Below are 136,311 nucleotides of genomic sequence, written 5' to 3'. Positions count from 1 at the left end.
GGCACTAGATGATCGTGTTGCAAGCCGGTGTGCTTGTTACTCTTGGAGGTTGCCACTCCTAGACGGCTTGGTGGGAAGAGGTTCCTTTGAAGCCCGCAAGAAGATTGTGTGGTGCTCCGGAGAAGAGATTGTGAGAGGTATTGTGCTCACCCCGCGGGAGCCGCAAAGAGCAACTCTAGTTGAGCGAGACGTGAAGAGCAACAAGTGGTTCGTCCGGATCATGTACTAGAGCTCGGTGTGAGCACTCCACGTGGGAGAGTGTGACTTGAGAGTCACCACTAGCAAGAGGATCGGCGGCAACCTTGGAGCTTGTCTCAACGGGGATTAGCTTGGTGGCAACCAAGTGAACCTCGGGATAAAAATCACCGTGTTAATCTTGTCTACTCTTCTCGGTGGTTTGCATTCTCCAAATTACAAGCCTTGTATTTACATTCATATATATCTTGTGCTTGTGTAGTTGCTTTCTAGTGTTTAGTTAGTTTGTGTAGCTTGCTAATCATCTTCTTACTTGTGTAGCTAGAAGTAGAGATCATAGTGTAACTAGTTAGCTTGTGTAGTTTAATTAGTTACTCTTGCTTAGATTGTGTAGCTAAGCAAGTTGAGCTCTTGAGTTTTTATTGTGTATCCTTATCCTTGAGCATCTAGTGAGCTTAGGTTTGGCTTTATGCTATTGCCCATTAGAATTGTGTAGGAGCTCCCCTTGTTTGTGAAGTACTAGTGCTTAGACTTGTGTGGCTTGGCATTAGAATTGTTAGGAGAGCTCTTACTAGCTTGGCACTCCATTTGCTTTGTGTAGGATCTTTTTAGAAGTGCCTTAGAGTCATAGTTAGAGGGGTGAAGTCTTGGCTAAGCGAATAGTTTCAATTCCGCATAAGTTTCGGTTAGCCGGCGCAATTAGTTTTAGAAAGGACTATTCACCCCCCTCTAGTCCGCCATCTCAATCCCACAGAGTGTCTAAGACATCCCAATTTATTTCTGGGCATTCAGTGTGATACTTGAATTCTCCCCCTAATATCGGGAAATGTTCTTCATTAAAAATACAATCAGCGTACTAGGCTGTGAGTAAATCCCCTGTAAGAGGTTCTAGGTACTTAATGATCGACGGAGATAAATGCCCCACGTAGATCCCCATTTTCCTATGAGGACCCATTGATGTACGCTTTGGTGGTGAGATCGGTACGTATACAGCGCAACCGAATTTCCGCAGATGGGAAATACTAGGAGGATCATCACGAACCATTTGCAGTGGGGAAGCTGTATGGTATGCAGTTGGACGCAATTGTATTAAGTCACCAGCGCGTAAGACTGTGTGACCCAACATGAGGTTGGTAGGTTACAATTTTGCAATAGTGGTCTGGTAATGAGCTTTATTCTCTTGATAAGAGATTCAGCTAAACCATTTTGAGTGTGAATATATGGTACATAATGTTGAACTCCAATTCTAAGGTCGTACAATAATCATTGAAGGCTTTGGAATAAAATTCTACAGCATTTTCCTATCTAATTGATTTTATCTGGTGTTTAGGTTGACTTGCTCTAAGTTTGATGACTTGTGTAATTTGCAAAGGTATGGTTCCATGCGATAATAGACACACATGAGACCATCTCGTGGATGCATCTATTGGAACCATGAAGTACCTGAATGGTCCAGACAATGGTTGAATGGGACCACAAATGTCACCTTGAATGTGCTCAAGAAACTTTAGTGGTTCAGCCTTTATTTTAAGATGTGCGGGTCTCAAAATTGATTTTCAAGTTGCACATGAGGTACACACAAAATCTAAGGATTTGGGGAATTTTCTGTTGCTCATACCAAGTCCATTTGAATTGCTCATGATTTTTATCATCATCCCGATGCTGGGATGGCCAAGGCGTTCATGCCAAGTTTTGAATGTATCCACATTCTAAAAAATCAATTTATATGCAACGTGTGGTACGAGTTTGATGTATGTGCAGTACAATCCAGACGGAAGAGAAGGCACCTTTTCAAGTGTCTGTTTGCCATATCCAGTGTCTTTGGTTAGAGGAGGAACTCCTTATTGTTTTCTTCATATCTTTCCACATGAATCCTATTTTTCCGGATATCTCTATAACTTAGTAGGGTACATGTTGAGTCCGGATATAATAATGTCTCCTCAGTATTTATTTGTGTACCCATTGGAAGTATGATAGTGGCCCTGCGAGAACCCACAATCATAGCATCATGTCCCTGTGATGGTCAAAACTTGTCCTTCCTCTTAGTGAGAGTTTGGAAAAATTTGACTTCCCTAAGCATAGTGTTAGTGGTACAACTATCCACTAGGCACATCTCTTCTTCCATTGGATTGACTCCCATAACAATCTATATAATGCAAAATTTAAATTCATAAGAATAAATGCAAAATATAGAAAAACACATACGGATATATTATGATAGCATATGTAAAATTACAACTGATAAAAAGATAGCAACATCGTATCTTTATTACAAGGAATGCTTCTGCACATTTAAACACTAAGGCTATGGAGCCTATTTGAGGTCTCTAAAAATGTCGTTGTAAGCATATTCCACGAGCATGTTGTCGATGTCCATAGAGCCTTCCTTTTCACTTGGCGGAGTCTTGATGTGGCTCGGTCATACTCCTTCAGGGATGGGGGCCATAGCTCCAGTCTCCAGCACTTAAGAGGTGAAGTGTGCTTCATACTTCTGGATGTTCTGTGTACGATCCATGGACTTCATGTATAGATCAACAAGATGCTTAGGGGTCCTGCAACTCTTAGTAATATGATTATAGCAACCACACCTGAAGCAGGCGGTCTTGTTGCCACTATTATTTTTGGGCTTAGAAATGGCTTCCCCCTTTTGGACGTTCCCATGTGGCTTTTTGGCTCTCTTATGCTTGCCCTTGCCCTAGGAATTTCCAGTCTGTGTATTCCCATTGGGACCATATTTCTTCGCATTAACATGTACTTCAGGTAGTGGTGCAGTGTCTGTCGGTATTTTTACCGTCGGACTACCTAGGGATACGCTAAGGTAGGTGATTATTTGGTGAGGGATCGCCGGATCTGAAACTTGAAGGTAAACGCAAGGACACAAGATACAAATTTAGACAGGTTCGGACCGCTTGAGTAGCGTAATACCCTACGTCCTGTTTTGGGGTGTTGTATATTGCACCCTGCGCTTGGGTGGCGAGTTGCCTGTTGGCTGCTCTCTATTGGTTCTCTGTTGGTTCTCTCTCTGTTGGTTCTATCTGCCTACCTAGGAATCCCTGCCCTCCTTTATATATCCCAAGGGATGGGGTTCCTAGTAGGATTATAAGGTACGAGTTCTAGTAGGATTACAAGGTATGAGTTCTAATAGGATTACAATGGAATCCTAATAGGAATCAGACTTTTTTTTCCTCACGGGTAGCTTCCTTGCGGTACCCAGGGGATCTATCCCTAACAAGCCCCGAGCTCTTCATAGTCGAATACTGCAGGCATTTCGAGTACTTCTGAAGTAGTCTTCAGCTTCTTCTAAAACTCCGTCTTGAAGGTCTTCTTCGAGTACTTCCTTGGTTGCATCGAGGCTATGAGGTGCTCATGTCCCGAATAGCTTTAAGTCTTCTTTTGTATAGGGTGCGATGGAAAATCGCACTCCGTATGGAGTAGCTCTCGAGCCTTAGGTTGAATTGAAGAATCATGCTGAGGGTCACATTAGTCTTGAATCTTCTTTTCTTATCTCTCGAGTACATTCAAAAAATAAATAGTCGATGACACGTATCCTGCAGCCCCCGAGCCTTCAATCCAAAACCCTTAGGTTCGGAAAAAGGATCCAAGAATCGTAGCATTGATGTTACTCTGAAATCCCGAGAAAAACTCTTCGCCTTCTGCATAGTGAAATTGAGCCTCCCGCTGGTTTATTTAACCGCGCGGTGACTTAGGGTTTCTTCTGCGCTCTCAGTCTTCATATGAGTTGTCTTCGAGTAGTTTTGCGGCGTCCAGCCCCCAAGCTTACGAGCCAGGATAACCGAAGGAGCCATGTCTAGTAGTGTGCATCGCCCAGCCCCCGAGCCTGGGAACTAGCGGAACTGTGATGACACGCCGTGCTGCCTGGAGGGTTGTTGCCGAAGCTTGATCTGAAAAAAGATAATGCATACATCATGTAGCATAATGCGAAGATACCGAGTAGTACTCAGTAATAATGTGAAGACACTAAAATTTATTCGGTGTAAAAGTTGCTGTGCCGAGCTCTTTTTTAGGCTATTTAAATCTCCTGAGTATGTCCACCCTTTATGTTCACCCGGTCCCAGTTTAGCCTTCGCCCATAGCATGTACAAGTTGCTTAGGTCTCTAGCCTTCGCTCATACAGGACGGGTCGCTTAGGTCATGACTGGAGACTCGAGGTTTCACGGATTAAGCCATTTTCTACTCGAGTAGATTAGTGACCGTTAAGAGGAGACAACGAGCAGAAAGTAGTCGTAATGCGACAAAGAGGATGCGCAGTGCGCAAAAGGTAGTCGACGAAGTGTAGCTCTGGAGGGTTTCAATGCCCATCGAGAGTCGTACACGGATAAGTAGTCGGCGAAATGTAGCTCTGGAGGGTTTCATGCCCATCGAGAGATATACACGGATAAGTAGTCGGCGAAGTGTAGCTATGGAGGATTTCATGCCCATCGAGAGATGTACACGGATAAGTAGTCGGCGAAGTGTAGCTCTGGAGGGTTTCAATGCCCGTCGAGAGACGTACACAAATAGGTAGTCAATCATGGTGTAGCCCCCTAGGGTTTCGTGCCTGTCGAGAGGCATACCCAAAAAGGTAGCCGATCTTGTGAAGAACAAGTTGGAAAAGGTATAAGTCACTTAACTTGATTCGTGGACGAATATCGACGAAGCCGTGGAGCTCATTGATGGAGCTGCGACGGTTTGTTGATGAAGCTCGACAAGTCGGAGTCGATTCCAAGTAGTTTTCAAGTCGAGACGAGTAGTTGATGTAGTCGTTGCTGTGAGGCTCGCCCTCGACTAGTTTCTAGTCGATACGAGTAGTCGAAGTAGTCGTCGGTGGGCCGCCGAGCCTTCTCGCGAAGTCGAAGTAGTCGAACTCGTCGCTGCTGCGCACGGATATTGCGGCACAGGCTAAAGTTGAACCGGGTTGTCGAGGTCGGCGGCCGCGGTGCATCGACGTTGCAGCACGAGGTGAAGCCGAGCCGAGTAGTCGAGGTCGATGTAGTCGTTCGCTCAAGGATCCGATCTTGAACTCGATGAATCGATCCGCTGATGCATATGTACGAAGTATCAATCCACCACCTTGAGTGGATTGATGTGGATGAAGAGGTCCTTCAAATTCGCCCAATGATCGCGACGATCTGCCCCACGGTGGGCGCCATCTGTCGGTATTTTTACCATCGGCCTACCTAGGATACCCTAAGGTAGGTGATTATTTGGTGAGGGATTGCCGGATCTGGAACTTGAAGGTGAACGCAAGGACACAAGACACAAATTTAGACAGGTTCGGGCCGCTAGAGTAGCGTAATACCTTACGTCCTGTTTTGGGGTGTTGTGTATTGCGCCCTGCGCTTGGGTGGCGAGTTGCTTGTTGGCTGCTCTCTGCCTATCTAGGTATCCCTGCCCTCCTTTATATATCCCGGGGATGGGGTTCCTAGTAGGATTACAAGGTAGAAGTTCTAGTAGGATTACAAGGCATGAGTTCTAATAGGATTACAGTGGAATCCTAGTAGGAATCAGACTTCTTTTTCCTCACGGGTAGCTTCCTTGCGGTACCCAGGGGATCTATCCCTGACAGTGCCAAATGGGCGCTGGTTTGAGTTCCACACAATGAGCTTATGACTCTTTTCTTCCTTTCAGGTAGTGGTGCAGTGTCCAATGGGCGCATGTTTGAGTTCCACACAATGAGCTCATGACTCTTTTCTTCCTGTTTCAATGTTTGAATGAGCGAAGAGTAGACTGTGAATTTCTTCTCCCGGTATTGTTGAATAATGATCAATTCTGATGGGAGCATTGTAGACAAAGTCTTCTCAATTTTCTCTGCTTCAGAATGTTCTTTCTCACAAAACCGGAGCTTAGAGCATATCTTATGAACAACATGGTTGAACTCATCTATAGTTTTGAAATCCTGTAGGCGTAAGTGGTTCAACTCATGCGTTACCTTGGGAGGATAATAGCTTTATGCTGTTCATATCGATTTTTGAGAGCTGTCCACAAAGCATGTGGGTCATCCTCGTACATGTACTCCATTTTCAAATTCGGATGGATATGATTCATCATCACTTTCAAGGCAGAGTAATTGGACATGTTGGAGGGGGTAACAGTCCCAGCAGCTGTTTCATCTATACATCTGTATAGTCCAGTGTCGACAAATTCACTTTGATATCCATCGTCCAAGAAGGAAAATTGGAACCATCAAGAGCGAGGATATCAAACACTTCGGTTGCCATCTCACCTACATTGTAATTGCCAATAATTTTGAGAAATTTATGGCATATTTATGCAATTTTATGTGAACTCAAAAAAAATAAACTCGAATAATAAAGTAAATTTCCTTCATTTTTGGTAGAAATTCTGAGTTGGAGGGATAATCGCAATGCTAAGGCATGCGTAGATCCATATGATCTCATACTTCAAAGGATTCTTCTAATTTAGAGGATAGTACTGCATTGAATAAAAATAAAGTAGTGAGATAATACAAATTTGCAAAGTGCTTGTAAAGTAAAAGATACGGGAATGCATAGAGTGCTGAAACAAACTCATATATATATAATAACAGAGAGTTATAGGGTGCTGAAAGCAAATATATTCTCTCTAATTATTTGCGGAAAGTAAATTGTCCAAAACTCAGGGGATAGGGTGTAAATTTCTAAGGAAATTAAAACTCTGGAAAAATTAAAGATAACTGGGCTGTGGGCCGAGACAATCTCGGTTTTGGCCCACCGCCGCTTTCGGTCCAGGAGGCCCAGACGCGCCGGGGGTGGGAGAGGGGGTGGGGGAGGGCTGCGGGGCGCACGGGCTGGTGGGCCGCCGGCCCATGCTTTCTACGTCCTTGAAGGCCTGGCTCGGGCGTGGTTAGGGTTTACCCGCCGCCGCCACCTGCCCGACGCCGCCCACCGCTGCCGCCGCCGATCTGCCGTCGCCACGCCGGTTCGACGCCGCCGCCTCAGTCCGCCACAGCCGTCTCCTGGACCTCATCTCCCCCGCGCTTAGGCCTCCCCCTCACCTGGGGGTGGTGGGCGGCGGGCGGCGGGCCTCGCCGTCGGCGCTCATCTCGGCCGGGACATGCCCGGTCTTGATGATGCGGCGGAGGCCGGGGCGTGCGTTAGCCGCCACGACTGTGGTCGGGCGGCCAGGGAACCAAGGCCCCGGCGGTGGAGATGGGGGTACGAGCTGGGGCTCGGGCTCGGCGAAGCCGGGCGGCGCCGCCGCGGCCATGCTGATGGAGCTACCCGCGGCTATGTAGAAGGGCGGAGCGCCGCGGCGTGTGGCGATGGTGCCTCTGAGGAGGAACTCCGGCGGCTCAGCTGGAGTTGGAGTGTACAGCGGTGTCGTCGGCGTGTAGTCCGGCGAAGGTGATGGCCAGATGGCGCGGCACGGCGAGGCCATGGTGAAACCATGCTCTGTTGATGAAGGACCGGTGTCGCGGCGAGCGTAGTTTGTCTAGCCATGGCAAGGACAGTACGACGTCACCATGTCCGCCGGCATCCCATCGGGCTGCAGCCGCACCCTTGCAGTCCATCCATGGGACTCGCAGTGGCGCGGCGACTCCACCAGAATGCGTTTTGGTGCGGTGCAGGTGTCAGGTGTCGGCATCAGTGGAGGTCCGCGGCGGGTGGCGAGGCTGCTCGTTTCGCTGCTAGCAGCTCTAGTGGCTCTGCGGGCAGCGGCGCCGTCGTCGTGGCGTCGTCCTCCACAGCTGGCGAAACCAGAGGGAGGAGACCGGGGGCCACGGCCGGCAAAGCCAGCACCACGGCCCCTGCCGCGTCAAGGACGGCGCACTGGAGGCCGGAGAAGCTCGGTGAGTTGCTAGTGCTTGAGGCGACGGAGATGGCGAGCACGAAGATTGCGTCGAAGAGAAGAACAGGCATCAAGCAAAATGGGCACATGGTGAGCCATCTTACCCGTCGAGTTACCGGTGATTTCTTCATCTCTTTCCTTGTTCTTGCTCAGTTTGTTAGAGCTGCTGATAGCGTGATTTCTTCATCTCTTTCCTTGTTCTTGCTCAGTTTGTTAGAGCTGCTGATAATGTGTTGTGAATAGAAAATGTAGAGACAAGAGAGCTCCCAATAGCAGCTGTGAATAGTGAATTGGCAATTTTCTCATTGATCTCAAGGTTCCTTATATAGGGAGATTACAAACACACTAATTCTAGATATTAGTGTAGTACATAAATTCTCTTTGTAACAGCAACAATAAGGTGGATTAATGGTCTTAACCATGGCTGTTACCATGGCTATTGCACACTCCATGGCTGCTGCATTGAAAAGGTCAAATAAAGATGTTTGTAACAAGTTTGTTGCAGCTGGTCGATGTGCGTGCGTCACCCCCACCGTCGGTTAGAAAAGCAATGATCTCTTTTTAAAAATGTTAACTCTCAACCTAGATTTGTGAACTGTTTAACCAATTACATTTGTCGACTATCATCTATCATGCATGTCCATATATATGCTGTTAGAAATCTCAGAAGCAAAATTACAACAAATGTGAAACCCATCCAGATGTATGTGTTGCTGTTGAAAGCAGCCATGAAACTTGTCATGTATGTGTTGCAGTTGAATGCATGCAGATGTATGTGTTGCAGTTGAATGCAGCCATGAATTGGACTGATGTTTATGACACAAGTCTGAAGATCAAAGCAAGGGATGAATATGATGCGGATTGATGTTCCGTAACTAAGTTCGTCCCAAATTTCTGCTGCTTAAAAGTTTGTCATCCTACCTTTCGGCTTTCAAAGCACTTGACGTGTGAAGTTGGCCGGCCGGCCGGGGCTCATCAACGGACGTCGTCGGAGATCGGGACGCCAGCAGAGGAGGAGGACGACAGCTCCGTCGGCGCAGACGGGCTACACAGCTCGCCACCAGTCCTCCTTCGTGTTCGTGGATCAAATTTTTTTAATTGAGCCTTTACAATTTTTTTAACTCAGCTCTCTGCACATTTCAATCAATGGTCACTCCAGTGACTAGTGCGGCCCCGTTCCTGCTCAGTGGTGAATGCTCCGTGCCACCGCAGCGCTGGAGGGAGGGCTCGCGCCGTGCGCGCCAGCCGGTGGCAGGGACGGGCGCGGACACCGGATCCCGAGGCGTCGTCGCCGGTGAAAGGAAGAGGACCGCTAGAGTTGCCAGCACCGCTTTCAGGACGTCGAGGCGCCGGCGCTGCCGCGGGAGCATCTTCGGACGAAATAGTGCCCCGGGCGGCGCTGCCGCGGAGGCAGGTACGGGACACGGCCAGGGGAGGCCGGCGCCGGCGGCGCGCTGCGACCTCGCCGGTTGCATGTCCCCAGACCGGGACATTTGCAACTATTTTTAAAATACCCTCTTATTTGAATAAATAGTTTCATATTACACCATATAATTTACATACAACCCACCAATTTGGATCGCGATTAGTAACCCCTAATTATTTTCAAATAGACCCCTGGCCGTGGTGTGCTCCTCCGCCCGTCCGCCGTCGTCCTCCATGCCGGAATTGGCAAACCCCGCCTCGGCCACCAACCCCTAGCTCAATCCCTAGCACCGTCCCCATTAACCTCACCCCTAGCTGCAAGACTTGTGGGGCAGCGCGCGGTTCGCCGAAGTGCGCACCCGGGCCTTGTGGAGCGAGACGTCGGACGGGCATGGCGGCAACCTCGATTGCGATTTCAAATTTGCAGTAGGGTCGGCGGCCGCCTCCGCGAAATTGTAGAGCCGACTGTAGATGATCTTCAGTCAGTGAAATTGTAGGCGAGCGATATCTCAGACAGACGATATCAGATGAGATGCTTGGACTCTTCGTCGGTGTTTCATTTTTGTTCCTTCTGTGTTTCATGCTGCCTTGGTCCTTCCTGGACGTCATGGAGGACGATGGCGGAGTGGGAGGCGAGCAACTCCAGGTCGCAGCGGTGCTTCGGCGAGCCAAGGAGCGAGAGGCGCGTTTGCTGTGACACGACGGGCGAGAGCTCGATCGAATTTGGACCTCGCCCTGGGTTAGTCTCGCCGATGGAGAGCCCGACGACGCGGCACCGGAGGTCAATGGATGGCCGGCGAGAGCGCATACGGGTCGGTGAGGGCCACCTGGCGTGCTGTGGGCATGTCCAGGCCCGACGGCGGGTACAGCCGCATGGACTCGATCTGTGGTGGCGGCGCGGCGGTATGCAAACAGGCATCAACAAAGGCACTGTGTTGCTAGCAAAGAAGTGGAGGAGCGGGACCTTCAGGTTCAGAGAGATACTACTACATTTTGCAACTATGCCGAGCAGATTTCAGTATCACAGTGAGAAATCACTCGAATCAGAGGCTGTTGAGCTCTTAAATATGATGGTTTGGCAATGCAGATGTTCAGAACATTGCTGCCGATTTCAGTATTGCAGTGAGAAATCACCTGAATCAGAGGCTGTTCTTTTTCTAAAAGAATCAGAGGATGTTGAGCTCTTAAATATGATGGTTTGACAATGCAGATGTTCAGAACAATGCTGCCGCGCGTGAGCTGCTGCTCGAAGCTGGCTGACAGCCTGATGTTGTGGGAATATCAAATTAGCCTATGCCTGTTCTGTTTGCATATGCTAGATGGTGCGGTAGGATAAAAGGTGCTGTGCGAGCTGATGCTCTCGAGGCTGGCTGTGGGAAGATCGAGTTGGCTTATGCCTCAAGACGATGCTGTATAAGCTGCTACATTGTGAGGTATTTACAACCAAGTAATACCACAAGCATCTATACGTCATCAGTTCATCACAGAGCAAAGCTTGCCTTGATTTACTTTTTGGATGGTGTGGATTGTAACCTTTTTTTTCTAAAAAAAAAATCCAAGTTTAGGGTGAGAAAGTTGTGGTGCATAGTCGCACAGATGGTAAAATTGTCAACCAGCTGATGCGGAAAGATGTTGGGCCATGGTTGATGTGTGGCGCCGCAGGAAAGGGGCTCAAAGTATCTTTTCATGTGGCGACGGCATCATGGTCCCAACAAACCTATCGGCAAACCTCGATGATTTACGTGCACGTTTCTGTGCCAGTGGAATCTCTCGTTCAGCTTTCCCTATTTCATTTCGGTTCTCTGCCTTGCAAGAATATCGATCGAACTTATTCTGATGAGCCTTGGGTTCCCGTCAAGATGTTAATTCTCTTGATGCTTTCCTCTGTGACGCTTGACCTTTTATTTTTGAATTTATTTAGGAGATCAACTTGATCTCTCCTTTATTTATGGGCTACGCAAGTCAGTTGGACTTTGTTTAGGCAGTTGCTCACCTTCTGATTCGCTATCTTACCTTAAGAAATCGTTTCCCTCTAGCAATCGCCCCTGCTTTCAGAACACTACTAAATTCCGTGGTCAACCGCGATCTATCACAGAGTTGTCCTACTCTGGATAACAAATTAAAGTAAAAGAAGATGGCAAAGATGCTGACACCTTAGCCCCAAATGGGCCAAGTGTAAACATGTGGGATCACACGTCGCATTTTTGCAAGAATCGAGAGCTCCTGCAAATGAGATTGGATTGGAGCTTGGTGTGCTGATCCTATTTTAAGCAAGGAGGAATCGTGGGCCCGGGTCCACGGAGGATGATTTGGACTGCAGGAGGAGGAGCAGGGCCCAGCAGGCTCCTGTTGATCTCTTCTGTTTTCGTTCCCTGTGACCTCAGCGATGATGTCAAAAGAAGGCCGGGCTCGGCATGGTTCTTCTGGGGCCGTGGCTGTTGTGGTGCGCGCTGTGCCGTCGTGGGGACTGGATAGCGTGATCTACACCGTTGCATTTGCAGCCTTGGGGTTTTCAGCTCCAGGAAAGCTTCATTCTCAGTTCACCTGTGGAGCATCACACACCTGGGGGAGATAGCAGGTATGATGGCAAGCGTTCATGACACCTATCATAATTTGGTGGGAAAACAACATATTTTTCCCTCGTGAATCATGGAATTGCCGCTTTCAGAAGCCAGAAGGGGAGTTGGCTCCTATATGCTGGAAGGTTGCTACTCTGCTCTAGTACTCTAGAACATCAGTTTTATTCAGGGTGCAGCAAGAGAGAACCAGCAAAATCAACTCACACCTTTTCATTTTTTTAGAATAATAAAGAATTCCTTTTTCTGGCAATAATACTTGCCGTTGGAATCTAAAAAATTTTGGTCGAAGCGCAAAATATTTGGGACCAGGTGGAGCGATTATTTAATCTTTAATAGAGCACCTATTCTCTGTTGAACACATGCCCTGATCCCCATGCTTGCACATCAACCAGGCCCCAGTAACAACTAACAAGGCACAAATCCAGTGAAAATAGCATCAAGTTGTACAAAATCAGCACTAAAAAGGCACCATACTCCCAGCTATTCCCGCAATTTTGGCATGCCCTATTTGCCACTAATCCTTTTCCCCCATTGGCCCGGTAGGATGGGACCTACTCGATTCCAACCTAATCTAGTCGAGTCCATGGCGGCACCATGGAAAGGCAGCGAGAGGATGAAGAACAAGCGCTACCACACACAGTAGAGAAGAGAACGACGCGACGCGAGCCGGTGGGCCCTCGTTGGAATTGGGCCTCACTCTTTTTTTGACGAGACTTTTCTTTTTTCCTTTCCCAGGGCCTCGAATCGCCCCCGCGAGGAACAGGGCCCACCGCTCAGCACCTGATCTTTTTTTTTTTGAGATCGCTCAGCACCAGATCTGACGCCACCTGCTCTCCTTTCTCCTCGCATCGCATCGCATGCTGAATTGCTAATGCAGCCAAGCCAAGCCACACCCCTTCTCTTTCCTCGTTCTGGTTACCGTGCGCCGCTGGAGCACGCTACGCCCTTCGCTGACCTCAGTGTTAGACTGACACCACGGCCCCACACCAAACGGGCTTACTATCCACTGTACAAAGCAGCTGGAGCACGTTACGGCGCCGCGCTGGGTGGGGGGCGAACCGCAACGGAGCTCGCACAGTGCAGTATCGGTAACCGGAGGAGAGGTGGGGTGGGGAGCTCGTGAGGTCAACGAGGGGGGAGCGGGCAGGAAGGCTCGGGGCTCCTTCCTCCTCCTATAAACCCACCTCATCCGCCTACCGGGCTCCCATTTTCTCGCCCGGGAGCCGCAATTCCGACCTGCTGCTTTGTAAGTCCACCTTTGAGTTGTTTTTTTACTTTACGACCTTCTTCTAGCTGGCTCGATTGAAACGAGAACACCGATTGAGGAGCTGGCGAGGATAGCATGGGGGGAATTTATCTGGGATTTGTGCTGCTCGCCTCTTGATGGTTCTCTAGATTGCTTATTAAAGAATTCGTAGAAGGTGGTTTCCCTGTATTAATTTCTTCTATTTTTGCCTTTTTTGTCTGATTTGGGCCCTATCTGATAAAGATAAAAGATTTTTTTTTAGTAGAGGAGGATCTTGAGGTTATGGAGGAAGGGTGATACATGAGGGATTTGAGATCCCTTGATCTGGAATCTTTGCTCTACGGCTCTGGTTGCTTTGCTGTGTATTCTTGAAATTCATCAGGGGGGCAAAGAAAGGAAGTGTTTTACTGAATTTTTTTCTTCGATTAGGAGATTTCGGATCTTCGATTTGATCTCGTTAGGGTCGTTCATTGAACTGAACCAGCGCCTGATTCCCTCATGATTCATTTGTTCAGTCGACCTTGTGTTGCGTGTGTTAAAGTTTGCATCCATCCTTCTGATTGCCTCTACTAGGTTTCAAGCTCTTTTACTAGATGTTGCTATGGCCTGAGTTTTCGGATGCATACTTTTCTGGCCACAGATCTCTTGATGCGTTCAGATTAGATTATTGACTTGTCTTTTAGTGAAGATCTCGAGAAGTTATCTATCAGTAAAATATATTCAGTAAAAATATTTGTTTGGTGAAATACTAGGACATGATGAGCGAAGTAGTGGTCTGATTCTGACTAGTAACCTCGGCTAGCTGGTGAACATACTCTTTTAACTTCCCAATTGTTTCCTGAAATAAGTTTCATGTATGTTCCCTGTTTCTGGTATGTTTCATCTGAAATAAAGAGGTAGGATTGTCAATAGAAATAGGCACTGGTTTTTCTTTTGAACGAGAAAGGCCGTTTCTGCTGGCCACTAGTCATAGCTTCCTTCTAGCTTTGGTTATGAGTATGACTCAAATTTATCTTTCTGCAACCTATAATCTCTGAATCTCTCTGCTTCAGGGTTCATACTCGCCCAGTAGATCAATTCTATGCCGGATGATTGTATTTCCTGGGGTAGAAGGGCGTACTGAAGCAGCACTAGGGTGGTGTTGAATCGAAATGGAAGGCGGGATGTCAAGTTTGGAAACTGCCATGAAAGCTTCTTCATCGGTTGCAAGTGGTACGGCAAGGAATGCTGACCCTGACCAACAGACTGTCCGTTCCAATTCAGTAGAGCAGTTTTATTTTCCAAGACCTGGCCAATCTTTACCAGGCATTCCACCATTCTTTGGGCCTCCCTCCTCCAGTTTGTATCTTGCTAATGACAATGAAGCTAAAGTTGGCAACCAATTTGAACCAAATCCTTCACAGAGTACAGATTGGGACCCGCAAGCTATAGTTAGCAACCTAACTTTCCTTGAGCAGAAGATCAAACAGGTAAAAGATGTTGTGCAGTCCATTAGTAGCCGAGAGAACCAAGTAGCTGGCGGTTCCTGTGAGCTCGCAGCAAAGCAGCAGCTCATAACTGCTGATCTCACTAGCATTATAATCCAGCTGATCACAACTGCTGGTTCGCTGCTCCCTTCAATGAAGAACCCACTTAGCAGCAATCCAGCAGTAAGGCAGCTCAGCAACACTCTTGGTTCTCCTATGGGCTTTGGCATGAATGCTAATCAGCGACCAAGTGTAGACAGCAAGACTGATATTCCTGACATTGGAAAGGCCTCTGGTTATGAGGAACTGATCAATAGCCTTAATACTACCCAAGATGAAAGAGATGATCTGATCAAATGCCCAAATCCTTGTGGTGGGGAAGGGTCTGAACCAACTCCGATGGAAGACCATGATGTAAAGGAGAGTGATGATGGTGACCATGAGGGAGAGAATCTCCCCCCTGGTTCTTATGTAGTATTGCAATTGGAAAAGGAGGAAATTTTAGCACCACATACTCATTTCTGCTTGATCTGCGGGAAGGGCTTCAAGAGAGATGCTAACCTAAGGATGCACATGAGGGGCCATGGAGATGAGTACAAGACTGCTGCGGCTCTTGCCAAGCCCACGAAGGATTCTGGTTCAGATCATGCACCAGTTACAAGGTACTCATGCCCATTTGTGGGTTGCAAGCGGAACAAAGAGCACAAGAAGTTCCAACCTCTCAAGACAATCTTGTGTGTGAAGAATCACTACAAGCGAAGCCATTGTGACAAGAGCTACACCTGCAGCCGTTGCAACACTAAAAAGTTTTCTGTGATTGCCGACTTGAAGACTCATGAGAAGCATTGTGGTCGTGACAAGTGGCTCTGTTCTTGTGGAACTACCTTCTCTAGGAAGGACAAGCTTTTCGGGCATGTTGCGCTTTTCCAGGGCCACACGCCTGCGCTCCCCATGGATGATGTCAAGGTATCAGAAGCATCAGAGCAACAGCAGGACAGCGAGCCTATGAATGAAATTTCAAGGAGCATGGGGTGCTTCCCTTGCAGCTCGTCCGATGGCATTTCAAACCTTGACATGAAAATGGCTGATGATGCACGCGGCTATTACTCGCCGCTGAGCTTTGATCCTTGCTTTGGCGCACTCGATGACTTCACTCGCCCTGGATTCGACATCTCTGAGGATCCCTTCTCTTTTCTGCCTTCGGGATGCAGTTATGTACAGCAGAATGGAGACAACTGATGGAGGTCACCGTGATGATGACGACAAGGGCACTGGCAGCCTCTATGTATGGTGTATGCATGATACTAGTCTGGTTCTTGCTATATTCAAGAGTCATTTTAGGTTATGCCTTTCTTTTTTTTCTTAAGTGTACTTTCATTTGGTGGTCATCAATAATGAGCACGTCTAGCATTTCGTACAGACTGAGATAGCCCCAATTTTCTGTATATACATGCAAGTGTTACTCTTTCATTTTTACCTGGCCTTGCTACATGTTTGTAGTGCCGTGAATTTGTCATAGCAGGACAAATAGACTACCGTTTAGCTGAGTGAAATGCCATGACACAGATCAGAGATAACAAGCTGCCCAGCTGCTAATCTGGTTCTGTTATTGCTGGGAAAGAACTGCATGGTTGCTAGCGAGTGGTCCTTCTCCAGAAACATCACGGTGCTAGATTTGTGCAGAGCTTGATCTGGTGTAGTTTCTCGCTACTGCATCTGACAAATTGATAATGATGACGATGTATACGGAGAACTCTGCACTCTTGTTGCTCTTTGATGGGAAATCACGAAGAAATTGAAGCCTAATTTTCCGACCTCCCACACCTTCCAAAACCGCTCTCATGACGCACCCACCAACCACCACCATTGCCGCATCACCTTCATTTGTTCCATTGCAATCTTGCAGACTTGCTAGTGCAACTCGCGGGTCACAGACTCACAGCAGGCCTTACCCCCAAGCAAGCGCGGGTCCACTGCTCACTTGCTCAGGCTGCTCTTAAGCTGAGGGACAACTAACCATTTCCCCCTTCGTACCATGTCTAATCGCCTCCAAGCGATGGTTTCTCCATTGCCTTCTTCACCGTTCCCAGCAAGCCAGGCCGTGGCATCTGACTCGACCTGACGCACATCGGCGCCCGCGGTCTCCTCGCCGAGGTCACGGCGCCCTCTGCATCGACGATGCGGAGCGACGGCGCTGGCGCTACCGCGGCAGCGGCCGTGCACTCGAGCACGGCGGCGTACTTCGTCGACCTCGGCATAGGCACGCCGTCGCTGGCGCTCACGGCCGTGCTCGACACGGGCAGCGACCTTATCTGGACGCAGCGCGACGAGCCGTGACAGCAATGGCGCTTGAACCATCAACGTTCGATCCACTCGTCGGCTCCGGCGAGATAACCATCACACCTACGCACCGGAGCCCAGCGCGTCGTCGAGGAGGACTGAGGTCAAGCGGGGAAGGAGGAAAAGTCTCGGTACCTTGACTTGATCGCTGCCGCACATGTGAGATCCAACGGTCGTATGAGATCGGGGTGGACGGTAAATGAAATACCGTCCACCCGGTCGGCATTTCATTTACCGTCCATTCCCGGACCGGGCCTGATCGCCGCCACTGCTACGAGCGCGTTTTTTTCGCCGTAGACTGGACGGCGGCGGCTCGGAGGCCGGCGACATGGGCTTCTTCCAGCGCCACGACGCGTCGACCATCATCGACGGCTGCAACAGCCTGCTGCTCTACTACGCGTCCCGGCCGCCGGCGTTCCACGTCGTAAACCCAACCACGCGCCGGCGGGCCGCGCTTCCTGCGCCGCTCGCGAGGGCGCTGCTCTCCGTGCTGTCGTTTGACCCCTGCGCCTCCCTGTTCTACAAGGTGCTCTGCTTCGTTGGCACGTCGGATGCTTATCCCTCCAGACATGAGAGGTGGAACGGTGCGGCGGTGCCATGGCCAGCGCGGTCCCAGGTACGATGTTCTCAGTTCTGCGGCGTGTGCCTGCCTCCGGCGAGGGCGAGAGCCGTGACAAAGCGCAGGACCTCGACGTTTACTCTAACGCCAGGACTGCTGTGCTTGCGCAGCTAGCCAGCGTGCGCTCGCTGCCGCACGACGACCTTCGGAGCGTCCTCCAAACGACCTCATGTGCTCTCCCCATCCAACACTCGCCTCTGTTAGGACGTACGCGACCAGGAGGCAGGGACGCGGCCAAAGTAGCACTCGTCGGTAGAGCACCGTCGAGGCGCCGAGGAGCACGAGCGAGCAGCGGTGCGACCTCTGATGCCCCGTGGACGGCGGCGACGTTGATTCGGATGCATCGGCAAGGCTAACTAGCTAAAGCCATCACAAATTGATTGCGAGGAGGCTGCCAGGCCTGCGAAAGCGGCCGGGGGGCGCGCCGGCAATGCATCGACGGGTGTTGCTGGGATTGTCTGCTTTGATCTCGCCCAGCACAGTTGCACTTGCCAAGGGCTTCCACCGAGTATAAGAAAATTAAAAGGAGTGGAAGTGCAGCCATTGATAGACAAGATTGCAGCCAGACTACCATCGTGGAAAGGAAAGTGTTACACAGCTAGACAATTTTCGATATATTTTAATTCCAAATATACTAGCAATTTTATGATATAAATGAGTGATAATACGTGAATAAAATATGTGCATGTGTTCATGTTATTCTTACTAATAACCATGAACCAAGAGTTAAAGCACAATAGGTTTAGTAAGTACCCCAAGGAGGGACTAGTGCTGGAGGCACCGGTTGCGTCGTTACCGGCTGGAATAGACATACTATTCGACTGGTCTTGCTCGAAGTAGTCGAACTATGTCGATGCAGGAAGAAGTTCGCAGTGCAGTCCCACGAATGGTCACGCCGGGAAGTAGACGAAGTAGTCGTTTCCATGAACGGTCATGCCGGAAAGTAGACGAAGCAGTCGTTCGGGGAGCGAGCAGTCGCGTCACGACGTCTCCCCTAGCGACCCACCTTCCCCCGCATGCCGAGTCGCCGACGGTTCCATCTCTCCCGTCCCGACGAACTTCTCCTCTACAGCCCGCCGCCCTCCCCTCGCTCCACCCCGACCCTCGGGCCGCTCGCCTCCCCACCGCGCCGCCGCGGTCGCGCCATCCCACCGAGCCCCCGACGCGCGTGGCACACCTCCGCACCAAGCATCCCCACCGGCCGCCGCTTCGCCGTCGACCCGCAACCGCGGCGCCGCCGCAGTCCCGCCGCGTCTCCGCCCTCGCGCCAAGCCGCCGCCGGGCGTGGCCGTTCGCACTCGGGCCGCTAGCCTCCCCACCGCCTCCCCTCCGCCTTCTCCTTCAAACCCGCCGAGACCGCCGCCGCCGTACTCTCCTGCACGCGATCCGGCGGCCGCCGCTTCCTTCAGCAATCGAATCCAATCAAGTCCAATCGGGGATGGACACCACCCAGCTCGCCATGTTTGAGGAGGTGGCCTCGCTCACCAAGGACAATCTGCACAGCAAGCACCTCATCCTCTCCACCGAGGAGGCTCTCATCGCCGCCCTCCAGCAGCTTCGCTGCACCGACGCCGGCGACAGCGACGGTGGAGAGGAGGACGGTGCGGCGGACACCATATAGCTCCAGCCCGCCGGGGCTACCACCGCCTTCTCTTGCATCGCCTTGCTGAAATCTACGGGTACTGCTGCCTGCTAGCTCATTCGGGGGTGGTGTCGCGAGTATCACTGGCTGCTGTGTAGCAGCTGATTTTGCCTGCCTGTGCGTAGGTTCGCACATAAATCGGTTGGTGAAGGCGAGGATCGGCACTTGGTCCTCCAGCGCTGCCCTGAAACAACCATCTATGTTGGCAAGCTTGCTTGCAAATATCTGCCTTATAATGATGTATCCTTGACCTGTTGCCTGACATATTTATACCTTTCCTGTTGTGTTTCGTAGATCATGTTCTGACATTAGATCACAATCACTATCGTACCACACCATTAGTATATTTCAAGGATCTAGGATCTTTCTGCCACCACTTGAGGCTTGGATGAATGCAAGATCAATAGAATTACAGCCAATTACTCTACACACACAGATGTTTATTTCTTAACATGTCTTTCCAATTGTATAACTAGACCCTGTGTAGGATGATGGTCTATTTTAATTTATTAATAAACATGATCACTTCAATGGTTTATAATATCTATATCTCATTCTGTTCCTCAGAGAGCGGGAGCTGAAATAAAACTGTTTTTGTCACTTGGATCTCTGCATATTCTACTAGCATGTGCCAATTCAAGTGCAGCTTCTAATCCTAGCATATTATTATGTGCTGCTTTCCTTGTGTTGGAATTGCCTCTCGCTTGCATTTTTTCTTTCTATATTATCATTATCTAGAGAACTCTGCTGCGTATCATTGCTTGAGTAAATCTTCAGCAGTTGTTCATTTAGCCCTAGGTTGAATTAGTTATCTTGTTGTTGCAGCCCTCCTTTCCTTATTAGTGATATGTTATGGAAGTTTGAAACGGTGATGATTCCACATCTGTTGATGATTCCATATCTGTTGTGCTAACCAGAAGTAATACAGGTGAGCCTCTCTTTATTTAAAATATAGATGCACATTTATAAAGAGGTATTTTGATCGGCATCGGTACAGACAGTTGTAACGCACCTATTAAAGAGCTGTAGAATGTAGACAATCATGACAGTTACTGATTAGACGATAACCTCAAGTAGGAAGTGACTGTCATTTGGTCATATTCAAATTTGTTTCACTTCAATGTTTTGTGAGAAATATGGCAACTTGAGATGTTACAAACTGCTTGAAGAAGTGAATCTGCAGCCTTGCTCCATGTGGGCTTTAAGTGGGTGGATAGCCGATATATCCTTTTTTACCTGGTTCATTTGGCAGCGTATGTGCTTTCGCTGTTTGTACAGCCATATACTGATTGAGTGCCATAGACGATTTGATTATATGCTGTCCTAACCAGCTAGAAATTGACATAAATTTGTTTTTTTATCCCTACATAGATCATTTGAGACTAATATTATGAGTGCTGGAGGTGTGAAATTTTGGACGGTGGCTGTTTTCCAATATGATTTTGTATCATCGAGTATTACATTAATAAAGAGTGTGCACTTTTATATTTGCATGTTAATAGGAATGGCAGATTCAGGAAGAAGAAATGGTAGTTCGAGCCCCACTTGGAGACCCACCAAACAACACCAATGGAGGTAATCAAACGAAATAAACAATGGAATTAAATTTCATGTTAGATCGGTTCAATCTCTAAGTATATGTTATCCTGATTCGATGTGTAGGGACTAAAACATGCACCGAGTTGGAGGCTACGGCCACTAGAAGTTATCCTAAGGAACTAGAGAGAGAAAGAGGGAGAGAGCCCGATCCGCAACAATGTCCATTGAACAGACAAATGACATGAACAAGAAGCGTCGTGATTCAATGTCTAATGAAAAGAGGAAAGAGGAATGACAGCAACAAGTAGCGTTCTGAGTTGTATAAGGCTAATAAAGGACAATCATTATGTGAAAGTTTGCGTGCGGATATCGATGAATCTAGAAGTATCGGTTCACTAATGTCTGGTCAGTCACAGATGCTTCAGATTTCTATGACTCCCCAAAACACTGGTCAATTGCTCAAAGGTAAAAGGCAAAATACTGAATGCAAGGACCTGCCAATGGCGATCTCCCTTAGTGCGGTTTGGACTGCCACTTGTTCATCGTGAAGAGATATGTCTTGTGAAGTAGTTATATATATTCTATGAAACCAATACCATTGAGAAAGAGCAATCTGTATACTAATCATATCAACAGAACATATATACGGCACTGATTTTGGGCTCTGCATATGGTGAGAAAGAGGTGATGGCATTGATTTGTGAGATGCTATGTGTGCGTCAACTTCTTCGAGAACCGCACCCCTATTTGGAAAGGGCGTTAGTTTGCATAATTAGGATTGCAGATCATTGATCTTGGCTTAGTGATTTGTGGGTATGAGTTATTGCACAGATCTATTTGGTCGTCGCAAATTTTCTTTGATTATTTGTGGTGAGCACGGTGGCACCATGCTTTGTGTAAAAGGTAATAGCAATTTGTGCTTTCTGAAAAATGATTGATTTCAATTCAGAACATGAGGTGGATATTTAAAAAACATTTTGATTGCTTCTACTGTAACTATTGAGTTAATCACAATCACCTCTGGAATTAGCCAGCGTGGTCATTGCCTGGACAGTTGACTACGAAGATTTCTGTGGTGTTTCAATTTTCATACAATATATATGATATTTTATCTGGTTTTTTATTGCATTTTCTTCTGAATCTGACATCTACGACATAGCCCACTTGGCGTTCTTTATAGTTGCAGTTTTCTCTAGCCCATCAAAAGCAAGAGATCTATGCATACTTATTTTATTATTCATTATTATGCGGAAAACTTTGGTGTATGATCAACTTATGCAATGGGAGGGGAGAAACCAATAATTGCAGGTGTTCTATGATTCTATCACTCCGAGTTGCATTTTATGGAAGCGTTAAGATGCATATTTCTCATACAAACAAATCGGATTAGTATATATAGTTTTTATTGCCCGTAGCAAAGTACGGGCACTTAGTTAGTCTAGTAAAAGACTGAAATTGGTCCTTTCTTCTCGTGACTAAATTTTCACTCTTCTACATGGTTTTCTATTCTTCTACTTGTCTGGCCAAAGCTCCAGCACCACAACTACCAGAATGTTGCATGAATAAGCGCACAAAAAGGATCCTACATTGTTAACTTGAAATTAAATATATGCTTATTATGCAGCAAAGGAGTCAGCATCGGTTCTATATTGCATTAGCCCACACCAGTTGCAGTGTCCGTCCATGGTAATTAATCAATTATAGTTAATGTGTTATGCGACCTGAAAATGGGTATGATTGGTAGGAGACACTACTTTATGCAAATCTTGAAAGCAATCCCAGCACAGAAATGCAAATAAACAATATCCCTGGATAAACTGATCGAAAATATCATATCCTTCAGATTGCAAGTTGCAATTTTACAGATGTGCCATAAATTCAAAGGATTGACTTATGTACCATTCTTTTCGAAGAAGATTATGCCCAGTGGAGTGTTTCGAAGCCCTTAGTGCTACATCTTTATTGATTATCGTATTCAGTTTGGGAATCTTAGCCCTAATCCTCATTTCTTTGAATGGTTCAGACAACTTCTTGTTCTTTTTAAAATACAAAGACAATTAGGAATAGATGTTTTTGGTCATTTATTTGAATTGTAGGTTTGTTAGGCTAGATAGTTGCCCTTTCTTCTCTCCTGCTTGGTTTAGTACGTATTCAGTCATATGCTATTTGCTTGGTGGTTTTATAATTTTACGCTATGAAGATTCTCTCGTAGTTATGTTATTGTAATTCTCTTACTTTTAATGAAATACATGCTCAGGCACCTTCGCTAAAAGAAATTATACTAGCTTCGCGAAGATCTGGTCCCCAATCCCGGCCAGGTGGCCAGCGGCGTGTGGTGGGGGACTTTGAAATACCATCCGGGTGGGGTCCTCTCGTGCCCGTTAGATCGTACATACGGAAGACAGCTCCTTCGCTCGACTGCTGTTCTCCTCGACAACGCACCGAGCTCCAAGCCGCGCGTCGCCCGACGAGCCAGAATCCAGCGGCTGCAAGAATCACTTCCGAATTCCGATGGTTGTGAGAGCTTCATAGGTAGGTGGGATGATTATCCCGCCGGACAAGAGAGGTGGAACGGCACGGTGGTGCCATGGCCGGCGCGGTCCCAGACGTTTCTGACTTCTGCGGCGAGCCTGCCACCGGCGATGGCGAGATCCTCCACAAGCACGACACCATGAGGCTTCGACCACGACATTGACTCGGGCACCGTAGCTAGCCACGGCTGTCTGTCAATCATTTTGCCGTCCGCGATCAGGGAGGCAAGGGCGCCGCCAAACTGATCAGGGAGGCAGTCGACGACTGCGGTCTCCTCGCGGCGGCCGACCGCGTCCGGCGCGCGGCCAGGTGAGCGGCCTCCTCGCCAGCTCGACGCGGTCACGGCGCCCTCCGCATCGACGATGCGGAGCGACAGTGCTGGCGCTTCCACTGTCACGGCGGCGGCCGTCCACGCGAGCACGGCGACGTACCTTGTTGACCTCGGCGTCGACACGCCACCGCTCGCGCTCACGGCCATGCTCGACATGGACAGAGACCTCATCTGGACGCAGTGCGATGCGCCGTGACGGCAATGGCGCCAGAACCACCGTTCGATCGACTCATCCCCTCCGGCGAGATAACCATCACACCTGCGCACCGGAGCCCAGCGCGTCGTCGAGGAGGACTGCGGTCACGCGGGGGAGGAGGAAAAGTCTCGGTACCTTGACTTGATCGTTGCCACACATGTGAGATCCAACGGTCATAAGAGATCGATGGTGGACGGTAAATGAAATACCGTCCACCCGGTCGGCATTTGATTTACCGTCCATACCCGGGTCGGGCTTCTTCGCCGCCACTGCTACGAGCGCGTCGCCGTATACGGGACGGCGGCGACGCGGAGGCCGGCGACATGGGGTTCTTCCCGCTCCACGACGCGTCGACCATCATCGACGGCTGCAACGGCCTGCTACTCTACTACGCGTCCTGGCCGCCGGCTTTCCACATCGTGAACCCGACCACGCGGCGGCGGGCCGCGCTTCCTGCGCCGCGCGCGAGGGCGCTGCTCTCCGTGCTGTCGTTCGACCCCTGCAAGGTACTCTGCTTCGCGGGCTGGCTGCCCCGGGGCGCGACCATCGAGGTGTTCGACTCCGAGCGCGGCGCGAGGCGGGGCCCGGCATAGATGCCGGGCACTGCCGCGGGCTCGTGGCCGCCAGCGGTTCACGAGTGTCGGCACGCGCCTCAGTATCTGGGAGCTCGAGGACGCGGGCGCGAGCGAGTGGGCACTGAAGCACGAGATCGAGATCTTTGACGGCGTTCCGAAGGCTGGAAGCAGATGATGACGAGCGCGCGACCTCCGGTCTCTGCAGCAGAACCTCAGTGCTTGAGGAGCTCGCGGTCGACGTATCTGTGGGCGTAGCTCACGGTGGAGGTCACGACTCACGACGGCACCGACGACGAGCCGCGCCGGACTGTGCAGCAGCGCGGTGCAAGAGGCCTGGAACGCGCACGTAGCATGCTACGGGCTCACGGTTGAGGCCATGGCGGCGTGGTTCTCTTCTATCTCACGATCCCAGCCAGGCGGCCAGCGGCGCGAGGCGTCTGATCTCTTGGGGGACGGTAAAGAGATACCGACCTGGTGGACGGTATTTCAAATACCGTCCAACTCTGCGCCTCTTGTGGCCGTTAAATTGGATGTGTACGGCCACAATCGCGTCCGACTGCTGTTCCTGTTCTCCTCCTCGACGCGCTGAGCGCCGATGATCCGCGCGCCGCCCAACGTGGCAGAGCCCGGTCGCCGTAAGAATCTCCACCGATGGGCGATGGTTGCGACGAGGGCTCCGTGGGCACGAGGGATGCTTATCTCGCCGGAGTGCCAGCCTGCGCGTGAAAGCCATCACCAAGTACGACGAGGAGCCTGGTAGAGAAAGTCGTGCGCGCGGCACCGTGGCTGGCTTGGACCGCCACGTTGACTGTGTTACAAAATAGATGACAAAGAACAACGAAGAAGAACCGATCAACCAAGAGAACACGAGGATTTAACGTAGAAAACTCTTCCAAGGTAGAAGGGAAAAACCACGGGCGCCAGCCAGCAGAACTTCACTGTATCGAGTACGATTACAAACGACATGAATTTACAATAATATTTCTCTATCCCGAACGGCGGCTTACAAGAGATATCTATAAGGTATATATAGAAACCCTAATCCATCTACACCGCGGGGGGCTTCGCCCCCCCACCCCTACCCCCAGGCGTCCCCGGGTGCAGGAGTCCATCACAATGGGCCACTTCAGCTTCCGCTTCGTTACGTCCGAAGCCGACCTTTATACGTGTATATATAAATTTGGATCACAACTTAACTTAACAGACTCGGACGCCTCCGGGGAGCGAGGAGGCTGTCGTCGGCTCGTCGCCATGACTGCTTCATCCTGGTGGGCCACAAATGCTGGTCACCGAGGTCCGACTGTCGCCTCCGCGATCAGGGCAGTGACCGCCGACGAGCGCTAGCTCGCGAGCAGCGGTGCCGCCTTTGACGCCTCGTAGACGGCGGCGAGGTTGATTTAGACTCACAATTCGGATGCCTCGGCAGGGCCTCTGGGCGCCTACGCATGGACGGCTAGAGCCATTATAAGGACGGCGCGACACACGTATGGCTTTGCTGAATTCAACCGGCCAGGCCGAGAAGCTGCAAAACCTGTCGGCTTTGGTGTTATTACGTGCACTAGTTTCTGCTGCGACTGCTCAATTTCTACAGCCAGCCGACACCATATATGCATCAGATTCGAAGACATATTGGCTACTTCACACTGTTGACAATGGATAATTGGATGTTGTTATCCGACATAAATAGTGAGTCAGATCAATAGATACACTATATCAAACATGACCAGTACCATAAAGTCATGTCCAAATGCGCATGCTTAAAAGGACGCTGAAAAGGGGCAGAAGAACAGCAAATGCTCCGCAGTCTCAGGTGCCCCCATACAAAGATCACAAGTAACGTCATCAACGATCTTTTTCTGGAAGAGATTTGTTTTGCATTGTAGGCGGCCATTTAGGAGCAACCAGGTGAAGAATTGGACCCGGGGTGGTGCTCTCGAGTTCCAGAAAGTGTTTTTTGTCTGCTGAGTTGGGTCTCTGCTTGCTTTGATCATCCTGTAGAGTCCTGAGGTGACCAGTGTCCCATTTTCTGCTGCAAAGGGGGTAGTCCTCCGGTCTTCTGCAGTGGTCAGTCAGAACGACCCGGTCTTCTGCAAAGTAGAACACGTGATGCGTGCATCTTCAATCACGATCCATGGCAGAATAATTTAGTTCTTCATCGGAGTCCATCACTTCCTTGTAGTCGTAGTACGCAGGCGCCTGCATCAAAGGCAGATACATGTCAAATTGTTGCCTAAAACTAATGCACAACCTAGCCTTCTTTCTTCATGTAACTGCGTGGTAGTAAACATGTATTGCTGATTTTGCTTCACATACCTCTGGGCGCGGTTTGACAGACTCAAAGCAGCAGAACATTGGTGTGGCAAAATCTGGAGCACGGAGCACAAGATATGCTCCAAGGTTATTGTACCGTTCCTCTTAAGCCTACATTGAAATATTGACATGATGACGTTATCCAAATGGCATGCTTAGTAATGTTAAAAGAACTACGACAATAAGTGCTAACCTGAAACTGTGGATAATCGGGTGCACTGAAAACAGTAATCAACTTTCCAGAATTCACCTGATGATCAATTGTGAATCCATTATTCATTCCTGAAAGATCAATATGCTGGTCCCTTGCATCTGGTCCTTCATGGGACCTAACAATGAGCTGTAAAAAGATAGACAATAAAATAAATGAGTTAAATCGAGCCTATAACAAAATATCATCAGTTAATAAGCTCCATCATTATACCACTAGGCAAGGTTCTAAAACCAAGTACAAGTCAGTCTCACTAGGTCACTTCACCTTGTAGAAAGTGCTCAACCTTGTAACATGTTTCCATTTTCATAGTCTTTTTTACACATGAACGTTCATATAGCATCAAAAACGAAATACAATGCATCTATTTTTATTTATATAATTGGTTTAGAGCAAAATGCATTTTCAGATCCCTAAACTCTTAAAATGCATTTTCAAATCCCGAACTTATCATAACGTGCCATTTAGGTCCCTAAATTTTCAAAATAAATTTTTAGGTCACTAAACTTGTTCCAGGTGCCATCCAGGTCCCTAAATGCTCAAAATGCATTTTTAGATTCTCGAAGTCATTATAGGCATCATCACTAGCCCAAATGGAGGGAGATGAGGACCTCTCTCAATTCTCGCGCTAGATCTTGCCCCTTCCTGCTGTCATGCCTTTAATCGTATTCTCTTCTCCTTCACCTCCTGCCCAGGCTGTTGCCCTCTCCCAATCAAGCGTTGGACAACACTGCAACAAGCCGCACCTTCTGGTCACTAGACTCGCCTACGCTTATGGTGCCGGTTAGATCTGAGCCCCTAGTCATCATCCACCTCCTACACCGCCATTCTCGGTCTGTTGCTCCACCAGTACAAGGTGGTTGCGTAGGGTGGCGAGCGAGGAGGAAGCAATGCCACCATTTGCAGGTGACAAATTCGAAGACATGAAAATGTATTTTGAAACTTTGGGAGCCTAGATGGTACCCCGGGACAAGTTCACCTAATAATGCATTTTGAGAATTCAACGACCAAGACGCCCCCCCCCCCCCTCGAAAAGTTCAGAGACCGCCTATACATTTTACCCATTGGTTTAAATAAAAAAATACCAAACATTGCCTACTAAGAATGAATAGAGAAGTCATAACACGATTATTTTCAGCTGGAAGAAAGAATCAACACATGAGCCAAATTATGTCAATTAATTAGGGAATGGATGGATTTTATTTGTAAATCACGAGGATGAAGCATCAAACAAGCTGCCACTGTTCCCATGTGCGTCAAAATCACCCAAAAAAGCATTGGCACACTTAGTGGCAAAACTATGACTTGTCAGACAATCCCTTAAACATAACCACTGAAAATTAGCAACAAGATTAAAATAATTATCGTATGAATAAAGCTTTTAGATGTACAGTAATAAACTATATTAGTAAGTAGTACACCTAAGTGATAAGCTGGTTTTATTGGGCATTGTACAAGGCCTGTTGACCGATTTACCTAGTAAGAAAAAAATGAAACCCAGCTTAGGAGGAACTAGGTGTTTTTCATAATTTTAAGAAGAAAATAGGCACCCAAATTAGAGTTGAAGAGGACTCAAACCTGAGTGGCTGGGTTGCACTTGACTGATTTACCCCCAACTAGTTGAGCTAGGCTCACTTAACTGATTTACCTAGTATAAGGCTTGTTGTTACTAGTATGCCCATTATATACTCGGTTCTGCGTAGTAGTACCATGCTGTGTGGCCTAATCCTTGTGCAAAGTCTCGTAAACCTATTAGAGCCTTTCAGCTAGGTATCAGTGAAAATCTATACAAAAGAATAGACATATCAGCCTACCTTTAACTGCAACATAATATAAAATGGCAAGAAGTAACCAAAGAGAAACCTTGAGATTGTTTTCCAGCATAAACTTCTCAGTCATATCAGGACCCCATAATAAACCAAGACCACCCCTTGCTTCATTCAGTGAAAGACCCATCTCTACTGAAGGATCAGACCAAAGAATATCACCAGTAATTAGATTAGAGCCTTTCCATGGAGGATCAAGCACATTCCTTCTTGCCTTTGACAGTTCTTCTAAGGATCCGAGCTTGAGGGTAGATGAGACAATGCTGGAATTAGCTGTGCATTTACGGGCTCGTTTATGCTTTTTCTGTGGCATGTTCATCGTACCACGGAAGAGCCCTCCATGAGCTGTATAAACACATCCAGCTACAACTGATGCCAAAGGAAGGTGTTGGAAGCATTTCAAAACTAGCTGATAGATTTGGCTGCCATCATCTACATATTTGGTGAAAAGTTCGTTTTTGAAACCATAAACTGAAGTGCAGTACTTTGATTCATGATTGCCACGAAGGAGAAACACAGAGTTTGGCAGACAGACCTAGAAAATTAAGATAAACACATGAGTTAAACAAAATGCAACGAATATATTATGTTTTGTCTTATTATTGATATACAACAACGACTTTCTGAGAAATTTAACAGAAAAAATTATTACAGGTGCACATGTCTTCAACGATACTTCCCACATGGGCATGTATATCCTTTATAATATGACTTCTACAGATACAACTGGACAGATCACAGTTTGTAAACGGCATTCTTCTGTAATAGAATTGAGATAGCTGGTAACATGACTATTGGCTAGATGATTGTAAATGAAACAGCAACAGATGATTGGACTTAACAGTTGAGAAAACAGCACAAGAAATTGCTGATGTCACATACAATATATACAAAAGCCCTCAATGACCTTGGGTAAAACTGGCTGGGAATAACTCATATCCAATTTGCCAAGGTTGGTTTCTAGCAGGCTTAAAAGGTATTGTGTAGCAGCATTTGAAGTTCAAGCTACGCTCTCAGCAATTCCGAAGGGTCTGTGGTGTCTCATACTAGGGCATGAAAACACATCTCACTTTGGGAGAATAAAATTTGTCCAAACCAGTCACTCCAAGTGGTTCTCCTTTGCAACAGAAACCATAAGTACCCTGAATCATCTGAAAATGGCAGAGTACCGGAGATTGGAGAAGCTCCCTTCTGCTAACACTCTGACATGCCGCGAACTCAGTTTTAAACGCATGGTTGAATGGAATACTGGTGATGATCACCACATGATCATGATTGTTAGATCCATGATCATAACAAAAAGTTTTTCGTTGCTACAAGGTGAACAGCCACATGTGTGCTGTGCAAATGCATGGTTTCAGATGAGAGATGTGTTGGAATTGAGCCCTCAATCTCACACTCGCTCGCACCGGCCGGAGGAGGAAGATGAACAATGCCCGCACACGATTTTGGCGCCGAACGCCCTGGCCGCTCTAACGGCCTGTATGTTGGCTTCAATTGATTGATAAAACGGACTCGACTCAACCCAAACGAACTAGATTACATGGCATTTTATAGCCCCAGGCGACCCAGTGGCCGAGCATGCCGAGCCCGGCGACTCTCACGCGCACGTACGTGTGACTCCACGCCGGACTTCACTCGCACGATCTGCATAACGCCGCAGCACATCGTGATGAGCCCATTCGCTCCACCGCACGACCCGGCCAGTCTCATGCAGATCAACACCACTGTCACCAACTGCCTCCGCCATTCTCTCTGCAGCTAGCCTACCTAAGCACACACGAACTAACTCAACGCATGCACGCACACACGCACGTACACGGCTCACACAACGCACACAGCCAAGTCAAGATTAATGCTAACAATCACCCCCGTAAGCTTGACATGGCGATGCCGGAGTTGCCGCAGCTGCCATCATCTTCGTCTTCAGGGCCTTTTGTAGCCCCCCTTTGGCGACGCAGCGCCCACACGATCGGCGAACTTCCTGCGCACGCACGCACTCCTAGCGACCCGGCCTCTCCCACGTTCTGGCCATGAACCTCCGTGAGAACCGGTCCTCCAGCTGCCGATCCGAGCCTAGCGCTCCTCCGTTGCCGCCAACCGCCACATCGGCCATCCCTGCACCTGCAACCCTGTCAACCACGCGCCGTACGCGACAAACTTGGCCATGGACCCGAACGCGAGCTCGAACACGCGCCGTCCTGGCCGGACACGCCTGGAACGTGGCTATACCAACGTTCCGGCCTAAACGCTGTCCCTGGTGCGACTCCGAGCCCAAACCGTGCACCACGGACACCACAGACTCCGACTTCAACAACCCTAAGACGCTGGCTGTCATGACCACCCGCTCGCACGCGACGGACACGACGCCGACTCGACACGCACACGCCACGGCCACAAACACCATGGCGTGGTTTATTCCCCCTAAACCACAACACCGCCGCACGTCCTGCCCTACAGGAGCGTCGGCTCATCGTCGGCGCCGGCGAACAGCGCCTCCTCCTTCCTTGGCTTGGAGCACTCCCTGGAGAAGTGGCCGCGAACGCCACAGTTGAAGCACCGCCCCTTGCCGGAGCTGCGACGACGCCTGTTCGCACCCGAACGAACGCTGCTGCCTCCGTCGTCGTCGTCGTCGCTGTCATCTTCACGGCCACCGCTACGACCTCCCTTCTTGTCACGCCCACCGCCGCCGCGCGCACGCTCCTTCTCGCGGCGTTCCCGCCGGCGCGCGTCCCACTGGTCCATGGTGAGGTAGAGCTTGCCGTCGGCGCCCGAAGGCGGCGGCCCGTCATCCTCGGCCTCAGCTTCCTGTGCCGCGCGCAGCCGCCCACTGGCGTCCTCCAGCGTCAGCATGGCGAGGTCCGCCGTCACTTGGATCGCCACGGCCACCTGCCGGAGCGACTTGGGGACGACGCGCAGAAGCTTCTCCACCACCCTCCGTGGCGGGATCGTCTCCCCCACCGTCTCCAATGCGGCGACGATGTTCTGTAGCCGGAGCGTGAAGTCGTCCACGCCCTCGCCGTCGTTGAAGCGGATGTTCTCGAATTGCCGAAGAAGACGTTGTGCCTCCACCTTCTGTACTTGGTCGCTGCCCACGCGCCGCTCCTTCACCGCATTCCACGCCTCCAACGCGGAATTCTTCGCTGCCAGCGATGCCACCATCTCTGTCGGCACAGCGCTCGTGATGGCGTCGAGCGCCATGCGATCCTCCTGCATCGACACGCCGCCGGGCTCGATCGCGCTCCACAGGCTGCGGGCTTGCATCTTCAGCTTCATGACCAACGACCACTGCGTGTAGTTGGTCTTGGTCAGCATGGGCCAGCTCGCCGGCCCGCCGAACTCCCGGATGACGCGCACCACCTCCCTTTTGCCGCTGCTCTCGGCGTCAGCGCCGCCCTTGCCGGCGAACGGCTTCTTCGGAGAGCCTGGAGGAGTCTTCTCATCTCCACTCGCCATGGTCGTCGCCGTCGCACTCCGCCGCGGGACCACGCGCTTCTTGTTCGCCGACTGTCGAGGTGGGCTCACCGATCCGCTGTAGAACATGCACCAGCGCACCGCCCTAGCCTCGCCCTAGCCTAGCCCTGATACCAATTGTTGGAATTGAGCCCTCAATCTCACACTCGCTCGCACCGGCCGGAGGAGGAAGATGAACAATGCCCGCACACGATTTTGGCGCCGAACGCCCTGGCCGCTCTAACGGCCTGTATGTTGGCTTCAATTGATTGATAAAACGGACTCGACTCAACCCAAACGAACTAGATTACATGGCATTTTATAGCCCCAGGCGACCCAGTGGCCGAGCATGCCGAGCCCGGCGACTCTCACGCGCACGTACGTGTGACTCCACGCCGGACTTCACTCGCACGATCTGCATAACGCCGCAGCACATCGTGATGAGCCCATTCGCTCCACCGCACGACCCGGCCAGTCTCATGCAGATCAACACCACTGTCACCAACTGCCTCCGCCATTCTCTCTGCAGCTAGCCTACCTAAGCACACACGAACTAACTCAACGCATGCACGCACACACGCACGTACACGGCTCACACAACGCACACAGCCAAGTCAAGATTAATGCTAACAAGATGCCCCCACCAAATACAAAACTCCTTATCATTGTTTTTCTAACATTCCTAATACCATTCTTAGTTTATTTAGAAGAGAAGTCTGGTTAATTTCTGGCTGATACAAAAAAGAACTCTCCCCCTCCTCCAACATGTTACATTCTGATCTATTGCATCGGTGGAGAAAATGCCAATCTATCTATCAGTTGCATTTTCTCGTTTCAATCAAATATTTCAATCTAGTAATGGAGCTAGAGGACAAATTGGTCCATTCCTGGAATCATTATGACATAGTCCCGCTGGATCCAATCTACAGTTTATCTGCGTAAAATCGAAAATATGTCAGTAAGTTATGCTTGATGATGTAACATGAACAATCTATGTAAAGAGAGGGGATATATTCACCACATTAATCTCGTTCTCTGGAAAATCACGAGTGAACTTGTTGCCTAGAAACTCGGAGCCTGAACTACTAAGCTGACCAGTTTCAGTCCTTCTTATTAAATCCATCAAGGATATCTGTGAGTTGTACAAAGCATGATACTCTTCTTCTGTGAATTGTAATGTCTGGATTCCTGAAAGAGGCTCTCTATCAGTTGCTATCGAGTCTATGTCAAAAGGCAGTCCCGCTTCCTGGAGTAAGCGGTCAGATCTGTCGCCCTCCCCAAGATCAATGAAGTGGCCTCGACATGACTTCAACAGAATCTTTCCATCGGATATCATTCCTCTTATAACAAGGTTTATCCCAAGCACTGCTTCCTTGAAAGCCCTGAAACTCTGCATCCAAAGCAAGGAGTGAATAAATTACTAAGATGAAGTACTTAATAAACCTACGAACTTGCAAAACTGCACACATACCTGCCGTGCCCATTTATCGCAATGCTGCACATATGTAATGGAATTGACTGGATCAGATGGCAAAGACTGGGGTTCATATACAAGTCTCACATGATATTGCTCTGAAAAAACATTACGCATGCCAAACTGTCCAAACCACTTCAAGTATGTTGGTCTAGTGGTAATATCACACGGCCGCACCTCATTCACCAAACGGTCGCTTGGCCTTTCCCACGGCCTGATGTATTCCTCCCATTTCTCTGCCCAATTTGTACCTTCCGCTGATAGGCGGGTCACTCTATGAAGACTAAGGTGGATGTCCCAGCTAAGAGGATCTGGAGGTGGAATGTGTTGAAACAACCAAACTGACGCATGACTCTGTCAGGAAAATGCATTGCCACTATCCAGAAGTGAATGAGTGGTATTTTCGCTGTCCAAATCTCACTATCAGTTTGCACCACAGCTGGCAAAAGAGAGATGCACCTTTCATATGGTAACCAATTCACAAATTCATCCAGTATAGCATTAAGTTCGTCTCGAGGGCTGCCCATCCCAGCATTGTGTGGACTATTTGGGAATATAAGAGCACCTGTCCAGTATCTCCCATATGGTTGACAAGAGACTCAAGATCTGGCAATCCCCATGGTGTGAATGGATCTTTGGGTATGGGTCGACTGACATTGAGATGAATCCATGACCACATCTGCAGTAGCATTAACGGGCCAGTAATACAGATAGTTTTGCTCCGGGCAGCAGTTGATAAAGATCGGTACAAGACAGCTAGAACTGCTGCTCCCCAATTTAACTTTGGTGGATCATGTAAATCTCTCAGAAACTGCAGGTACATAGCTGGCACGCCGTCTCCAGTGCTGTCTGAAAAAAGCACAGATCCTAGCAAATAAAGGGCAAACGCACGTGTGTGCTGATCTATTTGGTCTTGTGTAGGGTTTTGTGGCAGCTCACTGAATTCATCTTTCAACCATCGCAAGCGAAGCTTGAATCGAGAATACTTGACAACTCTTATCCCATCTTTTCTCCGTGTCTTCATTTTCCATATCTCATTTGTATAGTGCCTACCTAGATCTTCCTCAATGATACTGCTCCAATTCTTCTCACACACACCAGTAATTGGGTGTCCATCGATAGGTAAACCTAATAGACAGCTAACGTCTTGTAGAGTGATAGTCATCTCACTCACAGGAAGATGAAATGTTGCTGTTTCGGGTCTCCACCTCTCAACAAGTGCAGTAATAAGACCTTTGTCAATCCTTAGATCTACCAAACGAGATACATAATAAAGTCCCAATTTCTTCAGACCTGGTCCATACAAGTCATTGTACGGCATCTTGAGATGGTGAGCTAGACATTTTAAACAAACCTTAGCCTGCATAATCGAACGGATAATTGTTAATTAATAAACTAACAAGAAACTAACATCTAGGTACAAACTGATCGGAAACGACTTTCCAATAATTCTAAATATAAAGTAATATACCAATTTAAACCCTTACATTATCACAAACTTTTGACACCTGATGCTCCGCAAATGGCATCTTCAACAGGGAACTAAACGGCTGAAGATTGCGATCAGCAGCCTCCCCCACATTTGCCTCATCCAATGCATTTGTTGCTCTTGAAGAACTTGCCATCTTCAACTGCTGGTAATCACAATTAATATAATTAGAAGAAAACAAGTATAAAGCGGAACAACAGGAGATCTGTAGGGAGGTTAGTTATGTAGAAACATAGTTTTCGGTATTCATTGAAAGTAATATAACTTTTCTGTCTTTAATTGTATTTTATATATCATCATAAAAATTGAACCCCTCATCGATGCGAGCTCCTCCGCGTGCTAACCATGTGATTGTGCTAACAGATGGATGGCATAGATGTACGGCTGACAATTTTTCCTTTTATTTACATACTAACCATGATAGCTTCTATTCTATTCAATGTGGGTTCTAATTTCCATCTGGAGCCTGATTTACAATATCCTATACTCTGACTCTGCATTCAAATGGGGGTAAAAATGCTTGGTGTCCAATCAAATATCCACAGAGAATAGACAGTATTAGTTTACCATTTTTACATACTTATAAACCAATTGCATCTCTGGTAAATCTGAAATTATTTAAATCAGTATTGCATGTTCACTTGCCGGTTGCCACTCCAGTTGGTTTACTCCCAAAGACATGATTAGTACCACCAAAGCTTGAATCAATCATTCCATCCCCAACTCCTAGTCAGATTACTACCTCCCCCAGGACATGTCCAGTTCAATTAGAATCTACTCCCTCTGTCCAGAAATGAAAGACGTATTTTGACTGAAGAAAGTCAAATTTTGCAAACCTTGACAACAGTTAGTTAAATTATATGTACATTTAGTGTATAAATTTTGCATCAATATATTTGTATTCAAAGTGATTTTAAAATTATATTAAATCTTTAGCTATTGACATCATATTGTAAGAGAAATTGTAGGATCATCGTTAATCACTAATGGACGCCTACAGACAATATGCTAATTATATATAAGACATCAAGGGTTACAAGGGTCTTGGAGCATCAATGTCATCAGCTCACCCAAGATCAGCAAGACAAATAACTACTAAGTTTGTGCTAGAAAAATGTCTTGCGTGGTGGCGAAAGAGTGGAGAAGGAAAGAGATTCATCAGCTATGAAATCTGACAGGTATCGGTATTGAACAGGGGGGCTGTTCACAGAGCATCCCATGGTGCGCTCCGAGGGGAAAAAGTCTTGGGCAGTAATTTAGGGTCCCGGCTTGCCTACTGCTTTGTTACCAGAGCTGGATCAATTTCATCTTTTCCCAGTGCCCATGCTCCTACTACTTCTTATGTTAATGCAGCTATTCAACCTCCCATAGATGGTAATGCCGGAATGGTGCTTCCCTAGCAGTTGTTCCTACTCCTTTGCTTGGTGCCAAATCAGGTGACTTTTTAAGTTTAAGCTTGCACGCAGAATGATGTAACCATGTTGGCAGTACTATGATTGCCTTAGAGGGTTGATGTCTCTGTCCCTAGTAACGTGATGCTTAGGTGCGAGGTGAAACACAAGCAGGAGATCGAGAAGAAATCATACAGATTGCAACCTGCATATGAGAATCTGCTTCAGTGTTCCACCATCTATATTAGATGCTTAATAAGAATAGGAATCGAATAAGCTGCTGATTGATTGAGGAAGCATTTGAGAAGAAAGGAAGGGTGATACTTGTTAAACAAAGCTGTTTGTGGGGCCGCCACGTATAGCTGTAGTTTCTGCTCCTATCCAATACTTTCTCACTGGTCGAATTCGACATGGACTTTTCCAAACCAAACTCCTAGAACCAACCCCACACTAAGCAAGCCAGGTCATTCTCCTCTCTCCCTCTGAGCCTCTCTGCACACGCCCTAGAAAATCAACGCAGGATACAAGCTCATCCGCATCTAGTGCCCCTCTCAGCTTTGAACACAACCGGAACAGGGTACGCAGGCACAATCACCGGAACAATCAAGCGCATTCGTATCCCATGGCGTCATGGGCGCCGGGGAGCTTTGCTCAAGCACATTGAACGAGCAATGGGAGGTAGGGGATGGGGGCAAATTGAGGGACCTCACCTAGTCCAATCGAGCAGAAAATTGGGACGAAAGCAACAGGTTCTCCACGCCGAGGAGATGATCGGCGGCCTCCGGCCAGGGATTACATTACCGGTGATACAGCATTTATCAGTGAGCTCCGGTAACGATAATCAGTTGAAAATCGGTGAAAAATCGTCAAAACCGATGGGTAAAGAGACCTAAATTTAAAAAAATGAAATTCAACAATTTATCATCGATAATCGATGCAAACTGAACGATTTATCGCTTCGCCCACTGAAAATATGTTTGGACAGTGGAAAAAAATAAAGGTTTGATAGCATTTAATTTTTTAGGTTATGTATTATATTATATTAGATAAATTACATATGCATGCACAATTTTGCATATAGAATTGTCTAAGAAATAAACATGTTTACATATTTTGCCCATAAAATTGCATAAAACACATGAATTTGCATATATATACAAACCACGAAGTGCATAGTTCATATAAATAAACGAGTGCATAGTCCATACAAACTTTATAGTTCATAGAAATAAAAGAGTGTATAGTTCATACAAACCTCATAGTGCATAGAAATAAGAGTAAATAGTCTATACAAGCCACATACAAACTTAGCAAGCGCATAGTCCATACATGAAGGCATTCGGCATATCAATTTAATTATTCTTCGGTCTCTTCTTGCTGGTACGTGTGATATCCATAATAATATTCCTAAATATTGAAATGAACTCAAATAAGAGGGGAACACATAATGATGAAATTGTAATATATGTACATACATACCTGTAATTCACCAATCTGACCACTAGTGCTCATACCAAGATGTACCGGTAGTTGAATGAAGTGGCTTGGATATGGTGGTGGATGTGAATATGGTTGTGGGTACGGATATGGGTATGGTTGTGGGTATGGATATGGGTAGGAGGGTGGACGTGGATAGCTGAAGGTTGAACTCACTGAGCTGGAGCTATCACCTTCTCGAGGATCATATCGATGTCGGTTGCTTGTCGTCCTCCGTTATGATATGGGTTGACCATGATCTTGATCTTGTGTGGCATGGGTGAAATCTGTCTCCCCGGTAAATCTAATAGGCGACATATTACGATCACTCCTTCCACCAGCTTGACTAGATACAGGATAACCACTCCCTCCATCATCATTGTCATCATCATCGTCATCGTCATCATCAGTATTGCCTTCATCACCACCACAGTGTGGTGGAAGGGTTAACGGGTTAACGAGTTAGTGGATCGTAACGGGTAGTTAGATAAAAATATTTTTTCCCTAAGCAAACAATTGTTTCTTTTAATATGTGACAACATTCTGGAATCAAGAGAAGGTCTAATTTTTTATAAAAATAAGTTCTCTACTTTTTATAAATTTTTTTAAATTTTTGAATTTTCCATTGAAATCTAGCGAAATTTCAATCGGTTTACGTTCTCAGCTAGCATCGGTAACGACAAATTTCACCGATAATCGATTATCGAGCGGTTTTGTATTCCCTGCCTCCGGCCCGCGGCGCGTGGTTTGAGGGGGGCGGAATTTGAGGCCCGCGGCGCTGTGGTTTGAGGGGGATGATCCCCACTGTCGAGTGAGAGAGAGGGTTTAGGCTTCCGCGGATTTTTGTTTCGAAATCGAAATGAAGAATTCGATTATAGTGGGCCTGTTGTTTGGAAAGAGGACGCGCGCCCCGCACCCCTGACCACGACTGCATCGCCTGTCCCGCGCGGTACGGGCGGCCAAAACCGTGCGTGCAGACGTGCGCGCGGCGCACCGGGCAAGAGAACGGCCTCGACTCTTGCAAATTAGGTACAGATAAGTTTTATGGTGATGAAATTTCTCTCATATCCTATAAATTTTTTCATTCTCTCTCTTCGTTGTATCAGCAAAATTGATGACGTGGCATAAAATTTAATGCCATAAAATCTTCTTAAGACTGGCCTTAATCACGTGCTTGCGTTGATTGTGCTAACAGATAAATCATACTAGATGGCATAGATTTACACCTTGCAATTTGTGCTTTTCTTTAAATATTGATTATGGTAGCTTCTGCTCTATTCAACGTGGCTTCTAATTTCCATCTGGAGTCTGATTTACGATATCCTATACTCTGACTCTGCATTCAAGTGTTGTTTTATTTATAGCGAATCAAAAGGCACATCCCCAGACACCTCTCGTTGATCAAGGTTAGCTACATGATGTTTAGAAGTCAGAACTCAGAATTTGAAATCCATGGTGTTTTATAGCGAGTTGTCTATGCAATGTGCACAAACTGGCACACGCACGCATGCACACCATATGGTGCAATAACACGTGCACCTGAACCAGAAGAGAGTTGGCGAGCGTTGTGCTTCAGTCGGTGTAAAACGTTGGGGCAGACAAGCTATTAGTTCAGATACAGGAAGACGTTTCTGAATACCAGCTTGCGATGGCAAGGTTGTCAAGGGGGGCTCTTTATATTCGCTCTTATGTTTCATATAGTTTAATAAACATTTTATGGCATATCCTCAACCTTTATTAAAGCCCTAAGGTTTTTTTTGAAAGGAAAAACCTTAATGTGCCTAGGTAGGATCTTCCAGACCAAAGCGGTCTCCTGCTAGTCTCATATAATGAATGCATGATTAAATAATAAACTCATCACTACGGTTAAAGAAATTGCAAAGTCAATGGTCAAGGCTTCATATTTTTGACCAACCTGTCTCTGTATGGAGCAAGTTTCTCATGCTCCATCAGTGTCACAGTGTGTGCACGCGCGCGCGTGCGCGCGTGTGTGTTTGTGAGTGTGTGCGTGCGTGCGTGTGTGTACTGTGTAGAATGTAGAGAACTACATATACGGCTAGCCTACTTGATTATAGTTACGGCAGCAATTGGATGACACAAATGGCTAAAATGCACCGTATTTTTGTTGCATGTAGAACTTAGAACTGCAAAAGGAGCACGGTAAAGGGTAGCGAAGAACTGAAGAAGGGTTGCGTGCTGCCCGTACTACGCATACGTGTTCGCCCTCCCTGAGTCCCTGTGACTCTGTGAGAAGCTAGCCAGCTTTGCCAGAATGCCAGGCAAGCAAAGAACCTGTCCGAGAGCCGAGGTGGCGTGCGTCCTTTCCATTTGCGGCAGGTGAGGCGCTCGCCAACCACGCGGGCGCTGCCGCCGCGCGCGTGCTTTCGTGCGCTGCCCCGCTGCTGGCACACGCACAGGATCTCCTGCGCGCGTACAGGAGTTCGCCGGAGCATTCTGTGGCTCATCCAATCCATCCATTCCGTTTCAATCGAAGTGAGTCACTGTGCAGTTAAAGTCTGGGCTCTAGAATCTGAAACAGTAGATTACGAACAGTAAACAGCAGTAGCTCTTCATGAACAGTCACATCCTTCTGCGAACCTCTACAAACAGACGACAGCCTACCTACGGTGCCATCAATTTCACCATCGGTGAACACCCGAGCGACCTGCGCTGCCAGTCCGAGAGTGAAAGCCCAGTACAAGGAGCCATTGTTCAGTCCTTGTGAATTCAAGCGTCCAAGGATGCCTGGACAGACATCCACATCCCTTTCAGGTCCATCGGTATCGCTAATATATACTCCGCCTGCCCTGCCAACAATCTCGTATCGCTGTCACCGATCGTTCACAATAAATCAAGGATCAGACCGGGAGCCCCCGCCGCGATTCCGCCCGCCGCAACCGGCCAAGCGGGCTCGCAACAAACTCCAGCTCAGGTCGATCGCCTCTCGCTACACGCCTGCGACCTGTCCCTTCGTCCCTCCAATATCTCAATATCTCAGACAAAGGGTGCGTTCGTTTACTCCCCACCCGTCATATCAAAAAGAATCTTACTATTTAAAAGTATTAAATAAAATATATTTATAAAACTTTTTGCACAGATGGATGCTAATTCGCGAGACAAATTTAATGAGCCTAATTAATCTATAATTTGCCATAGTGATGCTACAGTAATCATCCGCTAATTATGGACTAATATACCTCATTAGATTCGTCTCGCGAATTAGTCCTGGGATTCTGCAATTAGTTTTGTAATTAAACTTTATTTAATATTTCTAAATGATAAGATTCTCTTTGATGTGACACCTCTAAACTTTAGAGCCAGAAAACGAACGCAGCTTAAAAAACATTTCTTCCTTAGATTAATCCAGAAAGAACACTTCTTCGAGTGCGTGGCGTGTGATCCTCCGGCTCTGCACGCACAGGCACATGGACCGTAGGCTAGGCCGCTCCGATCGGGCTGCTGGTCTGGTCTGTTGCCTGGCCGCTCGTCATCCACCTCGTCATGCTCCGGTGCAGTGCACGCACCCGACGCCACGAGACACCACAGGCGTCATGGCAAGGACCCGTCCGTAGCTGCGGTCACTGGAGTGGCGGTTGAAAGTAAAATGGCCTGTAGCGGCAACAAGTTGCCGGAAGAAAGAAGCAAGCCGCCATCTGTGTCGTGTCCGGAAGTCGTCTGGCGCCATGCGAGCCGCCCCGATCCTCTTCCTCGGCGGCACCAGTATATGATGATGATCGCCGCGGACTACCGCTCCGTTCCACTCCAGTCCACCACACACACGCAGCTGCAGCGCGAGCGGGCGGCAAATGGACGCCAGCACCCTCCTCCTGCCCTGCTCTGACGGCGCCGTCGCCGGCGCGGTCGACTACCGCGGGCGCCCGGCGTCCCGGTCCGGCACCGGCCGGTGGTCCGCCGCGATGTTCGTGCTCGGTACGGTCTCCTCACTCCTCCCTCGTCGCCGGAATGCAAAACAGATCCCTCGCGGCTCATATCGATGCGTCGTTGACTAATCGAGAGGTGACTTTGGATCGATCGATGAAGGGGTGGAGATAGCGGAGAGGTTCGCGTACCACGGCGTCTCGGCGAACCTGATCAGCTACCTGACGGGGCCGCTCGGGGAGTCGACGGCGGGAGCCGCGGCGGCGATCAACGCGTGGAGCGGCGTGGCGACCATGCTGCCCCTGCTGATGGCATGCGTGGCCGACGCCTGGCTCGGGAGGTACCGCACCATCGTGCTCGCCTCCCTCCTCTTCGTCGTGGTCAGTTCCGCTCACTCTCCTCCCTTTCGCTCACTTTTGACGCCTCTCACGACCAATTTGGGCGAGACCGTGCGCTCACTTTTCCAACAAGGTGTGTGATTCCTGATCCATCTGTGGCTCTACAGAGCATGGGCATGCTGACCGTCTCGACGCTCCCGGTGTTCAACCACGACGGCTGCAGCTACCACTCCAAATCGCTCGCGTGCTCCCCGTCCCCCGTGCAGGTGGCCGTCTTCTACGTCTCCCTGTACCTGGTGGCGCTCGCCGAGGCCGGGCACAAGCCCTGCGCGCAGGCGTTCGGCGCCGACCAGTTCGACCAGCACGACCCCAAGGAGTCCGTGTCGAGGAGCTCCTTCTTCAACTGGTGGTACTTCGGCATGTGCTCCGGCACCGCCGTCACCACCATGGTGTCCAGCTACATCCAGGACAACGTCGGCTGGGGCCTCGGCTTCGGCATCCCCTGCCTCGTCATGGTCTTCGCGCTCCTCGCCTTCTTGCTCGGGACCAGGAGCTACCGCTACTACACGTCCACCGAGTCGAGCCCCTTTGCTCGCCTCGCCAGAGCGTTCGTGGCGCTGATCAGGGGAACCAAATCCAGCCAATGCGACAGGTAATGTGCCAATCTGCTCGTTGCTGTTCTGTTTCTTGACGAATTCGGATGTTAAGCGGGGGCTAAGAGTGTTCGATCTCTGGCAGCAGTCTCGCGACCGACGACGACGCGCACCGGGAGGAAGTGAAGGGCGTGCTGCGCCTGTTCCCCATCTGGGCGACGTGCATCATCTACGCCGTGATCTTCTCGCAGTCTTCGACGTTCTTCACGAAGCAGGCCGCGACGCTGGACCGCCGGATCGGCTCGACGCTCCGCGTGCCGCCGGCGGCGCTGCAGACGTTCATCAGCCTCACCATCATGGCGTTCATCCCGATCTACGACCGCGCGTTCGTGCCCGCGGCTCGGCGGTTCACGCGCCTGTCTTCCGGCATCACCATGCTGCAGCGGATCGGCACGGGCCTCGTCCTGGCCATGGTCGCCATGGTCGTGGCGGCGCTGGTGGAGATGAGGCGGCTCGGCGTGGCGAGGGACGCCGGCCTCGTGGACCAGCCCAAGGCGGCACTGCCGATGACGCTGTGGTGGATGCTGCCGCAGTACGTGCTGTTCGGGCTGTCGGACGTGTTCGCCATGATCGGGCTCCAGGAGTTCTTCTACGACCAGGTCCCCGACGCGCTGCGCAGCCTGGGGCTGGCCTTCTTCCTCAGCATCTTCGGCGTGGGCCACTTCCTGAGCAGCTTCCTCATCTCCGCCATCGACGGCGCCACCAAGAAGAGCGGCGCGAGCTGGTTCTCCAACAACCTCAACCGCGCGCACCTCGACTACTTCTACTGGCTGCTCGCCGGGCTCTGCGCCGTGGAGCTGGCCGCGTTCGTCGTCGTTTCCCGCGTCTATGTGTACAAGAAGAGGGCGTCTCACGACAATGGTGATGTCATGTAGATGTGCAGAACATGCTTACTGCTGTGAATTGTGATGTACTAGTATAGGATCGAGGCTTAGAGAATGAATAATATTTGGTAGGCTAAAGCTAAACCTTGGTTATGGTTGACATTTTTGATCAATCCTTTTACCGAGCTCAGCAGCTTAATTTCATCAAAAAGGTTCAGAAGCTTAAGCAGACTTAAGGACATGTTTAGTAGAGCTCCAATTAATTCTGATTGTAATTTTCTATGGGAGCTGATTCGCTGAGAGAAGTGATTCACTGGTTAAAAAGGTGATTCTCTAAGATTAACTTTATAAAAACTAGATTCAGCATGAAAAGTGAATATGGGAGAAACTACTTTTTCAGCTTCTTAGTTTATTTCAGAGAATCACTCCATAGAATCAGCATAGAATTATTTTAAAAAAAATTGTTTAGCAGAGCTTCTCTTGGATTTAGCCTAGAAGCTGCTTTGGGAGCTCAGCCAAAATAGGCTTTAATTCAGTATCATATTCGAGGCACAATTGTATCTGTGTGGTTTGCCTGTAGGAGGGCTACTTTAAAAGGAAAAAATCCCTCCAACCCACTCTCAACGATCAACGCAATCTAATTTACACCCCTCAACCGAAAAAATAGATATTCAACACCTCCAACTATTGAAATCGTCCAATTTACTCCCCTTGATGGTTTCGAAAGGTGGTTTTGCCGACGTGACGCCATATCAGCAATCCTACGTAGCGCAACATGATCCAAAGGGGGTAAATTGGACCTTGTTGATAGTTTAAGGTGGTCAACTAGACTTTATCAGAAAATAGTTACAAAAATATTTTTTCTTAGAAAATATATGCAATTAAAATTTCTAAATCTGGTTTCATAGAAAAAATATGAAAAAGAAGTTTTATACTTCTTTCTAAAACCATGCTCTATCTTCTGGTTTCTAGTTAGGAGTTATTAGATCTTTCAAAAATATTTTGATTAAAATTATTTTTATTTCCAAATTAAAATTAGGTATTTTTAACAGAAGTCAACTTCAACTCAGCTCGTTTAGCTCGTCTGAAATTGAGCCTCAAATGATACATAAGATAATAATAAATAAGTTGAGACCAATTATAATAAATAATAGAACCAATTTTTAGCAAAAAAAGTATGACTATAGAATCTCAATAATAGGATCTTAATTTTTAACTGGACACTGTAAATAGAGCATGATTTAAAAAAAATGAAACTAGTTTCATATATTTGTGAGCTAAAATGAATTTTTGGAGACTAAACCAGATTTTAGGATTTTTAATTACATATATTTTCTAAGAAACAAATATTTTATAATAATTTTTGATAAAGTTCAGTTGACCCCTCAAACTTTCAACGCGGTCTAATTTAACCCCTCGTGGCTAACGAGACCCTACGAAGGACCGGTGATATGGCGTCACGTCAACAAAAACGCCTTTCAAACCACCGAAGGGTAAATTGGATGGTTTCAATAATCGGGGGTGTTGAATATCCAATTTTTTATTTTAGGGGGGTAAATCAGATTATGTTAATAGTTTTTTTATATAGCCTCGCTTATGAGAGTACAAGTTGTAGTATCTGAACTTACACATAGACGCACCTTCCACACACAACACAACCAACACCACACTCACACACCTATGCATAAGCTAAATCCTACCCTACACTCACCACTCATATGCCTGTCTTGAAGAGATGGTCTCGGACACCGGTTCCCAACATGTTGAGGCTGCAGCAGTTCAGGAAAATTCCTGAAAATTTCACCAAAAATCCATTTCTGAAGGTGCTACCGAGACCTTCTGGTGACCAACTGGTCCTAAGCCGTTCGCGATTGCGTTGATAGTTGAGGGGGCGGGGGTTGAAAGAACTTTTTCCACTTTAAAAGGATGTAGAGCCCATAGCTGGGAACGAGCCCATCTATTGTGATCTACGCCGAGTTTGGGCTATGGCCCAGTAACGATTGTTTGTATAGCAGTTTTGCATATCTGTATTTTTGTCTTGCCATTGCCATGGTATGAAAATGATCACAAAAGTCAGTTGATGACATGTTGCTTGGGAGTTGGGAGATAGGCATCATGTAAAGATCTAAAACTTCTTTTGCTTTAGAATGTCTCTCTTTTTTTAGGGCAGTTTGCCCTGGAATGTCAATGAGACCTAGAGCCGCGTGTCCTCTAGCCCTCTAGGGGCGTTGGAAGGGCACTTCAATATGCGTAGCTGACTAGATTCCAGTGACATTGGTCGGTTCATATTGATCTAGCCTGTTGAAAACTTGAAATATACAGTTGGTTTTTTAAGGAACCTAGATTCCTCACTCCACTTCTTGCATCCAGCATTCGTTCAGGAAGGTTAACCTGCCACGCCTGAAACAAGTTGCAGGCTGCAGCGAAGAAAGTTCAGGGGAAAAAAGTTCTGAATTGCTAATATTGGTCTAGTACTAGTTGTGTGTATTGTCTGAATGTGCACTTTGTAGACGTTATGATAGAAGCTTATCAGGCATCAGTAGCCAGTAGGCATCGTATGAAGTTCATTTTTTGATTTTCCGTTACAGTTCGCCAAACGTTCGTATCAGACGATGCGTGTTGAAGACCTACATTTCCAGAATTCCATCACGGCCGATTCCGTGCCCTGCTTGCCAACACCTCCCCCGTCCGTTGCTTTTCTCAGCAGAGTCCTCCGAAGCAACCCGTTTAGCAGATCGAGGCGAGAACGCGTGGTGTCTCCCCATAAATGCTAGGCGGATCACAGCCAGCCGTCCGTGATCGGGCGGCCTCGCTCCAGCGGCCGCAACGAAACGATCAGGGCCCGTGCCTCCCCATGCTCGGGCCTGTGGACACGCGCGCGGGGCTCTCCGTACGCGTGCCGTTCGGGCGCGCGGCGCCGTGGCGGCAGTGCCGCACGGCCCTCGCGGCCGCGCGGGCACGAGCGTGCCAGCGGACGGCGCATGCCGCAACGTTCACCCGGCGACTTAACACGCCGAGGCGTTTAGAGGGGAACGATTCGGGAAAGCCAAGCGCGATCAGCCGTCTTTGATTCTCTAGCTGTTGCGATTCCGCCGCGCCTACATAAAAGCAGCCCTAACCTGCGGCGGCAAGCATGCGTGATCGGAGTGAGCTCCTCTCCCTCGTGCTGATCCAACCGGCCATGGCGGAAACCGTCGCCGGCGCCGTCGACTACCGGGGCCAGCCGGCCTCCCGCGCCGCCACGGGTGGATGGAAATCGTCGGTCTTCGTCATGGGTACGTTCCCGATCTCCTCCTCGTCTTTACGGTGCACGCGTCTGAGATGCGTCGTCGTGACAACGGAGTTATTTCTCTTCTGATCTTCCTTGGATGATGCAGCGATGGAGATCGCGGAGCGGTTCGCGTACAAGGGCGTGGCCGCGAACCTGATCACGTACCTGACGGGGCCGCTGGGGCAGCCCATGGCGCGCGCCGCCGCGTCCATCGACGCGTGGAAGGGCGTCTCCCAGATGCTGCCGCTGCCGCTCGCGTGCGTCGCCGACGCATGGATCGGCCGGTACCGGGCCATCGTCCTCGCCTCCCTCATCTTCGTCGTGGTCAGTTCGTCTCGCCCACGCCTCCTACAATTCGCGCGTGGGGGAGAAGCTTTGCTTTTCTTACTGTGGTCTCTCTATTCGTCGCAGAGCATGGGCGCGCTGTCTGTGTCGTCGGCGTTCCCGGTCTTCCGCGCCGGCCACGTGGCCATCTTCTACGTCGCGCTGTACCTGGTGGCCCTCGGGGAGGGCGCGCACAAACCGTGCGCGCAGGCGTTCGCGGCGGACCAGTTCGACGAGAAGGACCCCAGGGAGAGTGTGGCGCGGAGCTCCTTCTTCAACTGGTGGTACTTTGGCATGTGCGCCGGCACCGCCGTCACGACCATGGTCTCCAGCTACGTGCAGGACAACGTCGGTTGGGGCCTCGGCTTCGGCATCCCCTGCATCGTCATCGCCGCCTCGCTCGCCGTGTTCCTGCTCGGGAGCCGGTCGTACCGGTACTACACCACCACCGAGGCCAGCCCCTTCTCCCGCGTCTGGAAGGCGTTCTTGGCGTTGATCGAGAGCTGGACGCCAAATCGTTGCGTCATGTATGTACTAGCACAGATTGATGATAGCTCTGTTTCCACTGAATCTTGCTGCTGTGCATCTCTTGTGACATGACAGTTTGTGGTTTTCTGCAATAGTATCAGCAAAGAAGACGGCAACGCCGCCGCCGTCGAAGAGGTCAAGAGCGTGCTCCGGCTGCTCCCGATATGGGCGTCGTGCATAATCTACGCCATCATCTTCTCCCAGACGTCGACGTTCTTCACGAAGCAAGCCGCGACGCTGGACCGCCGGATCGGCGCGAAGTTCAAGGTGCCGCCTGCGGCGCTGCAGACATTCATCAGTGTCAGCATCGTCGTCTTCATCCCGGTGTACGACCGGCTCTTCGTGCCCCTCGCGCGGCGCTGCACGGGGAGGCCGACGGGTATCACCATGCTGCAGAGGATCGGCGCCGGCCTGGCCCTCTCGCTCGTCGCCGTGGCCCTGTCCGCGCTCGTGGAGATGAAACGGCTCGGCGTCGCGAGGGACGCCGGCCTGGTGAACACCCCAAAGGCGCAGCTCCCGATGAGCCTCTGGTGGATGGTCCCGCAGTACGTCCTCATCGGCGTGGCCGACGTGTTCGCCATGATCGGGCTGCAGGAGTTCTTCTACGACCAGGTCCCCGACGCGGCGCGCAGCCTCGGGCTGGCCCTGTTCCTGAGCATCTTCGGGGTCGGGCACCTCCTCAGCAGCCTCCTCATCTCCGTCATTGACAAGGCCACGGCGAAGAGCGGGACGAGCTGGTTCTCGAACAACCTGAACCGCGCTCACCTCGACTACTTCTACTGGCTGCTCACCGGGCTCTGCGCCGTGGAGCTCGTCGCCTTTGTGCTCTTCTCGCGAGTGTATGTTTACAAGAGGAAGGGTGGCAATGACAATGCCGGCCATGGCGATTTCGTGTAACATCCAGAGTTTGAGCCGGGCGTGCTTGTAGTTGTTTGTACTTTGTAGGGAGATTCCGTCAGTTCACTATTGAGTTCTCAGGTTTGTTGTTGCGCGGCAGTTTCCTTTTCCTTCTTGGGGGAACTGACGACTCTCTTTCGGATTCGAGGGTTTTGAGCTAAGAACAAGAATAGAGCAACCAGAGAAAGATACTAGTACTTCAGTTTACAAGCTGTAGTTGAACTTGTTGGTGTATAAATTAATTGTCTATATTTTCCTATCAGCAGAGCCTTTTAGGATAAATACTCTTTTGGTTACAATGATCAGTATATTGCAATTCAGTAGGACTATGCCTAAATTCACTTTGACCAATATTAGTCCAATACCATATACTCATGTATTGCAAAATTAGCACTGTAAGATTCATATTTGAAATACTTTGCTAATAATTTTATTTTGTAACTATCACTAAGCTATTATCAGAGAATCTATGCTAAATACAACATGTAGAAATTTAATTAAAATGCTTTGAATACGGCAGATATGTGTAGGCATCATTATTCATGCACACTACACATTGAACTCATAGACTCCATCCAACTTTTACAACATGGCATTTTTTTCCCCGAAAGGAATCTCACGTTGGGAATGAACATCACGATCGGCCACGCCATAGCACTAGGGAGACGTATCATTAGAAAACTACGACGCCCCTCCTGTCCATTTCTCACGGGTTAGCTGAACCGCTGCATATATTATACTTATTTTAATAAGAAATTAAGAACTAAGACAAGCAACGCCCGGAGGCCCTGATCCCAGCTCAGGTGCGGAAATGCAGTCCGGCGAGCTCCTCCCCGGACCCTGGCCGTCCCTCGGCTCCAAACCCGCCGACGGCCGCGGCGGCTGGCGCGCCGCGCGCTTCGTCCTCGGTAATCCTGAAGAGATCATTCATGGCTCGGTTTCATCATATGGTGAGAGGCTAATCCTCGACCTCGGCGTCGCCGTTGCAGCGGTCGGGTTCCTGGAGCGAATCGGGTTCTACGGCGTGCAGGGCAACCTGATCATGTACCTGACCGGGCCGCTCGGCATGTCCACGGCGTCCGCGGCCGCAGGCGTCAACGCGTGGGCCGGGGCCGTGCAGGTGCTGCCGCTCGCCGGCGCGCTCGCCGCGGACTCGCGGCTCGGGCGCTACCGGGCGGTCCTGGCCGCCGGCGGGCTCTATCTACTGGTTAGTATTGCTAGTATAGTTCGATTCCCCTTTAGGCTTTGGTATCATCAATCTTCATGTCCTTTTTTTCGTTACGTTCAGTATAGGAAACGAACTCTTCGCTGCAATCCGGCACGAATTTTCCAGTTCCTCAAACCTGTTCTATTGAAAACTGCAATCGGAACTTTCAATGATGTTATATTTTTCCTGAAAAAGATGGAAATTTTAGATCCTAAATTGCCCGTTGCTATGCGGCAATTCTGCGCCCCCATGTCTGACACCCTGTTGCCAAACGGCAACGATTACAGAGCTTGGGCTTGCTGACGATTTCATCCATGCTGCAAGGGCCTCAACCTCACGCCGCGGGGGGCTCCCCGTCTTCTACCATGCTCGCCTTCTTCTACGTCGCGCTGTACCTGCTGGCTCTGGCGCAAGCCTTCCACAGGCCGTGCGTGGAGGCCCTCGGCGCGGACCAGTTCGCTCCGGGCGACGGCGGCGACCCGGGCGCGTCCGCGTCCCGAAGCTCCTACTTCAACTGGTTCCATTTCTCCGTATCGTGGGGCTACGCCATCGCGACGGCGGGGCTGAGCTACGTCGAGGACAACGTCGGCTGGACCGCCGGGTTCGGCGCCTGCTGGGCCACGATGGCGTTGTATCTCGCAGTCTTCTTGCTTGGCACGCGGGCGTATCGTGCCGAGAAACCCGTCGGCGTCAGATCGTTCACTGAATCCGTGCGGTCGTGGGGAGCCAGGGTGTTCCGTCGCCGTGACGCCACTGATGCCGAACGGTGAGCACCGCGTGTACGATTGTGTTCTCTTGAAGGAATGTGAAGGTCCCCATTATCGATCATGGAGGTTCTTGACTGTGCAGGCTTCTTCTAGCTCAAGAACACGAGGAGGGCAAAGAACTCATTGTGAAGCTGCTCCCGATATGGCTGACGAGCTTAATCATCGCCGCCATCTTCTCGCAAGTCTACACATTGTTCACCAAGCAGGGCAGCACGCTGGACAGGCGCCTCGGCGGCGCGACCACGGGCCTCGTCGTGCCGCCCGCGGCGCTGCAGTGCCTCATGAGCGCCACCTTCGTCACCACGCTCCCGGTGTACGACCGCGTGCTGGTGCCCCTCGCCAGGCGCGCCACGGGGCACCACGCCGGCGTCACGACGCTCCAGCGCATCGGCGCGGGCATGGCCGTGTCCGGCGTCGCCATGGCCGTCGCGGCGCTGGTGGAAGGCAGGCGGCTCCGCGTGGCCAGGGACGCGGGCCTGGTGGACCGGCCGGATGTGGCGCTGCCGATGAGCCTGTGGTGGGTGGTGCCGCAGTACGTGCTGCTCGGCGTCGCGGCCGTGCTGGCCCAGATCGGGCTCGAGGAGTTCTTCTACGACCAGGTGCCCGACACGCTCCGCAGCGTCGGGCTCGCGATGTGCCTGAGCATATTTGGCATGGGGAGCTACGCTAGCAGCATGCTCGTGTCAGCGGTCGATTGGGTGACGAGGAGCAAGGGCGAGAGCTGGTTCTCCGATAACCTGAACCGGGCGCGCCTCGACTACTTCTACTGGCTCCTGGCGGGGCTCGCCGCTCTCGAGGTGGCCGCGTTCTTACATTTCGCAAGCAGATATGTCTACAGAAACGAAGTTTAGCGATGATCCTTGAAACTTCGAAAGTCGCAACGATTTGCTTGCGGCAAAACTGTATACAATGTGCTAAGAAAGGGAAGGTAAATAAACAAAGATTTGCTAAAGGGGCTGTCTACTGCCTGCTCGGGCATTTTTGGTAGGTCTGACACCTGAATCTATGATCGTTGGATCCTCAATCAACGGCAGATCTGGCAATCTGGATGTCAGACTAAATCTGGGTGTCAAACATCAGAAAAAAACTCGAAATTTTATTCTAAACACATTCACCGTATTAAGGTATTTCCCTTTAACGTCACACCTGAATTTGCCTTACTCGACATCCAGTAAAAAAGACCTGATCCGAGTATGGTAGTACAGCCAAAAAAAGGCCCATGGACAAAAAATGAAAAAAAATCTAAATTTTATAAGGCCCATAACCCGTTACAAAATTACGGTAGCTTCTTCTTGCATGTCAAGTAGATCAGTTCACGTGCTGTCAGACGCCCCCTCCCTAGCAAATCCCTCCACGAAGAACAAAAGCAAATAAAAGATGCACATGTTTGGAAGATCGATCTTGAAGGGAAGACGAAGAGAAGGAGGATGAAGCAGGGATTTACCTGGTTGAAGTGTTCTTCGGAGGTTAGATCCGCATAAACTACAACCTTCTCTCCTACCTTCCTCAACCAATTAATCAACCCGTCAAGGAATAGGATGCCTTACAGCAGTTGTGCTTAGCAAAAAAGATCAAAAAAGAGGAAAAAAGAAAAAAAGAGGAGTTCATTAGATACCGAAGAAAAAAAGGAAAGGCTACACAACTACTTCATTTATTCTCATATATCAATGGGTGGGAAGATAAAAATATCTCTTGCTAATATCTGGACAAACTGCTACTCCAAATAGAGGTTCAGCACCTGTAGCTTTATTTCATCCAATCCGTAGCTTTATTTCTGTATTTTCATATGTAGATAGCAAAATTTATTTCTGTAACTTTTTAGGATGGATAAAGTAACAGAATTGGAATGAAAAAAGCAAATGCCAAAATATCAACTTGTGATACTGGTGCAACTCAACATCACAATTATGAATACAGTCAGGTTAACCTATTTTTATATGGTATGAATATGAAATTTACATGTCTCTGTCTGGTGTAAATTTCAAAGAGCTCAACTGTCAAATTCAGCAATTTGAACTGGCACTCAGTAACTACTGCGGTATGATGGGGAAGGCAAAGAAACAAAACGCATTCAGATGCACAATGGCTACTTAGGGGGCTGAATTTAACTTTTGTTGTAGGTGCTCAGTACAGGAGCCATCATGCACAGCACAGACACCAATCGCAACGTGTCAATTACTTTAACCGATTTACGACAGGAATGTGAACTTGGGGTTGGTAGTGTTGAACAGGTGGGAGAAGGGCAAAAGGTCCGCAACAAGATTTCCAGCCTGTGGTAGAACCGTTTGAATTATTCCGGCTCCAGTGCGCGGATTATTGCTATACAGGCGATATGACCTCAACGCACTTCAAACGAAATAACCCAATGGTCTATCGGGTAATGTCCCGATGAAATCACCGGATTCCGGATCATTCAAGCGTACCTCACATGAAGGCGAGTCCAAAAATACAATTATCATTATATTTTTACAACATAGTCATAGTAGTTATTACAAACCGGTTTCTAGTAGAGTACTGCAAACCTACCTGAAACAAATTTATATAGACATTGTTCGAAAACTTCAAATTTTAACGAACATTATTCAGAGATGGCAGCGGAAAAGATACAACAACGCGACTACTCGTCGCAAAGCAGGCACCATACTTAGCCCAAAGTATAGCGTCATTCCGAAGGGTCATTGCCGGCCGGGGACGGATTCCATTCCACGGACCAGCCAGGCGGTAAAGTGCAGGGCCAAGGAGAACTAGCAACTGAGTCCTCGAATGACATATCTGAAAACCACATTACTAGCAAGGCTGAGTATACTAATACTCAGCAAGGTTTACCCGTCAATTGGGTATAGTTAGCCCATAAGTAGACCATGAGAGGTTGAAAGACTAACGGTATAAATAACAAACAGTATATCCTTATTTTGCTGAAAAATAACAAACAGTATATCCTTATTTCCATATTTTAGCTTTCAGATTCTAGTTCAATTAGCCATTCTAAGTGAGCATCTATACTAGACAAGCAAGTTAGGTATTAAATCATGCATCAATATTATTTCACCAACTGTTGCTCTTGTTACTCTATGTGGCAGAAGTATCAAGCAGTCTCAATCATCGCGAGAAACGGACGATTCCTGAATCGAATTTCATAACCTTGCAAGGGAAATAAGGACATACTCTTTGTTGTTTTTTAGCAAAAGAAACCTATAGCCTTTCAACCTCTCATGATCTAGTTATGGGCTAAGTATATCCAATTGACGGGTAATCCTTGCTGAGTATTAGTATACTCAGCCTTGCTAGTAACGTGGTTTTCAGGTATGTCATTCGAGGACTCAGTTGCTGGTTCTCCTTGGCCCTGCATTTTACCGCCTGGCTGGTCCGTGGAATGGGATCCGTCCCCGGCCGGCAATAACCCTTCGGAATGACGCCATGCTTTGAGCTGAGTATGGTGCCTGCTTTGCGACGAGTAGTCCCGTTGTTGTATCTTTTCCGGTGCCATCTCTGAATAAAGTTCGTTAGAACTTGAAGTTTTCGAACAATATCTGTATAAATTTATTTTTAAGTTAGGTTTGCAGTACTCCACTGAAAACCGGTTTGTAATAACTACTATAACTATGTTGTAAAAATGTAACGGTGATTGTATCTCTTGACTCGCCTTCGTGCGAGGTACGCTTGAACAATCCGGAATCCGGTGGTTTCATCGGGACGTTACCCAACAGACCATTGGGTTATTTCGTTTGAAGTGCGTTGAGGTCATATCGCCTGTACAGCAATGATCTGCGCACTTGAGCCGGAATAATTCAAACGATTCTGTGTAGATAATATATACCTCCGCGCACAAAAAGATAAAGAATTCACATCACACTAATTTTCTCTTCCCCCATATTTACAGGTTCATTCTATGGGAAGGATAGAGGTGGAGCCAGATTTCTGGAATACACCCTGGACTGTTGTGTATAAGTTTCTATTATAAATTTAAAACTACATATATTTATTTTTGCATTTAAAAGAATAGTACATGTGAAAAGAAGAAAAAAGAGAAACTGGCTATTTTTCTGACAGGGAGATATTCAAGGCACATATACAGAGATATTAAATAAGATCACTGGTTCACAAGAGGGTGCTAGCCTTGATGCAGAGTTGCAAGTAAGCTACCTTTTTTTCTTTTGCATATCACTCCCCCTTCCTTTGAACATCCTCGCACATTATCTCTGATTGGAAGAAAACAAGGAATCATATAAAATATTTGCTTACAGGTTTATGGTCAGTCTTTTACTGAGATGTTGACAGGAGTGCCCATTAACCAGGTCGGGAAAAATAAAAAGAAAGAAAAACCATGTTTACCTCTGTACTGGAATCTTGAAATAACAATACTTGCAAATTTGTGCAATTAATTGCAAGAAAGATGCAAATAAAGTGATATACTTTCAGGACAATAATTTTAATTTGGAGGCAAGCCTCGACGCAGACACAGACACAGACACTGCAAGCAACTCTATCACAAACAATGAGGTGTTGTTACTAAGTTTAAGAAATTTGTATTGGTTATATACTTGGGTTTATTTTTGAAAACTAACAATCCAAAAGCACAGGTACATAATGACCAGATTGATGATGAGCATATTGAGGGTGGAGATTATGACACAAACCGGCAGCTTGATATCTTTGATGGCCTACATGTGGAGCATGTGCGTAAGGAATGGAAAAATATACTTATATACTTATTCTGAAAAAATTTAAATGTCAAAAAGTGTTATTGATTCTTTATACGAATTGCACAGGTTCCAGAATCTTCAGATGGCTGCAAGTTTTTGCAGGCTGATACTGCACACACAATAATTGCAGATGCAATCACGACAGAACTTACTATACAAGGTATAGAGGTTGAAGACACCAACCAAGATGAAAGGTACGGGAGTAGAGAATTCACAGAGGATGATGTGGACTCGTTCATACAGACAGAGTTGGTGGCAGCTTCAGAGGGTAACAATGCAGACTTGAATAGCATATACACCCTACAAACTGGACAAGAGTTCAAGAGTAGAGAGGATGCTCACCACTACTTCAACTTCTATGCTTATCTTGCTGGGTTCACTGTGAATGTGACACATTTTGTCAGAACTACGAGTAGAAAAAGGAACAATGAGATCGTGAAGCAGGAAATGAAATGCAGCAAACATGGCAAGCCTGCTGCAAAAACTATAGAAAGTAGTAAGAATTAAGAAAGATGTTCAGCAAAATCAGTATGGTGGCAATGCAGTCAGGGTGTTGAAAAGGAACATAAACATAGAAATCAAAACTGATTGCCATGTGGTTATGGTAGTTAAGTGAATGGATTTTGGAAGATTACAAGATTGGACCTTGATCACAATCACCCTCTTAGTCCTGGGTCAAGAAATGAGCTATTCAGTGGGCACAGGTACGACTGAAATAGAAAAGTCCTTGATACATACACTCAATGAGAACAACATTCCTACAAGGAAAATGGTAGCCATATTGTTGACATTAAGAGGAGGTGTGACAGCTAATCCTTGTGACAAGAAAGCAGTCAGCAATTTCAGAACAAAGATTAACAGACAAGTTACTGGGAATGATCTCACACAAGTATTGAAATTCTTCAGAAAAAAGAAAAAAGAAGACCTATCATTCTTCTATAAATTTGATCTTGATGAAGACAAGAAACTGAAAAACATATTTTGCTGTGATTCTTCATCCATAGAATATTATGCTGAATATGGAGACCTAGTCAGCTTTGACACTACAGTCATGACAAACAGGTACAACTTGCCTTTTGCTCCTTTTGTTGGTGTTACAGGCCATGGACAGAGTTGCTTGTTTGGCTGTGCGTTCCTAGCAGGTGAGACAACTGAAACATTCAAATAGGTATTTGAAACGTTCCTTGAAGCAATGGGGGGGAGCATCCCAAGACAATAATAACGGATCAAGATTGTGCTATGCGGGCAGCAATAAAAAAAGTATTCCCTCGTGCAGTACATAGAAACTGCTTGTTCCACATTAAGAAGAAATGCTATGACAAAAACTTGAGGTGCTTTGGTAGAAATGAAAAGTTGTGTGAAGAATTTGAAGATGTTGTCAACTATTCACTGACACAAGAGGAATTTGAGGTTCTGTGGAGGAAAATGATTGCAGACTACAAGCTTGAGAAAAATAAATATTTCACAAAGATGTGGTAGATGCGAGAAAGGTTTGTACCTGTATTCTTTAAAGAAAACTTCTGCCCATTTCTACATAGCACTGCAAGGAGTGAAGGGGCCAACTCCAGGTTCAAGGATAATGTGGGGCCGACATACAGTATAATAAGCTTCCTGAAAGAATACCAAAGAATAGTCAATACAATAGATAGTGCAGAGAGATTTGAAGATACAACCCAAGGAGTTGTGGAGCAGTTATTATGTTGAAAAACAGGGAATGGAAATGTATAATAGGAAAATATTCAGCAAATTTCAGAGAGAGATCGAAGCCACAACAAGATTCAGCTACAGGTGTTTGGAGGTGGGGAAGGTGTACGAGGTTTATCCTAAACCATCCATAGTAGAAAAACAACATAGACCCAGAAAATACATTGTGATGACTAATCTTGAGAACAAAGACTTTAACTGCATATGCTGTAAGTTCCAGAAAGATGGAATTCTGTGCTCACACATCCTGAAAGTCATAGTTGAAGAGGTTATTAGTGAAATTCCAGGCAAATATTTACTTGACCGCTGGAGGAAAAACGATATGAAGATGGTCATACACAGGAGGTTGGACTCAACAAAGACACATGAGCTATTGAGATTTAACATGTTGTCTAGAAAATCAGCGGTGCTCAATTCAAAAGCAGCAAAAAAGACAAGACACAACAATACCTTATGCAGGAATTCTCCAGGCTTGAGATTGAGCTTGATAAGATGTTGGATACTCCTGATGATGATTGTAATGTGGAAGCAACATTTAGCATACCTGCAGATGAAAACCATGAAGATGATGCAAACAACAATTCTGACGGCATAGAAGATGTGGTTGCTCCTGATAGGGAAAAAGGCAAAGGCAGGCCTTGCAAACCAAAAAGGCTGAAAGGTATAGTTGAAAAAATCAAGAAAAAGATGGCTAAAGAAGCTGCAGCTAAAGAAGCAAAAGCTAAAAGGATGTCAAAGAAAACCAGTAATCAATCGTCGAGTAAGTATAGAAAAAAAAAATTCCGCTCTTGTCACCAATTTTTAACACCAGGTCCTCAGGGGAGAGAAAAAAAATATATTGACATCACCTTGTGCATGTTTGTTGTAGGTCCTCAGGGGAAGGAAAAAAAGAAGAGAAGAAAGGACACAATAACTCAATAAAGACGGTGTGTTTTAGTGCATAATCAGCACAACAGAGGAGAAAAAGTGCAGGAAACTCCATAGGAAAATTAGTAGATGCTTTCAACTTTAACAAAAGTAGTGGAGTACTTATCTATCAAAACATTATGACAGCAAAAAAGGGTGTTTGCACGTGTTTTTTTCTATCCTATTACATGTAATTCTGGATCATGTCTCTGAGATACTACGACTTTATTTTGTTCCTATATATCTAGACATGCTATTGAAAAACAACATGAAAACAGCTTCAACATGGTCTGCCATCTTTCCCTTTTATTTCCAGCAGATTTGAGCGCTAGTTGTCATTCATCCTGCAGTGTAGAAAAAGTAGAGAGAATGATGCTCTAAAATTAAAATTGTTGTTGAAAAAATAAAATGCTCATCACAATTGCATTATGAAAAAAAGAAAAGCTAATACATCATCAACTATCCAAGGTCTACGTTGTAGATTACAAAAAAATGGACAGTTAGAAAAAAGGTGTGGCACTATCGTACTTCTGGAAAAATAAAAAACATGTACATACCTCTTTTCTATGCGAGTGCTATCCTTTTCTTGCAGTTCCTAATGCTTTAAATACTAGTTGTCATCATCCTGCGAGTGCTATCCTTTTCTTGCAGTTCCTAATGCTTTAAATACTAGTTGTCATCATCCTACAGAGGAGGGAGAGAAAAAAATAATTTCAGTTAAAATGTTGTGTGCTAACAACAGTTGATACAAAAAATGCAGTATGAAAAAAGCTCATACATCATCAAGTATCTAGATTTAAGCTATAAATTACAAAATTTTACGATTCATTTACTACTGTAAAAAGAGAGAGAGGGAACTGTCACACTTTTTGAAAAAAAATAAAAACTATTACCTCTTCTCTGTAAGATGTAACTATCCGCTTGACACCATTGTTGTTGGCTGGAACATCATCTCATTTGCAATCTTGATTCTAATTCTATGGATATCTTCAATGTCAAATATATTAGTCATCAGAGTTCTTGGGGATGCCCAGTACTCCAAGAACATCATGGTGAATATGCCACAGTCAACCCTTTAATGGAAAAAAAATATAGAATGTAAGAATATGTAAAAATTTGAACAAACAGTTTACAGAGGCATGACGAGAAAAGATGTGTGTGTGATTGATTACAATCTTACAAATTATCATAGCCTTGATATGGCACTGTTGGGTAGACTGCTTCAAATTCATCAAAATTCATATTGACAGGATCTTCGTCAGGTCCATATACCATGTATCTGTCCCAATTCACTTGAAAGTATGGGATCTAAGAAAACATACATATCATCAATTTCACATTGCAAAAACCATAAAAAAGAAAAAATAAAAAATATGATAAGGATACTTACTAGACGTTCTCTCACATGACGTTGATACTCATCACCTTTCGCGTAGTATGAGTCCAGAAAGACTCAGAGTTTGTCTTTTATGTCAACGACAAAGACAAACCAGTGTCTCTCGAATAGGATGGGATAGAATAACTGTGTATGGTAAAAGAATATTGCAAAGAAATGTTATATATACTTAGACTGATTCAGTACTTAAAAAGTAAAAAATATCTAACATCTGTTATTATTGCAAAAATTCATATTTATAAAAAAGGATATATAAATGAAAGACATTTATATATACCATATCACATTTGTATAGGGGCGCGCTTTCTTGGATCCTCTGAAAGCACGAGACAAAGTGTACTCGCTTGCTTCATCTGGATCTGCTAGCAGGTTCTCCTACAAAAAATTAGAAAAGAATGGAACAATTAACTTAGTTTGAAAATAAAAATGAAAAGTACCATGAAAAAATGTGAAACTCTATAGAATACAAATATTGTATACTCATTCCTATGTTTGAGAAAAAGTACTGACTTTTGGAGATATCTGGATGTCCATTTGGTTTCTTGTTTAGATGGCGGATGAACACAGATATTACAAAGTTACTGACAACACCTCCAGGCTTCATGGAATCTCCAAAAGATTTAAATGTACAATGCACTCCTTGAATATCAACAGCGTGAAGGCTAGTCCGAAAAGATATGGAAAATAATATGTGTAATGTAAAAATAATGTTGCGACCAGAACACACATAGATATATAGAACTACTGCAATTTGATTTAAATAATGAAAAAGAAAAAGATTATAACATAATAGCAAAAGAAAAGGTAAAGCAATGTTATGGCATACTCTCATGAGTCTTTTTAATCTGCAAGGCGGCATATAGCTTGATAATTCTGAATCTCAGATTGATTGCAGTGAAATCTCGGTCTATCATTCTCAAATTGTCCTGCGTAAATCTGGTTAGGAATTACAACTCTCCGGGGACCATAATGAGGAACTTTACCACCGGTGGAGGAATTCCTAATGACAAACGCTGAAGAACTATCTTGAGAACGATGGAGCGATTGAGTTATTGATCTCGAGTTACTAGCATCATGGTTCAGATTTAAGTTGTACATGCAATCAGATTTCTTGCTCATTGCTTTCAGTTTTGCTGTTAGAGTTCTTTCATCAATATATTGGACTTCGGGTGATTCCTGACTATTTTATTCAAAAAAAAAATTGGTGCACAGATAGCTATAATAAAAAATAAATGATGTTAGAAAAAAAGCACATACTATATGGTGTCTAGGTCCAGCTTGCTTATCTTGCATGCGAATACACTTTGCAGCAGGAGCCTTCAAAGGTTTTCCAAGTTCTGGTGTAAGCCTTTTGTTGTAGTCCTGGGTGTAGATAACAGTACTTGGAAGAACGTGGTGCTGATGCATGTAAAAGAGAAATTAAAAATAACTAAAAGAGAAAAGGGCAGTGACGTAATATATATATACACATAGATCTTCATGAGAAATGGAATAGAAAAAGGAACAAAAGTTGGAAACAGAAAGATAAAATCAGGGTACCTGTCCTTGAGACGGTGCTTGTGATGGGGATATAGAATCTGGAACATATTCATTATCATCCTCTAAACTGGTGACATCATTCTGGTCATTCAAACCAGCAAATGTAACAGTTTTCTTGTTGGACTTTTTAGGGCTATCACAATCATCGATTATTTCACAATCTGGTTCCCTTAGTTTGTCTACGTCAGTCTGAGATTTAAACCCCTTAATCAGATTGGACCTTGACTTATGTTTGCCCAGCACAATTCTCGGAAGTACTGTGTTATGAGGTGAGTAAAACCACATTAATAGAAAATAAGCATATTATATAAAACTATTAATGGCAAATGGGCAGATCGTGACTAACTGTTGGGGGGATACCCTGATGAGGGTATGATGAATTTAGAAGTAGAACCCATAGGGCCTGTTGGTGTTTCTGCTGAAAGAAAAATGAAGAAATACGGTATGGTAATAGAAAAACAAATGATCATCATGAGTTAAATGTTTATAAAAAAATTATTACTAAAAAAAGTAAAAAGATGTGTCAAACTGATTCTGACCTGAAACCTGAAACCTGAAACCTATGCATCCCAAACTGCTGTTCAACTCTTGATGCCTCGTGAGCCATTGCAGACTCAAAACCTGGTGTAACTGATAGGTCATAAATAAACATAAAACATTAAAAACACTAATATCATGGTTGTGATAATTTAAAGAAAAAATACTTGGAAGTTTGCACATCAGGGGGGACTACTAAACCTTGGCTATATATATTGTTCATGTCATGACTGTTATCTTGTACTACCATCTACAAGAAAAGATAATGGAGGAACATGTGAAAAAATGACTTTGGAAAAAATATGGTTCAGTAATTCAGATAAGTAATTTGTGAAAAAATACACATACCCTTGTAGGTGTGGGATTAGAGCTACTAAATTTGACTTGTCTAGATTTAGTGCATTGGCGATTAATTGAACCATCTGGTACCATGGTGGCAGGACTCTGCTTTACAAAAAAAGGAGGAAAGAAAATGGTGCATGCATAAAAATCAAAATGTATATACCGAAACACATGGAAAAAAAAGGTGATGGGAGAAGAAAGTAGGACTGTTTGATATAGTTTCTAACCTGACAAATATCATTATTGTTCAAACTGTTTGAGCTCCTCGCATGTGGGGGGTAGAGTAATTTCTAACATCAGATTCAGGTGTAGTGTTTTGCTCAGATGTTTGGTGACTGGCTTCTGACACAGCTGGACCGTTTTCAGCAATCAAACCGATAACTTTCAATACCAACATCATGCTCCTAGAATCAACAGAGTAGACATGCTCAAGCAAAGTGGAAAATGTTTGTTCCAAATCACTAGAAAGACTTGCAAGTGAAGTTATATCCATGTTGACAGATAGAGATGAGTTGAAACAATGCTCTTCGATCGCTTTGCAAATGCCCGTCTTAAGCTTTTCGGGAAGCTTGCATTGCGAGTACTCATCAAGTTTGTTCTTGAACTCAGAATTCATGGATGCAGAAGAGGCTGAAGTGTGCAGAAATATTGATTGCTGGAATATGATGGGAAAAAATCGGATTTTACCAACAAGTTGTGAAGGGACAATATAGACTAAAGAAATATAAAACATGAAAAGATATATTGATGGATGGCAGCTGGGATGGGGGAACGGACCTTAGAATAGCAAGTAGCTGAAATTTCTAATAATGGTCTGAATCCGTACACACCAGTTGAGACAAGATCAAGATCTGAGAAATCCCTTAGCATAGTTCCTTTCCAAACCAAAATCCGAGGGATTTGTAATGAGGGTTGACGGGCATTGCAATTAACAAAATCAAGGTACATTACCTGCATCATCATGCCATGTATTGTTTATCAGATAAAAAATATGGAAAAGCCAAAACCAACCAAAAAACAGTATAGCATAATTTTTTATGTTGTATTGAACAGAAAAAAGAAAGAGATTCTATATATGATCACTTACAGCAATAAGATACAAGCAACCCCCTAACGACGGAGGGTCATCAGCAGAAAATTTAGTCTTGTTGAATGATTTAATACGCTCAAGAAGCCATGACCTGACAAAACTACACCAGTTGTACTTGCGTACATTATTGATATCTTCAAAAATACCAAGGTATCGGTTTGATGGAGTTACTGAACAATTTGGGCACGGAAAGCAATTTAGAGCAACAATCAGGAAACAGGTGACTGCTTCTTCATCCATTACTGGCTTCTTATCGATCAGCATATCTCCAAAGTATTTTGCTGGTGGCAGTGATTGAAGGTTAAACTGAGATAGTAGACGAGACTTTCCGGAAGAGTAATCGATTGGGAACTCGATGCAGCCCATGGGTAGGTCAAGGACATAATGCACAGCATCCTCTATCAGAGAGATAACTTTGTCCTTAACTATGATATCCCCAGATCTATAATCAATCGGCTGAGCGACCCACATAGCAAATTTGTTTGGGACAAAACATTTGTCAAACTCAATTAGGGAACCGAATCCATGCTTCTCAATGATAGATCTTTTGTTCTCATCAAGCGAATCAATGACCTTGGAGAAATAAGAAGCTGAGAATCTCGTAAAAGCATCTTTCTTCTTCTCAATAACTGGTTTAGCCCTTTTATCCTACATTACAAAGAGGAAAAATTCTATATTAAAAAAGGGCGAAGCAGCAACGCAGACAACAAAAGAAAAGCATATTTTGAATGAGGGAGTATAGCAAAAATTTTAAAATATACAAAGCTAACCTCATGATTGAGTGCTCTTAGCATTTCCTTCTCGATCTTTTTTACTTTATTATACTGTAGCAGAAAACATGAAACGAACTTAGACTTCCTAATAAAAATAATTTCAGCACAAATGATAACTCTTGGGGGCTAATTCATTTACCTGTTCCTTGTACTTTTGGTACAAAGCAGATTTCAAGACTTCAGAGTCACTGGAGTTTGAACCCTGATGAATTAGAAATAAGAAAATATAGTTATTTATTCCAACACACAACATTCGCATTGACCCAAAAAATAAAAAAGGAAACAAGCAAATTAATGTACATAGGCAAATTTACTCACATCATCATTTTCTTCTTCAGAAAAACTAACCCCACCAATGTGATCATTAGGTATCTCATGTTCATCAACTTCGTAATCGCTTCCTCCTGAGTCATCACTTACAAATGCATCTGCAAAAATCCTTGGCCTCTTCCGAGCCATCTAGTTATTTGCAATCAATTACATACAGTAGATATGAAAAAAAATTATATTAGCAGATATATTGGACACGTAAAATTTACATTAGACACAAAAAAGGAAATATACAAATCTGATTACATTGATATAAATATCTGATCACATTATCAAAAATAAAAAGAATAATACACAATCCAATTATACATTAAATTTATTGATTATCCATGTACCCACTCCTCCATCTCCTCCCCCTCTTTCCCCTACCCTGACAGAACCCAAGTGCTTATACTAGCCTTTTGAAATTGCTAAGGCGACAGTAGAAGCCTTAACAGAAAAAAAGAATGGAACCACATGGGAGCAACCAATCGTAAAGTTTTGCTTCATCCCCGAATTATATCTTGACTTCAGAAAACCTTGGACAGCAGCCATGAGAATATAACTTGATATAAAAAACTGTGCCAATGTAATCCGATCAATAACCATGACAAAAAATACACACAGTATAACCCATGGTCAGCCCTGAGTTTAGTCACTTTTTAACACTGAGTAAGCTTCGAGAGCTGTAATTTGCACAAGAGACTGATCCATAACATAAATAGTCCAGGCAACTTTCCAAAGTGAAAATATCCATTTGATGAAAACCAATCCGATGCTATACCAAAAAAGAAGGATCATGCTAAAAAAAACTATAAGATCAGTTCTCCCACCCTTCAAGCAATCAGATGATGTATACTTGAAAAAACAGTTCATATCAAATTATCACAAACAGAGCTATACATAAAAAATCATACTAAAAAATAAAATGATGAGCAACTAAACAGTTTACCCCGCTTGCTATATATCATTTAGGATATGCTAGTGTCCGTGGCAGACTAGCTGTGCAGCTAAACAAGGAACAGAGGTATGCTTCAAATTCATCCACTACATCCTAGAAGTGCTGAGAGAATTAAGAAACAGCTATAGAATAACCTCTATCAGCATCAAATTCGCCATATAATATGCCGGATTTCGAGTTCAAAATTATAGAATAACCTGTATCAGCATCAAAATCACCATATAATACGCCTGATTTCGAGTTCCAAAATGACATACTAACACACACTCATATACTCAAAATTTGCATATAGATTTTTACGCACAGATGAAAGGGGTGAGTCAGTGAACCGAAAATGGGGATCCAGATGTCAAAACAGACAGCAGTAGAAAATCGCCATTGGAAAACTGTAGCTCATAAACCTGGACATGAATACGCCATGCATCACCCCTAAAATACGAAACCAAATTGAAACGCTAGACACGAACTGGTTACTCCATTTCTGTGCACATGAATATGAAACCTAGAATCTGGCAGCAGTAGAATAAGATACTACAGGCAAAAAACGTGGGGATTCACAGATCGAACTGATGGCCAAAAAACGCTAGATTACTTCAGAGCATCAAAAATCTCGCGTGTGAATGATGAACAAGCAAACGAACCCCCACTCGATTCAGAGAAGAAATCAGAAAGATGATGGGATGGGGTACTCAGCTAGATTACTTCAGACCATCAAAATACAGCACACGAATGATGAACGGGCAAATAAATTCAGACCTATGCAACCCCCCCCCCCCCCCAACTCGATTCAGAGAAGAAATCAGAATGATGATGGGATGGGGTATTCATCTAGATTACTTCAGAGCATCAAAATCCAGCACATGAATGATGAACAGGCAAACAAATTCAGATCTACGCACCCCATCCATTCAGAGAAGAAAATCGAAAAGATGGGGGAACACGAGGAGCAAAATCATCGTGACTAACCTTTCCGCTTCCTGGAAGACCGCGACGCATCTGAGCGGAAGGGGAATGAGAAAAAATAGCGGAAAAACAAAAGCGAAAACGAAAATGGCAGTTGCGCCAGCGGCCGCTATGACCACGCGATGGCCAGGAAGGCGCACAGATCACAAAGTAAAATCGGACAGTCAGAAAACTAGGTGTGGGGGCGGTTAAAAATGCCCGAATTTTTCCTTGCTAAAATAATCTATAATTAATTTGAAATGGAGGGAGTAGGAATTAGGAATACGGAGCAGCGGGTATGGATACCGTCAGACCGAACGACGGATCGATCTTAACAGTTGCCACAGTTCCGCTTGAACTGTGGTCATCGTCCCAAATCGAGTCATTTTCTACACTAATCACCCGTCTTTGTCGAGCAGTATATATAAACCGGCAATAGGGAGTTAGGCTGTGTTCGTTTCGTCTGGTCTAAAGTTTAGAGGTGTCATGTCAAAAAGAATCTTATCATTTAGAAGTATTAAATAAAGTCTAATTATAAAACTAATTGTAGAATCCTAGGGCTAATTCGCGAGACGAATCTAACTAGGTATATTAGTTCATAATTAGCGGATGATTACTGTAGCATCACTGTGGCAAATTATGGATTAATTAGGCTCATTAAATTTGTCTCACGAATTAGCATCCATCTGTGCAAAACGTTTTATAAACAGATTTTATTTAATACTTCTAAATAGCAAGATTCTTGATGTGACGGGTCTAAACTTTAAAGAGAAGAAAACGAACGCACCCTTCGTGCCGTGATAAATAAACGAGCCGGAGGTTGCGTGTCAATTACCACACAGCAACACCAGCTCCAAACAATTAGCAGCAGATGCCAACAAATTCATTTCGACATTGTCGTATCTACTAATAACATATGACTCCGACTCATCACTAAACAAATAATGGCGGTCGAGTAAACAATCTAGGCAGATCGAGGCCGAGCAGGCGAGCACGCCACACCAAGACGGACGGCCCAATAAACATCCGCGACTTGCTTCCTCGCCATTTGGCACGAGTCAACTGAGCTCCCGGAGCTACTTCCATTTCATAAGCCAGCCGCCGACGGCAAACACTCCCGGCCGAGGTGCAGCGATGGAGCCGGGCGAGCTTGCACCCCGACCTTGGCCGTCCGTCGGCTCCGGATCCGCCGACGGCCGCGGCGGCTGGTGCGCCGCACGCTTCCTCCTCGGTAATCTTCTGAACATCCTGCCTCAGATTGTCACGAAGCTAATCGGTTCGGCCCTACCGTTGCAGCGATCTCGTTCTTGGAGCTTGTCGGGTTCTGCGGCGTGCAGAGCAACCTGATCATGTACCTGACCGGCCACCTCGGCATGTCCACGGCGGCCGCCGCCGCAAGCGCTAACGCGTGGACCGGAACCGAGATGGTGCTGCCACTCGCCGGCGCGCTGATCGCCGACTCGCGGCTCGGTCGGTATCGGGCGGTCCTCGTCGCCGGCGTGCTCTATCTTCTGGTTAGTACTAGTAATTACTTTGGATCACCGGCGTGCTCATGAATTGCTCCCATGTTTGACACCCCGGTTACCAAACTGCAACCATGACAGAGCTTGGGAATGCTTACGGTCTCATCCACGCTGCGAGCCCCGGAACCTCGCGCGGCGAGCTCGCCGTCCTTCGCCCAGCTCGCCTTCTTTTACGTCGCGCTCTACCTGCTGGCGGTGGCGCGAGGCTTCCACAGGCCGTGCGCGGAAGCCCTCGGTGCTGACCAGTTCACGCCGAGCGACGGCGAAGACCCCAGCTCCTTCGCGTCCCGGAGCTCCTACTTCAACTGGTTCCACTTCTCCCTCTCCTGTGGCTACGGCCTCGCGACAACCGGGCTGACCTACGTCGAGGACAACGTCAGCTGGACCGTCGGGTTCGGCGCGTGCTGGGCCATGATGGTGCTGTACCTCGCCGTCTTCTTGCTCGGCACGCCCACGTACCGAGCGGAGCGACACGTCGGCGACGTCCGGTTCGTCGAGGCCGTGCGGGCGTGGGCGGCGAGGGTGTTCCGTCGCAAGGACGCCGCCGGCACTGAACGGTGAGCACGCGGGAATGTCTGCGTTCTCTTGCCTGGACGGGGACGGAGAGGTCTCGTCGTGATGGAGGTTGTTGATTTGCGCAGGCTTCTAGCAGGGGAACCTGAGGACGGCAAAGGAAAAGGATTCGTCGCTAAGCTGCTGCCGATATGGGCGACGAGCCTGATCTTCGCTGCCATCCTTGCTCAGGTCTCCACTCTGTTCACCAAGCAGGGCAGCACGCTGGACCGGCTCCTCGGCATGGGCACAGGCATCGTCGTGCCGCCCGCGGCGCTGCAGTTCTTCCTCAGCTTCAGCATGGTCACCACGCTCCCGATCTACGACCGCCTGTTCGTGCCCTTCGCGAGGCGCGTCACGGGGCACCACGCGGGCCTCACGACGCTCCAGCGCATCGGCGCCGGGATGGCCACCGCCGGCGTCGCCATGGTCGTCGCGGCGCTGGTTGAAGCCAGGCGGCTCCGCGTCGCCAGGGAGGCGGGTCTGGTGGACAAACCGGACGCGGCGTTGCCGATGAGCCTGTGGTGGATGTTGCCCCAGTACGTCCTGCTCGGTGTGGCGATCGTGCTGGGGGAGATTGGACTCCAGGAGTTCTTCTACGACCAGGTCCCCGACGCTCTCCGCAGCGTCGGGCTCGCGCTGTGCATGAGCATCTTTGGCGTGGGGAACTATGTCAGCGGCATGCTCGTGTCCGCGACCGATTGGGCGACGAGGAGCACGGGCGAGAGCTGGTTCTCCGACGACCTCAATCGGGCGCACCTCGACTACTTCTACTGGCTCCTTGCGGGGCTCGCGGCTCTAGAGGTCGCTCTGTTCTTGCATCTCGCAAACAGATACGTCTATAGGAGCAAAGACGAGCTATGATGTTTGAAACTACGAGGGAATCAGTACTTCCAACTTCAAGTACTGACTTTCTTTCATTTTCAAATTTTGCAGCTACACCTTTCCGTTTCAAATCTGAACTCTTGTTGCGCCCATACTCTGTTCAGGGCATTTAACGGTGTTAAGTCATCATTAAAAAAATGTTTTGCCCTTGCACCATTGTCTCTACCTTTTCAATGGTTTTACCAATATGGACCTGTGTTAAAATTTAAAAGTGGACAGGAGTTTAAACGGTGTGTTCAAAGAACTTGATAGCAAATTATGACAAATTAGCATATATATTCAAATTTTGATTGAATTTTGACATCAATCTTCTAATAATCTCATACAAAATAATACATTTACCCCAATGGCGAGTGGACACCCAATAACAGGAAGGATTTGAAGGTGGGCCATTGGAAAGGGGGTTCTCCCTTCTTTTTTTCAGGGGGGGGGGGGAGCTGGTTTTCAAGAGCCTCCAAAAAAAATAATTGGAATGAGAGGTTTATTGGGTGTCATTTTGTTTGAGGATTTATTGGGTATCATTGGAGCAGTCCAAACCCCAATAATGATAGACTTTTAGGATTAGGCGGCTATTTGGAAACTGATGGAGATAATCTAAAAATGTTTGCATGTATCACACCAATGTTGTGTTAAAGCACACTTGTAACAAGAAAAACATAATGTTTGCGGGTATTTTTCCATGTGTTTGACTGAGCAAACCAGGGATCTTAGCGAAGGATACCAATAAAGTGATAGAGAAACTGTTAGGGCAAGAAGCGTTTCATTTTCAACTCTTTTGCTGAAGGCATCGATCATCATTTTTAAATGACCCTTGGCACGCCATTTTTTTTTGGACTGTAGTTTCTGTCTAATATCAAGAAAATAAATTAATAGCACGGCCCAAATGTTCTGCTTTCTGCTACATTTTCTCCCCCGCAAAAGAATTTAGTTGCGCAACTTGGCTTATGATGAACACTGTTTGGTGCATCATGAGCTGCCTCAACCAGTACAAGGAAGAGTGTCACCTTGCCTTTAATTTACTGATTCGAGCTGTAGTCTTTGTTGAATACTACAACCATGACAAGGGAGGGTGTCATTGCACGAAAAATTTGCTGATGCGACCTCCTGGCGTGACGATTAAAATACAACGACACCAGCGCCAAACAATTAGCAACAGCTGCTTACAAGGTTAGATTGCTGACGAAATTTCGTGATATTGTTATATTTTCATATGATATGCGGATCTTTTTAAAAAAGAATACAATATATTCGGAAGCAACGTCACTGAATAAAAAACAGGGAGAGTGAGCAACTGATGACTGATCCGACCTAGACAGATCGACCACGACACAGCACGAGGGACACTGAAAAAGCATTAGACGCGTCCTTCCTGTTCCGCGTATCAGGGGGAGACGACTCCACCTCCGGAGGCGGAGCAATGGAGTCCGGCCAGCTCCTTCGCCGACCCGCGCCGTCCGCCGGCTCCGAACCAAGCGTCCGGGGCGGCTGGCGCGCGGCGTTCTACCTCGTCGGTAGTTTCGCAGATATTGATTCGGCTCATCGCTGTCGTGCAAAACTCTGCCTTAATTGTGGACGCTACCACTGCCCTGCAGTGGTCGCGTTCTTGGAGCGCCTCGGATTCTACGGCGTGCAGGGCAACCTGATCATGTACCTGACCGGGCCGCTCGGCATGCCCACGGCGGCCGCGGCCGCCGGCGTGAACGCGTGGGCCGGCACCGTGCAGGTGCTGCCGCTTGTCGGCGCGCTCGCCGCCGACACGCGCCTCGGGCGGTACCGCGCGGTCCTGGCCGCCGGCGTGCTCTATCTGCTGGCTTGTGCAATGTACTTCTTTGCTAGTTCCCCTTATTTTGCTCACTGTTCGCAACTTCGCATTACATGCCATGTACTAGTGAGAAGGAATTTCGCAATTTTCTTGCAAAAAATTTAGTTTTGCAACGATTTTTTTTGTGCTGTGTGGAGTAGTACCAGCTCTAGTGATTGTGAACTACCATTATATTCTCCGTCTTTGTAAGCTTGTATTCGGCGCCTTTTGCAACGATGCCTGACACTGTTTCCAAACTGCAATGACAGAGCTTGGGGATGCCGACGGCCTCATCCGCGCTGCAAGCAGCGCTGCCTCACTCCGCGAGCTCGCCGCCGTCGACGTCTCCTGCGCACCTCACCTTCATCTACGTCGCGCTCTACCTGCTGGCGCTGGCGCAGGGCTTCCACAGGCCGTGCGCGGAAGCCCTCGGCGGGGACCAGTTCGCGCTGAGGGACGGCGGTGACCCCGGCTCGCCCGCCGCGTCACGGAGCTCCTACTTCAACTGGTTCCACTTCTCCATCTCGTGGGGCTACGCCACGTCCACGACAGTGCTGAGCTACGTCGAGGACAACGCCGGCTGGACCGCCGGGTTCGGCGCGTGCTGGGCCATGATGGTGCTCAGCCTTGCCGTCTTCTTGCTCGGCGCACGGGCGTATCGTGCTGAGGAACCCGTCGACGCCAGCCGATTCGTCGAGACCGCGCGAGCATGGGCCGCGAGGTTCTTCCGCCGCAAGGATGCCACTAGCACCGAACGGTGAGCACGCGCGTTATCATCTCCTTTCATGTCCCATGTTCTGCGTCACAATCCTTTTTTGTTTGCGCAGACTTCTAGATCGACAACCCGAGGAGGTTAAAGGAGTCATCGTGAAGCTGCTCCCAATATGGTGTGGTGCCATGGTCTACGCGGCCGTCACTTCGCAGGTCTACACTCTGTTCACCAAGCAGGGCAGCACGCTGGACCGGCGCCTCGGCACGGGGCTCGTCGTGCCACCCGCGGCGCTCCAGTGCCTGATCAGCTTCACCTTCATCACCATGCTCCCGGTGTACGACCGAGCGCACCTCGACTACTTCTACTGGCTCCTGGCGGGGCTCGCCGCTCTAGACGTGGCCATCTTCTTGTACTTTTCAAAGCGATTTGTGTACAGGAACAAAGGCGAGCTGTGATTATAGGTTGGATATCCGGTGCAGGACGAATCCGTATTTTGTTCCTACATAGATGAAACCCTCTGTCCAGATTCCTCGGACTCGTAATACCGGACACATGACCTCCCTGTCTGATTTCTTTCGGTGGTTTTTCTTCTTTTCATTTTATGTTTATTTTGGCTGAATCTTTAAAAAATTATAATAAATTATAAAAAATTATAAAATAGAAAATCCAATTTTATTGGACTCCATATGAGTAGCTCTATGCAAAACATACGATATGATATAATTTAGTAAAATCATTTTGTTGTACATTTAGATTTTGTTGGATTTCAGTTGCTCAAGTATACATGATCCAATGAGTAAGAAATTTTTACTACAGGTTAAGAATGTAATGATTACCCCACCATAAAAATTGCACCATAACTGAACCATGAAGACTGTATCTATGAATTAATTATAGAAAAATATATATCTAAATGTACAATAAAATCTTTTTACTAAATTATATCATGCCATATATTCATCTACTCATGTGGGGTCCAATAAAATTGAATTTTCTATTTTATGATTTTTTAAAGATTCAGCCAAAGTAAATATAAAAGAAAAGAAGAAAAACCACTGAGATAAATAAATCAGGAAGATCATGTGTCCGGTATCGCGAGTCCGAGAAGTTCAGGCCGACGGTTTCATCGTCCAGGAGGAAAGGCGGATTTGTCCCGAGGTTCAGAGGTGAAAATGACTTTTTCCTTATAGTGGGTGGGTGGGACGGTAGCTTATTTAGATGGGCTGAATCCTAGAGAAGTCCACGTGGGTGGGTCCTGACTTCTTGCGGCCTGGTCCATAATGAACGTAGGCCTAGTGTGCTCTTGGTCGTGCGTACAGCCCACATGTATATCCCCGGTTGGGCTTGAAATTTCGTGGACAGACAAACTAAAAGACAGAAAACTCAGCCCAAACTAAATAGGAGGCCTTTCCTTGTCTCGGCTGAAGCCCAACCAAACCAAACCGCAAAGCCCTTTCACCTTTCAGCTTTCAACGAGACCACCGACGAGGCGATGACTGGCGAGCAGGAGCCGGGAAGCGAAGGGAGTGGGACCGCTCATCATGGACGCCGCGGTGGAGCCCCTCCTGCCGCAGCCGGCGGCCGCCCTGGACCACCTCGGCCGGCCGGCCTCCCGCCGCACCACCGGCCGGTGGCCCGCCGCCGTCTTCATTATCGGTACCCAGCAAGTCAACAGGGCCGCCGTCGCCGTCTCTCTTGCCCCTATCTAACCCGCATGCCGTCGTCGGTGTGCCGCAGGGGTGGAGATCTCGGAGCGGTTCGCGTTTTCCGGCATCTCGGGGAACCTGATCACCTACCTCACCGGCCCGCTCGGGCAGTCCACGGCGTCGGCCGCCGCGGCCATCAATGCCTGGAGCGGCGCCGCGCTCATGCTGCCGCTGCTCGGCGCCGCCGTCGCCGACTCATGGCTCGGCCGGTACCGCGCTATCATCAGCGCCTCCCTCATCTACATTCTGGTATGCTCTGTACTGTTCTCACATCTTTGATTCCCTGCTAGCACCAGCATTTACCCTGGGTTTAAGCGTTCAACTGCTACAGGGAACGGGCTGTAGGCGACTTCCTCATAACTCAGCAGCAGTAGGCACTACGCTTTGGGCAGCTGTAATGTACTACTAGCATGCACTTAATACTGGAGTTATCCATGTGCGTGCTGGAATTTGTTTATGAATTTATGAATGCTTCTTAATGGGATAAGAACAATAATTCTAAAAGTGGAATAAGAACAATGACTCAAAATGGGATAAGAACGATGATTCTAAAAATGGGATAAGAAAATGATTCTAAAAATGGAATAAGAACAGAGTCTGTTAAACTTTTGCTATGAATTCCTCCTCTGGAGATAAACCTTTGGATCCTTGATGGAGTTTATGTAGTTCCGTAACTCCATTGATCTTGTCAGTTCATTTTTTAAGACAAACTATCTTGTCAGTTTATTCACGACTTGCTCCATGTACGCTTGGATTGCATGTAGCAGATAAGAGAACTTGTAGGCTCCAATCCTATAATTTCCATTAAAAAAGGATCAAACTCCACTATCAACAGTTAATTTTGTCTAACTGCCTGACTCTTGAGTGGACAGTTAATATTAAACTTCACTGGATAGAATTTGCTCCTGAGCCAAATGATTGCGATCAAATTACTAAACTTTCTGCTACTTTGAATAATCACATCTTGTAAAACATTACCATAGAGGCATACACAATTGTTTGGTTTGTTTAATTGGTGCTTGATGTGGGAAAAATTACCAATCGACATGCTGTGCATCACTTTTACTGAAATAAAATGACATTCAGTTTGCTGGGTTATATGCAACTTTTGCTGAATTGTATTGACCATTCAGGGACTGGGCTTGCTCACCCTATCATCAACTTTTGTGCCAAGCCTACCAGCAGAATTTGAAGACAATGTGGATTCTTCAGTATCCTGGATGGGTATTCATTTAGCTTTCTTCTATGTGTCACTTCACATGGTGGCTTGTGCTCAAGGTGGCCACAAACCATGTGTCCAAGCATTTGGGGCTGACCAATTTGATGAGAATGATCCTGAAGAATGTGCCTCAAGGAGCTCCTTCTTCAACTGGTGGTACTTTGGGACTTATGGATCCAATATTGCCACAGTTTCAATCTTGAATTACATTCAAGATAACATAAGCTGGCAGTTTGGGTTCGGAATCCCATGCATTGCCATGGCTGTTTCTCTTACAATTTTCTGGCTTGGTACGAAGAAGTATCGCTTCTATCCTCCAATGACTAGCAGAGGGCTATTTGGATATTATTGGTAAATCACTTCTTGCATGGATTCGATGCTGGTGTGCATCATGGTCTCCAAAGTAAGCCTGTTTTCAAACTGTTAGTGAGCTCTTTCTCTCCAAATTATGACCTTATTTTTTTTCCTTCGGGGCATGCAGATCATCTGATGATTCTCACTGTGCAACAGCATCATCATCCAAGGAAGACAAGTACAAAGCAGAAACCAATTTTTTTTCTGACAATGCTGTTGCAGTGCTTAAATTGCTCCCGGTAGGGGCATCCTGTCTGATCTATGCAGTTGTCTTTGCCCAATGGATGACACTTTTCACTAAGCAAGCAAGTACACTAGATAGGTGGATAGGTACCTTACAGGTACCAGCTGCTACCCTTCAAAGCTTTATCAGTGTCAATCATCATCTTTGTTCCTATATATGACCGCATCCTCATTCCGCTAGCTAAGAAATACTCAAAGAACACTTGTTGTATCACGACATTGCAACGAATTGGAATTGGGTTGGTTATTTCTGTGATCCCGATGATTGTTGCAGCCCTTGTGGAGATGAGAAGGCTCAGGATAGCAAGAGACTATGGCCTAGTGGACAAACCTGAGGTCACAATCCCTATGAGTGTCTGGTGGGTTGTCCCTCAGTTCATTCTGTCTGGCTTGGCGGATGTGTTCACAATTGTGGGCTTGCAAGAATTCTTCTATGATCAAGTACCAGATGGTTTGCGCAGTTTGGGCCTTGCTTTATACTTGAGCATATTTGGAATCAGGAGCTTCATCAATAGCTTTCTTGTGTATGCAATCGACAAGGTGACCAGTAGGGAAGGAGACAGTTGGTTCTCTAACAATCTAAACCGAGGGCATCTTGACTACTTCTATTGGCTTTTGGCTGTGCTCAATGTTTTCGGTTTGGCTGCATACCTGTACTTTTCACGAGTGTACGCCCACAAGAAAAAAGGGCAGGGGCTTTTAGTACAGTGATTGTCTACCAACACCCATTAGGGATAAAATATGCCAGAGCAACGCATGTGGACAGTGGATACCTCTCGGTCGTCATGGCAGGTTTTTGTGGAATTTCTGCAAAGGCTCAGGCTGGAAGATGGTTTGCAGCTTATCTATCATTGGAGAATACAGATGTCGTACAGTATCATTAACACAGATGTTGTACTTATTCTTTTCCCTGTGTAATCTCAGTTTTGAACTGAATTTTGATATGCTAAAGCTACATGATAGAATGACTGGTTGCGAAATGCCAGCTTTCTCCGAACCTGTGCAAAAAAAAAAAACAAAAAGGGCGAACCAGCCTATTGTAGGCAGGATTGAGTCAGTTGTTACCGTCTCGCCTGAGCAATTCAACTTTTCCAGATTCTGGAAAATCTCCGTGATCCGCAAGACGGGATTTTAAAATTGGAGGATGCCGTGGCAGGTGGCCCTGCTGCCAAACGACCCAACGTGCTGCAGAATATTGTGTTTAAAGTGTTCAGAGTAGGAATTATAATATGCTGTCCAAAAATCATCTCTTCAGGCTGCAGGTTCGGGCCATGGAGGCGGCCCTCCTTCCACGGCAAGAGCCGGCGCTGGCCGCGGTGGACCACCTCGGCCGTCCGGCCGTCCGCGGCAGCTCCGGCCGGTGGCCGGCCGCGCTGTTCATCATTGGTACGGCACTCGAAGAACATGCGAATTTCGATGCCAAACTGCCTATGCATGTGCAAGCCGAAGGCCAAACTCTTGCTATGTTTGTGCTTGCAGGAATGGAAGTGGCGGAACGGTTCGCGTTCTGTGGCATCATGAGCAACCTGATCATGTACCTGACTGGCCCGCTCGGGCAGTCCACCTCGTCCGCCGCGGCGGCCGTCAACGCCTGGATGGGCGCCTCGTTCCTGCTGCCGCTGCTAGGTTCGGCGGTTGCCGACTCCTGGCTCGGACGCTATCGCACCGTCGTCGGCGCATCCGTCCTCTACATCTTGGTAAGCAAGCATGCACGTGTTGTCTCACCATGGCCATGAGTCCCGAAGTGAGCAACAAAATCGCCCTGGTCCGATCACTTCGCATGGTGATGCAGTCTCCTCTTGTTCGCAAAGATTGGTCCAACAGTCGAGCCTGAATTTCTTCTGCTGAACATGTCCAGGGGCTGGCCATGCTCACCCTCTCATCAGTTCTTGTGCCCCAAGAGCGAGTGGAGTGTGAAGGCAGGGTGGAGGCAGCTGAATGCTCAGATTTGTCTGGTCAAGTGGCATTTTTCTACTTCTCCCTTTATCTGTTGGCATTTGCACAGGGCGGACACAAACCTTGCGCCCAGGCATTTGGTGCGGATCAATTTGACGAGAATGACCCCCAAGAACTGGCCTCGAGAAGCTCTTTCTTCAATTGGTGGTTCTGGGCTGCATATGGCGGCAATACTTTTACCGTCTCCATACTGAACTACATTCAAGAAAGCGTAAGCTGGCAGCTTGGGTTTGGGATCCCGTGCGTCGCCATGGCCCTTGCCCTTGCTGTTTTCTGTATTGCGAGGAAGACTTACCGCTTCTATCCTCCTCAGACAAGTGGAAACCCTTTTGGGCAAGTTGGCAAACTGGTTGCAGCACGGATTCGTGGCTGGCTTGCAGCATGGCACTCAAGGCAAGCTTACTGAAACCTCCCACTGAACCTATTCTTCTGATGCTGAAACCACATTCTCTTTTTCCCTTGCAGATTACCGGTTGATTCTCGCTGCGATCTGCCAGCACCGTCGTCACCGAATGTGGATGCTAGCCACACGGGCAGCTCAAATGTTCCTCATGAAGCCACAGCATTACTCAAGCTGTTTCCCATATGGGCTACCTGCCTGATTAGCACTATTGTTGGCGCACAGTGCTTCACTTTCTTCCCTAAACAGGCGAGCACACTGGACAGGAAGATAGGGGGCTTAGTGATACCAGCTGCTTCCCTGCTAAACTTGAGCCACGCTTCGATCATGATCTTTCTTCCAATCTATGACAAAATCTTCGTTCCGATAGCTAGGAAACTTACAAAGAACCCTTCAGGTATCACAGTGTTGCAGAGGGTCGGCACCGGCTTGGTTATTCCGATCCTCATGGCGATTGTTGCTGCCTTCGTGGAGATGAGAAGGCTCAAGATAGCCAGAGACTACGGCCTGCTGGATAAACCTGGAGCTGTTGTTCCTATGAGCGTCGTATGGATGGTCCCCCAGTACATTCTGTTTGGGTTGTCTGATGCGCTTGCACTCGTCGGCCTGCAGGAATTCTTCTACGACCAAGTTCCTGATGGTTTCCGCAGCATGGGCCTGGCTTTGTACATGAGCATAGTTGGAATAGGCAACATGAGCAGCAGCTTTCTTGTATATGCCATCGACAAGGTGACCAGTAGCACCGGGGGAAGCTGGTTTTCTGACAATCTTAACCGAGCCCATCTCGATTACTTCTACTGGTCTCTTGCACTGCTCGGTGCTTTTGGCCTGGCTGCTTACACCTACTGTGCACAAGCCTACGTGCATAAGAAAAAGGGTACAGTTTTTATACAATAATTGCGCGTGAGATGAGCTCAAGAGCAGAGCAGGACAGTCAAGCGGATGAACTAGCTATTGGTGTTCATAATATAGATTTTCATTCGAAAGCTATATGGGTTGCAGATGCTTTCTTATGTTCTTGTACACTGCCTTTGAGGATGGACGATGGTCAGGTCTGCTTGCAGTAGTCTTCTAGAAAAAGATCTACTCCAGTTGAATCGTATTCCTGATCCTGGTTTGTGTATTCCTATCTTGTTCCATCAAGAAACCACAACTAATTCGTTATTCCGATTGGGAACGTGGAGTGAACTAGCCAGCTAGGGGGTGTGGATATTTGTTCTGTTCAACAATCGTTGCAGTCGGCCCTGTGCTAGACTAGACGGCCAAACGGTCGCAAATAATTGCACGGGCATCTATTTACGCTGCGGATTTGCACTAGGCCCTGCTTGTTCTGCCGGCGAAAGAGCATTCTGATTCACAGGGCTGCCGACTTGCTGAACAATGTTGGTGCAGGTTCTTCTGTGTGTTTGTTAGTTTGTAATTGCAAGCAAAGTGCAGTGCTGCGGGATTCAGCTACAAAGACAGCACACTGGTCTTTCAAAAAAGAAAAAGAAAGAAAACGACAGCACACTGACTCCGGACTCACTTTTTTTCGAATAAAACACTGACTCCGGACAAGCAGGCAGCATACTGATGGAGGAGGAAACGGAGGCGGCGCTCCTGCCGCCGCGCTCTTCATCATCCGTACGGTTACTCGAAACGTTGTCAAGTCTGTGTGCGACTTCCTGCGCAGCCATCCCTTTGTGATTCCAATTCCTGCCATTCCCTATGAGCGTTTTGTGGATGGCCCCTCAGTATATTCTGGTTGGGTTGTCTGATTCGTTTGCACTTGTTGGCTTGCAAGGATTCTTCTGTTGTCAAGTTCCTGAGATAGGATAGCTTACGCAGCATGGACCTGGCTTTGTACCTGAGCATAGCTGGAGTTGGGAGCTTCGTTAGCAGTTTTCTTGTATTTGACATTGACAATGTGACAGGTAGCACTGGATCAGGAAGCTGGTTCTCTGACAATCTTAACCGAGCTCATCTCGAATACTTTTTGCCCTGGCTGCTCACGTCTACTGTGCACAACTCATTTGCATAAGAAGAAGGGCAGTATTTAATCTCAAAAGAAAAGGAAAACAATGGCACTATTTCGGTAAATCATCGTGCATGAGATGAGAGCCCAAGTGCATAAAATGGCTATAGGCGCTCTTGATATATAAATGTCATTTTAAGGTCAGCTGAGGATGGGATACGGTTAAATCTTCTTGGATTGGATACAGAAGAAATTGGGCATCGCTTGGCATCTGATGACTTCAAACACTAGTTTACCTCAATCACCAAGATCTTTGCTGTATAATAATGATAAAGATTGGTATCTGCTTCATGTTGTGAACTAGTGTCAGCATTTACTGCCTAAACTGTCATGTTCTGCCAACAGGCCCTGATGGGTACAATTGTCCATAAGTAATTCAGATCTCAATCAATGTATTGTATATGTACAAAGATATGGAAACGAAGGCAGCCTACAGTACCTTCTGTAATTCTATTATGTGGACAAAATAGGCAATGCGACAGTTGTGAGCATAACACTCACTAACTTGCAAAATCAAATAATGACTTCATAAATTTGTAGATGCACTAGAACAGAAGACAATTGACAATGAACCATTGGAAGCACCGTTGAAGCCGTTCCAATGAAATAGTTTCCTGTGTAATATTTCTGGAGTGCAACCGTTTCATGCTATCTGCGGCGACAGACACAAAAACAACAAACAAAATTGTGCCCTATATGTAAGTGTCAATAGAAATGGGAAAATTCATAGGGGCATCGTCAACATGCCAATTAGCGAGTAACAACTTCCTTGCAACCAGGCACAGGAGAAGGACAGCAGGAAAACAGGCCCCTTCATGTTTCGCTAAGTGAAAAGGATGTTGTACTGTATTAACATTGCCTAATTTGTTTCAGGAACTTGATTTGAATTGAAAATCAATAGTTCAATACTTCTGGCAGCGTTGGAGGTCTTCAATTGCCTTTTTCCATTGCCAGGCACGCTGTTTTGAGTCCTCAAATGTTGAAATTTTCTTTGGCTGCAAGAGAACTCAATTAAGTGTGATAAATATGCAAGTTCCAGTGTATACTAAAGAAGCGGTGGCAATTTAGATTTAGATGAATACCGTGCATATTCTAAAATGTGATGAATTTGTTACTTGAACACTAAGTTCACTTGGGTCATCAGACCAAATAATGTTCCCCTTGGCCACCATTTTTGAAGGGTCAACACAGATCAATTGAGGTTTATCAGTGAGGATCAGCTGGACCTTCTTGTTTGCTAGCTTATTAATCTTCTTCAGCTTTGATATCAAGACTACAGACTCACCAGGGTCCAGGAATTCTTGCCTGCCACATTGTTTAAGGAAAATGGTCAACGTGAATTGCTTACTCATGGAAAGAAAAAAAATGTGAGCATGATGTCCACCATATCCACTTTGTATTTTACATTTATTTCTCTTTCCTGATTCTTGTAAGGTATAATCAATTTCATGATAAGCGAAGTTTACCATTTTGAGTCGAAGGAGTCGATGGAAGCTAATTTAGATATATGGGAGCGTACTTCAGATGATGATGCAGCACCGTTATTACTAACAGCGTTTGACTGTTGGTTAACTGTGGTACTTCCCATGTGTGATAGCCAATTTGAATTCTGGCTGTCCTCATCTTCATTTGCCTGAATTGGATATTGTCAGGAAGAGGAAGGCCAGAATAAATTAGCCGATTTAATTGACATATGTAACAAAAATACATTTGGGTCAATCGCGAGCTTTGGTGGTCGTGTCTTCCTCAGGTTCTTCCAGTCAATGCCTCTGAAGAAAGGGTGCTTCTTCAAGGAAGAATAACCATCAGGCCCCGCACCTGGCCTTTTGCTTGGATCAACATCCTGCATATTATAATAAGATAAATATAGGAATAGGATAAGTCAAGCCTATATGTTTGGACCTTCAAATTGACAATTTTTAAATTTGGGATATAAGGCATGCATTTTTTTTAGGGAAACTGTGCAAATTTATTATGCAAAGTCATCATGTTTGCATTTGAACAGTAAGTAATATAACTAAGCAGCCAATGGATTTTCCAGAATATGAGTGACTTACATATTCTAGTGGTCTCCCACACAACAGAACTACTCCCCGCTAAGCTTGGCTAGGCTACTTTATTATTTCTTAAAATCCTGGTTATTTTTAAAAACTACTCCTTTTTAAGTTTCCTGGTACAGTCCACAGGGAAAAGAATCCCTATTTTGACCCAAAGCAGGTAGCTGGTGGAGGTTTGGACACACTTCATTGGAATAGTGGACCTGCTATTTCCACTGGAACTGGAAACACGTCCAGACTTTTTGTTCGCAGTATTTATGTAATATGAAACAGCATTGTATTTACATGAAGAATAAAGGAGGAACTTGCGCACAATATCTGTACAAGTACTCAGTATTTGTTCATACCAGCAACTTGTCAATAAGATCTTTTGCTTCATCTGAAAAATACTCAGGGAATTTGATGTCCCTTGCAATGATTCTCTGGAAAATTAACCACTCAGTGGCATCTTTAAACGGTGAAGAGCCAGAAAGCATTTGGTACAGCGTGCACCCCAATGCCCATAAGTCATTTCTGTCAAGAAGTTAATAAGAAAAATATGTATGAAGCTATGATCATATCACATCAAAGTGCAGTTTCATAGTATGCACCATTTTCTTTCACGACGAACTAATCTAGCAACGTGAGAGCTCAGACCTTCAGTCTTCAGCATTTTATGCATGATGCTCATTTAGTTTCCTACTGCAGTGAGGATAATGCAGTGTGAATATTTTATGTATCTAATCTAGTCAACAGCACGCAATGCTGACCCTGGATAATGCATTAAATAACTCACACGGAATACAAACATAACATGCACGAAACTTTGAAGAATTTAAGTATACTGAAGGAAAACAAGTATTTCAACAGTAACTGGTTGCTGCATGTTTTACCATGTAAGTTGTTCACTCACCCAAAGGTTGCTGGGGCAGAGTTCAGGACCTCAGGTGGTACATATGCAGCTGTGCCAACAAATGTGCAGGCCCTTTCATCTGTACATAAATGCACAAGAATTAACAGATGGGACATGTCCGAATTCTATGACAATTCAAGGCAGCTTTATGTTTTCTCTTACTAGTTGAATTTGGGAGGACTTTGATTGGAGTATCCCTTGTAGGCTTGACACTACCAAAATCAGCTATCTTGATGTGCCCATCAGAAGTAAGCAGTAAATTTTCTGGCTGAAAGAATAATAGTCCTTGTGAAATGCGAATTAAAATAAAATCTCATGGGAAAATTCCATCATGATTTTCGCACCTTGACATCCCGATGAATTAGGCCGGCGCTGTGCAAGTACTCTAATATATCAACAATTTCAGCAGCATAAAACCGTGCCTCGTCCTCAGACAGCCGACCTTTCTGCGAACCAACTTGACACGTAAGAAGCAATGACAGTCATGAATGAACCACATTATGAGCAGTTGACGCTAACCCGAACAATCTGATCGAACAACTCCCCGCCTTCGCACGACTCGAGCGCCATGTCTACAAGCCAAAAACACAGCATTACTGAATCAGTAGCTCCTTGCAATGCTGACTGCTACTATTAGACAAGTAAGGCACTAACAGAGGGAGTATGTGTCCTGGAAGGTGAAGAAGAGCCTGATGACGCCCGGGTGATCGAGCTGGTCGAGCACGATGCGCTCCATCTTGACGTAGGAGATTTTGTTCTCCTTGGTGATGAACGTCTTGTCCATGACCTTGAGCGCGTAGACGTTGCCCGTGTCCTTCTTCTTCGCCCGCACGACCTGCCATTTCGCATTCCATCTCGATAGGTAACCGCAATTCCCACGATCCACGACACATGATGCAGGCAGTTATTAGTGGGTGACAGCATAGAACCAACCTTGGAGTAGGAGCCGACGCCGTAGATCTTGCCGAGCTCGAAGTCGCCGGCGGTGAACTGCTCCTGCGGCGCGCGGAAGGCGATCCCCCCAGCGGCGGTGGGGGAGGAGGAAGCGGCCGCCGCGGCGGTGGCGGCAGGCGGGGCCGGGGAGGGCGAATGCGCGAGACGCAGCCTGGCGGCGAAGTCCCGCTCCATGCTGTCGTCGTCGTCGCCGGCGACCGCCATCGGGGAGTGGGCGGCGGGTGTCTATCTATAGGGCGGGGGCGCGCGGGCCGAGGAGGGCGGGGGGAAGGAGGCGGCGCGGCCTCCGATGGCGGAGGCGGTCAACGGGTGGAACCATCGGATTCGGCTTCGAGGGGTGGGAAAGCGGGCGGGCGGAATCGATGGGACTGCGATGGCCGCAGCCTTTGGGGGCGTCGCTGGGGTCCGGCCGTCCGGGGCGCAGCCGCAGCGGCGACGAACGGAACGGAGCGGAGGAAAGGAACCGGATCGAATCGCGCGACGCTACGCGAGGGGAACGGAGGGGAGGTGGTGATTACTTCCTCGGAAATGGATGGGATGGGGGCGGCCGGCCGGGGCGGGGGAGCTTTGCTTTCCTCGCCGTCTCGTTCCCCTACGGCCGGGCCGTTGGGAATGGGTTGCGCTTGTCTCGTGTGCTTTTCTGGTGGTGGTGGGGGTGTGATCAAAATGATGGAAGGAAGATGGGGGGAGGAATGGGGTTCCTTTTGCGTCTTTTTCGTCACTCTGTTTAGCACTAGGTGAGGAGCTCAGCATCATCCTATCTTTTCTTTTCATGAGAAACTGGTTCCATTCCGTTCCTGTGAAGGACATTGCCGAACCCGACATTCTATGCCAACAGCATGGGATTCATGCGAACTGGAACCAAATTCTGCGTGGATGTGGAGCGCAAAGAAACTTCCCTCGCGGAAACAAAAACTGACTGGCTGTACTTACCAGGTCACCCCTCTTGTCGCGACGTACAAATATCCTCTCGGTTCATGATCCTACTTCCGTGCCACCGCGGCATCGACGGAAAGCAGGAAATCATATGGTCCGGGCCAGCACGGCAGCATCAGTGCGTCACCACTCCACTCTTGTGGCTGGTGGTAGGGCCGCCGCCGGCACAGGACGAGAAGGGCGCGGCGGCACAGCATCATTCCCTCCTGCGGTGTCGGCCTCCTCGGCCCGCGCGCCACATTGCGGAAAGCAGCACTCATGGCCGGGGGGCAGGCTTTCATCAGTCTTCAGTCGTTGGCGTTGCGTCGCGCGCGCCCGAGAAATTCCCTTCCGCTGCCCGCGGGTCAAAAAAAGTCGCTGGCTCCTCCTGGGAGAAAAGCCGGACCAAAGACCGCAGCTAAGACTAATTTTAATGGGCAACATGTAAATGCATATGAAATAATATAATATTATAAAATGCATGACGCTGGATACTGTGCATTGCAAAACGAATCTCCAAAGGAGCATGCATATCTGACACATATTTTACACTTGTGGAGAGAGGGAATGTAAAAATACATCCTTTCTCTCCTCAACGCATCTCTGCCAATCGACTAGGGTGATTTTTTGTTTACGCGGGAGTCAACTGACGGAGCCCGATGCATGTCCACCGTTGGAGCTCCTCATTTTTGCATGCCGCATGCATTCACTGTACACGGTACGCACAACGGTACGTACAGTGCCTTTTGCAAATGTATTTGTATGAGATCCGTTGAAGTCAGTCTAAGATGAGAGACACCGTTGAGACGGAATGCGACGCAACACGACACTACGACACTAGTGCCCGCGTGCTCCCGGTGCTGAGAGAATAGATTTGGCAGTTGCCTCACAACTTATCAAATCCCGGTGGTGATCTCTCGCCACTACGTGCCAGCTCGGCGGAGCAGTACGAGTATCGCTACTAGCTCGCTCGGCTCGTACCTAGCTCGCTTGGCTCGATGTATTTTATACGAGCCGAGCTCAGATTTTAGCTCGTTAGAGTAACGAGCCAGCTCGAGCGGCTCGCGAGCCAGACGAGCCGAGCCACATAGCAGGCCCACGCCAGTGGCCCAGTAATTATACAAACCCGCACAAAACCTAATTCCTTCCAATCTGCGCCCCACAGGGCTCCCCTCCCGTTCCGCATTCACGCCGCCACTAGCGAATTCCGCAGCATCCGGCCGCCGGCGTAGTTGTTGGCCGTGGCACCGCTCCTCCATCCTCGACCTCACCTGCTGGTCGGCGCCCCACATCATATCCCTGTTTTCGCGCTTGCGGCGTCGCCCAACTCACAGTATCGCGTTGACCCGCGGAACCATTATCCAACGCATCGCCGCCGTCCTCACTCCTCACTGATAGCTGCTGTGCTGGTCTTCTCCGTGCTCTCCTTCTGTCTCCTTTTGCTGCGGATCTTTCTTCTCATTTGATTGTTTGTTTTCGCGATTTGGATTGGAGATCGACGGGAGCAGGTGATGAGGACATGCCAGGAGCCTCTTCTAAGTATTAAAGACTAAATCTGTAATGGGAATCTCTGATGCTTTTGCCTTCCGAAGCCCAAAGCGAGTTCCTCTGTTTTTCTTTCTGAGTTCTTATTTGTTGTTCCCAATGTTTGACTAGATTCATTTAAATTGGCTGCCGATGATGAAACCCGAAATGCATGCAGTATCGGATTGTTTCATGAGGATTTGTTAGTTGCATTCTAGCGCTATAGACTGCTTTGGTTGCAGAACATTGCTTGTTGCCTTTCGATTGAGATTTTAGGCTGCTGCCGAGCCGAGCCGAGCTGCTTCTCCAGCTCGCTGAGATACCGAGCCGACCTGGCTTGTTATCCAGCCCTGCACGAGTATATTTATTGTATCGTATTCAGACAATGAGATAAGTTAACATACAGCCCATGGCTGCTCCACGGTGCTCCCCAGGTATTATTGTATCGTATTCAGACAATGAGATAAGTTAACATACAGCTCCGTGGCTGCTCCACGGTGCTCGGCAGGAACGTCTATTTATAGCACGTACGACTAGACGTTGTACCATCGTATATGTCCGTTGGAGATAACAATATTTCAAAATAAAATATTTTTTAAAAATAAGATAAAAATATTTGGAATAATTTATTTTGCCTGCAATTTCGGTCTCTGGATTGTTATTTCCAGCTTTTTATTTTATTCTAAAATATTTATTTTATTGTAGAATATTATTATCTCCAGCGGACATATGCGATAATATGGTGGTTAGACGCACCTACACATCCTGCCCCAACCCCCCATCATGCTTGCTGGAAGATCGGTGTGGGCGTAGAACGGTGCTGAAAAAAATTGCAGGTCTTGGCAACAAAATGAAGATATAAAGACAGAACTAGAAAAACGTTCAATTTCCGGATAAACCGGGATCACTAAAAGATTATGCTCGGTGCAATGAAAATTGAAAAGGTACAGATGCTTCTCTATCCTGTTGGTTACGTACTTTCATGCCTTCCCGGAACTAGGAAAAAAAAACAGAACAGGATATGTTCTCTGCCGAAAGAAGACGTCCATATCTCATCCTTCGGAAGACTGGAACAGGCTAGTCTCTCTTGACCATTCGAAACTTGCGTCCTGGAGCTTTGCACAACTTTGGCCATGGCCTTGGCCCTTGCAAGAGTACTTCAGAAAGGGGAAAAAAAAAGGCCATGGATAGAATCACGTCTCAAAAACTGATAGCTCACGTTCACATAAAACCAGGCTGATTCAGGGTGCGAAAATGAGAATTATTGGGAACACAGCACATGTTGGACTGAAATAGAGGACGGGATCAGAGCATCCATAAGGACTAAAGATGTAGTAGATGTTAAAGACTGATTTAGTTGCCCTTCAGCCATGGCCTTGGAAAGAGATCTTCACAAGAACATCATGGATAACATCACATGATCCTGATAGCTCACGTTCACAAGGCATTTTACATCCACAGTTGATAGCTCACCTTCACATAAACCAGATTGATTCAGAGAAACCATAGAAAGATGGCTGTCATCAGGAAAGCAGTGCATGTCGCGATCTCAACAGAGGATGCGATAAGATTAAGGCGGAGATTTCAAGGACCAAATTTGAAGATGTCAACGGCAAGTATTCCAATAGAAAAGCGGATGAGTCAACATATACTACAGAATAGCTCGAGCAGCAAGATCACGTGAGCAGAAACCCTTATCGAAAGAGTGTTGGTTTTGGCCAGGATTAACCATAAAACAAGAATCATGTCAACATCGTGATATTTATGCTTACCTTTCACTACATCCTTGTATGCAAATCAACATCTAAACAAACCGTTGTCGGAAGACAGGCAGCTTGTATGACGCTTACAGTCAGGCTTGACTGCAATGAGCAGACTATCATTACTACTAGTGCTAATGCAGTAAGATTCCAGGAACTTCCTTGCTTGACTTGGTACATTAAAAAAATTGTGAATAAGTAATTAGCAGATATTATTCGATCTCCAATTCAGCAAGGACCTAGGAGGCACTTCACTAAAGATTGAGGTTGGATGTCATTTGCCATGAAAGAGAAGTCCAAGTCAGTCTTTTTTATGGACAGTTCAGTTAAACCTTGATTCTAGAGAAGTAATGCAAAGCTTGCAGCTAATTCATGCCAACTTAAGGAATTCTGAAAAAAATTATCTGTTAGCCCACTCTAGAGCAACAGACCTCAGATACCAAAACAAGAAAGTAGGACTCCCCTACCCCAACAAGAAAATTGTTTCAATTTTTGTATCTGAAGAAGCTTACATCACAATCATAGGATTTATATAGCTACTAGCATAAGCAAAATAGATGATAGATATTGTACTGTAACACTGATGATCAAATTTGAATTCCACAAGCATAACATGTCAATTGTTAGTAATAGGCACTCGACCACAGATGCAACTTATGCAACTACGTCAATAAACAGCAAGGTGAGACCAACACCTGAAGCAAACCCAACATCATATTAAACCATTAAACCCGAATTGCCAAGAAGGTAGTTCCTTAACCCTGTGTCGCTGAGACAATTTTCTTGTTATTCATTGTCATCATCATCATAGCAATACAATAGATCAGATCAAACTCACAGTAGCAGTTCGATCAATGTCTAAAGCTTGTAACCTCAAAATTCAGATGGATGAATGCAATTGCAAAGACAAAAAATGCCAAGCCCAAAATTGAGTCTAAATTCTATAGTAAGCATGCAGAGTATAGAACCACTCCCTTTCTTGTTAGTCTTCGAAGGCTGACACCAGCTCCGGCACCGGCTCCGGCACAGTGGGCAGTACTGGGTAGTTCCGAGAGAAGCAGGCGTCACAAAGTTCATGTGCTTCATCACCGTAGATGCTGTGGAGCTTGTCGAGCGAGAGGAAGGCGAGCGAGTCGCAGCCAATTGACCTTCGCACGCCCTCGAGGTCCATCCTGTTGGATATCAGCTCACCCTCGCTCGGCGTGTCGATGCCGTACAGGCAGGAGCCGATGACAGGAGGGCTGGCGATGCGCATGTGCACCTCGCGCGCGCCGGCGTCGCGGAGCAGGCGTACAATCTTGCTCGAGGTGGTGCCGCGCACGAGCGAGTCGTCAACGACGACCACGCTCTTGCCAGTAATGACACCGCGCACGGGCGCGAGCTTGAGCTTGACTGCGAGGTCGCGGATTGCTTGCGACGGCTGGATGAAGCTGCGGCCGCTGTAGTGCCACCGAATAAGGCCCTGCTGGAATTCGAGCCCCGACGCCTGCGCGAAGCCGAGCGCGGCGTAGAACCCGGAGTCCGGCACGGGGATAACTACGTCCGCGGTCGGAGCCGGGGACTCCTCGGCGAGCGCGCGGCCGTATGCGCTGCGGCGCTCGTGGACGGCGTGCCCGAACACGACGGAGTTGGGGAGGGAGAAGTAGATGTGCTCGAAGACGCACGACTTGCGCGGGCGGTGCGGGACGAGGCAGGCGTAGGACACTGACATGTCGCGGCGGTCCACGACCACCACCTCCCCGGGCTCCACCTCGCGCTCATAGGCCGCGTCGATGAGGTCGAGCGCGCAGGTCTCCGACGCGAACACGATGGCGCCGTTGGGGCGGCGGCCCATCACAAGAGGCCGGAAGCCGAAAGGGTCGCGCACGGCGAAGAGCTTGTCGGCCGTCAGGAACAGCAGGGAGTACGCGCCGGCGAGGCGCTCGCAGGCGTCGCAGATGCGCGAGAGCAGCGGGCGCGAGAGCGATGTGGCGATGAGGTGCAAGATAACCTCCGTGTCCGACGAGGTGTTGAAGATGGACCCCTGCGCCTCCAGCTTGTTGCGCAGCGCCTGGTAGTTCACGAGGTTGCCGTTGTGCGCCACGGCGAGCTGCCCGAACCTGTACGCGGCGAGGAACGGCTGCACGTTGCGCATCGATGAGGCGCCGGCCGTGGAATAGCGCACGTGCCCGATGGCGGCGTCGCCGGGGAGCTTGGCGAGCCGCGCCGGGTCGCCGAAGACGTCCCCGACGAGCCCCAGCCCCGTCACCGACTTGAGCTTGCCATCGGCGCTCGAGGCGGCGATGCCCGCGCCCTCCTCCCCGCGGTGCTGCAGCTTCTGCAGGCCGAGGTAGCAGAGCGACGACGCGTCCGGGTCGCCGATGACCCCGAACACGCCGCACTCCTCGCGGGGGTGATCGTCGCCGTCCGCGTCGAAGGAGAACGGCGTGACGCGGTCCGGGAGCAGGGCCCGCGCCGGAGCGAGGCGCGCCGCGCGGTACCGCAGCTCGAGCGGCGACGGTTTCGCGGAGCACCTGAGATGGTAGTGGCGGCCAGTTGTCGGCGCCGCGGCCGCGCGGCGGAGGAGGGGGGAGGAGGGCGTGGTGGTCGCGGCGGCGGCGGCTGTGGCGGCCATGCGTTGGTATGGGAGTTTGGGGAGGCGAGGGGGCTATCGAGGGGGATGCCCTCCCGAACGCACGTGAAGGGACGGGATTTAAAGCGGGCGGGCGTGTGGAGGCCGAATTCCCCCCGAGGCCCCAAACCTGGAAAAGTGGAGAGCAGGAGATATACGGGCGTGTATACAGGAGATATACGGTTGGTCCAGCCGTCTACGAAACTTCTTCTTGCCTTGTTGGACTCATGATTTGCTTCCAGCTGGTGCGGGGGAAATACTGACTGGATCATTATTAAGATTTTCAGGAAAGATTTTGTTGTGAAGTTTGAGTACAGCGAGTGCACAGATTATCTGTTACCACGCGGATTTCCTTCTTTATTATTTACAGCTGCAAGTGTGCGACGGTAATACGTATTCATTGTAATTAACATGGGCTGTAGGGAGGAGCATGATATTGAGTTTTATATTTTTTTTCTCTATTTTCAAATGTGAAAGTGTAGAATTAATATTAATTTTTGAATAATTCAAACCTCACAATCAGAATGGTCGGACACATATAATGCAACCAAGTGCTTATATGAAAAAGTCAGTTGCAACTGTTGAGCAACACACCAACTCAATTTTGTTTAGTTCTAAGTTCTTGGTGCTTACGCCATCCATCTGCTTTACTACTATCGTGGATAAAAAGCTTTATCAACATTATTGCATGAATACCGACACGTAGTTTACTATACTATTGTCGTACACAAAGAACTTTTTGCAACGATATTGTGCGAATGCCGACACATAGTGAACTAAGCCATTGTTGTATATCAAAAACTTTTGCAACAAAAATGTGTGAATATACCTTGCAAAATCTGAGTAGTCATGAAAATAAATGAAATTCCTAAGACTTTTACCTTTTAAATTTTACAACCACGGGGCCGCGCTGGGTGTACTGTCAATTTGGGCCACAGAGGGCGCAGCCACTGGAGATCAGCCCGCAGCCCCGCGATTCCATGAGCGCTGACGCCTTCACGTAGTATTTCCTTTTTAGAATTTTTCTTTTGTTTCCGAGAGGCCGCCTTCACGCTTTCCAATTCCGGACTGCTACTGCTGGTGTGGGCTCGAGGTGAGAGGCCCACTATGCTGACTCACGGGCCCACCACTGAGCCGACCTGACTGTGGTGGTCCCCTGCCAAGTGGGTGCGGTGTGGGTCATGGTGCTTTTACGTAGTGAAGCCCGGCCCCGCTGAGCATCTACACGGGATACGGGCCATACATACGGCCCACGATTGATATAGCTGATAATCCGTTAATCGCGGAGCTCCGTTTCGTGGCTGGGGCAGCGTGTTGTGGTCTGTCGAATCCGAAGCCCAAATAGTAATCCAAGAGGGAATCCTGTCGTCGTAGCTGGAACTGGAATCCTCGGCGCGCTGCGTGATTCCTCCCGGCATTTGCCTTAAGCCTTAAGTTTAACCGGGCGCCGCGCGGCCACACGCGACGGCGACGAGGAGAAGAGACGCCGCAGGCCGCAGGCGCTCGGGATCGCTAGCGTCCAGCGACGCGAGTCCCCGTCACGGAATCAGAGCCGCCTCGGCGGCGCCTTGCGGAGCCCTGCCCCTCGCCGCCTCACCGGCCGGTCGCCCACTTGCGTCGGCCGTCGGGTGGCGGTCAGCCACGCAGCCCCGCGCGCTGCCCGTGCCGCAGGATTCCGTTCGTTTTGCCCACTCCACTGTCCACACGACCGCACGAGAGGAGGAGGAGAGGACGTGAGCGGGGAGGAGGCGCGCGCGGCCATGGCTTGTGGAAGCCGTGGCGGGCCGCGTGCCGCCTCCCTCGTCCAGGAATCGGAGCCGATGCAGCACGGATGCTTGGCTGGGGTTCGCGTGCTACGCTCTCGTCCGCACACCAGGACTGGCGTCCGCTTCGCTTCAAAAAAAGGTGAGAATCAGCAGGACAGAGTGGTTTGGTGTGCACCGAAAGCTGACGTGCTGGTGCTTACAGGAACACGATTTCACGGAACCTATCCCCGGGCAGGTACCGCGTTGTCGACGGAAGAAAAAGGCAGGTACGTGGCGTCGCCGGAAACCATCGGGCTACTTGACGAATGCGCACGTACGTTCCGCTGTTGCGTACCGACACCACGCCCGGGAAGCGAAGCGTACGGTACGAGCACGATAGGAAAGGAACCCTGCGAGATGATGCGCCGGTTCTGTCCGGCCGGCGCCACGGCAGCTCGGGAGAAGACCCGTTCTCCTCTTGGCCTGCACTGACATGCCCTTTGTCGCAGTACGAACAAGCGCTCGAGTGCCCTGTGCCAAAGCCAAGGCGTCCGTCAAAAGCGCCGCGAGACGGAAGCGCCGGCGGGGGACAAGGAGCTGCGCGCCGCGCTCCTTCAATTCCGAGTCCCCCCCCCACCCAGGTCTCGAGGCCGCGAAAGACGAGCCCAACCGACCGACCCACCACGATGATGAGCGAGCCGGCACGGGTGCTCTCCAAAGCCCAAACGCACGCGCGCGGGTCGTGTCCGTTCCAGCCCACCTGCTCGGCCGGCGGCGGCAAGAACACAGTATGGCACGAGCGGCTTCTGACCAGCAGCGATGAGCATGCTGGCGCGGACGCTGACCGGCGGCCCCGGAGCTCATGTTACTGACGTCTCTTCCCAAGGTTTCACGGCCGAGTGGTCCTATCATATAGACATGGTAAACATGTTACCTTACCTGTCACGTGGGTACCATCACTGCTCTGATCAACTTCGTGCTGATCTGAATTCGAAATTATTATTATTATTATTATTATTATTATTATTATTATTATTATTATTATTTTCTACGTACGGAAAAAGAATAAGCAGGAGGGAGTAGCGAATTAAATGCACATGATACTGCATCTCCTAGTCATTTTCGCCTTCACACCGAAGTCCCAAACTTCGAGTCCAACACGGCATTTCGTGGCGGAGTCTGGCCGTGCACAACATCATCATCCATCTACCCCAAGCAACGCAAGGGCAAGGCAAACCCAAACAGAAACAATTCCACCTCTCGTGCTACACCAACACTTGTCCCGTCCCTTCTTTCCTGTTTCCCCCGTTCCATTCAGCCCCATCGCGCACATCGCCGGTCAAAACCACGCCGCTTCAACCCCCAAATCCGAACCTGAGCGCGGGGGCTCGCTTCAAATGCGCCGGCAGCGCGCCGCCGCACGCCGCCGATGAGCCCCGCCGCGCCCGACGCCGCGGGCGGCGACCTCTTCGACGCCAACCTCAAGGGCTCGCTCCTCGCCATCGCCTCCTCGGCGTTCATCGGCGTCAGCTTCATCGTCAAGAAGAAGGGCCTCCGCCGCGCCGGCGCCGCGGGCGCCCGAGCAGGTATCTCTGACCCTCCCCCGCCCTCGCTCCCCGAAGATGCTGTCTCGCTTTGCTCGCAATTTTTTCTCTCTCGAATACTCCGCTCGTCGCCCTCTAGGTCTTTCTGGTTCCTGTATGCTAATTCGAACCTTAAGTGCCGAGAAATGTGACAAAGGCCGCTCCTTTATGCCCAGTAGAGGTCGATTTCATGCAACAGATGACATGAACTTACTTGAACTGTCCAAAATTTCAGGTGTCGGAGGGTATGGCTACCTCTTGGAGCCACTCTGGTGGGTCGGGATGGTCACCAGTAAGCATCAACAGTTCCCTTGGGCTCATTTGTTCTTAATCATGCCAAACTTGTATTCAAGTGTTTTGTCAAAACTGGAACTTTGCAGTGCTTGTTGGGGAGATCGCCAATTTCATCGCTTACATGTTTGCGCCCGCAGTCCTCGTCACACCACTGGGCGCACTCAGTATTATTGTCAGGTATAGTGGTGAATGTTTCAGCTGGTTTGTTCTGAATGTGTCTTTTTGGTTGTCTGATGAGGTAATTTTTTGTGTGCAGTGCTGTTCTAGCCCATTTCACACTGAATGAGAAGTTGCATCGGGTGGGCGTGCTGGGCTGTGGTCTCTGCATTGTTGGGTCGACAATGATCATCCTACATGCACCCCAGGAGATGACCCCTAGTTCAGTGGAGCAGATTTGGCACTTGGCGACACAGCCTTGTAAGTTTCTATGCCTTTTCGCCGTAGTTAGCTAGTTGCCATCATGCTGGACTTCCATTTTGATAGTGTCCTGTAATTTTTGTCACTGCAGCCTTCCTTTGCTATGCTGCCATAGCAGTGGGAGTGTCCCTGTTCCTCATGCTATACTGCGCTCCACAGTGTGGACAAACAAACATAATTGTTTATGTTGGAATTTGCTCGGTGATTGGATCCCTGACAGTAAGTGTCATACATGAAATTTTACTCCCTTCTGATACAAGTGTTGTTTTGTCTGTAATGTGAAATTTTGGTTTTGTGGATTTGTTTGTTGTTGTGGTATTATTAGGTAATGAGCATAAAGGCTGTGGGCATTGCTATTAAGCTTACGATTGAAGGCATAAACCAGGCCGGCTATTTCCAGACATGGGTATTTGCAGTGGTTTCGGCAACATGTATTGTTATTCAATTAGTTTATCTGAATAAGGTATGCCTCTGCCCGATCAGTAACATTAAAAGGAAGCTTGTTACTATTCAGATTTCCACAGAACGGTGCATCTATAACAGATCTAAACTGTGACATTTGAAAAGTGTGTCATAAGTTTCCCTAAAAAAATTGTCTGAGGTCCCGTATTCGCGTCCACAATGATAATGCAGTGTCACACGAGTGACTGCAGTACCTAATTTCAGTTCGTGTATTCTTAGTAGTAGCTAATATACTTACTGTGTGCTACACGGCTACTGCATGTTTTGTTAAATTTCAGGCCCTGGATACTTTCAATACAGCAGTTGTCTCTCCCATCTACTATGCCATGTTCACAACGCTCACCATTTTAGCAAGTGCTATAATGTTCAAGGTGAAGTTTTTTTTTTGAAAACTTTAGTGAACACATAATATGGGTGTTGCCATGTTATTTTGATAGTAAACCTATTTCTGATGACTACACAGGACTGGTCTGGGCAGAGAGCAAGCAACATAGCCTCAGAGATTTGTGGGTTTCTTACAGTTCTAGCCGGGACTGTTGTGCTACATTCAACTAGAGAACCTGATCAAACTGCATCAGCAGGTAGGTCTTTGTTCAATCTAGTAGAATTGTTACAGTGTTTTTCTCCAAATTATTACCTTAACTTTTCTGTATATTACTGCAGACCTATATGCCGCACTTCCGCCAAAAATATATTGGCACATCCAAGGAAATGGTGATATTGGGAAACAAAGAGAGGATGACTCCCTTACATGTGAATTCATCACTGTTGTGCGGCAAGACTACTTTGTGTAGGGATCATCCAGGATGCCTGCCTGGTGTTTCATGTGTTTCTGTTGAGTCTCTCCACTGCAGCGTGTAGACAGAATCCGTTACTAGACCCATTCTAGTCAAACACCAGCTTGAAGCAATTGTGAAGTTTTGTAGAAATTGTATTGGCTTGTGTCCAGCGCATTGCCTCCGAGCTAGTGGCCAAACTATTTGCTCTCTGAACAACCTAGCCTTAGTCTGACAATGCTTTGAGGATATGGTAGCAAGTGGTTTACTGCTCCCATCTGAGTGTAAACTATGTAAAGGTTGTTGGCTTCATTCAGCTATCCTCTTTTCTTAGTAGAATCCTTTTTAGCTCCCGAATGTAAGTTGATGTATTTGTGCAATGCATTGTGTATGTAAAAATCCCAGCTCACTGAGGTTTTAAAACCGAGCAAAGCTGCTTGCCTTGATCGTGTGTATCTGTATAAAGTCTTATCTCAAAACACGAATCCTGGCCATATCAAACGGAAATCGGGCAATTCTATCGGGCCATATCATATGGAACTCTAAAAGACGTTTGGTTCTGAAACTGTAGCTTTCATACCAAATATCGCCAATACCCCCGAGACCTTTCGTACCAAATATCGGTAATGCCCTTGGAGACCTGTGAGGCTGTTTATATGCAAAATGATTGTACCAAATATCGGTAATGCTCTGGAGACCTGTGAGGCTGTTTATATGCAAAATGATTGTAAAAGTATGTGTTGTTCACTGATTCATATATAAATGACCATATTTGGAAGAAAAATTTAATTATTTTTAAGTTTTGCATCCACCGTCCACATAAGTACAAAGATAGTAGAAATATATGGTTCATATGGGATCCTCCTGCACCATAATTTTCATATGGGATCCTCCTGCACCATAATTTATCTCCCTCTCACATTAACCAAAGCATAAGCTATCCTACTATGAATGGTATTCACTTCTCACCTTGTGCTTGTGCTGTGGCAGATGTCTAGGTAGCCCTCATCAGCATCACATCTATCGAATTTCTTATCATGCAACTTACTGTCACGAATAAAATTATGCAATGCCATACAAGCAAGAATAATATGCTTATGAGAACGAGATAATATTTCCCTATAAAATAAGAATTAGCAAAAGCAAATAATAATAAAAGTATTGATAACTTTGTAAGAAATCATCTTTACCTTTAGGAGGCACATGAAAAGAAGGAAAGTTTGCTGAAGCATGATTGTGGATCCGTGTGTCATGTGTAGAATCTAGCCAACCAGCCACATCGAAGATAAATCTCATATTAAAGTCAAAAATAGCTAGGACGTTCTGAGATGTATATCCATATCGGCATGTATGGTTAACCAGTTCCTCTGCTGCCACTTTAATTTTAACATGTGAACCATCTGTAGCTCCAATAGAATCTTTGAAATAAGGACAGAAACAGTCCTCTTTGATCCTTTCATGCTCAGTACTGAAAGTAGGATCCCTAGGTTTGATATTGTCCTTTAATAACTTGTGCAAACAATTTAGTACTTCATGAAACTTGGTACGAACCATGCAAATTTATCTTCAGCTTATGCAAATGCTTGGGGCCCTCCAACAATCCACATGATCATCGTTAATGATTCCAGTGATGAAATATTAATAGTTGATGTCAATCCATTTGTCAAGACTAGCAAGTCATGAAGTGACGTGAAAATCTCAGAGCTCATCCAAAACATTTCATAAAAATACCTCAGTCAACCCATGCACCTCGTAACCCATTTAAGTCTAGTTTTTGGTGCTTCTCTATATTCTTCTTTGTTCAAATACCGCTTAGTGTACTGGTACCCCATTTGACCAATAATAGCAGCCTGTTGGGAAAGTTTAGCTAAAAGCAATAATCCTTTCTACCTCTTTTTGGCCAAATCTTCGATGTGGCCATCCATCTAGATAAGATATTAAAATATTAATACATATGGACAGCAACAATACATATAGACAACACAAGATTACTTAAAAGATGCACATCATCACAAATGGTTCACAGATAACAGAAGCACATAGTATTTTATATAAACTAAGGGTTCTTAACATAGAAATAAATAAATATTAATAACTGAAAAGATTCTACAGATGCCTCAGCATCTTCTTTTCATGCTTCTTCTTAAGAAAATCCAACATTCCTTTATTTATTTCTAGGATACTAAAGACCTCTCTAAAATCAGGCTTGATGATGAGGAAAGTAGTTATTTCTTGCACCTCACAATCTTTCACAATCTTCATAGCCTCTTTAATACTTGGGACTTGGGACTTGGTTGGCTAGGAGGTGCCGATGATACTTCAATACTTGTGGAGATCTTCTCTGTTGGAATTTCTATCTTCAAAAAGTGTTCATGTACCGTCTATAGAATCGGCTCTTCTCTTCCTTCTCCTCAATAGCACTAGTGTACTCCTTGCGTTCTTTTTTCTAGTTTTGAATTATTCAAAGAAGACAACTTCACATTTTTATAATCTAAATTTTTTTATCTCAACCGCATCATCACCAATTGACTCATTCGAGGATATATCTCCGGAACACCATGCACTGACACCGCTAACATGTGTCTTATCAAACAAGACGTGCACATCATTAAGATACTTCGGTCCTTCTTTCTTAAACCTCGTATGGTTGCATTTGATGCCTTTGCTAGGATCATTGCATCTCTGAAAAAATTTGATAAACTTAGCGAGTCAGATCATATAAGCATGAAAAAATAAATGGAAAAAATAATAAACATAATTGAGGGCCGCCGGCAGGGGGTGTCTGCTGGGGAGCGCCTGCAGGGGAGCGTCTGCAGGGGGCCAAGTGCGTCTGCAGGGCGGCAGGGGGCCGGAGGGGTCTGCAGGGAGAACAGGCGGGCGTCAGCTAGCCGGAGAGGAGAGGAGCGCCGCGAGGGAGGGAGTACCGAGAGAGAGTAGGGAAAACGGAACGCCGAGCAGGGAGGGAGTACCGAGAGCCGAGAGAAGGTGCGGCCGGAGAAGGGCGCCGGGACCTGCGCCGACGGGTCTCGGTCGCGAGTCGCCAGACGCGGAGGGGCCGCGGGGGAGGAGAAGGTAGGGGAAAAGAAAAAAGAGAAACGAATCGGCGTGTACTGGTGGCTAATTTCGAGCAAAATTTATCCCACAGCCACAAAAAGTAGAGGAACTGCTGTAAAAATTGTACTATGAAAAAGCTAACTTTTTCAATAGAACGTTGGAGAAAGTTTTCCTTTTAGGTGGCTTTTGGATTTTTTGAAAAGAAAAAGTTTGGTTGGTAGCCATGCCGTCTTTTTCCTGGAACCATGTGAGCTTCGGCGTTCGCTTTCCTATCATGCTTCATATTTTCAGCATCAACTCAGCTCATCCAAGCTTGATGAGGCGACAATGGAGTTGTTATAGTTTTGACCAAAAGATGTTCTAAAATGGGAAGAAGAATCGTGTAACCACTTTCTGAAAAATCAATATCCGGACATCATTCATGCTAAGGCGGGGGAGTCGACGCGTCAACCCACTACACACGGAGAGAAAATGCTGAGCGAATCACCGTTTTGCCCACACGAGCCTGCAGCGCAGGCTGCCGAGCGCAGGGCTCTCGAGACCAGACCCCACAAACCCAGGGCCAGGCCAGCCGCCGCCGCGTGGGGACAGTGGCATGAGCCGCCGGCGCTGGCCCGCACAGGCTAGCTAGACGAACAGAAGATAACTCATGGGGAAAAGCTCTCTTGGCCTCTCATGGCGGAGTTTAACACAGCCAGCATCGTCCCCAGGGGTGGGGGGGGTGGGGTGTGCCCGCGCCGCGCCAGCTAGAGTGAGCTCGAGCGCACGGCTTCTCGCTCGGCTCGGACGCGCGGCATGTTGCGGGAGAAACCGCGCACGTGACGGGGAAGACAGAGGACGGCGCGGCTTCTCGCTCGGCGAGGATACCGGCGGCGGGGGCGGCCGTTGTTCTGCAGGCCGGAGGTAGAGCCGACCGAGGGGTTTACTGAAAATGTCTGTTCTACAAATTTACATATAAACCTCTAGTTTGGATCGAGATTACTGATCGCGATCCGAATCAGGGGGTTTTATGTAAAAATAAGATCGGGTATTTACATAAATCCCTTTGTTTCGGATCGCGAACCGAATCAGGAGGTTTATGAAAATACCCGATAGGAAATTTTACAAAAGGACCCCTAATATCCAGGCGGTTCGTAAATACTCCACGGCGGCGCCGGAGTAGCGGGCGCGCCCGCGCCGCCGCAGCCGGCGACCTCCGCTAGTACCGTAGCCTCGCATCCCGGCGACCTTCCGTCCCTACTCCCCGCCCATAAGGAGCCAGGCTCTCCGCGCGCCGCTCGCACTTTCCCAGACACTCCACAGTTGCCGTCGCGGCGGCGCGACGGGACCGGTGTGGCCTGAGACGGCGAGGGCCCTGTTGCGAGCGGATGGCTGTCGCACGAGGCACGCGGTGAGTGACGCCGCGCACAGGCTAGCCAGATGCACGCGCATGCGCGCGGGGCGGGGCTCACCTCGCCGTCTTCCTCCGGCACACCACGCTCCCTCCCCTTATCGCCTGACTGTGCCCCCGCGCCCGCACGTACGCGCTAGCCAATAGCTGGGGCACGACGACCAATCTGCCTGCGGCCTGCCTGCCCTGTGCCGCCTTCGCTCGACGGCGCCCCAGCCACTTCATTGCGAGGGCAGCCAGCGGCGCAGCACCGCCTCGTCGGCGCCGCCCAAGCTCGCACCCTCCAGCTCCTGGAGCTCAAACCCGCGGCAGCACCGAACACGGCTATGTTAATTCAGGAGACAGTGCTTTGTTGCAAGCTTGAAGCTTGGATCTCCTCGCATTTTGTAATCGCTACCTGACGGATGCAAGAGGAGATATCAGGAGGCACAAATTGCAAGAGGGCTCGTGAAGTATGACGCTGCTCGAGGGCTTTTGACCGTAGGTGCAGCACAATCCCGAATATTCAAGAGCTTCGAGTGCACGCTCATCTGTGTTCGACCTTCGACGTATCATGGATGTTCCTCTTACGCGCGTCATTGCCGTCTATCTTTTTGGTCGATTTGTCGGGCTCTTCTGATTTGTGCATGTACGCCTCTCTCCTCGGTAAACATGCAACTGAATCAACACAAATACAAGTACATGCTACGCTGTCGGCCGAAACAAATTCCTTAACCGACTCACTTTATTTTCAATAAAATATAATAAAAATAAACCGACTCACTGCCGAGGGATCTGATATCCCAAGTTCCTGGCCGTTCTTGGTGAAGGAGGGCATAAATTCTGACATTGGCAGTTTACGATACAAAAATATACATGCACTCACAATATGTGCTTATGAGTTTTAAAGTACGTAACACAATCACATCAACTTTAACTGTACTATTAGATATACAACTCGACCTGGAGGTCACACTCGGACACTCACACTCCACAACAAGTGTGCAGTGAAAACTTAATAAAGACAGCGTGATCACGATTCACAACTATAAGATAGATGCCGACAAGAAAACATGGGCAGCGACCATTTGTAAAGTACGAGTAGGTCTTTAAGAGATCCAAAGCTTGTGCAACGCATGCAGTTGGCCCAGAGAGGAAGACTTGAGAGACAGACGGTACATCTCTTTCAGCTTAGCAGCTTCTCTGTTGCTAGTGCTGGACTGGGCGACAGAAGCTACTCTGCCTGTGCTGCTAGGTAGCGAGGCAGCCAGCATCCTCTTCAGCAGGCTCTGCAGCTGGCTCCAGAACTTTGGCTTTATGTCCAGATCCACATCGTTGGAGTAGTCTTCATTTGCTTCGACCACCTGCCGCCCTTCCAACAAGTGACCCAGTGCGGTTTCAAGCATCTGTAAGAATTAAATTCAAAAGGAACATTTGCTTCTGGGTTGCACATATAAGATGGGCAGAACAAAGGTGCAGATAAAAGGTGAACTCAAGGCAAGAGACATTAGATAGTTTCTACCTAGTACCTACAGGTAATTACAAAGAACTATGATGAAGCTGTGTAATAGATTCTAGCTAGTGTGCGTTGGCCATAGAGATACTGCCGAAAAACAGCTTTCCAGAGTTTGCCCTCCAAGAAATTGTTACTCCTTGGAAGAAACAAAATCCAGTTACTTAAACAAAGATCCCTACCACTACAGCCATAATGGTATCATATCGAATATAAAGCATAGCAGGTATGATTCTTCTATGCATACAGAACTACTCTGCACAATAGACATACCATGCACTACCACACTGAACAAGGCCTTTGAATAGGTAATGCCTTTTCAAAATGACATACAGAAGAGTGACTGAACTTAATTCTAGAACACTACCAAACGTAATTCTAGCACACTGAAAAGCTGGAGATAGGTAGCAAGACCTGGGGGAACATACCGAAGTTGAGTGGAAGGAATTAGAGATATTAATGGAAAGGGCAGACTGCGCCATAAGGATATTAAGAAACATAGTAGGGTGTGTCTTCGGACCATAAAATTCTAAAGCCTTCTGCCAGTTCTTCTCCGCTCGGGAACCATACCACTTGCTTTTCTGACGATATTTATCCTCATTTTTCTGTTTAACCTCCTTATCAACTAAATCCAGAGATCTTAAGCACAGATCCCTCTGATAACAAGCGAGCTGAAAATGACCAAAAGCAGCTTCCTGTTTGCGATGCTCACCAAGGGATTCATAAGTAGACAAAGCCTCCCGAAAAGCATCACTAGCTGAAATTTCTAGAACTGTTCTGTTAGATGAGTCATCAACGAGTCCACCTTCATAACTTTCAGTTAAGAAGCTTTCCCTTGCCAAAAGCATTCCAAGTCTCAGGTAGGTATGGGCATACTGTGTATAAACCTCATGGTACAATACTTTATCGACCTCAGTATTGACATACTTCAGTTGCCTCTTAGCTGCTGAATAGTAGTTTATTGCTTGAAAATATTCTGACTTGGCTGACTTAAATGATTGCATATATGTGCCTTCAGGAAGATCAAACTTCTGAAATTCATCAATCCTGGACACACATTCCTCTGCTAATGCTCTCCTACCATGACCTAAGTTACAGTTGATCAATATAACATTTGTGTGATCATAGACCTCCTGAAATGCTCTAATAGCATCTGCAAAAGCAATCTCAGCACTACTCAGATTTCTACTCTCAAGTCTACAACGGCCCAGTTCATTAAATGCCCAGCCTCTTTTCTTAAGAACAGTGGAAATTTCTGTTGAACGCACAGGATATGCAAACAATGCTCCCTTGGCCGCACCATAACAGCGAATAGCAGAAGACAAGTTGTACTCAATATCTCCTGGTTTGGGACCACCCAGGAACTTGAAGATGCCACCATCCCTCACAGTGGGAATACCTGTGTGAGATTTATCGGGAACACCATCTGCATGTCTAGGCTGATTTTCCCTGGCATGATTGTGGTGATCAACATCATCATTTGATACTGAGTTGTTTCCAATACACGTATCTTTCACACTATGCTGCTTCTTTTCAGAACCTTGCATAGCTTCCTGTGTCATAGGGTTCTCATCGGTTTCTTTATATTGTGATTGAAGGTTCCTGCCAAGTGATTTTTTATTTTTCTTTCGACCATAGATTGTGGAGGCCTCAGGACTACTGCTGCTTGCACTGCTGCCACTACTTGCCCTGTCACTTTGGCAGCTACAGTTTATCAAAGAGCATGTGCCACAATTCTGCTTATCCTTTCCCAGTTTTCTCTTAAGACGTTTGACTTCCAGTGCTACTTCATTTGACATTCTAACTTCACCACGGGACTTTCGTTCTGGTACCACCTTTGCTTGATGACCACTCAATCTGTGATATTCTGCGTAGACATCACCAACAAGCATCCATGCCTTTGCCCAAAATAAATAATTGGGTGGCAACCGTTGGGAAGAAACTTCATAGCTGAAGCATTTGGTGTTCTTACAATAGCCTGCCTCATCCAGTACAAATTTGGTTTTTAGACCAACATCTTCCTGGCCCAATGAACAGGACATGGACGAGATGAACTCATCACCATCAAGATGTCCAGGCATAGACCCATAAACCAAACAAGCTAGTTCAACAACTTTAAGGGTGCGCTGAAGCTGCCCATCATTCTTGTATGCCTCTCCAAGTGCCAAATAAGATTCCCCAAGCAAGAGAACAAGTTTCCACAATTTATGATCCACTTTCGATTTTGGTAGCCACTCCCTAATATCACAGACTTCAATACAATCAACATCACCACATCGGCATAAAGAGAAGTCGACTGACCTCTCCCAAATGGTATCTGCACTGTCATTGCAACCATCCTGATTGTTCTGCAGTTGTCGATTCCATCTAAGGGATTTGATAGCTTGAGATATGTGGTGTATGGCAGCCAACTTAGAGGAGATCGCATCAGCAATTGCTTTTGATATTCCCGTTTGACACATTACCAAGCTATCCACAGAAATGTCTTCTTTTGCAGAGGAAGATGAAGAACCATCACCAACATGGCTTGGTTCCACTAAACTATCTGTTGTACCAGAAGACACCAATGGTGAGCATTCCAACATATCATCTAACACTGCTGGCTCATTCTTGCCAATCTCTGGCAGTACATTTTGTTTTGATGGTAAATTCTCGAGCCTCAACTCTGGAGAATCATCATCCAGATCAGTAAGAGTGACTTCAGATTCAATCATAAATGATTCAGATGTCAATTCCAACTCCTCATAGCATTTCAGGATGAGCCTGGCAAACTGTTCATGAGCACATGCCCGGACAACCTAGAAGGTAAAAAAGAAAATAAATATTAAAACTCTAATGTTACACTAATACAGTAAAAGGATTACAAAATGACATGATAAATAGAATACCAGGTGATCCTGCTCACTGAGAAAGTCCAAACATTTTCTGAAGAACTGCGCACATCTTGCTTTATTACTAGGCACCTGAAAAACATATATAAAGAATTGTCCAAACATTTTGCATTATTAGTAGTCAACAACGAAGTAAAGAAGCAAAGTATGAAAGATAGTAATCCAGTACCTTTGATAAGGACATCCTGTGAGCAATACGATAAAGGAGTGTACCCAGAGACAACAATGACTCCTTTCTCCCCTTGTTTATAAAGGATGACATAGGACCGCATGGAGATCTATGATCACCAGCTGTATGTTTTTCAGGCAAGATAGACAGATCATATAACTGTATGACATCTTCTTCAGCACCTTTGTACAGCTGAAAAACCAAAGGTTCAGTATAATGAACGAGAACAAGCAAGATCGTAATTGCTAGAAAGACGAGATATTTAAGCAATACAATCAAGGGGCTTTAATATAGCATCTTCACAGTAGTGGCCACAGCTAGCAAAAAGGGGGGAAAATGACATACCCAATATGCACCAGGGTCTTGCTTACAGTTAGCCTGAAGGAACCTCAGGACAGCGAGGCCATTTTGCTGAACAACTTGTGGATGAAATGCAGGTGTGCCATCATCTGAGACACCCTTAAGTAGAAATATATCATCATTCTTTAAAAGCTCATAACCTTGAACAACACCATTCTGATGATAACATATGGCCAATTCTGGAACACTTGCCATCACATTGTCAAGCCAAGCTTCAAGCCAGTTCAGTGGAGTAACCTATAAAAATACAATTTGTCAATAGGGGTAAAAAAATGTGTAGTCATATTCATCAGTAACGAAAGAATACCTGTCTAGAAACATCCCATAGGTGCAAGCTGACTGCAACATATTTCTCATTACTAAATATAAGCAAGTCACTACCCAAAAGCATATGGAAATTGTGGAATTCCCAAAAGCAAACCTTCCGAAATCCATTGTTTCCCACTCTCTTGCTCTTCTCAGATTCTTGCACCTCACAGCTGGTTTTTTCTCCAACATGAGTGGTTTTTTTGATAGGATCAGATCCTTTCATTTTTTGCTTATTTTTCCTTGCTCCTAAGTACAGGCTTTCATGAGTACCATGCGGAGCTTTTCTACTCTTACTATCATTCTGATCCAGATACGGTGATGTGCTAAAACTAGATGATGGTGGCGAATCAAAAGAACCCTCCCTACAGCCAAAGGGTCCACGTAAGACTGCGGAGGCTGTTTGCTTCTCCTGTGAAGGTTGATGACTTGGGGGGCAATCACAAGCTTCTGCTCGCACAGAGTGCATCGCGAAATTCAGAAAAATTGATGGATCAGATCCTTTAGGCTGGTTGTTTTGTCTTCTAAATATCTTTTCACCTTCATCAACATCAGGCCTACAACACAATTATTCAGCATGATGATTATTTAGCATTGCATTTGTACTATGTTCCGCATGATGGTTATAGTGCAGCCAAGTACTTACCCTGTGTTCAGAATGAGTGTGTCTCCAATACGGTTCACAGCAATGGATACCTGTGCCTTGGAGTATGGTATTTTGAAAATCTGCTTCAGAATATCAGCAGGGGCAATCACATCTATCTCATTACCATATTCCGCTAAACCTGACACAGCTAGTGCTTCACACTTCTTTGATAAGTTCTGGTTGACAAGTCCACTGTCATACCGTAATCCTGAACAGTATTAACAGAGTTATAAAGATAACAATAAGAAATGAACTGTCACACACACGTAGACCACATGCCAGTATTCATTTTTCTCTTTCCTTTAATCAGATTATAATTATCAAGCGTCAAGAGGGATCACCTTCAGTACTCTTTGCATCATTTGGAAAAACCTTCTCAGGGATGTTTGGAATCATAGGGAGCGTGTTGAGATCAGTCTCCAATGGCAGCATTTGATATCTTGGAGCTCCAGTCCTGCATGTTTTGTTACAGCACGGCCATAATTAAACAGTAATTCTCCTGAATGAGGCCTGGCATTCTGATGAAGTTCAATTGGACACGAACAGGATCGTAAGAACTAAGTGCTACTATATCTTTATCTTTCAATATAATTGTGAGCGCATGCTTGCTATTTATCACAACACAAAAGATAAAAAGAAGGGAAGTGGTATCCAGTGTCCGTCAGCATTCTAGGATCCACCAGAACATATATGTGTTCTGTTTATTTTTGCGTTATAACCACTGAATTCTGGTAGGCAACGAGAAAATCAACACAGTCATACATGACTAGATCATGCCATTTTCATCGAAGCGCACGACAAGTTTAAGCAAACTAGCAAATGGATAAACCTTCAATTATGGCGAAGAACCAGCTGTTTTACAAGCAAGACAGCAAAGAATAAATATTCCAATCTCGCAAGAGTGCATGGCCGGTTGATGGGTGAACCATAGAAACATGGCTACTCTACCCTAGACCTAGATGTGAAAAATAGAAGAAAACAGAAAACGTGTTTTGTTGATTGATTGTGACACTCCAATCGACCACGACCCTAAGGCGACAGGACTCTTGCTTTTCAAAGCCGAACGTATTCAAGTCCACTCAATCACTCTATCGGTACCCGAAAAATGGGCATAGGCTCCATCTTCTTGCACATAGGTTCACCAGCAGCGACGGCAGCAACTTGCAGCCATATGCAAAGGCAGCAGCAGCATGCGCACATTTGGGATGCGGTCAATACCTGCAGCAGTTGATGGCCCTTTAGTGACCTGAGCACACACATCTTGGGGGAGCTGCATATTGGACCTTGAACTAACAAGAAGTAGCAGCTTGCATGGTGCTGTTGATCAAACCCAAACAGACACACATGAGCTACTGTCAACCAGGTCCAATTGGTTGGTGAAGTACAAGTGCATGCTGATGTCAGGCCTTGTTTTTTTTCAATAACCACCAAAGTAAATCAACCAAATTAATTCATTTCAGTCTATAATCAAACATAGCATCTAGGTATTCCCTTCTTGACCGAATAGCATGGTAATCTCACAAAACAACTTCTACTACTCACATATGGCAACATTGCCAAGCACAGCTGGATTTGCTGTTACCACACTCTATAACTTGGCTACCTTATACACTTCATCGCAAGAAACTAACAGGCAAATTAACTAATCACCCAATCAGCCAAATTAAGCTAATCATCTACTCATTTTTTGTATTGCTCAACCCTGCAATTATGTCTAGGCTATAAATGCCATTTGTTATTATCAGCAGTAGGTTGCATCCATCAACCGGACCAATCCTAGCTAACAGCAGCAGGTGATTGCTATTCATTTCACTAAAAAAATCCATCACCATTTCCTATCATGAAAATTTACGAACTGAATAAGCAATCGGCAACTTATCCTCAGCTCTAAACTGATGCATATCTCAAAGGGTTCTCCCTACCAAATCATAAAGACAACTAATTCTAATTGCACAGCATGGAAGGACGAAGGCGCTCACTCCCACCACGTTCTATCTCAAATTCCAGTCTCAATCCTTAACAAAACCCCTAAAATTACATCGAGACGCTTTAAACCCTAAGCATCAGCTGCTCGCGATTCAAAACAGGCCACTGGAGTCTATCAGGAGCCTCATCCAGCACTAGCTAAATGCCTTAATCAGGCGCATGACACAAGCATGCGCGCGGAGACGAGAGTGGGAGAGAGGGGCTTACGGGGACGGGGAGGGCAGGAGGGCTGGGAGGGAAGCGGAGGAGTCAGTGGGGACGGGGAGGGAGCCCACGCGGAGGTAGCGCGCCGGCGGCGGCGCGGCAACCTCCAGCCGACCCACGCACTGCAGCTCCCCCGGCGCGTCCATCCCTGACCGCCGTCTTCCGCGTCGCCGCCGGCGCCCTAGCACTTCGATCGCCGGAGCTTTCGAGTTGTTTGCTTCGGTAGTCTGCTTGGCGATTTGATGGGTCCGAGAAGCCTCTCGGAGGCAGCGGATACTCCTCCAGTAGGATTGAGTATGAAACCGTATATTAGTGTATACAGATGTTCCTCCTTTTTTTGAAGATATATATAATGTTTGTATTGTAAGTCCTTCCAAAGATACAAAGATATTCCTCGTAACAAACTTAAACAGCTCTAAAAGAAATACTATAAAAATATTACTATTTTACCTGAACAACTGAGCTAGACCAATTTAAAATATAGAAAATTCATCTTGTTAACCTATCTCGGCAAATCAAAAGGTAAGAATGTCCCTTAATTAAAAAACAATCTAAGCATGTCATCCTGCATCCACCGATGGAAATATCTGTTTTTTCGAATTTGCTGCCTTTGGCAAAACCATTTTAAAAAAAACAAAAATAGTTCCTAAGAAAGAATCATAAAAATACTACTCCATCCGTTCCAAAATATAGTTTGTTTTAGCTTTTCTAGATTCATAGTATTATGCATCTAGATATAATATATTTTTAGGTGCAAATCAAAATCTATAAATGTAGAAAAGTCAAAACGAACTACATTTTCGAACAGAGGGAGTACGATGAAGCAAATAACACTGTCGGGACTAAAAGAGATAGTAAGAGGCTGAGGTTGTGGGACAAGATATAGTCGTATCGAACTAAAAAAGTAGCAATTTAGAATTATGATATCAAACCAAACAACAGTTTAAGAAATCACTACCAAACTAGAGCTTGAAATTGATTTGTGGTATTCCGATGCTATAAAACATTTTTTAATATATTTGACGTAGGATGCCAGTCATAAATAATTTGGATCACTAGATCAACCCAGCAAATTAATAAAATAAACTAGATAGATTCTACGTAATTAATTTAAAAAGAAAAATAAACTAGAATGATATGCTACCGTAATTAATTGCTGATACAGAAAATATAATTAGGTACCCACCCGCATCTAGTTTGAAAGCATAGGTTATACATGTGACATCAATCAAACTAAGAACTCACGCTCTACAATGCGAGGAGATCGGATGCTGGAGTACAGGAACTTCAACAAGATATGCTGCTTAATGGCCGTCAAATGAGCAAATCTCAATTAGTTAGTTCTTTATGGAAGTCTCAAATTTATTACAAGCATTCGTATTATTATACCTTTATTTATACAGCTATTTATCTAGTGATAGGTGACATGCATGTCAGCTGTGAATTCATCATCGCGAGTTCATGATAATTGGGTATGATCATGCGCACGTGTGCGGGCATCTACGTCATCAATGTGTCAAACATTTCACCCTCAAGAGTCAAGAGGGATCACTCGGTCAAAGACTAGTGAATCTTAGCAACACAGAAGAAAACACGACGAGATCTTTGATACTCTTTTTTTCCTTCAAAACTTGCATTCCTTGTACAAGAGCTAACAAACACAACAAATTCCTTTTTACAATAAAATTTCCCTTTTCACCCCACCATATATAATACAAAGTTGGCCTGGGCATGAGACCGTGGCCAGCATCTCTACCTCTCTTGGTGCCTTCAAACTGGCATCACGCCGGTTCGTTTCAAGCTGACACCTTGCTGCAGACAATTTAGCTCAACAGATTTCTTGTATCCTTCAAGCAATCTGGATTTTCAAGATCACATATTGCAGAACGTTTTTGTGGTTTTGGCATCGATTAATCTAGATTCATCATTTTACTCTTAGATTGTCAACTCTATCGATCATATCAAGGGCTTTTGTCCGGTCGATCTCAAAGTCGATCACAGGAAGCAGCCTCCTGATTGATAGCAACTCTTTCCTGTTGCCACTGCTTGGTGAATGGCTGTTACTTTTACTTAACCTACTTTGCTTGTTATGCCTTGCCTTAGTGTCAAACTCCTGGCTTTTGCTTATACCAGGGATGAATTTTCTGTACTTGACATCCCTTAGCATATCTTGATCTTCTTGCGTCAGGAGAGGTGATGAATTGCTGCTGGTTTTGTTTGGTGACAATGTGATTGAGGCCCCCCTTTGCGTAGGAGACCGGACAGGAGACTTGATTGGAGACCTCTCCCCATTAGCAGTTTTGGACTGACTGATAAGATGATGAAGCCACAAAACAAGCTCAAGGATATATGCTTCAGTCTTGTCCTTGTCAGCATGGTACAGTGTCTCAATCCGGGTCAGGTCCATCTGCCCTGTTGGCTTGCAGTTCACATCTGACCTGCATAGGACAAAAAGATCAAATACTTCGATGTTCTAGCCATTTGCTTTTCCTGTTAAAATTGAACAAAGTCAGGTACCAACCCTGTATTTGCCCACTCTCCAACCCATCCGAAGCCATGGTGAGCCCTGGTATGAACAGATCATCATAAATTCAGTAACAGAAAGGGATAAGCAGAAGCCTGTAGCTGATTTTGCATGCTATGAAGGTAGTTTAGATTACTTGGTGGTGTTAGATGCAATAGGGACAAGCCACCGCAGGGTCTTCTCCATTTCAGCCTTGATTTGAGAAACAGTAAGCTACACAAATCGAGTAAAAGCTTACATTGACTTTACAGTTACATGTAATAAGCATAGTATGGTGCTGACTCTAAAGCCTACTATATTTTCCAAGTCATGGGCACCATCCCGCATACCTCTTCCTTGACTCCAAACGAGTGTAGCTTAGAACGGAGAGATGACTTTATTGTAGGTGGCAAACTTTGATATAACGCATCTCTTGTGTTTGGAGGAATAGAACTTGATCGAGAAACCTGCCAAATGATCAACAGTCATTAGACTACCAGAAAAAAAAATGAGTTTTCGTAGCATAACAACAAATTCATAGAAAGTTGAGTTTCTTATCACAACAACATTCAATCTGTGTGTGACCATAAAAAAAGTACCCAATCCTCCATCCCCATAGAAGAGCTGCATTTTCTCAATGGAATACTGGGCAGTAATAGGTATGTCACATTGACAAAATTGCATCAGCAATGCACGATAAAAGTTTTCGGACAGAGAGAAAATGACCTATTAAATTTCCTCTTCATGCCACAGAAAAAATAATAAAATAGTGGAGTTTGTGAACTTACAAGAGTATCTATTTGACTGATGATATTGGCATAATGCAGGGCCAGGCCTGCTGGACCCAATCTATTACGTCGTTTGGTAGGTTCCTGCGATTCCTCATTGTCTGCATAGTGTAAGAATGACAAGCTTCAGTCAATGCTAAATACAATAGCGGTGAAGAAAACCATCATAGCATACAGTGTCGAATCATAATATGTTTAAAATTTAAATCATGAACATGATTATGTTTCCATTATATGCAAATTACATATTAAAAAAGATAAGTTTGATCACAGATCACAGATGCATGAACAATTCTGAAATTATTTTCCCAAGAACTCTTGCTGTGACATAATGCCAGCAAATACATCAGATCCACAGATACTATAAAGTATGGCATACAAATGACTTAACTAAGGCACGAAACACATCCCTGTACTATTTAAGAAAAAAGTGTTAGACAAGAAGAATCTTTTATATACTTGGTAACCAAGAAAATCAATGGGCACGGTTTCACAAGAGGGAGCGAGTGTGACAATGCCTGTTAAATGCCAGTGGATTAGCTTGATTTGTAAGAACCTGAACTGATTTGCTTGTGACAAACAGTGGCCCGAAGATTGCTAAAAAGTCAGACCACCCACTTGGCGGATATGCACGCATGACAATGCTCTTGGGCTTTTGCCTTCACTTTGGCAAAAAGGATATAAGCCAGTGTACTTATTTAGACTAGCAATGTCGTACTACCCCCCTAATGCCCGGTACCGTGCCCCTCGGTGCACAGGAGAGCCACTTGCCAATGTGGCATGCAATGAGGGTGGATGCTCCGATATCTGTAACACCGCAAAAGGGTTCATAGCCTAGTGATTGTGACACCTGAGTAACACCTCCAGCGCCTGGGTTCGACTCCCTGAGGGAGCGAATATCAGGGCTTGTTAACCACCCCCCCCCCCCTTGCGGCATGATGGCAACCCATAAAATAGTGGCAGGGCACCAGCCTGGTGTGACAGCCGCCGAACTGTGGTTTGGTTTGGGCCCTCCTACCTGGGGGTAGTTGGAGTGCGCCGCCAGCCCAATGAATGGTGTGTCAGCCCAGGTACAGTGTGGCCCTATAGGGTCTGCACTGCCAGTGTTTGGGGGGTTTCTCGGCCGGTTGAAGGTTGAGGTTCCTTCCAAATAATACCAAGGGGCAGTATTTCCCCTGCCGACCGAGTTTTTGATATCCAGAACACTGTGCGGCCCAAAGACCACTAAAAGCCCAGCCCACCCACAGGACGGATACACATGTATAATAATCTGTTCAGCTTTCCTCCAAAAGAAGTAACCTGGAGGTGCTATGGCTTAGGCTGACAAGACATATAATCTAGTTGTTTGGGTGGTAGTAAACAAGTGGGGTGTTACATTGATTGTAAAAAACAGTTTATAAGTAATACAGTCCTAGCGCTTTATTATAGGGAGTAGGGACACTAGAGTGGAGAAGGTGAAACTGAAGTATGACTTATGACACATAGGGACACTAGAGTGGAGAAGGTGAAACTGACGTATCTCTTTTCAGCAATAAAACAATCGAGAGAATAAACTAGCTGAAAGCTCAATATGTGCAGAAGTTTCGTATGATATAATCACAAAGCTTATTACCTGAACGCCCAAAGGCACTATGGATCTCCAAATGTAAGAAGTGCACAATGTCCACAAGCTTTCCCATGACCTAGGAGGAACAATTATGTTTTGAATTAGTAGAACAGGATTGCGTGCTTTCCTAGAGCTAATAACTTGCTGGATATTATGGCAAATATCGACTATAGATGCATAATAACTGAAAAGAGAGAGATGCTAAAAATTTCTGACACAAATAAAAAACATCCAGCCTTCAATTCTGTGGGCCTTTTTTTTTTGATACAGTGGACCGTAATGTGGTTAATATACCATAGCAAATGGATGTTATTAGAGAATCTATATCCCAGTCTCAATTTGGTGGACCGTAGCTATTATTTCATATGATGGAAATTAAAATCCAAACAAGATAATAATATGCAGAAATATGATTATCCTATTAATCACTTAACCTTCCATCTAACCATATCAGGTTGTTCGTTTGACTTTAAATAATTGTATCCGTGGCTGCATAATCAGCAAATATCTGCAGGTGTGCAAAGGAGGTGAAGGAACATGGTAGTAGAACACAATCGCAACATGGAAGAGGCATGCTAACCGTTGCGTTTTTTTATGGGGCCTCTCCCAGTGTCTCTAGAGCATTGGTGTCGGCCAGTGAGGAGCTACAATTGTGGGGTTTGGCTGGAGCTCGAGGAGTGAATCACCTCCTAGCTCTGGTGCCAATTGAAGAGTGATTGTACAGGTCGAGGTCAGATGTACTTTTGTGGCATAGGTGCTTATTAGTTTGTTGACATAGTGGGGTGTGTGTTGGTGTGGGTGTTGTAAGGGCTCTTACCCCTTTTTTCTTCTTCTTAATACAATGATACGCAGCTCTATTGCGTGTTCGAGAAAAAAAAATTCTCATATGTCACAGGTTAATCCGGGAATCAGGAAGGAAGAGGAAGCCGGAGGCATGATTGAGAGGAGGTGATGGCAAAGGCATGGTCGCATGGAGAAGGCAGTGGAGGGCAAAGAAATATGAAAGCAGGATGGTTACCCCTTAATCCTGCTTCCTTCATTCAAGGATGGACCCAAGATTGGATATTAATAGATCAGATCCTATCTTTACAATATGGAAGGTTCTACAAGACTCAACGGGCAAGTAACCAGACATGGGACACTGCTACATTACTGTACAGTACACGGGTGCTATTGTTGTCACTGGGCCGGAGCAGGTCCATGGGCAGGTATGGGCCCATGACATTATGATTTTATTTGTTAGATATTATAACCTGAACAAGATGCAAAAACTATGGCAAAATCTATAGAAAGCAAGTGATTGCTTATAACTACTCACAATTCTTGGGTAGAGGGAGAGAATAAAAACTTCTACAGACAAGTGGCTTCTGTGGATACTCTTAGCAACCTTTCCTTAGATTTTTGGTGAGTTCAATTTATGTTTTAGAATAGAGTATCTATTATTAATGTCATCAACTATATATTGACTAAAATCTTAAGACTGCATCGTTAGACATAGCTACTAAATCATGCAAGCATAATGACCAATTAAAATAAAGCTACATACCAACCTCTTCCAGATTTTTGGACCACAGAGATTTTTTCCTCAAACTTTTAACATGCTTTCGTTGGCTTTTCACTTCCTGCTTTAGTATGTGCAGGTTATCACCTGCAAATTAACAGTACCACATTCAGCATCATATCGAATAACAACAATAAAAAAGTGCACAAAATTCTACTCACAAAACAGTTAACAAGTTGGACCATTAAAATCTAGTCTGACACGCAATACCAAAAGAAAAGGAAAAAAATGGCTTGATGCTCCAGCTAAAGATCCATTAAAATTGAATGAAATCAAATAAATTACATCACTAGCATAGAAAATGCTTAAATGGTTAAAATGCAGCCCAGATAACAGCAGTACTTGTACACTTGTGCTTTAGCATAGGAGGAACTTAATTGTACAGGCAGTAATATTAATATGGAAAAATGTACTGGAAATTGGAAGGGGAAAAAAAATATCCCCTAGGGGTTGTTCTTATTCATAACTCATGTCCATGTTAACAAGCAGCAGAAACAAATCCAGCTGTGCTACTGACTCAGTGTACTTTAGATCTGCACCATATCATTAGACCTTAAGCACAATCTTCTATTATTGGAATTTCATTCAGGGTCAACCTAAGCAGAACAGAATTTGACTAAATTCCTTCCTCAAAAGAACAGTTAAAACAAGTGCTGGACGCAAGAAAAAAAATGGCTGCTTTGGATTTGACAGGTGCAGTTGATATAGTCAGATCAATCATCTTCCCTCGGATATATTGGTCAAAATACACTAGCTGCTGCTCACCTAACGGCAATTATACAGACAGTTGACAGTGATAGATGACAGCATAGAACTGTCAAAGTCACGCTCACAGTGAACTTTTATAATATCAAGCATTTCTTTTACAAAATTGGTCACTTAGAAGACATCCAAAGTATTATCTTCAATCTAAAGCGTTTTTTTTTTCAAATGACCTTAATTCTGTATTTTCTTTTCAAGCTAATTTTTTTCCCAACGATAAAAAATCTTAAGTAACACCAACCAAAAGATACATAAAGTTGTTCTTTCGACCAAACCAGAGGACAACACATGCAATCCCTACAGATGATTCCATTATACTATCATGCAAATCGGACTGACCTCTTTGCACAACACTTGAGCCATCCTCTTCTTGATGTTTACGCTGATAATCTTGTTCAAATCTATCCAAGGCATGCATTTCGTGGTATAATTCCTAAAAGATGGGGAAAAATAATAAAGGCTACATTAAACAATTCTCATTACAGGGCATTATTTCCAAGGCATAGAAATATTTGCTTACAGCTGTAAACTGAACACAAGTCACCAATTGCTGCATTACTGATTCTGCCTCTTCTTTCAAGTGATGTTGAGGAGTCCGTTCTGATGCCAGCCTGAAACAGTTTGATGCATAAAGGCACTGAGTTAATTATCAATACCCCAAGCTTGTTGCTTCTATGATATCAAAGGCAGGGGCCAAACAATGAACTTTACTTATCAAAATAGCGGTCCAAGTTGTGCCACTGAGGATCCTTGCAACGATTTCCAAAGCGAACAACTTCTGTAGAAAACACTTTCAATTCTTCCCTGTTGGACAAAACAAAACTTAAGTAACTACAGGTAGAAAACAAGTTGAAGTACAAGTTTGCTACATAGCCTGGTTGAAGTTACTTAAATAAAATAAAGGGATAAGCCCATTTTTGGCCCCTCGTCTCTTCCATTTGCCCAATTCTAACCCTCAGCTATTGTGCCATCTAAACTTTGCACCTCAACCATTTACATTCAACCTTGACCCCTCGGCACCTTTGAAGCTGTTTTTGCATGACATGGCGGTGGTTTTCCGTATCCATCTTGGCACAATGCCACTTCATCTGTCGACGTGGACTTGAGTTAAAAGCCAGACCCCACCTCGGTCTGGGTCCGCTTGTCACCTTCTTCTCCTTCCTTTCCTCTTTCTTCGCTCGAAAGCAGGGGGTGGGAGGCTAGTGGCTGACACTGGCATGTCCCCGATAGAAGGAACCAGCACCAAGGATGGATTATGGAAGGCCAGTCCACTTGGCGCTCGCAATCTCGCCCAAACAGTTGGGGTTTAAAATTAGACAAACAGGAGTGTTGAGGGGCTAAACATGGACTTGTTCCTAAAATAAACAAATCCTGTGGACAACTGTTGAAGTTTATAAAAGCAGCAGAGATTGAACACTAACCTTTTGTCAGCAGCAGCAATCTTGAGTAATTCATCCATATCTTTGGATATAAGATTCTGAACACCTTCTGAGTGAAGCACAGTTTCTTTTAAATGCTTTATGCTGTCTTTTGAAAGGGCACGCATCAGATTGCAACCTTTGACAATGGTATTGGCAACCTCAAATGCTAAAATAGATATTTTGTTGCCTTTAGTTGTAGTGCCTGATCCAAAACCACTTATATTCAAATTTGTCATGCTGCTGCCAAGTGTATCTAGCACGTCCACTGCTTTCCCAAGGCCAGCAGTACTAGCTCTACCTAGAATTGAGCTTACTTCTGACACCTGTTTCAACATGATAAGAAAACATGAAACATGATACAGGACAAAAGTCATGTATCATTTTTTGAACATTCGAGGAACAAAAGTCATGAATAAACAGTGAAGGGCAAATATTTCTATTTAGGAATGATAAAAGTTCAAAAAGATTAAATGTAGTGAGGCGATAAGTAGCAAAACCTACAAGGCACTTGTTAAAATGGTAGGCATGAAGATCAATACAGCATAACTGTATTGGACTTGAAAGATGTGCACTTGGTCACTCAAAAGTATGCAGCAATTCCCACCCTAAGCAAATACAAAGTGGGGAAAGTTTGAGGGCTACATTGAGTTGCTGAAGTAGACTAGCAAGGAAATAGGATCGGCAGAGAACAGCAAATGTTTTTGTTGCCAAGCACTTAAAGAAAACTTGCTAAACTTTGTATGCTAGCAGATTGTCCCACTAGTTCAAGATATCCTGATTCCTGAGAGGCTGATGCTACATGGAAAAAAAATGTAAAATTCCCCATGTGCATAGTGCATTAATCCAGTGATATGAACAAAAAATTAAGTTTTTTAAGGTAGATGGCCACATATGATTGATTCATCTATATTGGCATATTGCGCCAAAGTTCACCCGAAGTAAGAAGTACTGAAAACTTGCCTTAGCCGTAGCTTTTGCCACACCTATCCCTGACTTCTGCGATGGCAACCGCGCCAGCTGTGGCACCCCATCCCATGGTGCTGCGGAGGAATCTGCAGACACTCCAGGCACTGAAGTTTGTGACACTGATACAGACTGTGGCGGCAGCGGCGGCTGCTGCTGCTGCTGCCACTGGTGTTGCTCTTCTTGCATCCTCTTGGCAGCAGCCTCCCCCACCACAGCCTTCTTCTCCTCCTTCACCACCAGACGGTCATGGTGGTCGACCACCCGGCCGGGGCCGAGAGTGGTGTCGCTGGGCGACTTGTCCACCGCCGAGCCCTTGGAGCAAAGACCCCCCATTTCCTTCGCCCCTCTTCAACCAAACCCTAATCCTCTCCAGTGCCACCGGCAGCTCTCAGCTCCCAGGCACCCAAACACTCCTGATCCCCACGCAGCCTTGTCCCATCCCCATCGAACCGATCCGCACGAACGCGAACCAGCTCGGAACGAGAGTCCCAACCGCAGTAGGATCCGGTCGACTCCAACCGGCGAGCCGCGCACCTGCTGACGCCAAGGGAATATCGCCAAGTCAGCAGAAAGGCGCGAAATTTCCGCAAAAAAGCAGAGATTTTTCTCCCAGAAACGCATTTTTTACCGGAAATTGGCGCGAGAGGACACACCTGCTGCGGATGGATCGGCGAGGCGACACGGAATCGGGCGCGAAGGCCCTGCTTTCCTCACGGAGAATTGGCGGATTTGGGGGAGGATAGAAACGACGCGATGGGCAGGGTGGGTGAACTTTGCAGCTTCTTGCCTCCTTGGAGGAGTAGAACGGGGGCCGCGGGGGGGAGTAGCCGAGCGTCCACTCCACCAGCGGAGCTGCGGCAAGGGAGGGTCCAGTCCACTGCAGGCGCAGGCTCCTCGGTGGCCAACTGCCACGCTACTGCCACACGCAGGAGGCGCACGCACAGCAGCGGCCGCTCACGCGGTGTCGCAGCGGCCGTGTCGCCGTCCGTGTGTACGCAGTTATTAAGAGAGAGGTTTGCAACTGTAGTATTCATGCCATCTTATTTATTGTGCGCGCTTTCATCTGATATTTTCAGTGCGTCTAGGAGCAGCATGCTTCGTATGCAAATAGATTCCGCAAACATTTCCTTTTTCATGGAGTTGATCAGTTGAAAGTTGAAGCAGATGGTTTTCTCTATTCTGTTGTTGATCTTCTGCTCTGTGAAACTTTGACTGAAGATAGTTAGTCTACCGTAAATAAAACATTCAAAAGCTAGCTCGCCGTGTTGATTAACATCTATTTATTTTAACACTGATTTGCTGTGATATATTCCCGTGACCATGTGCAGCAATGATTTTTATTGTCCAATCGATTGCTTTGACCAGCACTAAACCTATGTCTTGAAATATAGCTGCTGGGATGCTATGCTATAAGAAATATGCAAGCAGCAGTGCTACTTAATCGTAGGACTTCCAGAACTTGTCTGTATTTTTACGAATCATCAACTTCTCAATGGATATTTATAGTATCCAGAACAATTGAACAGCTACTTGGATGGGTTTGTTGAAGGTTAACTCAGTGCAATGAACCAAAGCATTTTCTCAATTATCAAGAGAAGCAGGTATGGACACTTGCATGGGAGTAGTAGGTTGGAGTGTTGGGGCAAGCAAAAACCTGAACCAGTTAGCATATGTGTCATAGGTGGATGATGTGGCCAGAGATATAGAGTATGATGCTAAACGCCTAAACTATGGCTTAGCAGAAACCAGGCAAGATTTTAATGCAAGCTATAGATCTACGGTTCCTAGTCAACTTGAGCACCAACTTTTCTGCTGTCGTTTTCGTGTACCAGGTCAACTTTCACGCCACTTCCTTTTAATTTGTCCTTGTAGGAAAGAAAAAAATAAAAGTAGGTGAAAGGACCCCATTTGTTTCTATCTGATTATCCGTTACACTGATTAACAGCGATGGAATACACTTGTGCAAATTATATATATTTACTTCTCTGTCGAGTGCTGGACTTGCATTGTGGCTCTCGGTTGGGTTGTTCGCTTTATTTACTAGCACGGGCAGTAGAAGTTTCCTTGTAAAGCCGACATGTTACTTTCATGATTTACCCCTCGTGTATGCATGGACTTCAAAAAAAAGCAAGTTTAATTCTGGTAGGAATATGTGTGTTCCAAGCGGGGCCAGATCGGATGCAGGATCAGTTGTTCGTCGAATCACCTGTTACACACTGAAACTTTCTTTCAAGCGTGAGATATTGAGATCTCAGAGGTAGACTCAGCATAGTCCATGGCGTGCGCTGCTTTATGGAGAGAAGATAAAAGGAGAAAGATTCACCTTTTGAATTCAATGGATGAAATTACAGTGATATGAACACTCGCATGGTCAGTGATTCCAAACTTTAGATGGAAGCCTTCCGTTTGTCCCAGCTTATGAGAGTGATAGATTTTGACGAATCTGAGCAACAAAGTCCTAAAATGTAGCTATCTTCTCTACCAAACTGCCAATGACCTCAAAACTCTCAGTTCGGTAAAAAGAACCAGAGTTCATGCATCTGTTTGGACGCGACACAACTTTTATAGTTGTATCTCCAAACAAGGTTAGGTAGTGACGATTGTTTCGTCTGGAAAATACAGTAGCCTTTTACCCCATAGAACTATTTTAAGCTTATTACCTTTTTCATATATACAGCCATATAGTGACACCACACCATAACCATACCCAGCCATATGAATGTGTTTCAGCACAGGATAAGTTACATGAGATCTCTCGCTGTGCGCGTACCTATGTAGCATGCCATGTTGAATCGAAGACTCGAATTCGGATGAACACTCCTACGAGAGAATTCTTACCTAACACGAGAGAATTGAACCGTGGTAACCTCAGTGATAATAAAAAAAACTAAAACACCTCGTGTCCTCGTTGTCGTGACAGAGATAGCACGCAAGAGTTTTTCCACTGATGTATTATCCCGGCACAAGGCTGCTCCCCAGATAGAGCTACCTCCCGTCCGCGTCCCACGGAAATGAACAAAAAGGAAAAGATCAAATCAACGGCAGAACAATATTCCTTCCTTGGACCTCGATCGCAACCGGCTGCTAAGCCCGCGACACATCTCCCGCGAGAGCAGCCAAACAAACGCCGTTGAACCGGTCCTCGCCTGAGCCTATTTGAACCGGTCCGGCAGGGGTGGCGCAGCGCTTGCATGCGCGCCTGGCATCATCAGCGGCTGCGCCGGCGTGCTCTGCTACTAGGTCAAAAGCCAGCGCGGCACACAGCCCATCGCGTCGCATTATTGTTGTGTTGTGTCCCGTGGGCGCCCGCAGCGCAGACCGAGTCCAAAGGGCGAGGAGAGGGAGAACGATAGGATTGGTTTGGTCGGGTTGGGTTCGCGCTCGCGGTCGTGGCGTCCCGCGGCGCGTGTGATCTTGACGGGCTCGGTCGGTCGCTGGCGGTTGCCGGTATCCCGGGGCGACCGCGACGCCCTGGCACGGCCCGGGCGGGCGTGACGACCGGCGAGAGCCGAGAGGAGACGGGGGAGAGGGCCGGTGAGAAGAGCGGCGACTGGCGAGCTGAGGCTTGTAGGGTGAGTGATCGGCAGCGCCTCGCCGGTGTCCGTGGGCGGTGGGCGGGCGACGGGAACGAGACGATGAGACGCGCGAGAGATGGCGTGCGGTACGGTGCGGCCTACTCTACGTGAGGCGCGGGGTGCCCGGGCGGCCTCCCCGTGCAAACCGGGCCACTCGCCGCCGGCCGGTTGACTTGGCTAGCCGCGGCCTGCAGGCCCGTCAGGCGTCAGCCGCCCGCGCCCACTTGCAGAGACCTACAGTAGCATGACTACTGGAGCAACGTGCAGCGACTCTGTAGCACGGTAGCGTGGTACAAACAGGGGCAATGGCGGGCGGCACGGATCGTGCACTGGCATCTCGACCAGACGGCCACGATCGCCGATGGTCGAGACGCTTCTCTTCTCCGGCTGGAGTCCGGCCCCTTCTCCACGCAAGCCTTTCTCCGGTCCTCGGGTCGCCAACCGCTCAACGCCGCCAGGGGAAATTCGTGGCCCGGCCGGACCGCCGGACGGGGCACGCCATTCGTTTCCATGCATGGACGTGCTTGGAAGCTGGAGCTCGGAATTCCGGCGACCGGCAGGAGTCTGGAAAATTTTGGTTCGCGGAGACCCTAGCGAGCGAGCGCCTCGTCGGCATGGCGTTCCTGTCGTGATCCCTCCGCTGAGGGACGGTTAGAGAGGACCAGATTGCTTCATCCCACACGCAGGCAGAATAGCTTGGATTTGGAATGTTCTGCGATGATGGCACGTATAATAAAAATGCATGGTATGGCTGCCAATAGAAACTACCAACTGCTACTCGCTGGTACGCATTCAGAAAGGAAGATTATCACCAGCCACAATTTCTGGGGTCAATCACTGAACCCGCAACGTAAGAGACACGTTCAGTGGTTCAGACCAGACCGCAGCATGATTGGGGATTGGCAATGGCTAGGCGGCAGCAGCAGCAGCAGCACATCGCATCAAACATTTGGGCCGTCTCAAGTAACCAGTGAAGGGAGATTCTGCTGCAACACCACAAATAAAGACAAAGTTCCGCACAAGTGATGCCACCCCAAAGGCCCAAAGCACAAGTATATACTGTCACGTAAGCAGTCCGATGATCATTTACAGGCAAACAGAGTTGGATACCAACTATACATCGCACGCTAGCACTAGCCAAAACCCTAACTTTGCATGTAACCTTTAGACATTTACAAGGTCGTCAGTTAAAAGATCCTATATATTCTGCAGTCGAGGTGTGTTGATGCACCACGTGAGTTCAGGTCGTGGGCACAAACTGATGGCACATATCAGACGTTAAACACCCCTACGTTGAGTGGAAGGAAGACATTGTCCTCCTGAAATCAAAGGACTTCAGAGCTGATTCTGGTAGAGGGCTGTTTCCAGGTACCCACAAGCCACCTCTGCTAGGAAGCATAATCTGCTTGTTTATACTCTTATTATCACCATCAATCGTCTCTGCTGTTGAAGATTCCTTCTTTGTCTTTACAAATTCAAAGAACTCCGCAACTTGCCGGGCGTATCTTCAATGAAAATATTGAAATGTCAAGGATTATTAAGGATTTTAAAAGCACATGGAGCTTTAAGACAAAAAAAATGCATCTAATTTTAATATGAAAAAAAATCCAGACAAATAACAGCCAAGTATCATCACCGTAATAAGGCCCTGTGGAATTCTGGGTAAAAAACTTGTTTCAGCTAGGATTATAAAAGCTAGGATTCACAACCTCTAGCTGAAACAAGTTGGGCCTAAATGTACAGGAAAACTAGAATCCACAATCTCTAGCTGAAACAAGTTGGGCCTAAATGTACACGAAGGCTGACTCCAATATGAGTTCATCATATCCCAGGCTTAGTCCAAAAATGGGTACAGAATTAATTAATGGAGCAAACTGTATGTACAGCAGCATTTCAAAGAATTTCAGATTATTTATGAAGAGAGTCAGTATATGTTTATTCGTTCATGATCTAAAGGTATCACACATAGTCTTCAATCAATTAGTTGTTAGTAAACTTTAGTAGGCTGGATGTCAAGAACTACCAATTTAGGGCCACGCAATATGGTAAAGGAATAAGAGCCACAATATAAAGTGTGTGTTATAAAAAGGTCGCAGAAAGCTGCTGAACGTATTTACAGAAAGTCTGTTGTGGAAACATAAAGGTCAAACCTTAACCCAAAGATATCCAAAACAATGGGCTTATAATTTACACATCGAGCCCATCATAAACATTTATGCTAGAACATCACTTTCTCATTCGCACTATCTATATCATCTAGTTCAATTCTGAATACGCCAATTTTAATCTAGACCATGTTACACAAGGTTCGTAATTTTCAAATTGTTTAGTAAACCACTAGCTACAAAAGGAACAAGCTAGTGGTTCTGGAAAAGGAACAAATTAGATAAGTTTCCAATTCCAGTGCCTTAAATGAACTTCCATTTACAAGGATAGGTGAACAGTGCAGGAAAATTAATAAAACATGGGCAATTATGAAGTATGAAACTTACTGTCTTTTGGCTTCAATATCCTTGTTAAAATCAATGTCATGTTCGCAATCCAACACCAGAGCAGGAACCTGATTGAAAAATAGCATCATCCATGTAACCAAATAACTCCTTATTATATCCATACAGAACATGTAAGAGATAGGAGAAAGTTACCTTCTGGATACTAGAATGCATGTGATCTCCTTCCAAGTAAAATACCCTATCCTGTATATCCGCAGGCAGGGAGCCCTCCAAATGAACTGGAAGCTGACTGACTGACAAAACACCAGAACCTCCTCCCTTGGAAGGAAGCAGCCAGCTCTCATGTTTCTCATGCAAACCTCGAAGGTAATCAAGAGTAACGCCACCCTCCTCTGATCTTTTCCGTACCATCATTCTTTTGTGGCAAGTGTCAGGACTAGCTCTTAGATAAATAAAACCATCAGGGATAAGACCTGGGAGTGATGATACAACAGGGTCAAACCAGGAGTCATAGATGCTGATCTCCATCTCATTCATCCAGTTTGCTTCATGGACAGCACGAACAAAAACCTGGAAACATCAACAAAATCCGTTCCTTGAATAGGGCAAGAAATTGACAAATAAAATAAAACAAGGTGAAATGCAAATTGCATCAAAGCTTTGGGTTCATCATCAAGGTGTTCTTTCTCAGCGAAGATAGACCTACCATTCGATCACTGAAAACACTTCTTTCCATCAGCCGGAGAGGTTTTATTCCACTTGCAGATTCCTTCTCTTGCATGACCCTAGTCACAAATACATAATTTTGGAAGGTGTATGCATACCTCTCTGGCTCAGCATAGAAAGCATCAAGTATATTGAAGTGTTCAGGGCCTACATCCTGCCACTTGGCAATAGGTTCAGGTACTATTTCTACAAGGTCACGTAATTCAATAGTTTCATTGGCTATTCTTTGAAGGAAGGTAGTTTTTCCAACACTAATATTCCCTTCCACGCAAAAGGTCAGCCTCCTTTTAGGAAGCTTAGATGTATCGGTGCCTTTCATCTCTTCATCAACACTCTCTTTAATGAACAAGGTTATACTCTCAGCATGGTTCTTGTGAATGATGCCAACTGAATTTTGCAAGAATTCAACCATCTTCTCGTTAGACTTGCCAAAGAACTGGAAATGCTCACAAAATGTTAACAATTAGCACAAATTACATTGAACTTAGATTAAAGGAATGTCATTCAGTAGAAAAATTACTGCAACAGTCACACAGCAGACTTAGATTAAATGAACATCATTCAGTAGAAAGTTACCATAACATAAACATAGCAGGGTTGCCAAAATAGACTAAGAGCAAAAGGTAGGTCAAAAGGGAACCATAAAAGTAATTTGTTAATGTTGTTTTTCTTGTAGGAATTCCACCAAGAAAATTATTCAGACTTGGAATCCTGCAAAAACAAAAATGCACAGTTCTAACCTTACACCATAACAATACTTAATGTTTTGACAGACCATGCATAATGGCATATCAAAATAGTCCACATTTTCTCTGTTATACTAAGCACGGGAACTGCAGATGGGAAGAAAAATAACAACATTTACAGTACACCAGTCTGTGGATGGCTCACAAATGGTAATTTGAGCCACTTGAAATCAGTTCATCCCTACTGTTGGCTGCTGGTGTTGCAGGCTGGCTTTGAAGCTAAATGCAAATTGAGATATAATCAGTGATGTTGAACTCTTGCAAACGGGTATAACAACTCACGGTCCCTTACAAGTGTGCGAGCTTACAATCGTTTAGGACGCACCAGAAGTATAGATTTAACATAATACAGCATCAGCTGATAGCATGAATCCATTAATTTTTGTTTAAAGCAAATACTCCGTAACAGATAACCCAGAAGTTCTCAAACACACACCTTATCCCTGTAGAGCTGCTTGAGCTGCGCGACGCCATCGAATCCCTTGTCCACGAGCTTCCTCAGGTTCCGCGGTCCCACCCCGGGAATGGCAAGCAGCTCCCCACTTCCCGCCAGCGCATCACTCCGACCTCGCTGCCTCCTCTCCGGCACCGCGCGACCATTCTCCCCCTCCTCCGTATCGCCCCCGCGCCTCGCCGCCTCGGCGGAGCAGATTCCCCTCCTCGCGCCATCACAGTGCAACCACTGCGGGGAGCGGGTGCGGCTACGGTTTGCGCCCGGACGCGCGGCTAGGAAGGAGCTGCAGGCCAGGTGCAGCGCGGGCATGCGCGGGGAGGAGAGAAGCAGGGGGGCCGCGGCGGCGGCGTCGAGGACGGAGGCGGCGCGGGGGAGGAGCTTGTGCATCGCTGGCTGCGGCGACGGCAGGGGAGGGTCTCATCAATGGAGGTTCGGCAGCGATTAAGGCCCGCCGCGCGGGTTTAGGGTTTTGGGGGTTTCACATCCATCCCCCCATGGCCATGAGTAGTCTAGTCCGGCTGTTGCCGTCTTTGTCGCGAAGCCCGGAGGAGGGGAAGGATGGAGAGAAATGGCGCACGAGTGGGGCCGACGTGTGTCGTGGTCCACGGGAAATCAAATCGCTTAGACGAGGCGGGCCGGCGTGAAGCTGTCTAGCCGACCTGGGCCCTGGCTTCGGCACATGCGCTGTGGACGCGCGGGCAGATGCAGCGGTGGGCCGTTGGTGCAATGGGCCTCCTTGGCACGTTTGGGCGAGGCCTGGGAGCGTGCTGGGCTGTAAGAGTTGTCATAATGGTTTAAGTAGCTTTGGCGCCTTTACATTTGGCGGTAACTTCGCCGTCGCTTGAACAGAATAATGGCGGCTTCTCGCGGAAACTTGAAGAGTTCACGAAAGGTAAACCGTGAAGAATACAGATTTTTAAACTCTAGAGCTGAAGCAGCTTACCTGGGAAACTGTAAATCTAGTGTGTCTGTGCGAGCCTATAAACTGTGAATCCGCTGGTTGCCCTGCGCATCAACGTCAGTCTGAATCTGAATCCTCAAGTCTGGCCAAGTTGTATTTGATGCTTCCCAGTAGCAAAAGTTGCATGCAGAGAGTAGGACTGGGAAGTGTAAATCCTGAAACCTCTACCTTCACGACTTCTCCCAATCTGATTCTGACCGCATGGACCAGGACAGTGAAACGGGGATAAGAACACCTCCAGGATATTCAAAAAGTTCACCAGGATTGACTCCTGGACCATGCGCAATAATCTCCAGCTAGCTGTTTCAATCGCTAGCCTCGCTGAAACGGTCAGTCCGGTTAGGCGGGTTCTGAGTCTCTGACCATCACCGCAAGTCATTCGGCTCCGATCCGCTCCCAGTCTCGCGCACGTAGGATTCGGAAACCCACACGGCTCGGCGGATAGACATACAAGTATACAACAACGAACAGTTTTAAAGCGTACCTGCGCACGTTGTCTGTTCTTGGCAGAGTCTAGCAAACTCGTCATTGGCAGCGCGAAAGCCATGGCCGAACCGTAACAATTCCGGCGATGCGAATATGCGACGAAAGCAACAACGCCAGTGAAGCAGTTGAGCAAGTCAAACGGCTGCAGATGGGGGAGATTCTTGCTTGTCTAGTTTAGGTTTTTAAGCGAGTCAATTATTGCCTAATCCGTGTACTTTAGAGGCGTCAGGCAGGACTTTTAGTTCTGGATGCCGAGCTGAGTGGGGTCATTATTTACCAAGTTCCTTGATGGAACAGGAACAGATGAATCTTAGAAAAAAACGCAGATATATATGCCGTGGCTGGTTTGTATATGAGAGAAGAGCTACTCATGCTGATTTCAGCGGCATGGGAATCGAAGGGGTTTGCACGTGTGAATATTAACTAATGTTATATGCAAAAGCTTTTGGTCTTCTGAGGCGTCTGTTGGTGAGATCATCGCAGAGACTACAGAGATAAGAGTTGGAGAAGAGTATTGGCAACAACTGAGGTGGTTATGCAGGCTCCCATTTCCCAAACCGCTGGATTCTATATCGGCCACTCATCATGGACATATTTCTTACGGTTGGATTAACAGATTAGGGCATGTTGGTAATTAAAAACACAACCAAAAAAAGTTTCCTGACACGAGAAGTAGCATTGCCTCTACGAAATTCAAATAGCTTACTTTTTTTTTCAGACGTAGGAGTAGCTTACAATTAGTTCGGTAGAGGTGAGCTGTCACCCGTCCTGCATACGTAGCGGCTGGTCTACCTGCTGGATTCCAGTTATCTGTTCGAGCCAACGATACAAACAAACAAACGCCATCAGCGTCATACCAATAAGATGGGCAGAAACCTTCTAGGAGAGGAAACTAACACCGGCAGTGCACTTCCGGTGCAGAGAAGGATTCCTGACGGGTGCTGAACACTTGTTTTCATGTTCAGTAGGGAGGGCATCAGCCATCAGGAATACACAACATTATCTCTACCGAACCATACGAACTGTCCCGTACGATTCAGTTAAAAGTACCCCCCAACCTCTCCTGAACCTAAACAACTGCGAATCATCGACAGAGATGGAGTCTAATTAAATCGCAAAGAATCAAATGGGACGCCGCAAGTTGTGGGGGCGCAATCAGGTAGGTTTAGGCGGGGGTGCACCGCTGGTGAGAATTCGGATGGATATAAACAAAGAAAAGATTGGCAAGAACCACCCGACCACGGTTCGGTAGGCCTTAACATCCTCCGGCCCTCACATGATCACAAACTGTAGCGCCTCCATGCATGTGCACGCAGAGCTAGCGAACACAGACACATGGTGCGGTTGCGACTTGCCATTCTGTATAGCATACACCTATGTCTGTAGCTTTGTAGATGTGATGTATGCTGTTCGGTAGTACAGTATGAAAATGTTGTTCTTTTGGTACCATCCCAACAACTGCAGCGTCATGCCTAGTAGGCAGGGTAGTAGCCTGCTAGCGGTGTCTAGGTGCAGCATAGTTCACTGTACCGCGAGCTCGGATTCAGTATATGGGCATACACCTAACCATTCGGTCAGTTTTTTTATCTGGAACTGGATGCAAGGAAATGCTTGTGAGTTCTTCATTTTGAGGCAAAAAAATGCTTGTGAGTTGTTGCTAACTTCAGTAACAAAACAATGCACGGTCAAGGCCTCAAGGGAAGAAGTCTAAGATTCTGCCACTGCTAGCATCTATGAATTGATCAATTACTAGGAGGGTGTGTATATTGTATCACACTGTCACTACCGGCTCACAACTATTACCGCCCCTCGTTCGCTAGCGTTTTTTATTACAGCGAGAAACGCTGTTTCCTACCAACTCGAGTTGAACGGGTAAACAAACTCTACCGACGGGAGGAATGAGGTCACTAGCTGGTCCAAATTGACAACTGACGACACTGCTTCCTTAACATGGCTAGAGGAAACCTATTCAACGGGGACCAGAATGCGCTCGCCGCTGTAAGTAGTTCACTCGTTGATTCTTGCAGAGCACTAGGAAACTCCTATCAAAGATGCTGAATTGCTGATGTCTTTTTCTTGGAGAAGTAGGTACCGATCATTGGTGCACTGCACGTAGAGTTCAGACTTCAGGCTTCAGAGACCCAGCTCGAGCACTAGGCCAGTGACAAGAACACATGCACTCCTTGGATTTAAGCCTCAAGGAAGCCAACTTGCCGAGCAACGATGCCATCCTACTATCCTAGTATTCCTCATGCAAGTCGGCAATTTGGAGAAACACCAGTAGCTGCTCAAGCTCATCAGGCTTAGAACCTGGTACCAGCACTATCTGAACCGGCAGGCAGAGATCCTCCCCTGGTTCGAAATGAAACGGTCGGCACCAAGCAATCAGTATGCGATCGATGCGATGCGCGGCTGACTTGGCGCGGTCTCCCTGAGCTGTCATCGCGCCTCCTAGGCACGCATGGACCGGGCTAGTGGGGGACAAAAAGGCAAGGGCGCCGTGGACAAAGCCACGACTTGAACCACGCCTTCTTCTCTTCTCTAGTTCTCTGTTGCTGTTTGGTGCGAGAGGACACGCACGCCGAGTGAACCTTTTCATCGGCGTACGCTGGTCCCATGCATCCCTGGAGCCTGCCGTCAACTCCGTGGCTCTGCGTTGACCCTTCGCAACGACGCCACGACCGGGGACGGTGAAAGGCCGAACGGAAAAGGAGAAATGCTACTGTTCCACTAGCACAACACCTTTGTCCTGCGTGGGCGACTTTCTGCGCGCCCGAATAACGACTCCACTGTAACCGTTCGAGCGAGTCATCCACCAGCTTAACCCACCGCACAGGACTCTCTCACTCTCTTATGTCAGGTCGAGCACTGCACTAAGGAAGGACGAGCCCTGTGCAGCACCGAAACTCCGTGGCAAATGCAATGGCGACGCTGGCCAATGCACTGCACCAAGCTCATCATGGTTGCGCTGGTAGTGTCACCACAAATGGGCCGTGTCGGTAGCGGAGCCAACAACCATGGGCGCGCCACGGACCATTATACTCCGGCCTGCTTCATAGGACCCGGTACCGACCGATGTATATTGTTGCGGTGTAGCCCCTCGCTACGTGCACGCGTACATCCACGTCGTCGACGTACGCGCACCCGCGACACGGCACCAACCAACCCACGACTCAATCAGGCGTGCTTGGTTATAGGAAATAAACTTTAGTCGTATCACATCGAATTGCACATATGGAGGCTAATTCACGAAACGAATATATTAAATATAATTAGTTCATGATTTGATAATATGATGCTACAGTAAATATGCCCTAATGATAGATTAATTAGACTTAATAGATTCGTCTCGTGAATTAGGCTACATCCATACAAGTAATTTTATAATTAGTATATATTTAACACTCAGTAACGCTAATCACAATGGGGTTCATGGCGAGTTTCATAGCATTAATTACCATGACACGTCAGCATTTTTGATGATGTGGCACTGATTTAATGAGGGAAGAGAAGGAACCAGTTTCATCTCCACGACACTCTGCTAACTCGTTTCCAGGACGTTGGAAACGGCGTGAAACGACCACTATGATCGCCGTTGTTTCATGGGGATCCTATACCACACTAGATCAACTAGTATTTAATTACACTGGTTAGCTTTGGAAACAGTGAAATGAAACTCTTCTCCATTGAGAGATAGTGTTTCATTCATTCTCAAGTTGATGTGGCATTCTTAGAAATAGGGATATGAAACCCCATTATGATTAGCCTAACAAACATTTAACGTGACACAAACTAAACTTTAAAGTTTAGTTGATGGAACTCCACCTCGGTACGGCAGCAGGTATCCGGGGAGCGCCGCACTCGACTCGGCACCAACCCCCCGCGCCGCAGCTACGTCCAGTCCCGGCACCGCGGCAGCTAGCTGAGCGGAGGCTGACGGCGCCAGGCGGGACACCACCGGCTGGGGCGCTCCGCGGCGCGCGGTTGGTGCGCGCGCCGCCGTCCGGCCGGCGTCCGCGCACAGTGCGATCCAGGCGGGCGAGGGCGAGCCAGAGCACGGGCGCGGCGCGGGTCTGCTCCCTTGTTGGGACGCTGGCGCCCACCAGCCGCGCGCGTGGTGGGAGCCGCCGAGCCGGACGACGGCGGGGCCCCGGCGTCCCCGAGTCACGGGCCGGCGCCGCTGCGCTCGCGCGCCCCTGACACCGTACCAACCCGGCCGCCGCGGGCGCGCCGGGGCACCTACCGATGGTCGTGGCCTGCTGGAGCTGGAGCGGGATGCGGGACGGAGCGGATGGGACGGTCGCGTCGCGGACGCATGCAGTGGCCGGGGCGGTGCACTTGCGCGCTCGGGGCGGATGCGGCGGCGGTTGGTGCTTAATTGGGACATCCTTGCTGCCTTTTGGCATGCACTTGCGCTGAAAGCTACGCGCCCGCGACCGGTCGGATCGCGGGCGAATCCAGCGCGATCGGGGCGGCCTGAATCCACTGTTCCTTTTCCTCCCCACCCGTGTCGGTTCTGCATCTGTCCCTGCAGGACCGACGGTGATCGCACATCCACGAAGAGAGGAACCGACACTAGACTACACGGCAAAGATGCCAAACTTATACTACTACTGATTACTATAATACTATAATTCTGTTTTTGCATTATAATACTATTAACATCTCGCTCATGCCAATATTGCCATTTCTCTACGCACAAGATGACAAGAGAGGAGACACAAGACCCTTCGGCTCTGCTTCTTGGTTTCTTCCTCGTGATTGAAGCCACGCCATGATCCAGCTGATGCGACAAGCATTCACTGCACCATGCCTACTCGGTCCGAATCCCTCCGCCCTGTTGGTGAGAGAGAGCACGCCGGAACCTGCACGCCTGCAGGCGGCACGCGCTGACTTCACTGCCCAAGTGCCGGGCATTCAATGCCTACCGGAGATCCGCCACTGTTCCGAGCGACTAGCTGAGCCTGAGCACGCCTCGCCGCGGACTTTGCTGCGCGCGCGACGCCATTGCTGTCACCAGTCACCCAAGAGGCAAGAGCCCCCCTTTTGAGCTCGCGCACTGCGCACTGCGCACCCGCCCCATGCGATCGACCTCAACTAGCTCGCTCCTTTTCAGTCGTTTTCCGTTGTAGCTAGCTACCACCAGGCACCAGCGCTTGCGGCTTGCGTGCATTGTTAAGTCCAGTAGCAGTAGGTTTGCAAATCTTCAATGCACGCGCGGAGATTTCCAGCTCCGATCCTAGCGGGTGGATGGAGTTGGTTGTTCGCCCGTGGCTGACTCTCTTAACTACCCCGGGTAAAGTGATTCAACCAGGACGCCTTCTGGAAGCAGCAGTAGCATAACAGAAGCTCTGAAAGGTTTAGCTACCTGATTTTTGTCGCGATCAGCACCAACGATAACCAGTGACGCCTCTCCGGAGCTCATTAGGGCGGTTGGCCGGCGAACAGTAAGTGCTGTTGGCGCCGTACCACCCCCCTCCCTCTCTCCTCCTACCGTCGAGCAGTATCTCGCGTCGCCGTCAGCGTTGGTGTCTCTCGCCCACGCTCATTCATCGTGCCGCCCCACGGGCGTTGAGCGGGCGAGCGGGAGCTGTAATGGCGAGGCCAACGGAACAGTTGCCGGGCATTGAACGCCCCGGAAACGCCGTGGAGTAGCCTTTTCGGCCCATGGTACCGCGCCCTTTTTTTTCAACAGGCCTGCGGGCACCCTGTCGTCGAATTTTTTAAAAAAAAGGAGTTAGAAAAAATTAAATTCGAAAAGGGTGCCGATTTGAAGTTTTTTTAAAAATAGGTACCTCCCGCCCGGCCAACAGGTGGGAGGCACGGAGCCGGACACCTTCCGCCCATCCAACGGGCGGGAGGTGCCAAATCCATTTCTAGTCCCCTCCTAAGGATCTCTTCGCGAACGAAAATTTCTTCTTCCTGCGAAGAGACCTCTAACGCGTCTGCAGAAGCATCGCACCCTTGACACGCCGTGGAGTAGCCTTTTCGGCCCATGGTACCGCGCCCTTTTTTTTCAACAGGCCTGCGGGCACCCTGTCGTCACCGTCCTGCGGCCCACCCGCCCGCCGCGCTCTCGTAACGCCGACAGGTGAGAACGACCCGGGGGATCGGAGTCCGTGGACGGACGGATAACCTCTCCTCCGCCCACCACCGTAACGCCTCGGCTTATCCCGTTATCCGATCCGAGATCGAACGGACGGCGGATCCCGCGGGCCCACCCGTCCATCGTCCGGCAAGAGTAGCAGCGATTCCCAACGGAAAGGGGAGCCGGGGGCATGTTCGCTTTGACCCCGGGGGCCCTATAGTTTATGCGATCCGCGCCCACCAACGCTACCAAACTCCGCAACCCACACGGCGAACTACCCAATCAGGACTAGATTATTTGGGCTGGCCACACATGACGGGAGCGCCAGGAGCACAGCTCATGCGGTAGCTAGCCAATCGGTGGCGGTTGCTCCACCAGAATTTGGAAACAAGTACCAAACGGATTCCCTCCCTCCCCTCCTCATCTCATTGGCTTTTTCCTAATCATGGACGGGCCCGCCGGAATCATGGCGTTCCGGTCCGGCACTGCTGTGCTGGGTTAGCTAACCACCAGGGGAAAATGTCTCGAACGGGAGAGATTAGGAAAAAAATACTATTAGAAGCAACTGCTAGTGATGCAACTTTAAGAGGCCTTGCGTAAGCGTAACTGACAAACTACTCCACCCAGAATGGACGTCTAAAGTTGGGTAAATCTAGAGAGACCCCTGGTTTTGGAGTAAAAACTTCTGCTTCAAAAATTAGCTTGGAGTGCAGCGAGCGAACGGAAGAACGCAGACGCGATCAATCGCAGGGCATGCGCGCGGTCAAATGGCGCGCGCCCTGTAGGGTCCAGTCAATGGAGGGAGAAATCAGGAAATAAAAAAGAATAAAATCCACGCCCTCCCTCACCAGCACACACCGCCTGGCTCCCATATATACGCGCTCCGTTGCTGGCTCCCCCTCTATCTCCCCTGTTTTATAGCCAAGCGCCCACGCCCGGAGACTCCAGGACTCCAGGCCAAGCTCGACTCGTCGAGCTCAGAGCAGAGGCGCCGTCCGCCAAGAAACACCTGCAGCTAGGACCAAGGGAGCAGCAGCAAGCTCGGCGCTAGGAGCGAGAAGAGGACGAGGAGCCGGCGGCCATGGGGAGGTCTCCGTGCTGCGAGAAGGCGCACACGAACAAGGGCGCCTGGACCAAGGAGGAGGACCAGCGCCTGATCGCCTACATCAAGGCGCACGGCGAGGGGTGCTGGCGCTCGCTGCCCAAGGCCGCGGGCCTCCTCCGCTGCGGCAAGAGCTGCAGGCTGCGCTGGATGAACTACCTCCGCCCGGACCTCAAGCGCGGCAACTTCACCGACGAAGACGACGAGCTCATCATCAAGCTCCACGCCCTGCTCGGCAACAAGTAAGCGCGCCTTTTTTGCCTGTCCGGTTTCGCGCTCTCGCTCTCTTCTTTCCTTTCGGCGGGGTGATTGATCGGCGGTGGATGGATCGCGCGCGCAGATGGTCGCTGATCGCAGGGCAGCTGCCCGGCCGCACGGACAACGAGATCAAGAACTACTGGAACACGCACATCAAGCGCAAGCTCCTCAGCCGCGGCATCGACCCACAGACGCACCGCCCGCTCAGCGGCGGGAGCGCCACCGCGGCCAGCGGGCTCACCACGTCCAGCACCGCCGGCTTCCCGTCCCCCTCGCCGGCGCCCAGGCCCGCGCGCCCGGTCATCGCCATCCCGCCCAATGCGATGTTCGCGAGGCCCGCGCCGTCGGAGGACGGCCACAGCAGCAGCGGCGGGAGCACGGACGCGCCGCGCTGCCCCGACCTGAACCTCGAACTCGACCTGTCCGTCGGCCCGCCGTGCTCGCCGCCCAAGACGCCGGCCGCCGCCGCGTCGACGCCCACATCGCAGCAGCAGCAGCAACGGGCGACCATCTGCCTGTGCTACCACCTCGGCGTCCGCGGCGGGGAGGCCTGCAGCTGCAAGACCGCGTCGCCGGCGGGGTTCCGGTTTCTCCGGCCGCTGGAGGAGGGCCAGTACATATAGGACGCGTCGTAATCGCAACAGTAGTCAGGCAGAGGCACCCAAGAAAACCTGTAAAAACAACAAGGAAAAAGAGAGTTTCTAATGGAGATGACTGATGTGGATGATGAGAGTATCATTTCGCATGTTTCCTTTTCTTTTTCTTCAGAACCGGTTGGTTTCTTCCTTTCCGTTTTCTTAGCTTGTGTAGGGGTAATCGGTTGGAGAATCTTGAGATTTGCGCATCCGATTCCGGCGTATGCTTTGCCATGTGTGCCATGCGGGGATATACCAGTTCGTATGTGGTGTGCTGCTGGTAGGTACGCAGAATTTTTTTTTGTAGCTCCAGGAAATAAAGAGGAATACTACAAAGATAACATGGTGTGGCAAGTTAGGCACCAGAGAATTTTTTGGAGAAACTGACAGGGCTTTGTTTCCCCGGAAAGCTTTCTTTGTTGTTTAACCGTGAGAGTGACATGAATGGAATTGTGGATGTGGCGTTGTAGTGGCAGTTAGCCAACCAACCTAGGTAGGTCGACGGGTAAAAGGACAAGGGTAGGATCGGTAAAACGCACGGGATAACTGGATAAGCGAGCCGGCCGGCTGCTGGATTCTAAGTAATCCTCCAAATTTACAGAGTTTTTTTTTGTTTTTGCAAAAATAGTAGATATAGATTCCTTCTCTTTGACTTTTCGATTCCACATTGTTGGGGCAGTGAACTGGGGGGGGGGGGGGGGAAGACTTGGTGGTTTCGTGTCATACGTCATAGAAATTTGTCCTTGGTGAAGCTGCTGCATTCACACAGATAGCGAGATGGCAGTTTATGTAAAACGCCACTGTAATTGTCGTAATTGTCCGGGGCTGCTGGCTGGTAGGCTGCAGAGGCTAGCACGAATGGCATCATGAAACGCATTGCGAGTGAAAAGGAGATGATCGAGCAGTCTGAATCTTCTTTTACTTTTTGAGGTTCGTCCACCACACCACCACCTGCCTGTCACCCTGGAAACTAGGTTCTTATCCCTGTGTCAAACCACAAACGAGAGTTTCTTGCGGGTAAGTCCGACGTGGACGTGGAAATTCTTTTGCTAAGACCGGGCTCGGCTCACCCAATGATCTCCGCTTACTCTGCGCCTCGCGCGGGCCGACGATTTTCAAAGCTCTTGACATTGTTGGTTCGTATCACGCACTACTGCGTATGCTGGTTGGCATTCCCGTACCTGATGAAGTTCCACGGCGCAGCTCTCCATCGCCTCACCTGAAGCAGCTAGGAAGGTTGGTTAACGGGTCCCCATCCAAAAAAGTTCCATGGGCATGTGCAAGGTCCAGACATTTGCTCCATCCGCCATCATGTTCGGAACAGGAAACATTTGAAGTCTGACGCCGGTTTCATGGCCGCCCCAGGATGATCAT

At 47.3% G+C, this 136,311-nt stretch overlaps 17 protein-coding genes, 3 long non-coding RNA genes and 1 pseudogene across 37 annotated transcripts; 11 read left to right on the top strand and 10 right to left on the bottom strand.

Moving 5' to 3' along the window:
- The first annotated feature begins 6,923 nt into the window (after positions 1-6,923).
- On the top strand, positions 6,924-9,719 carry LOC112891909. 2 transcript variants are annotated; one of them, XR_003228619.1, is made up of 2 exons: positions 6,924-8,073; positions 8,739-9,719. XR_003228619.1 is itself a non-coding variant. In XM_025958912.1 (2 exons), exons 1-2 carry the CDS (start codon positions 7,633-7,635, stop codon positions 8,846-8,848), a joined length of 537 nt encoding a protein of 178 aa, XP_025814697.1. In that variant the 5' UTR covers positions 6,924-7,632; the 3' UTR covers positions 8,849-9,719. The 2 variants fall into 2 exon arrangements, 1 of the variants encoding a protein (XP_025814697.1); XM_025958912.1 differs by having other exon boundaries at positions 8,753-9,719.
- Positions 9,720-12,922: 3,203 nt separating this feature from the next.
- LOC112895790 (zinc finger protein STOP1 homolog) lies at positions 12,923-16,175 on the top strand. Its single transcript, XM_025963782.1, has 2 exons — positions 12,923-13,233; positions 14,286-16,175. The coding sequence occupies exon 2, from the start codon at positions 14,385-14,387 to the stop codon at positions 15,936-15,938; it is 1,554 nt and encodes a 517-aa protein (XP_025819567.1). The 5' UTR covers positions 12,923-13,233; positions 14,286-14,384; the 3' UTR covers positions 15,939-16,175.
- A 2,439-nt stretch (positions 16,176-18,614) lies between these two features.
- On the top strand, positions 18,615-21,543 carry LOC112895791. Its single transcript, XR_003229271.1, has 4 exons — positions 18,615-19,337; positions 19,426-20,228; positions 20,803-20,875; positions 20,963-21,543. It is a non-coding gene; the product is annotated as an uncharacterized LOC112895791 (long non-coding RNA).
- Positions 21,544-26,591: 5,048 nt separating this feature from the next.
- Positions 26,592-31,227, bottom strand: LOC112891523 (annotated as a pseudogene).
- Positions 31,228-32,967: 1,740 nt separating this feature from the next.
- LOC112895512 lies at positions 32,968-34,979 on the bottom strand. The gene is made up of 3 exons (XM_025963464.1): positions 33,745-34,979; positions 33,292-33,663; positions 32,968-33,207 (listed from the first exon to the last, which is right to left on the bottom strand). The coding sequence occupies exons 1-3, from the start codon at positions 33,862-33,864 to the stop codon at positions 33,121-33,123; spliced, it is 579 nt and encodes a 192-aa protein (XP_025819249.1). The 5' UTR covers positions 33,865-34,979; the 3' UTR covers positions 32,968-33,120.
- A 6,726-nt stretch (positions 34,980-41,705) lies between these two features.
- LOC112891518 lies at positions 41,706-49,076 on the top strand. Its single transcript, XM_025958401.1, has 8 exons — positions 41,706-42,033; positions 42,145-42,362; positions 42,488-42,972; positions 43,059-43,844; positions 46,945-47,072; positions 47,175-47,392; positions 47,480-47,919; positions 48,016-49,076. Exons 1-8 carry the CDS (start codon positions 41,910-41,912, stop codon positions 48,815-48,817), a joined length of 3,201 nt encoding a protein of 1,066 aa, XP_025814186.1. The 5' UTR covers positions 41,706-41,909; the 3' UTR covers positions 48,818-49,076.
- A 552-nt stretch (positions 49,077-49,628) lies between these two features.
- LOC112891511 (protein NRT1/ PTR FAMILY 5.10-like) lies at positions 49,629-51,743 on the top strand. The gene is made up of 4 exons (XM_025958393.1): positions 49,629-49,725; positions 49,807-50,024; positions 50,312-50,790; positions 50,874-51,743. The coding sequence occupies exons 1-4, from the start codon at positions 49,629-49,631 to the stop codon at positions 51,640-51,642; spliced, it is 1,563 nt and encodes a 520-aa protein (XP_025814178.1). The 3' UTR covers positions 51,643-51,743.
- A 2,717-nt stretch (positions 51,744-54,460) lies between these two features.
- On the bottom strand, positions 54,461-57,662 carry LOC112891453. Its single transcript, XR_003228557.1, has 3 exons — positions 57,649-57,662; positions 56,993-57,445; positions 54,461-56,645 (listed from the first exon to the last, which is right to left on the bottom strand). It is a non-coding gene; the product is annotated as an uncharacterized LOC112891453 (long non-coding RNA).
- A 450-nt stretch (positions 57,663-58,112) lies between these two features.
- Positions 58,113-66,301, bottom strand: LOC112891452. Of its 13 annotated transcripts, none has more exons than XM_025958324.1 (20): positions 66,018-66,300; positions 64,100-64,240; positions 63,921-63,983; positions 63,779-63,832; positions 63,006-63,656; positions 62,696-62,869; positions 62,146-62,573; positions 61,925-62,020; positions 61,744-61,826; positions 61,579-61,660; positions 61,386-61,454; positions 61,040-61,296; positions 60,758-60,898; positions 60,011-60,139; positions 59,778-59,875; positions 59,495-59,626; positions 59,285-59,412; positions 58,998-59,177; positions 58,662-58,788; positions 58,113-58,448 (listed from the first exon to the last, which is right to left on the bottom strand). In XM_025958324.1, the coding sequence occupies exons 1-7, from the start codon at positions 66,045-66,047 to the stop codon at positions 62,166-62,168; spliced, it is 1,521 nt and encodes a 506-aa protein (XP_025814109.1). In that variant the 5' UTR covers positions 66,048-66,300; the 3' UTR covers positions 58,113-58,448; positions 58,662-58,788; positions 58,998-59,177; positions 59,285-59,412; positions 59,495-59,626; positions 59,778-59,875; positions 60,011-60,139; positions 60,758-60,898; positions 61,040-61,296; positions 61,386-61,454; positions 61,579-61,660; positions 61,744-61,826; positions 61,925-62,020; positions 62,146-62,165. The 13 variants fall into 13 exon arrangements, with proteins under 13 accessions (XP_025814109.1, XP_025814103.1, XP_025814105.1 ...); XM_025958318.1 differs by having other exon boundaries at positions 61,386-61,457; positions 61,579-61,669; positions 61,778-61,826; XM_025958320.1 differs by having other exon boundaries at positions 61,579-61,669; positions 61,778-61,826.
- Positions 66,302-67,033: 732 nt separating this feature from the next.
- On the top strand, positions 67,034-69,102 carry LOC112891451 (protein NRT1/ PTR FAMILY 5.10-like). The gene is made up of 4 exons (XM_025958317.1): positions 67,034-67,224; positions 67,290-67,507; positions 67,598-68,073; positions 68,158-69,102. The coding sequence occupies exons 1-4, from the start codon at positions 67,128-67,130 to the stop codon at positions 68,930-68,932; spliced, it is 1,566 nt and encodes a 521-aa protein (XP_025814102.1). The 5' UTR covers positions 67,034-67,127; the 3' UTR covers positions 68,933-69,102.
- Positions 69,103-70,370: 1,268 nt separating this feature from the next.
- LOC112892114 (protein NRT1/ PTR FAMILY 5.10-like) lies at positions 70,371-75,985 on the top strand. Its single transcript, XM_025959192.1, has 5 exons — positions 70,371-70,464; positions 70,546-70,763; positions 71,024-71,511; positions 71,582-71,799; positions 75,143-75,985. The coding sequence occupies exons 1-5, from the start codon at positions 70,371-70,373 to the stop codon at positions 75,697-75,699; spliced, it is 1,575 nt and encodes a 524-aa protein (XP_025814977.1). The 3' UTR covers positions 75,700-75,985.
- LOC112892115 (protein NRT1/ PTR FAMILY 5.10-like) lies at positions 72,916-74,441 on the top strand. Its single transcript, XM_025959193.1, has 4 exons — positions 72,916-73,122; positions 73,204-73,421; positions 73,504-73,608; positions 74,306-74,441. The coding sequence occupies exons 1-3, from the start codon at positions 73,008-73,010 to the stop codon at positions 73,579-73,581; spliced, it is 411 nt and encodes a 136-aa protein (XP_025814978.1). The 5' UTR covers positions 72,916-73,007; the 3' UTR covers positions 73,582-73,608; positions 74,306-74,441.
- LOC112892112 (protein NRT1/ PTR FAMILY 5.10-like) lies at positions 75,720-78,521 on the top strand. Its single transcript, XM_025959190.1, has 4 exons — positions 75,720-76,374; positions 76,468-76,685; positions 76,847-77,337; positions 77,410-78,521. The coding sequence occupies exons 1-4, from the start codon at positions 76,218-76,220 to the stop codon at positions 78,239-78,241; spliced, it is 1,698 nt and encodes a 565-aa protein (XP_025814975.1). The 5' UTR covers positions 75,720-76,217; the 3' UTR covers positions 78,242-78,521.
- Positions 78,522-79,694: 1,173 nt separating this feature from the next.
- LOC112892113 (3-phosphoinositide-dependent protein kinase 2-like) lies at positions 79,695-83,969 on the bottom strand. Its single transcript, XM_025959191.1, has 11 exons — positions 83,241-83,969; positions 82,962-83,142; positions 82,827-82,879; positions 82,652-82,753; positions 82,470-82,575; positions 82,308-82,386; positions 81,763-81,928; positions 81,067-81,201; positions 80,825-80,991; positions 80,441-80,663; positions 79,695-80,353 (listed from the first exon to the last, which is right to left on the bottom strand). Exons 1-11 carry the CDS (start codon positions 83,463-83,465, stop codon positions 80,261-80,263), a joined length of 1,530 nt encoding a protein of 509 aa, XP_025814976.1. The 5' UTR covers positions 83,466-83,969; the 3' UTR covers positions 79,695-80,260.
- A 4,187-nt stretch (positions 83,970-88,156) lies between these two features.
- LOC112893445 (amidophosphoribosyltransferase, chloroplastic-like) lies at positions 88,157-90,181 on the bottom strand. Its single transcript, XM_025960776.1, has one exon. It carries the CDS (start codon positions 90,072-90,074, stop codon positions 88,443-88,445), a length of 1,632 nt encoding a protein of 543 aa, XP_025816561.1. The 5' UTR covers positions 90,075-90,181; the 3' UTR covers positions 88,157-88,442.
- A 2,841-nt stretch (positions 90,182-93,022) lies between these two features.
- LOC112893446 (probable magnesium transporter NIPA6) lies at positions 93,023-95,792 on the top strand. Its single transcript, XM_025960777.1, has 9 exons — positions 93,023-93,402; positions 93,635-93,691; positions 93,780-93,870; positions 93,950-94,110; positions 94,202-94,329; positions 94,436-94,573; positions 94,851-94,943; positions 95,036-95,153; positions 95,236-95,792. The coding sequence occupies exons 1-9, from the start codon at positions 93,246-93,248 to the stop codon at positions 95,364-95,366; spliced, it is 1,074 nt and encodes a 357-aa protein (XP_025816562.1). The 5' UTR covers positions 93,023-93,245; the 3' UTR covers positions 95,367-95,792.
- A 1,583-nt stretch (positions 95,793-97,375) lies between these two features.
- On the bottom strand, positions 97,376-98,504 carry LOC112895453. The gene is made up of 2 exons (XR_003229190.1): positions 98,318-98,504; positions 97,376-98,206 (listed from the first exon to the last, which is right to left on the bottom strand). It is a non-coding gene; the product is annotated as an uncharacterized LOC112895453 (long non-coding RNA).
- Positions 98,505-100,589: 2,085 nt separating this feature from the next.
- Positions 100,590-108,147, bottom strand: LOC112893232. Its single transcript, XM_025960442.1, has 9 exons — positions 107,850-108,147; positions 105,998-106,110; positions 105,657-105,864; positions 105,012-105,567; positions 104,690-104,941; positions 104,345-104,536; positions 104,173-104,247; positions 101,713-104,082; positions 100,590-101,177 (listed from the first exon to the last, which is right to left on the bottom strand). The coding sequence occupies exons 1-9, from the start codon at positions 107,990-107,992 to the stop codon at positions 100,881-100,883; spliced, it is 4,206 nt and encodes a 1,401-aa protein (XP_025816227.1). The 5' UTR covers positions 107,993-108,147; the 3' UTR covers positions 100,590-100,880.
- A 1,298-nt stretch (positions 108,148-109,445) lies between these two features.
- On the bottom strand, positions 109,446-118,441 carry LOC112892593. 5 transcript variants are annotated; one of them, XM_025959729.1, is made up of 13 exons: positions 118,082-118,441; positions 117,448-117,990; positions 116,488-116,810; positions 115,778-115,870; positions 115,587-115,677; positions 115,406-115,499; positions 114,294-114,391; positions 112,750-112,819; positions 111,138-111,238; positions 110,700-110,816; positions 110,507-110,583; positions 110,368-110,412; positions 109,771-110,284 (listed from the first exon to the last, which is right to left on the bottom strand). In XM_025959729.1, exons 2-13 carry the CDS (start codon positions 117,784-117,786, stop codon positions 109,771-109,773), a joined length of 1,962 nt encoding a protein of 653 aa, XP_025815514.1. In that variant the 5' UTR covers positions 117,787-117,990; positions 118,082-118,441. The 5 variants fall into 5 exon arrangements, with proteins under 5 accessions (XP_025815516.1, XP_025815514.1, XP_025815515.1 ...); XM_025959730.1 differs by having other exon boundaries at positions 117,448-117,987; XM_025959728.1 differs by having other exon boundaries at positions 118,107-118,441.
- A 3,588-nt stretch (positions 118,442-122,029) lies between these two features.
- On the bottom strand, positions 122,030-125,794 carry LOC112894994. The gene is made up of 5 exons (XM_025962852.1): positions 125,390-125,794; positions 124,188-124,643; positions 123,674-124,051; positions 123,521-123,588; positions 122,030-122,533 (listed from the first exon to the last, which is right to left on the bottom strand). Exons 1-5 carry the CDS (start codon positions 125,792-125,794, stop codon positions 122,317-122,319), a joined length of 1,524 nt encoding a protein of 507 aa, XP_025818637.1. The 3' UTR covers positions 122,030-122,316.
- Positions 125,795-133,841: 8,047 nt separating this feature from the next.
- LOC112891360 (myb-related protein 308-like) lies at positions 133,842-135,146 on the top strand. The gene is made up of 2 exons (XM_025958199.1): positions 133,842-134,286; positions 134,385-135,146. Exons 1-2 carry the CDS (start codon positions 134,024-134,026, stop codon positions 134,923-134,925), a joined length of 804 nt encoding a protein of 267 aa, XP_025813984.1. The 5' UTR covers positions 133,842-134,023; the 3' UTR covers positions 134,926-135,146.
- The last annotated feature ends 1,165 nt before the right edge of the window (positions 135,147-136,311 follow it).

This window comes from Panicum hallii, chromosome 5, assembly GCF_002211085.1.
Source record: "Panicum hallii strain FIL2 chromosome 5, PHallii_v3.1, whole genome shotgun sequence".
Classification (NCBI taxonomy): Eukaryota; Viridiplantae; Streptophyta; class Magnoliopsida; order Poales; family Poaceae; genus Panicum; species Panicum hallii.
The sequence above is the reverse complement of the archived record's forward strand: the minus strand, read 5'-3'. Positions and strand labels throughout refer to the sequence as shown.

Bases quoted from the DNA above. Each gene is read 5' to 3' on its own strand.
- LOC112891909 (XM_025958912.1), top strand. From the start codon at position 7,633: ATGGCAAGGACAGTACGACGTCACCATGTCCGCCGGCATCCCATCGGG. The intron at 8,074-8,752 runs GTGAGCCATCTT...GAATGCATGCAG, and splicing joins TCAAGCAAAATGGGCACATG to ATGTATGTGTTGCAGTTGAA.
- LOC112895790 (XM_025963782.1), top strand. From the start codon at position 14,385: ATGGAAGGCGGGATGTCAAGTTTGGAAACTGCCATGAAAGCTTCTTCA.
- LOC112895512 (XM_025963464.1), bottom strand. From the start codon at position 33,864: ATGCGTAATGTTTTTTCAGAGCAATATCATGTGAGACTTGTATATGAA. The intron at 33,664-33,744 runs GTATGTGTGCAG...CTTTGGATGCAG, and splicing joins GCGATAAATGGGCACGGCAG to AGTTTCAGGGCTTTCAAGGA. The intron at 33,208-33,291 runs GTGAATATATCC...GATTTTACGCAG, and splicing joins CAGAGAACGAGATTAATGTG to ATAAACTGTAGATTGGATCC.
- LOC112891518 (XM_025958401.1), top strand. From the start codon at position 41,910: ATGGACGCCAGCACCCTCCTCCTGCCCTGCTCTGACGGCGCCGTCGCC. The intron at 42,034-42,144 runs GTACGGTCTCCT...CGATCGATGAAG, and splicing joins CGCCGCGATGTTCGTGCTCG to GGGTGGAGATAGCGGAGAGG. The intron at 47,073-47,174 runs GTACGTTCCCGA...TGGATGATGCAG, and splicing joins ATCGTCGGTCTTCGTCATGG to CGATGGAGATCGCGGAGCGG.
- LOC112891511 (XM_025958393.1), top strand. From the start codon at position 49,629: ATGCAGTCCGGCGAGCTCCTCCCCGGACCCTGGCCGTCCCTCGGCTCC. The intron at 49,726-49,806 runs GTAATCCTGAAG...TCGCCGTTGCAG, and splicing joins CGCCGCGCGCTTCGTCCTCG to CGGTCGGGTTCCTGGAGCGA. The intron at 50,791-50,873 runs GTGAGCACCGCG...TTGACTGTGCAG, and splicing joins GACGCCACTGATGCCGAACG to GCTTCTTCTAGCTCAAGAAC.
- LOC112891452 (XM_025958321.1), bottom strand. From the start codon at position 66,047: ATGCGTCGCGGTCTTCCAGGAAGCGGAAAG. The intron at 64,241-66,017 runs GTTAGTCACGAT...GCAAATAACTAG, and splicing joins GTCTTCCAGGAAGCGGAAAG to ATGGCTCGGAAGAGGCCAAG. The intron at 63,833-63,920 runs GTAAATGAATTA...TTTCTGCTACAG, and splicing joins ACCAAAAGTACAAGGAACAG to TATAATAAAGTAAAAAAGAT.
- LOC112891451 (XM_025958317.1), top strand. From the start codon at position 67,128: ATGGAGCCGGGCGAGCTTGCACCCCGACCTTGGCCGTCCGTCGGCTCC. The intron at 67,225-67,289 runs GTAATCTTCTGA...CTACCGTTGCAG, and splicing joins CGCCGCACGCTTCCTCCTCG to CGATCTCGTTCTTGGAGCTT. The intron at 67,508-67,597 runs GTTAGTACTAGT...CAACCATGACAG, and splicing joins CCGGCGTGCTCTATCTTCTG to AGCTTGGGAATGCTTACGGT.
- LOC112892114 (XM_025959192.1), top strand. From the start codon at position 70,371: ATGGAGTCCGGCCAGCTCCTTCGCCGACCCGCGCCGTCCGCCGGCTCC. The intron at 71,512-71,581 runs GTGAGCACGCGC...TTGTTTGCGCAG, and splicing joins GATGCCACTAGCACCGAACG to ACTTCTAGATCGACAACCCG. The intron at 71,800-75,142 runs TGTACGACCGAG...TCTTTGTTCCTA, and splicing joins CTTCATCACCATGCTCCCGG to TATATGACCGCATCCTCATT.
- LOC112892115 (XM_025959193.1), top strand. From the start codon at position 73,008: ATGGACGCCGCGGTGGAGCCCCTCCTGCCGCAGCCGGCGGCCGCCCTG. The intron at 73,123-73,203 runs GTACCCAGCAAG...GGTGTGCCGCAG, and splicing joins CGCCGCCGTCTTCATTATCG to GGGTGGAGATCTCGGAGCGG. The intron at 73,422-73,503 runs GTATGCTCTGTA...CAACTGCTACAG, and splicing joins CCTCCCTCATCTACATTCTG to GGAACGGGCTGTAGGCGACT.
- LOC112892112 (XM_025959190.1), top strand. From the start codon at position 76,218: ATGCTGTCCAAAAATCATCTCTTCAGGCTGCAGGTTCGGGCCATGGAG. The intron at 76,375-76,467 runs GTACGGCACTCG...TTGTGCTTGCAG, and splicing joins GGCCGCGCTGTTCATCATTG to GAATGGAAGTGGCGGAACGG. The intron at 76,686-76,846 runs GTAAGCAAGCAT...GAACATGTCCAG, and splicing joins CATCCGTCCTCTACATCTTG to GGGCTGGCCATGCTCACCCT.
- LOC112892113 (XM_025959191.1), bottom strand. From the start codon at position 83,465: ATGGCGGTCGCCGGCGACGACGACGACAGCATGGAGCGGGACTTCGCC. The intron at 82,387-82,469 runs GTAAGAGAAAAC...ATTTATGTACAG, and splicing joins AGTCCTCCCAAATTCAACTA to ATGAAAGGGCCTGCACATTT. The intron at 80,992-81,066 runs GTATTTTTGTTA...TATCCAATTCAG, and splicing joins AGCTCGCGATTGACCCAAAT to GCAAATGAAGATGAGGACAG.
- LOC112893445 (XM_025960776.1), bottom strand. From the start codon at position 90,074: ATGGCCGCCACAGCCGCCGCCGCCGCGACCACCACGCCCTCCTCCCCC.
- LOC112893446 (XM_025960777.1), top strand. From the start codon at position 93,246: ATGAGCCCCGCCGCGCCCGACGCCGCGGGCGGCGACCTCTTCGACGCC. The intron at 93,692-93,779 runs GTAAGCATCAAC...GGAACTTTGCAG, and splicing joins GTGGGTCGGGATGGTCACCA to TGCTTGTTGGGGAGATCGCC. The intron at 94,574-94,850 runs GTATGCCTCTGC...GTTAAATTTCAG, and splicing joins AATTAGTTTATCTGAATAAG to GCCCTGGATACTTTCAATAC.
- LOC112893232 (XM_025960442.1), bottom strand. From the start codon at position 107,992: ATGGACGCGCCGGGGGAGCTGCAGTGCGTGGGTCGGCTGGAGGTTGCC. The intron at 104,537-104,689 runs GTATGTCATTTT...TTGGTTTTTCAG, and splicing joins AAGACCCTGGTGCATATTGG to CTGTACAAAGGTGCTGAAGA. The intron at 101,178-101,712 runs GTATGTTCCCCC...TAATTCTTACAG, and splicing joins ATTCCTTCCACTCAACTTCG to ATGCTTGAAACCGCACTGGG.
- LOC112892593 (XM_025959729.1), bottom strand. From the start codon at position 117,786: ATGGGGGGTCTTTGCTCCAAGGGCTCGGCGGTGGACAAGTCGCCCAGC. The intron at 115,678-115,777 runs GTAAAGTTCATT...AAACTGTTTCAG, and splicing joins TTGGACCGCTATTTTGATAA to GCTGGCATCAGAACGGACTC. The intron at 110,584-110,699 runs GTATGCGGGATG...CGATTTGTGTAG, and splicing joins CGTTTGGAGTCAAGGAAGAG to CTTACTGTTTCTCAAATCAA.
- LOC112894994 (XM_025962852.1), bottom strand. From the start codon at position 125,794: ATGCACAAGCTCCTCCCCCGCGCCGCCTCCGTCCTCGACGCCGCCGCC. The intron at 124,052-124,187 runs GTAGGTCTATCT...TGATGTTTCCAG, and splicing joins GTGTTTTCAGTGATCGAATG to GTTTTTGTTCGTGCTGTCCA. The intron at 123,589-123,673 runs GTAACTTTCTCC...TTTTTCAATCAG, and splicing joins TGCATTCTAGTATCCAGAAG to GTTCCTGCTCTGGTGTTGGA.
- LOC112891360 (XM_025958199.1), top strand. From the start codon at position 134,024: ATGGGGAGGTCTCCGTGCTGCGAGAAGGCGCACACGAACAAGGGCGCC. The intron at 134,287-134,384 runs GTAAGCGCGCCT...TCGCGCGCGCAG, and splicing joins CACGCCCTGCTCGGCAACAA to ATGGTCGCTGATCGCAGGGC.